The sequence below is a fragment of the Talpa europaea genome (genome assembly GCF_964194135.1).
Source record: "Talpa europaea genome assembly, chromosome: 15".
Taxonomy (NCBI): domain Eukaryota; kingdom Metazoa; phylum Chordata; class Mammalia; order Eulipotyphla; family Talpidae; genus Talpa; species Talpa europaea.
Genome location: NC_140083.1, coordinates 10,244,646 through 10,388,824, shown reverse-complemented (window position 1 = coordinate 10,388,824; position 144,179 = coordinate 10,244,646). Strand labels below are relative to the sequence as shown.

At 46.2% G+C, this 144,179-nt stretch overlaps 1 protein-coding gene across 1 annotated transcript; it reads right to left on the bottom strand.

Moving 5' to 3' along the window:
* Positions 1–56,663: 56,663 nt before the first annotated feature.
* On the bottom strand, positions 56,664–120,736 carry NUAK1 (NUAK family kinase 1; the record flags this gene model as incomplete). The annotated part of the gene is made up of 7 exons (XM_084255341.1): positions 56,664–57,817; positions 59,484–59,616; positions 61,489–61,608; positions 70,345–70,410; positions 72,944–73,095; positions 91,570–91,690; positions 120,482–120,736. The coding sequence occupies 7 exons, from the start codon at positions 120,734–120,736 to the stop codon at positions 56,664–56,666; spliced, it is 2,001 nt and encodes a 666-aa protein (XP_084111467.1).
* Positions 120,737–144,179: the final 23,443 nt, after the last annotated feature.

The window sequence follows — 144,179 nt, the reverse complement described above, 5'->3', positions numbered from 1 at the left end:
TAGTATGTTATCCACAGATAAATGGAATAGAATATGGAACCCAGAAATAAACCCACACTTACATGGACAGTTAATTTATAACAAAGGAGTCAAGAGCATACAATGGAAAAAGAAATCTCTTCAACAAATATATTGGGAAACTGGACAGTCACTTGCAAAAGAGTAAAATTATACTGCTGTCATGCACACGCACACACATTTATTCAAAATAGATGAAAGACTTGACTGTGAGACCTGAAACCATAAACACATAGAAGAAAATATTGCTGATACATTCCAAACACAGACCTTGGAAATGTCTTTGGTGATTCAACTCTAACAACAAGAAAACCATAACCAAAAATTAGCAAATGTGAGTACATTAAACTAAAAAGCTTTTGCACAGCAAAAGAAACCATTAAAATGAAAAAACTTCCTACTGAATGGGATAAAATGTTTGCATACCATATGCCTGACAAGGGGTTAATATCCAAGATATATCTCAACAACTAAAAACAAATTACCCACTAAAAAAATGGGAAGAAGTTCTGAATATACATTTCTTCAAAGAAGACATACAGATGGCTAACAGGCCCATGAAAATACGGTCATCATCACTTATTATTAGGAAATGCAAACCAAAACCACAATGAGATACCACCTCACACTGCGAGAATGGCCTATATCAAAGAGACAAGAAACAAGTGTTGGTGAAATACGGAGAAAAAGGAAGCCTCATATATTGTTAGTGGAAATGTAAGATGGTTTCACCTCTATGTGAAATAGTATGGCGTATCCTCAAAAAAACTGAAAATAGATCCACTAGATGACACAGCAATTTCCACTTCTAGGTGTCTATGCAAAGAATATAAAAATAGTAATTCCAAAAGATAATGCAAAAAAAAAAAAAAAGATATATGCTCCCCTACATTCATTGCAACACTATTTACAATAACCAAGTTATGGAAAGTGCCTGTGTCCATGAATAGATGAATGGATAAAGCTCCTTTAAGAGCAGGAGAATCATACATTTGGAGGATTCCTCCCTCAAGTTCTAAATACCCCAGATGAGCACATACTATAATTGGAATGTTCTTTGGTTAAATAGCACAGACAGGAGTTTGGTGAATCATTGTGTAGACAGTTAGCTTTCCTGTTAACAAGCGCTTCTCATTGACCTCAAGCTGCCTTTATCAACCCTATTGTCAAATCCAAGAAATGACCAGACTCCATTCCAGAAAGTTCTGAAATGCAATGAATATAGTGTGTTTTTCCACTGTAACTACATTTCGTCAAATATCTTAGCTTAATAGATAGTAGACAGACTACAAGTAAGCACCCCAGTGTGGTGTTTCAGAAAGAGCCTCGTTAGGAGTGGAATTGTGACCTTGAGTTCTCTCTCCCATCTCCTGGCCGTGATAGTAGGTATATCAGTTGCCATCTCTGAGCACTACTATCCTAAATATTCAATAGGAAAAATAAATAGCCTGCCACATTGTTTTGTTGAGACAAAAAAATATAAAGTGTGGGAAAGCGCTTTGAAATGGTAAATAAACCAATTTAGCCATTGTTCCTATTCTACAACTTAAGAATCCACCAGCAAGAAGGTGCTTTACAGAAGACCACAGGCCACTGACCTTCCAGCTTGTGTTCAGCCTAATTAACATTCAGCCAGAGAGATGGAGCCTGGAGAAATGAAAGGGATGGAGGAGGGGGCGTGGGTGGTAGAGGAGCAGTTGGTGATGAAGAAAGAAAAATCTAATCTTTTGCTAATACCAAGGGCCGCGGCCTAAGAACACACAAGTAAACAGTGAAGTGTGGTGGCCCAGACCGGCTGGGAGACCCCCTGAACAAAAGCTGTTCACAATGCTGCTTTCATTCTGCAGCTCACAGAGTCCACTCTGACCTGGGGCTGCTGGAAAAAGAAGCTGGGGTCCTGCTTGGAGACCCAACCTCACAGTCAAATGTCAGCCATTAATACCAAGTGAGTAGAAAGAAGCCCAGTGCTTAGGGCCTTTGTCTCTTTGTTTTTAATTAATTCGTCTTTTGTTCACCCATCTGAGTCTTCAAGAAATCTCTTCGGTGATCTTTTCAAAATCCAACTCCCCCACATGTACCCACATTAGTGAAAACATAAAATCTGTGGTTTTGGCTCCTTGCCTTGGCCATGTGGCCAAATAGGCCTTTAAAGAATTCTTTAAAAAAAAAAAAAAAAGCAAGTGTTTATTGAGTGACTGCTATTCATCCAACAAACATGTAACAAGTGCACACTGTGCTCCTGGCCCTGTGCATTGGTGTTAGGGACACAAAGATGAATAAAACCCAAACTTGGAACTCAATAAGCTCAGTAAGGGAGGTCAGAGGTCAGCACCAGCTAACACAGTGCCTCGAAGAAAATGCCAGCATTCAGAGGAACACTCCATGGGCTCCAGGGAGCAGGAGCAGGGAAGGCTTCATTTCCTGGTGGCCTCTGGGTGCTGACTCCCTGGGACATACATCCCTCACAGGTTTACCACAGCAAACTGGTATGGAATATTCCCAGGGTACCAGGCATTGTTCCTCTGTCTTTCTCCTGTAACACACAGTGCTATTTAAGATTTATTTTATTTATGCATAGGAGAACTGGGGTGTAGGCCAGAGGTGCAGGGGCTGAAAAGATTCACCAGAGACAGAGAGGGGAGCAGAACAGGCAGATCTACTGAAATACACTGCTGAGGGGAGCAGCGGGGGTGAGACCAGTGAGGTCTGCTGCACCAATCTGATAATTTCTACTTTGCAAATGCAAATCTGAAGCCTAGCAGTTACTGCCCTTGACCTTCAGGCTATGCAGCCTCTGCATCTCAGGCCTTCCATCCCCATGTCCCGCCTGATTCTCCCACCTGGGCTTTCAAAAGCAGGGGCATGTATAATTGATCTTCAGAGCCCAGTGCAATTACTAACACGAATTTTGCTATGAAATAATTTCCTTGAACTGTTGAACTGAACCCTCTGCAGCCGCATGCTGAGGTCCCAGCAGGCCTTGTGGTTGGGACCTGCAGGTCTGAACAGCAGGAGCCCAGCGCAGGGCTGGGATGGGTTGGGACTAGGAGAGGGAAGGCCCATGAATCTGTTTCACAAAGCCTTATTTGTCCCATTTGGGGGACTGGGAATGAGGGTAGAGCTGGAATTTGGAAAGTGGAGGTTCCGATCTTTCCTGACCCCTTACACATGCTGCTTCTACTCTGGGCGCAGACCTGCCCTGGGGTGCACTTTTGTGGCTCCGAGGGCAGGGTTTGGGCTTTAGATAATAATTGCATAGATTTGCTTAGTAAACACAGGGCAACCGTAGGATAATTACATGTTCTTACAGAGATGGGGCTCAGTAATTACTTTCAGTGGCCCCAAAGTAATACTTAACACATATTCTGGTTTATAAGACAGAAATAATGATGAATTTGCTTGGTAATTACACAGCACTTACCCACTACATATCCTGCCAGTAGCTGATACTTAGCCCATCATTAAGGAGCTAGCATTTGCTTTGGTAAATAAAAAGTTCTTCTTATTATTGGTCTCTAGGCACATAAAGCATTATTAAAACAACATTAGTGACATTTCTCCAAAGGGTAAATACTCAAGTCCATGTAAGAAGCCAACTTTCCTTGGGCTAAATGCTTTATTTTTATCTTTCTGACAGAAGCAATAGAAAGGAATTGATTCTAGCCTGAGCCTCTGCTAACTGCAAACATCTCCTTAATGAAATTGAGCAGATGAAGCCGGATCTGCCCTTGCTTAGGGCACGGGAGTCACCACTGCCTGCAATATGAACATTGCTCTTTAACTCACCCAAGTGCTGTGCCCAGCTTAGGAGGAGCCTCAGGTCTGGCACCGCCACCCTTGTGGTGGGCTGGGTCAGCACGCCGGGTGCCAGGGTAAACCACATTTGAAAGCTCTTGCTGGCAGCAGCCTCCTCCAGGCTCCTCCTAGGATGGGGCCTGACAGACTCACAGAAGCCTGGGAGTCTAGAAGAAGGACACCCTGATTCTCAAGCCACTTGGGGTACCTATGGGGGATGAACACACACACAAACATCAGATGCCAAACAAGGGAGATGCAAGCCCAAACCAGCCTTTTTGTCCTTGAAAAGAATTCAAGGAAAGTGCCTGACATATTTAGTCTGGAAGGCAGTAATTTCCAAGGGCCATGGCTCAGCTCTAACTGCCCTTGGCTCAGCTGCTTCCATCAACTCTTTGTAATCAATAGGAGCTTAAAGTGGATGGACAACCATTATGGCTGGTGGGCAGACTAGGGAGTAGACCCTCTGGAGCAGACAGAGCCCTCATTACCATTCCATTCCAACCCACCCCATTTCTGGAGGAGAGGACTCAGCACCAAATATGAACTCAATTCCAGATTCCAATTACCAAGGCAAGTGGCCAGTTCCAGAGGCTTATTTCTTTTGTAATGAAATCCAGGTCTCTGACTTTGGCTTTGGAAGTGACTTTGGTTGCCTTGTAAGCCAGTGAGGAGTAATTGGGAAAAACTTAGGTTTAAAGTCAAAAAACTCTGGGTTCCAATCCCAGCCTTGCTCCTTACAAGCTGGGTAATCCTTGACAACCACTTACCTCTCTAAGCTTCAGCTTCTTCATCTATAAAATAATCAGCAAATGCTATATATCTCATTAAGCCTGAAATCATGCCTCTGATGTTCACCACTGAATTCTCTGCACCCAGCCCAATGTTTGACACTTTCCAAATCTGTAATCAACATGTTTAATTGAATAGGACAGGGGAAAGGTACCACATATTTATTTTCTATAAATCCACCCATTTGTACTTAAACAGAGAGAGCGAGAAATAAAAATAATAAATAGAAGATTCTGCATGATAAGCCACTTAATGAACATGTGATCCAGAACAACACTAAAATCAAAGATATGGAACTACTCTCCTCCTTCTTCCTAATTGTAAATATCTTGCTATATTGAGTGCATAAATATACTTTACTATTACACTTTGGAATATATACTCTTACTAAATAATATACAAAGTGTTACTACATCCATCCTAATGACTCACAAGTATGACTGTGTTTGGCATTAATCACAAGACCTTTCAAATTGTACTTTATGGGTGATTGATGATAGTTTCCAGGGAGATTTTGATAATACCCATTTATTACCTTAAACTTATCCTTGAGAAATTTACCCTATAGCATTTGTGTTACCTCACAGGGTCTTGTGAATGAGATGGGAGTATAAGAATCGTGAACTAGAAGCACTAGTCAAAAAGAGCTGTTATGCTGTTCACTGTTCTCATGGTGAGGCTACTTATCTTGGTCAAAGTCAAGATTGCCACCCAGACCTCTTGATGCCAAGGCTTGAGTGCTAGCATCTACATCACAATAAACTCCAATGAAAACCAGTTGAGTAATTAGATTCTCAAAAGTGCTAGACACATGGGGTAGTAGAAGAAATATAAGGCACAGAGCACTGGCCATCAAGAGCTCATCTAGACTAAGCGAGTGCTCAGCTGGCCTATAGTATGGCTCATCTTGGTTCCTACCCGAATTTGGAGGCATCTCCTGGGGAGCATTAGGAGAAGGGGCTCATACACACACATAGAATTGGCTCACAATCTATGCCTCCAAGGCCCTTCTTCCTTGTCCCAAACTTTGTGAGCTGTTGAAACTTTTTCTTCCATTCAAATATTTTCTTCCATTGCTGTCTTGTTTCCATTTCTATCACTGGGTTTCAAATGAATAAAGGAGCTACAGAGTTATTTCTACCTCCATACCCTACCATCATCCCTTCCCATATCCTCTATTACCTAGAAAGCCCTTCAGTTTCAGTGGATGAAGCATAGGAGGTATAGACACTCTCATCCTTGGTGTATAATGAGAAAGGGGAATGTGCCCTGGGTTACCGGGAAAGCCTAATTAGGAAGGTCAGAATGAACTTGAGTTTGAGTAGCAGGCTACGGATTATATGTCTGTTGCTTTTCACTGTTCCACATCCATTCAGCCATATGCTCATAATAAGATCCTGATATCCTTTGGGGAAAGACCCTGTTCTCCAGGCTGAGGGATGAGCTGGAGACCTAGGCCTAGAAAATAATGGAAATTCCATCTCTTGATTACAGTGTTCATCGATAAATACATACAGTCCCCAAATGATCTAATCAGGCCCAGTACTCACGATTATTGAGAAAGAGGCAATCTCTTTATGTAGAATAGCTAACCTGGTAGGATATAAGCCTGGAGCTCTCTCAGTCACTCCACTCAGTGCCTACCTGAAACTAGAGCCAATGTCAAAAAAAACATAGTCTAGACATTTAGAAACAGATTAAGATCAGGTCCTTAAAAATTCATTTGAGGGGTCTCCCTGGTGGTGCGAGGGTTAAGGCGCAACCTATGAAGCAATCCGCAGATGAGTTCAATTCCCGGCCAGCCAGGGAGCAACTCACATGGCGCAGCAGACCTCTCCTGACTCGCCTGCTGCTCCCCTCAGCGGTGTACTTTGGTCAATCTGCCTGTTCTGTTCCCCACTCTGTCTCTAGTGAATCCTCTCACCCCCCCACCCCATGCCTCTGGCCTATACCCCAGCTCTTGTATGCATAAATAAATATATCTTTTAAAAAATTCATTTGAATGCTTGGATCCAGCTATAGCTGACTTTGAAGTCAAATGGTCCTGGATTTTAAGTTATATTACTCAATAAATGTAGTTTTTTGCTTAAAGCAATTTGGGTTGGACATCTATTCGTTGTAATGGAAAGAGTCCTGAACAATTAATCATTAAAAAAGGGATAGCCATCCAGGCATGGAGAACAGCATGAACAAAACCTAGAGGTAGGAATAAAAGATCTTAATCATATTCATCAAGATCCATAAAAAGAAAGATACATATGGGGGGAGGGGCCAGGTTATAAAAATGCAAAGCAATTAGAAGAGGCGCTTGGACTTCCACCTGGACTTCTGAGAACCCAAATCCAGAGCTGAATGTAAGAAAACACGTGCCTGGACCCAACGGCATCACATGAGCTGGCTGGTCCAGTTACTGTTCTCATTCAGGGAAATCCCTACCATATGCCAGATGCTGCACATCTGTGGTTAGCATTGTTCCTTTAAAGAATAACACAGATTCTTCTCCAGGCAAGCCGCACATTTTCATTAGCTGTGGTCAGGGGGGAACCGTGCTCCTTCAGACAAGTTTCAGCTGACAGACTGCTCTGGGGCACGTCTTTCAGGGCAGCTGATTCATCTTCCTTGTCGGCTGCTGTGGGGGATGCACACCTGTGTCCTAAGATGACTTCAGAGAGAGTAGACAAAAGACCACACTGGGCTCCAGCTGCCTCTGCAGACACTCTCACAGCGCAGCGGACTGAAGTGCAGCCATGCCTGGGGGCAGTCAGCAGTGGGGCTGTTTATGTTCAGCTCCTGGGATCCCCCAACTGGAGTTCTTCCTCTGAGTTCTGTCCCAGCGGATGGCTGGGGATGGCTGCGGCCCACTGACATCTGGGCTTGATTTGATCCCCCACTTGTCCACCTCTCAGCCATTCACATGCTACATTCTTCAGTCATGGCCGAATGCAAGCTGTCAAAGATGCTTTGATGGTAGAGCCCCAAACAGAGGCGGGGGTGCGGTCACATCATGCCTGAATTTCACTTATAAGAATCCTGCTTTATGTGCCTGGTGAAAAAAGAGACTGAAAGAGAATAATACCACGAGAATGAGGGGCTTCACCTTCCTCCCCATTCACAGGGCAGATGCTCCATAGTGAAGAAAACGTGGCCCCTGTGGGCTCCCAGTCTGCCTCAGTTCTCACTGGGTAAACATCTTGCCTAACTGAGCAGCAGTGCTGGATGCTGTAACCAAAAATACCAAATCTAAGTGGTGCAGTACAGTAAAGGCAGGGGGCATGCCTGTTGTCACAGGGAGAAGCTGCTGGAGGGCCTCCTTGGTGACTATGCTTTAGGTGGTAACTCAAGGATCCAGCACCTTCCATCTATCACGCCACCCCATTAAACACCCAGAAAGCTGCTACAGCTTGGATTCCCCAAAGGCGGACTCTGAAATGCAGGTTAGATCCAGGACATTCATGAGGGAATGTTTGTGGGGCCAATACCTGTGGAAGGGTAGCAAGGATGCAAGATTGGACAGAGGGAGAATGAGGTGTCTTGCAACCCCAAAAAGGTCTCCACTGGCCAAAATGGAGAGCTCTGGAGGGCAGCTGCTCAGAGCTCTGCTGAGTTGGAGCCAGGTGGTTATGCTGTCAGAGCTCTGTAATCAAACGTCTCTGGATGCAAATGAAGATTGTCTCCCAACACCAAGCACAGCAGCTGAAGAATTAAGTGTTCATTCAAAAGGGGGGCCTGAGGGTGCCTCACAGCATCCACCACACCAGGACCAGAACAGGGGGCAGCAGACTTTTGGTGAATACTTCCAGTTTGGTGGCCCTCTGGTCTCTGTGACAACTACTTATCTCTGCTGTTGCAGCACAAAAGCAGCAAACGTCAATATGTACACAAATGAGTGTGGCCATGTTACAATAAAACTTTATTTACAAAAGTGGGCAGTGGGTGAGATTTGGCCCAAAGGCCAGAGCTGGCCAGCTCCTGGAAGAGGGGGCAGCAGTGTGTAAGGGCCAACCCAAGAAATGGTATGGATCATTCCTGTCCGTGTTCCATCAGCCAGAACTCAGTCGCATGGCCCCAATTTAACTGCAAAAGGTTAGGAAGCGAGTCTGTCTGTGAATACCAGAAGAAAATAAATGGAATTTGTCAGCCTATAGCCAGATTCTGCCAGAGTGATTTTGTGTTGAAAGTCATTTTTTAAAACTCGATACAACTCTGATAGATACATGCTACATATCTACATATCGTATTTTTTTAAAGTGGCATAAACACATTTCACATCAAAGGAAACTTAAGGGATGTTTGAGAGTACTTTTATTGTGTGTGAATTTCCTCCACAAATGATCTTTGGAACCTAATTCCCACGTGAACTGTGACTCCAGTCTTGGGAGATGTTGACGGCCACAAGAGCGAGGAGTCAGACCCTCCCAGCTGTGGAGCTCCGCTCTGCCACCTACCAGCTCTGGGGAGCCAGTAGCAATTCCTTCTTGCTGGCCAGTTTTTCCATGTCTAAAATGAAATGCTAATAGAGCTCACTCCAGGTGGTTTTGGCAGGGATAAAAGCGCCACAATATGCACAAAGCACTAAGCAACTAGGAAGCGCTCCATTCATAGCTGAGATCATTTTCCTTATTAAGAGAAAGGGCGTGTTATACAGGCCACCAGACGCTGCAGGGGGACCTGATATGGCTGCTGCCTCTCTCTGGACCTTGATTACATCCTCTGCAAGGGTGTGATCATCAGTGCCCCCACCCCCAGCGTGCAGGGTTGGGATGAGTAAGCATATCGTGACTCTTATAATTAAATCAAGTAGCAGTGATCCTAACACTCACCCAGCAAGATTGTTGGGAGGATAAAGCGTATATCAATGAAAATGTGTGGAGGGTAGAAATGTGCCAGGAAGTCTAGTAGTTTCTAGGGAATCGAACACGAATAAGATATTGTACTGCTTATCTACTGCCCCAGAGCTTAGTGATTTAAAACAACAATGTTATTCCCCACAGCGTTGTGGGTGAGCCAGGTCTCTCAGCAGCTTCAGTGATTTGCTGCTCGGCTGTGGGCTGTGCTCAGCTGCAGCGGCTGGTCAGGCTGTGTTTGGTGACAGCAAGCACAAGCATGAAGCCACCTACATGTGCATCGGGGCTGCCCGTGTCCCACTGGCCACAGGTCATTGGCCAAGTCCATCATCAGGGCGTGGACACCAGGGGAAGAATTCACTGGCAGCTGCCCTTGAAACAGTTCATCATCAATACCTTTATTGCCTTTTATTTACTTTTAAATTTTGTATTAAAGCAAATGGTTTATAATATTATATATTTCAGCCACACAGCATTATAAATCAACATCTGAATCTACCTCACTCTACTCACCACCAAACGTCCAGAGTCTACCCTTCACTGTACACCTCACCCATCTTGTTCCCCTTTCTCTTCTGGTCACCCCCATTTTGTCCTTATTCCTAAGAGTTTGTTTTTGTTTTATTTGCTCATTAGTTTTGTTTCTTTATTGTGGAAGAGGAAGTCAAGTATGGTGTTTATCTTTCTCCATCTGGCTTATTTCACTTAGCCTAATACTAGTTAGGTCCATCATGGTGTTGCAAATGGCCGGGGTTCGTGGTTGTTACTACTGAAGATATTCCAACTGCAAATTTCTTACCTGCCCTAAGAAAGCTACTGTGAAATATCCATCTCACCCCACTAGATTTATCGCTCTCCACAGCCTTCCTTCCCTGGTTTTCCCCAAGGAAGCATTGAAAGGAAAGTCACCTGGGGAGCCAGCACAAAATTGTGTAAGTCTGACTTTCCCCCTAGAACACCAGGGAGCATTCTATCCATCTTACACCCTTAGGTCACTCTTGCTCACATCCCATTGGTCAAAGCCCAGTCACATGGGTCCAATGTAACTGCAAAGGAGGCAGGGAAATGTAGTTTTCCCAGAACAGGGACCCACCTCAGACCTCACAGAAACTCTGATGCTACTCCTGCCCCCACAGAACCGCTCATGCTCTGGAAGATCACAATAGATCCTCCTCTGCCTTTTGCTATTACTTGGCCACCAATCTAGTGCCTAAAATAGCCACACCTAGAGTACCTGGGTTTGCAAGAGGTCAGACATCAAACTGAAGACTCAAGGTGAGCCTCCCATGCAGACAATGAATGGAAGACTCCTGCAGAGTGTGTACCTCTGCCTGCCTTCTGGGAAGACAGTGGAGAGTGAGAATTGGCGTCACCATTTTTCTAGCATGAGTTTTACCATTCATCTTTACACTGCACGATGTCGGTTTTAAATGCAAATGTGGATATTTAACTCATGTGCAGAATCAACCAAAAGCACATAAATTCTTACATACTTATGTATTTCATTCTTACAGAAATGCTATATAAAACTAAGCCCATGTTTTCATTCCTTAATACAGACACATTCTACTAAGAGTGATAAATAGGGAAGGGATGGAAGGGCAAAGGACTGTGGGCTACCTTGTGTTTCTCTTTCCTTCTATCACTTCATTTTCAACCTAAGGAAGGACCTGATAGGGTTCCTGTGTTATTTTTGTTTCTTAGAGCACCTTCCTTCTGGGCTCTAAGAAATTCTGGTTTGAATGAAAAACATGGCCTCACGTCATGAGTCTACTGGAATTTTCGATCAGGGGTGTCACAGATACTTTGTGTGAATGGGGTGATGAAGAATAGCAGGCATTCATATCAGGCATATTTCTTCTGCTCACACACATGCTCCATTGTTCAAACTTCACTTAAAAAAACTCGAATTCAATGATCAAATTATTAACCATTTCAAGATGGTCACAGCAGAGTTTTAAACCAAGAACAGGGCCTTTCCTTTCACTTCACCAAGAGTGCAGGACCCTGCCATGCCTATGAAAGTAAAATAGTCATTTGGAATTTTCTTGGGAACCTTCAACTAAACATGTCCCAAGCCAATGTCTTGTCTACACTCTACAGCCAGCATCAAATCTTCTCCTTATCTTCTCCCCATCTCAATAAACGGTTCCACTATCTGTCCTCTTACTGAAGTCACACACCACCAGACACCTCTCTCGCCCTCACCGCCAGCCCCTCCCCTCCACCACATCCAATTCATTGCCAAATTCTCTTGGTTTTTACCTCCCAAATATTTCCCCATATCTGTCCATCTTTATTTCTCTCCACTACCCCCTGTGTAAGCCACCATCAATTCTCATCTAAATCACTATCAGGGCCTCTTCATTGGTCTCCTTCCCTCTCAGGCTTACCCCTTCTCTTGTGTTCTCCACACAGTTCTCAAAGTGATCAACCTAAAATGTAGACTTTCTCCATTCAACCCTTGCTTTTGAAATCCCTTCATTAACCGGCAACTTCTGACCCTTAAGATCTGAGCAAAATACTATTTCCATAGAAAGCCTTCCTGGAGCACCAATACTGGATAAACCTTCCCCACACCTGCCCCATTTTTCTCTCTCAGAGAGCCTCTGCCGCACTTATCATGGCTCGAAATTAAATATATGAGCTTCTTGAGCTAGAGTTTAAGTTCAAAGAAGATGGAGAATATCTCTTCCGCTCCCCATGCTCTACACCCACACACAGTGCAGTACTTAGTCATAGGTGGACTCTCAGATTTTTAAAAAAAAAAATGAATAAATGGTTTATGAGGTGAAGGAGAAGGAACAGTCTAGGCTAGCTTTCAGGTCTCTGGCTTAGATAACGGGGTGACGCACAGAAGGGAGAGCAGTTCTAAGAGGAAAATAATTTGCAAAGAGAATGATGCTTTGTAAGAAGTCATTGCAGAAGTCATATAAATATGAATAGTAACAGACACCAACTCGAGCTAGTGTAAGCCACGGAGACAGAGCACCACTTTAAGGGTGAATCAAGCATGATAAATAATATGCTTGGAGAACTGGCAGAACTCAGAACCGGCCAGGCAGCAGGACACATGATCACCCTAGGAAAAGATTAAAAAGACATAGGAATGTGTCAGAGGCTCAAGAGCATAAATGCAGGGAAACCTCAGTTCATTTTGGAACTGATAATAAGCAAGTTCTTAGGGAAACAGGCAATGAATTCTCTCTCTGGCTCTTTCTCCACCCCCTACCCATCCCATATTCTTCTGGTTCCAAATTTTCAGGGAAAGACTCTGACTGAATCAGCTTTGGTTGTGTGCCAACCCCTCATTTACTCTACTGGGCCCAGGAGGCAGGAGACCACTTTACAACATGGTTTCCAGGTCACCTAGGAAGTGGGGTGAACTCCCTAAAAGAGATCAGTGATGAAATACAGAAAACATTAAGTTATTCCAACTCAGCTGGTAAAGTGTGATGACCATCAATAAGTGGTAGAGTTGGTAGTTTTTCAAAAGTTCTGAGCAGGGAAAGATATTAAATGAAGACCTCCTGGAAGAGGTGATCCTTGAGAGATTGACTGACTTTGGACAAAGAGAAACTGGAAAAGCATTTTAAGAGAATGGAACAGCATAAACAAAGGCTTTTATCCTGGAGGCAGGATAAAAGAAGTTAAATTGGTCATTTTCTTTGTCTTTTGCTATTCCCCCATTTAGACTCATGTTTCCTTACTGGCTTAGATAACAGGGTGACACACAGAAGGGAGATCAGTTCTAAGAGGAAAATAATTTGTAAAGAGAATGATGCTTTGTAAGAAGTCATTACAGAAGTCATTCATGTAAATATGAATAGTAACAGACACCAACTCGAGCAATTTTTTAACAGTAGTCTATTAAGCATGTAAAACCTTGTTCCTCATCATCCTCCCTCCACACATGGATGGGCCACAATGAGCACTGACCTTGCCTATTAGCATTGTCTACAGGGCCGAGCCTGTGGGACTGACTAATAAGTAAAGCCATTTTATGAGAAGCTGTTGAGGCCATTTGTAAAGATTTCTATAACAGGGTTTTTCCAGTCATGCATTAGTAGGTCAACTTATATATTTTTAAGTGATATAAAATAGGGTAGAATAGAACCTATCAGAATTCATTGTAGAAGGTAGGCACAAATATCTCTGTAAAACTTTTCTTTCAGTGACATTTACTTAGATGTTTTGATCAAGATATTTAAGACCATGGTCCTGGGGAGAGCCTATCAGATTCTGTTGTTAACTTCTACTTTTGAAGAGTAGATTTTATGGGAGAGCAGTAGTGTTAACTAGATGCTTACCTGAGACTCAAAATGCAGACAGAAAAGAATCCTCCTGCTTTTGGTCTTCATGTCTTCAAAGAGGCCCGAGTAACGTCTGTTTTGCTAAATGGTAAAGTGCTTCTCTAACTTCCTCTCCTTCACACCCATCTTCCTGCTGTTCAATAATAGACCATTCACTATAAAGCAGACAAAAACAGAAGTAAAATAGGCAAATATGCAATACTGACACTTGGAGCAGAAAAGAATTTGCTGCCCATCAACCTCAGTGTGAATTCCTCAGATGAATGGGCTATTCTTGGACATGCCTTAACTGTGACTAACCTTGACCCTTGATCTATTGCTCTAAGATACAAAGTACTCAGACTTCCCTCTCATGCATGAACAGATCAACCCAGGTGGCTCAGTAAGCCAGTTCATGCTGAACAAGATAAGCAATCCCCAGAGTTCCAACTTCTAGGTCAAGATCCTAAGAACCAACAGATCCTGCCATACTCTTCCACACCCACAGAAAACTACACAGAACAAATTTGGGTCACTGCATAGGCCACTGAACAAATGCCCAGTTGGCCCAAGAGCCAAGCCTTGACCATTTCACTGTGGGAGGTCAGTTTCCTCTTTCCCCAAGAATCCACATTGAGTTTCCCAGTCCCTCTTTTCTCATTATACAATCCAGCTGTTTCCTGCAGCTGCCTGCTGGGTAAGAACACACTGCTGGGGACCTGGCTCCAAGACCTGGCTCCAGGACTCTTGAGCCACCAGTTAGAAGCCTGCTGCCCTCTCTGAGCTCCATTTCTCCATCTGCAAAACAGGAGACCCCATCTTTGCCTGTATTCTGGGGCTGCGGAAAGGATCATGTGGTAGGATTGCCAGGTCCTCCTCCAAAAGCGTGAGGTGGTGGTCCACGCCACAGCTCTTGGCTGCAGTCTGGCGGGAGTCTGAGGGGTGGGGAGGAGGGAGAGGCCTAGTTGATGCTCAAATTGCTGACCCAGTGATACCTTCATTGTACTTGGCCCCTGGCCCACCCACAACTTTCCCAACAATCTCGATGCTGCCGCACCTTAAAACCACCCAGCAAGAAAAGGGGGGAGCTATTTCTCTCAGGAAAACCCTCAGGTCCTCCCTCTGAAACAAGAGCTTCGGGGAGAGCAGTGAGTGAGCGGTGACTCAGTGTTTAGTCTGGAGTGTTTCTGTGCTCGCGACAACTCAGGAGGGTCGAGCTCAGAGGTATCTGGGAAGGAAGCACCTTTGAAGGCAGCTGAGTCCAGGACACACTGAGGCCTAGGGGAGATAATGATCCAGAGTGAGCAAGCTGGGGTCAGGCAGGCATGGGATGGGCCAGGGTCAGTTGTAAAGCCATCCAGGCAGAGATTTCTGGAGCCAACACAGGCAGTTTAGAATCAGAGAATTTCTTCCCCCAAAGGATCCTTGGAAAGGAATATAAATAGTGTATGGCCTCCTCAGGGTCCTGTGCGTGACTAAAGCTGAGGCGGGAAGAACTGCTGGCCCACCTCAGGCTTCTGGTCAGACCCCCCACCTTGAACCCTGGGAGCAGCCAGTGATGATGCCCCCGCATCTCAGTCACTCCAAAATTGTAAAATACAACACAAGAAACATCTGCTCCTCTTCATGGGAGTAAAATGGCCTCCGTGTGTGCCTCTCTCCTTCCTCCTCACACCTCCCCTCTTCAATCTCTCTTTCCTCCTGACTTTTATAAACATAAAATGTGATGCCAAGGCTCACAAACCAAACCCCAGAGGTAACTGGGTGGGTTGGATGTGGGGTTCATTTGCTATCACGAATGCCTGCCTGCCAGGGCACACATGTCCCTGAAGAGAGAGAGGGAGGGGGCAGGAAGCAGAGAGCCTGTCAGGGGGTGTGAAAGGAATCCAGGGAATGAGGGAAAAGTTAGACTCACACCTTGGAGATGTCACCACCTCTTCAGCCCATGTGCTCTGTGAGAGCTGTGGAAGCTTTGATTTGTACCTTCCCTTACGCCGAACCCTCTCAGCCCCAGGCCGTGCTTTTCACCTGTACCTTATTTCATCCGAAGTTTACTGTCAGGACTCAGCGAGTCATCAATAATGGTAAACTAAAGACTATCTAGTGGGTGCTCAATAGTTCAATAAATCAGGCTAACCAGACAGCTCCCCACTCTGACTACAAGGACGAGTCACAGCAAAGCAGCTGTTCCCTGCTGGCCACTGGCCACTCAAGCTGGGCATTTTTGTCCATCATTATTTTCTTCTAAGACACTGTGAAGTTTAGTTATTCTCTCAGGCTTGGCCTTCTATCTCCTAGTCTCTAATTTCTTAGTCACTGCAGCCCATATGCTCTGTAGGTAATAAGAGTCACTCCTTTCGAGAACCCAGATTTCGTCCTGGAGTGCTCTGTTGATTCAGACATTAAGATGTGAGAAGACCCTAATGATGTGAACAAACAGGTCAGCTGTTTGCTGGTATGGGTATAGAGGCTAAATCAAGGAATAAAATAGTCTTTCTGTCATAGTAAGAGAGAGGACGTGCCAGCCTCTTTCTTCACATGTCATTTTATCATTATCTGACATTATAGTTATATTTTACATGGATCTCTGGCTCCACTATAAGTTCCAGGGGTCTGAGACCTTGGCTTGTAGGGTTGATTGCTCTCCAGTGTCCAGGAAAGGGCCTGGCATATCGTGGTCACTCAGAGGCTATTTATTTAGTGATTGGATGGTTGAATGACTCTCTCTGATCAGATTAGCTCACGAGTGACAAGTAAAATGTCTAAGCATAGGAACACCATGGTCATAGACAGGCATGCGCACCGACCCACAGAGGAATGTGAAGGTTTGTGAGTAAATATGATAATATTTATACCGATAATAGTGACTGAAAGCGACGTCTCCATGCCAGAGAGTGTGCTGAGCGCTTACAAGCATTGTCCAGCAATACCACAATGTACCATGTTCAAGAAAACAACTTTCACTCAGAAAGATTGTCTTGGCAAAATCAGGACTCCACCTCTAAAGTCCATGCTTTTTAACCAGATACTTCCTCAAGCTTCTCACTTAGCTCTTCTGTTTAGTGAAACATTGTATTATTATTTGACTTCTCATAGGTGTCTTGCCTCCCATCACTAAATTAGAATTTCCTAGAGTTAGGAATTTTGATTATTTCTTTCTTAGAGCCCAAGCAGAACTTGGCGCTATGACATTTCTTTAGACAATGTCCAAAGAAAGAAATGATTCAACAGAGGTGTTGAAAGGCCTCACCTGGCTGGAAATCTCCCCTTAGGAGGCCAGGGTTTAATTCAGTCCTTTTCGTGTTTTCAGTTAACCATTCAAATTTCTGGGGTTCCTGTTTTGTTTTGCTCTCACCTTTGACATTATCTACGTAGCACGTCTATTCTCTATGTCTCATACTATACTGTTCTTGGGAAATACAATCAAGAAGGTCACGGGGAAATTCGAACAATTGATGTTCATGCCACCATCCTTTGCCCTCGATTGCACCTATCAGGGATTGTTCTGGTTTTCTGCCCTGGTCTATCAAATCATCACAAAGACTTAAAAATGGGTGGTATTGGAAGGGTGTGCCAACTCTGCTAGAATACACTGATTTAGACAAAGTGTGAGATGGACATCATCTCATAAATGAGCAGAATGTCTTCATCAGGTAGAATCTGTTTGAAATCATGCCTTTAGCCAACCACTGAGCAACAGGCAGAAATCAAACGTACTAAGTAAAAAAGTACAGATGCTCAGTGGAATGCCCTTTGGCCTGTAGGCTTACACCCCTTAAAGTTATGTTGCAAAATCTATCAAAGCCTGTTGGAAATGAATAATTCAAAGCGATGGCTCTAGGTGCTTTCTAGAAATAAGCATGTTGTGTTGTTATCATGAGAATCAACATGGTCAGGTGCTTTCCAGAAATAAGCATGTTGTGTTATTATCATGAGAATCAACATGGTCAGAACGACTCTTACACATTAATTGAACTGGCAAGTGCTCCTGGGGATAATTCAGGCAGCCAAGGAATGATGGTAATAACCCCTAACATCTGTATGAATTTATGGAGTGCAATGCTTTTGGCCTACCTTGCATTGCCTTGTCCTTACCACAATCCACTGAGGTCTGAGGATGTCCATTTAGGTACCAGAAAAGTAAGGCTCTGATCCGAGGCATCCTGAATTCCAATCCACAGTTCTTGCTGTTACTACAACTATCTATCACTGTTCAGCAAAAAAGAGTAACAGCCTGGGAATGCAGGCTGCTATCTACTTGAGGCTGCCATCAAAGCTCTTCAACTTAGAACTCAGGACCATCCCTTTGTACAAACCCAACCTTCTTCTTCGCAGTCACAAAGAAATAAGGAAGCGGGTGGAAGTGCCCTGTCCTTGTCTTTACTACACACACTCACGCCTTACTTGGTGAGGAGCTGACTTGACCCCCATGTTACCAACCTGCCCACCCCAGACCCCTGTGTCCTCAACTACACAGACAGACATGGACAAAGAGGAAGCAGGAGGGCCAGCCGCCACACCAGACGGTGCAGAAAGCAAAGCAAAACTGTGTGGTAGCCACGAGAAAATGGGTCATGTTAAGCCAACAAGGGTAAACCCCATCAGAATGAAGTCAGTCATTTTATGGGCCCAGCAATAAACCATTAACATTCAAGAAATGAAACTCCACCCCCTATCTCAGTTGCTCTTGATTTTATTTGCATTGTGACGACCTCCTGGCTGGTCTCCATGTCTTCCCTCTTGACCCTCTCCCTGCTGGTTGTGATTTATTTATTTTTGTTTTCTTATTATTTTCCTTTATTAAGGTAACATCGGCTTATGTCACTGTATGATTTTGGGAAGTAGGTTGATACCTTATTGGAGGTATGTCACCACCCACCCTGTCACCCAAGCACCCACATAGTCCTTTACCCTAGATCATTGGACCCCACCTCTAATAGCATCAATTCTGCAGACCTACTTCTCGGGTTTATTTTAGCTTGGTTTCATCAGTGCCTTTGTCTTTCTTTTGTGAATTTTTTGTTTCCACATATGAGTGAACTTGTCCTCATTTGTAAATGCCTCCAACACGAGCCTTCACTGTTTCTATCCCCTCAGTATAAGAGGCCAAACACCTGAGTGTGGAGGTGCCCTCTGACCATGCCCCCTCTCCTGTCCCCTCTCCAGGCCTCAAATGCCACATTGCCAGCACCCAGCCTCCCCCCTGCACTAAGCGGGTCCCAGGTCTGTATCCCCAGAGTCTGGCTCCACACACTTTCCCTTCTTCCCCTTCTCCCTCACCCCTTCCCCTCCCTGCACACACAGCCCCCGGTCCCCCCACTCCTTCCCAGCACACAAGCAGTTATGTTCTCATGACTGGAAGGACAGGGGGTCTATTTATTTTGGGTTAAATAGAAAATATTTATAATTCACAAAGTCAATGAATGGTTTCCTAGCAACTTCTTGTATAATTTGTGAAATAACTCTTCTTCCTCCTCTTTTCCCCGACCACCAAGCTTGTTCTGCTCTCAGTAACAGAACGCACTGAGTGTTTGCTAAAACCTGAAAACCTCCCCCTAGGATAATCCATGCAATACACACATGGCCACTCACAATTCTGTATGTACAATTCAAGAAGTTCATAGAACCCTAAAATCTACCCGTGGAACCATTTAATAATAATCCTGTCCTACACACAGTTAACAATACCTTTTGTTGGACATTTCTCTTCTCCAGGCCAGGGGGAAAAAGGCCATACAAGGTTATCCCTGCAAAATTGTGATGAACTCATCTTCCTTGAAACTGTCTCCTCCACCCCTCTCCAATACTACACATTCTAATCCCAACGCATCAGGGTTCTGATCTGCCTGCCTCTCTCTGCACTCCCCCCGCCAGCCAGCACTTAGAAAATATGAACGAACATTCTTTGTGACAGCCTGAGAGAATACTAATGTTTAAAAATATCTGTGTTATAGTGGTTCTGAGGACAGAATGAACCATTACACATAAGACATGTGGAACAATTTTTGGCAATAGTAAGTGCTCTATGAATGTGCGTTACCACCACTTTGCATCTGACAGATTAGGAAACTGAGACTCAGAGAGACAAAGTTACTGTCACTGTCACAATCCCAAACTACATTTCTAACAAGTGACCTAGGGCAGCATTGTGACCACTCTCTGATACATCCAATCTTTCTTGAATGCCAAAATCTTTGAAGCAATCACCTTCTGAAAATTCATTGTTAAGACACTGCATCATCCCTGTGATATTCCTTCCCAAATGCAAATCTGTGTCTTACTATAAGGAAACAGTAGATTAATCCAACTTGGGGGCCATTCTAAAAAAAAAAAAAAAAAAAATGATCCTTACTCTTACTCTTAGAAAATGTCAAGACCAGGGAAGACAAAGCCTGAAGACTGTTCCGTGTTGATGGAAACAAAAGAGACAAGAGTTAAATCCAGCACATGATCCTGCATTGGGTGCAGAACCAGAAAAAAAATCTTTTTGGTTCTTTTGCTATAAAAGATAGTATTGGGTCATTTGGAAACACTTAAATAAAGTCTATGGGTTAGAAATAGCATTATATTAACACAGATTGCCTGACATTGATGATTGTAAGAGGATGTGCATGTTTTTTGCAGAAAAACACATGTCTCTCCTCTCAAGCAGTTCAGAAGAAGAAATGATAACATAATATGGTATAAAGTAAAGCATATTCAAGAATCTTTTTACTCTTCTTGTAACTTTTTCCTAGATTTGGAATTACTTTGAAATAAATATGCGAAAATAAATCAAGAAACACAAAGGATCTTTTACTCTCCATGATTACCCCTGATGTGAAGCAGAGTTTCTTCGTGGTCCTACCTGTGAGACACAGCTTCATTCCAGAACATTCTTCCCTGTTGACATGAACACAGTTGATTTGCTTTTCCAAAAGAGAAAATACTTGTAATCCATCTGTGGGCCCCTTTTCCATAAAAAGAGAGACATTTTAAAATTGGAAAGGACTGTTCTCTCTTGTCCAAGAGGACATAGAAATTCTTCACCCCTCTCCCCGATTCTAAAAAATGTCCATAGTTACACTCATCATTTGACACCCACTCACAAAACCCTTTTTTGTCTGCCAGATTTTCACAGGCTTCTAAAGAATGTGGTGAATTTACTGTTGCTGAATGTGGCTCATTTGCGCAAAATTCCTCAACCCCTTTTTCCATCCACACTTTCATCATCCATGGCCTTTTCTGCAATAGGCCACTTAAAAACAGAACCAGAGAGGGAGGGGCGGCTGCATTTTATTGAGTCAGCAAAGCATTCATTTAGCGACCACCTGCTGTGTGCTGCAAAGGGACCCAGGACCCAGCCAGGAAGGAGCCAGCCTCATCTGCCTTTGCACAGAGTTTGCCCTCCCTGTGGAAGTAGAATGGGCGCTGCTAAGCAGAGCTGGGGTGGGGGTGGAGGGGTGGAAGCAGAGAGATGAGGGTAGAAGGAGAACCAATGCATTGCACCCAGGACAAGGGAAATCTCACACCGGAGGGATCATCACCTGTTAGATCAGAGGGTGCTGGGAGGGAAGTGAGGAGGAAAAAGAATACTTCTCACTACTCATAAAAAAAAAACACCCCAACTTTCTTAAAGCAAAACAAAACAGCACTGTTGGTGGGATTGTAACATGAGCAATCTCCGTGAAAAATAGTACAGGGGTTCCTCAAGATTTTTTAAATAGAATTACCATACAACCAGCAACCCCATTTCTGGGTCTATAGCCAAAAGAATTGAAACAGGAGCTCAAAAGGGTATTTGCACGCCCGTGTTCATAGCAACACTAGTTACAGCAGCGAGAGGCGGAAGCGAACTTGGTGCCCCCTGATAGGTGAACGGGCAAACCACGTGTGGTGTAAACAAACAAGACATTTTAAAGTTGGAAGACTGCTGTCTCTTGTTCAAGAAGACATAAGTCACCCCTTTCCCCACTGCTGAAAAACGCCCATGGTTACACTCATCAGTTGCCACCCAACCACAAAATTTAGACCATAAAATTCAGAACTCAGCCTCAAAATGGAACAGAATCTTGTCTCCTACTGCGTCTTGAGGACAATGTGTTCCGTGAAACAAGCCAGTCGGGAAAAGACAAATGCTGAACGAGTCCCCTTAGATGAGGTGCCAGGGTGGCTGGAGTCTTAGAGCCAGGAGTGGGAAGGTGGGTATCAGAGGCTGGGAGAGGGCGGGTGGGGAACTAGTGTCTAATGGGCACAGAGCTTCAGTCTTACAAAATGAAGAGGTTCTAGAGATCTGTTTTACAGCAACTGAATATACTTAATACCACTGAGCTGTAGGCTTAAAAATGGTCAACATGATTAATGTCATGTTACTTGTTTTTCAGCACAAGTTAAAAAAAAAAAACAAAAAAAAAACTCTGATCATTAAATTCTCACCCAAATCCAAATTATCCTTGACAAGCTGAACACAATGACAATGAGAACGGCCGCATAGTTAGGCGCTCATATTCTTCTGTGTCTAAGTTTGTCCCAACAGAAAAGTAACTCCAGCAGTAAGAAATTAAGATGTAGTTATGTAACCGGTTTCAGTAGGAAGCTAAGCAGAAGGTACCTTTTGGCTTTCAAACTTTGCTAACAGCTCGCTGCACCACCCCCTCTTCCCTATCTGTGAACCTTAGTTTAGGGTTTGGCAAACATTAGCCCACAGGACAGATCAGCCAGCTGCTTGTGACTATAAATAAAGTTTTACTGGAACACCACCATATCCACTCGTCCCCCTAGTGACTGTGGCTGCTTTCACTCTACAAAGCAGAGTGAAGTATTGCAATGGGGATACTTTCAGGTAATCATGCCCACAATTTTTACTATTATCTACATTGTAAATAAGAGTTGTATTCACATACCCACCTTCACCTAGCAGGAGAGCCCAGATTTACACTCAGATTTGTTTATCTTCAGAGCCCAGGCTCTTAATCCAGGGTGAGAGGTCAGACCAGGGGGACCAGTTACGTGTGTGTAGGGTAAATGATTGAATGATTGTCAGGCTTTTCTGCCTTCCCGCCATTAGGATTGATGATGGATCTGCGGTCCTGATGCATGCCTATTGGCGGGCACCTGGAGTGGGGTGTGGGCATGCGTAGGTGGGATTCACCTGGGCTGAGATGGGGCTTCTAAGGGCAGCATCACGGGAATGGAAAGAGCAGGAGAACAAGCAAGAGAAGGAACAGAACCAGCAGAGAAGCAGAGGCCACAAGCAAACACGAGAGAGTCCAGTAAAGAGTGAAGATTCACCAGGGGCTGGACCCCTGCACCTCTGCCTCCTGTTACCTGGTTGCTGCACTACATGTAAAAGCTCAATAAAAGCCTGAAAAAGCCACTGAGGGCCCCAGGACTCTCCTTTACCTGTCTGCTCGGATCATAGAGAACCAGCACTGTGCCCTCCTGCTGGCACTACCATGTGTATCTGTGAGCCACGTATCTGCTCTTGGGCAACACACGGCCCTGGAACCACGCCTCCCGCACCAGCCTCCTGATCATGAGCACCACATGGGGCATTTAATAAAAGCAGGGATTTCCAGGCCCCTCCCCTCAAGATTCTAAGTTTGGGGTGGAGCCTGGGAAGTTTCAGTTTTTACAGGTTCCCCAGGTGAGTCTGACAACCAGGCAAGTTTGGCAAACACCATGCTAGGGTGCATTTAGCAGCCCTCCAGGAGGCTGGCACATCCTTCTGCTTCTAACTCTGCCCAACCAAGGCCCAGTTTTGTCCAGGTGCCTCACATCTTCAGTGCAGGGATCCTAAGCGCAGGATACAGTATTTTCCAATCACCGCACTGGTGTTCAGTTTTACAGTGGAACAACTTTAATGAATCCAAACCAGCTTGGCCAAAACCATCACAGAGTGATGGATGTCAAACAGCCCTCAGCATCGTCCTCCAGGTACGAGCTGTGGGACCCAGGGTGCTGCTCTTAACTTCTGTGAGCCTCCTCTGTAAAGCCAGGCTTGCTCATCATGCCACCTTGAGGGACCAATTCAAAATAAAATGTACAACATGGAAAAGCGCCTCGGTCATGCCCAATACCCAGTGGGAGCTGGATAATGACCAGCCTTATCGCATCTCTTCCCGCACACTCTCTTTCACAGCTAACCAAAGATCAAGGAAAGACGTACTGGCCAAATCATCAACCCCATTTCTGTGGTGTTTCTCGGCCCACTTGCTTCACGTGATTATTTCTATGAGGCTAATACTTCATTACAATAACACTCCGCTCTAACACCAGTGGGCCTATAAACAGAGGCCCAACTAAAATAAAACCATTATAATCATTGCCTAGATTTAATCACTGGCTAGTGGGCTCCCCCGTGGTTTGACCCAGAGCCAAGCAATAGTCAAATAATCAAACTGCAGATGCTGGGATAGCAAATCAGCTTCAATTTAAACAGTGGCAGGGACCCAAACTACAATGGGGTGAAAGAGAGATGAGGAGGGGAGATGTGGCCTTGCACAATGTTGGAATTCCCCTTCCACGGCCTCCCAAGTTAATTGGCCCATAAAATAACCAAGCTTGTTAATGAATAATAAGATCGTTCCTGAGAGGCACCTAGGTCAGGCGGTCGCCCGGGGGTGCTGGCTGTTGACTCTGTTCTTAGAGCTGAAAAGGGTCCTGAGGGTAACATGAGCAGAAGCATCGGGAGCTCTGTCCTACCCACTGCTCTTGGGTCCTCAGCTACTGGGAAGAGGATCCCGAGTCAGAGAATCACTAGTGAGAGGGAAAGAGAGGCAGAACAGATTGAGGGGTGTGGGGGAGCAAAGTGTATACAACCCAGGGGCAGCAGAGGCGGTGGGAGCCTCTTTGCGAATAAGACAAAACTCTATATGAATCATGCTTGACCATCCAATATCGCCTTGCGTGGAAGAGTGGTCACCCCAACACCAGCCAACCCAAGGAGGAGTGGAAGGTGTGGGTAGGAGGAGAAGCGAAGTGGAAAGAGACAGCAGTCTAAGTTCATTGCTGCTAAACTGTCCTGCAAAAACACATTCTCAGACAAGGGAGGAGCCCCAGAGCTCCGTCAGCTTCGGGGCACGCCCACCTCCAGTGGGAAACTAGACATGATCTGAGTTTCCCACATGTTGTGTCTCCATTTCACACCATCAAACCGAGAACCCTGGTGCCACTGAACTTCAGCACTGGGCTGTCACGCAGGCCTGGCCCGGCCAGACCTGGCGAGCAGGACAGAGCCCGCTGGGAGTGGCCATCTGAAAACCCACCAGACTGTTTCCAGAATGAAATTCCAAGGGCTTTTTCATGCCCAGGTTGGGCTCCTCTCGTTCTCAGTTAGAAACTGTGTGCTGTATTTTAAAACTTGGTGTTTTGTGAACTAGATATCAAAACTTAAATTCTTCCCAGGAGCCTGGACACTCCCTGTGGTTTGGACCTGCACTTCACAGGCTGTCTGTGGCCAGGAGCATCACAGCTAAGAGAGTTGGTGTGTAAATTAGGCAGACTTGGGATCCAGTTCTGGCTCCATCACTTGCTGGTTCTGTGACATTAGGCAACTTACTTAACTGCCTTCAAACTCAGTAGCCTATTAAGTAAAATGGAGGTAGTGATTATATCTGTTTCATAGAAGTGGAAAAGGTTAATTAAGATAATTCACATGAAGCACTTAGCCCAGTTTCTGGCACATAATCATAAGAGTCTGAGATCCACTGGGATTAAGAATAAATTTCCCTTTCTGTTGTGGAGTGAATATTTCCCCCAAAAAATAAACCCCACTTCCAATAAAACTATATTTGAGGATAAGCCTTTTATGGAGGTAACTGAGGTTAAATGAGGTCATAAGGATGGGTTCCACATCCAATAGGATTAGTGTCTTTATAAGTAGAGACCAGACCGTTCTCTACCATGTGAGGACACAGGTTGAAGGCAGGAAAAGTGTCCTCGGCAAACACCATCCTGCTGGACTTTGATCATGGTCTTTCAGCCTTCAGGGCTGTGAGAAATAATGTCTGTTCTTTCAGCCACTCTATCTGTGTATTATATTATGGCAGCCCATTAGCAAACTAATTCAACATTTCCTGTTTCTTCAGTGATTCTTCACAAGAATAAAACAGCCAGGGCCTTTTCAGCTGAGTGAGTCTCTCCAGGAGCCAATCAAATAGATTGGATGTGACAGGTGAGGCGAATACACCAACAGTTCTCTCAGATACTTGCATTCAGCATTGAACTTCCTCTTCCCGAATGTAATCAGACCAAAGGCAATATCCAGGAACACTTTAGCCTGGTCCTTCAAGGCTGTATCCTCAGGATCGCAAGAAAGATACAAATGTGTTTAAGTAACTGCTGTGCGGGCCTATGCAAGTAGCCTTGGAAATGTGAGGTGGAGGAAGAAATCAGTACAGTCACCATCACCAGTACAATAATCTCATTTTATTCTTTCTACTCTGAGATGGCAACAAAACAATGGAAAACTTAAGCTGAGAACCCTCCTGCTCTAAACTGAGCATTTGTTTTCCCATAGTAGGTTGCCCAGGGTCCCATCCATTTAGGGATGCCTTCCTTCCTTACTCCAAGTACTATCTAGAAACTGCCAGCCCCTCTCACTCCTCTACAAAGATGTCTTTTTCCATCAGAGGGAGTTAGCCTCTGAAAGAGGAGAGAACAGGCCACTCAGAAAGAGGACAAGAGTAAGAAATGAGGAAGAGTACATTCAGGAGATGGTTGAGCCCTGGATCCGCAATACCTGAAATACCTGAAAACTATTTAGTCTTTCAAATTACATGAGCCATCAAGTTTACATTTTTCTTAGGGGTCTCCCTGGTGGTGCAGGGGTTAAATTCTCAGTGCTACCAAGCTATTGCAGCCACTGAAGCATGAGTTTGGTCCCTGGCCAGGGAGCTAACCCACATGGCGCAGCAGACCTCTCCCATCCCACCCGCTGCTCCCCTCAGCAGTGTATTTCAGTAGATCTGCCTGTTCTGCTCCCCACTCTATATCTAGTGAATGCTTTCACCCACATACACACATACCTCTGACCTACACCCCAGTTTTTGGATGCATAAATAAAATAAAAATAAATCTTTAAAAAAATAAATTTTCCCTAAGCAGATTTGACTTGGTTTTTGTTTCCTGTCATTTGTAGCAAAAAGAGCCCTAATACACTCCCATGATATACAACTGAACCGGTTGTTTTTGAAACCATTGGGTCAGGAGGGTCCCGTGGGTGGCCTTCATATTCAAAAGTGGCCAGTCTCCCTTGCAGCCCCATCTGCTGGCTGTCCAGTCCTCAGCTGCCAAGTGGTATATGGGTGGCGCCCGCCTGTAAAGCCCACTGTCCAAGCTGCAGCATTAAACAGAACCAGCAGAGCTGGGGCTGATCAACTTAAGCCTATTCCAGGAAACTTTAAATCTGCCAATTCAGTTATCTGAGCACAAGTCACTGGAGTCTGTAGCCGAGCAGTTTCTGCCAGAGGGAGAAGTTGGTGTTTTCCCATCACCTCATCAGGTAGCTTCTACAGCTGGCAGCCCATGTCCAGTGTCTTCCGTGTCCAGTGTCTGGACAGCGAGGCAGTTTGTCTGTCTTGACTCGTGTGAGGGGAGGAGGGGTAGGTAGAAGTAACCAGCACCCCCATCCACAGGACACAGAGAAATGAAGTCAGCTTGCATTTGAGGAATGTCCAAGCCCCAAGACACAAGACCAGGCACCGGCTCCTGGGACAAGACACATGTTTGTTTGACAGCCCAGTGCAAACTAAACAGGGCTGCTCCTAGACTCCACATCAGCACCACAGCCTTGTTAGTGACAGCACTCTGGGGAACAAGAAAGCAGAGCTTCCCAGCATTTCCTTCCCTTTGGGCCCATGAAGGGCTTTCAAGGATGAGACGAGATTCAGTTCATTTGAATCTCAACAAACTTGAGGATAGGAAGAGGGGACAGAACAGGGGAGATGAGGGGCATTGATTTCCCAAAACCACACCGTCAGTCCTGCATCTCACTGACCCAGCTGTAGTTCTTATTGACCCACTGATCCATCGCCCCTCAAACCCAGGAAGCCTTCACTAATCCTGCCTGATTAGGCTGGTTGGGGCAGGCATTTCTCCAACACACACCCACATGCCCTCCCCCACACACTCACACTTGCACATATTCGTAACACAGGCATATACTCACATGTTCACGTGTGCACACATATTCACGACATATTCCTGCACATGGGCTTGTCACAGACATATGCAGATGCGTAACAGAAACATACATACACGTACCGGTGAGTTTAGTGCCCTGGTACCCCCTTAGGCAAGTTCATACTACTGATCCCTGGAACTGATGCATTCCTCCATTGAGCCAAGTCATCCAGCCTGCAAATCCCCCATTACACCCCCAGATTCCAGCGATTTCACCCAGGATTAAGATCTAAGTTTTTCTTAACTTACAGCCTCTCACGGATGCTCCAGGGCTATGGTTCTGTCACAACAGCCGGAATGCAATCTGTCATGAACATATGTGAAAGCGCAGGGGAGAGGAGAAGCCATCTGGGGGAGAGACCACAGACTCACTCGCTGGTGCAAAGGCTAGACTAGGAGATCAGGCAAATAAAAACCATAGGCCACAGTGGCTGAAATAGGTGATTCATCCCATTACAGATCAGTTTTAGCACTGTAATGAAAGAAATGTAAGAAACATGAAGACACCAATTGAAATTTACATGAACTCATTCAAAAAGATTTATTGTATTGTATGGACACTCATTCTTTGCCAGTGCTTATTGTATAGGACAACAGAATAAAATAGAAGGATGAATATGGTTAGGGTTACAAGTATTTTAATAAAACAGGAGAGTCCAGAGAGAGAGCTATGCATGCAACACACTTTAATGATTATGGCAGCAATTTAAATTTAAAGGGAAACACTGTCCAATACATGTACTGACACAAGAGCTCACTTACAAGGGAAAAAAATTATATGCTGTCCCACTCAATACCACTAAAATAATAGATACCAAGTACATTATTAGATTTCAACATAAAAATCCAAACTACTAAGTATGCCCCAGAACAAAGAATTCCGATATAACAGTGATTAGCAGTAAGTTCACCTCTTCAGCACAACCCCCGTAAGTGACACTATTTGGGGCCACACTTACTTCTAAGGTTATGATGGAGCATGTTAGAAGAGAGCATGGGAGAATATTTTTACAACTTTGAGGTACGGGTAAGTCAGTTTCTGCCAGGGAGAGTGGTTGGCCTTTTCCTTCATCTGGTGGCTTCTACACCAGATGCAAAACTTAGCAGCTATAAAAGGAAAGACAGACAGATGTGATGGCATGAGAATCTAAAATCAATTCATACCAACAAGTGAAGTTCAAAGACGCAACAGGGCCAAAACATTTTCAATAGAAAGACCACTCATAAATTTGATTGCATAATTTATCATGCTGTTATTTTATGGAATCTAAACTAATGGTTTCAAAAAATGATGCAAAGTTATAGGAACAGGTGTGGGAAAATTGCCAAAACATGGAGCTGAGTGTCAAAAACGAGTCACAGAACTGCCTAGATGGATAAATTCCATTCGTGGTTCAAAAGCACATGGGAAGATTGTTCTGAAGCTTCTCAGACAATGGGCACAGCATAATAGACTGAGAGAAGGTGGTTCATTGTCTCTGCGGAGAATGGAATCAATGGGTAAGGCATGAATCTCACTTTTCGCTTCTATACTCTTGAATTGTTAAGTTTTTACAAAAAAGATGGATTCATGCATATTGTCTGTATATTATAGAGACAGAAGATTATAACAATTGGAATTAGATAGTTGGGCTGTCTTCCTGGCTCAGAAGTATATTAGCTTTGTGACCTGTGGTGGTTTGTTCAGTTAAAATAGAGCAGTAACACCTACCTCATAATAATGTTATGAACACTAAAAGCTATAACTACTGTTCATTTAGCACCTGCTGTATACAGGCTTTTTAAGTACACTATTACCCTTTATTTTTTAAAAAAAAGATTTATTTATTTGTGCATACAAGAACTGGGGTATAAGCCAGTGGTGCAGGAGGTGAGAGGATTCACCAGAGACAAAGTGGGGAGCAGAACAGGCGGATCTACTGAAATACACTGCTGAGGCGAGCACAATTGCCCTTTAAATACACTGTCATTCTGACTTGTAGTAACAAAGTCACATGAAAGCTTTTATTAGTGGTTTTGCATGTAAGGAAAGTGAGGCAGGAGTGGTTAAGTAACTTGCCCAAGGTCACAGAGCTGGTAAGGGGGAAGGAGTAAAGGTGGAAAATTTACAATTCACTTCTTTTCACCTCTAATGTCAGAGCCTACAGGCACTTGAAAAAAGCTCAACATGACTTATTAGAAGGAAAATGCAAATAAAAACTACAATGAGTCATCACTCACCCCTGTGAGAATGGCCTCTATCAAGAAAGTCAAGAAATAACAAAAGCTGGGGAGGATGATGAAAAAAAGAACACTCTTCCACTGTTGGTGGGAATGTAATCTGGGGCAGTCTCTATGGAAAATTCCTAAAACAGAGGAATTCCTTAAATGGAGGAATTCCTTAAATTCCTTAAATTGAGAGTCTTAAAAAAAATAAAGATGGAAATACCATATGATCCAGCAATCCCACTGATAGGTATTTACCCAAAGAATATGGAAACACTAATACAAAAAGATACATGTACCCCTATGCTCCTAACAGCATGGGTCACACTAGCCAAGTCCTGGAGACCATCTATTGATAAATGCCCAATGGCAGATGACTGAATAAAGAAATGTGAGGAATAGACTCAATGGAATATGGCTCAGCTATTAAAAAAGATGAAGTACTCTCTTCTGGGCCTAAATGGATGGATCTTGTGATGATACCAAATGAAATAAGTTAGAAAGTGAGACAGTGATTGAATGTTTTCTGCATTTGTAGAATTTGAATAACCAAAGAAAACAAACTGGCAAGATATAGGAAGAATAATTCTTAGATGCTGTGAAAAATACACCGGTTACCAGGAAGGACGGGTGTGGGGAGGCGGGCTTGGGGAAGGAGGGGTTAGCACATCAGCACTGAGCGCAGGTGGAGGCTGAGGAAAGCAGGTGCAGGTATGGGAGTGTGACGTTGTACTCCCCAAATTATAAAGTTATAAAAATGACTTAAAATTTAAAAAAAAATAAAATCAATGCCAGTTCCTCTCATGTTCACCCCTCAAGGTCTTTTTTTTTCTTTCTCAGAAGGGGGGTGCTTCCACGGGGCTTAGGCATCACCCAGAATAAACCTTAGGCTCACTGCAAGAAGGCTCACTGCAAGGCTCACTCCAGCCTTGACCCGAAGGAAGAAGACCAGGAATTACTGACTCACAACCACAGCCAGTGTCTGGAGGCACCACCTCCCGCTTCCTTTGAAATAGATAAGAACAGTTATTTTAGCCTGAAATGCCACTGACATAAACACACGGAGAATAATAAATCTGGACTGGGGCGGGGCGGGGGAGCTTGAAAAATAGGAAGCAGGAGAAAAATAGCAGCTAGGAACTTGCATTTTAGGACCCCTTGCCCCACTATAGACAGCTGGGACTCCCACACTGGGGACCCCAGTCAAAGGCAGAACAGGAAGAAGACCTGAAGGCAGGTATCATGAACAGTAGGAGGCTAATTTGAACCTTCAGTGGCAGATGCCAAACAGATATTTAAGACCAGGAATGGTCCATGGGATATTTGAATTATTTTCATCAGGATACACAATCTCTGCAGATCCCAAATTTTCAGTAAATCCTAAAAATACATACAAATATTGCCTACCTCCATTTTAAGGACCTATTATGTGGCAGGAACTGTTCTAGGAATTTCCACAAATTAATCCATTTAACCCCCTATAAGAGTTCACTTAATATTCCAATTTTCCAGTTGAGGAAATAAGGTACAGGGAGGTCAGGTAAGTTACCCAAGGTCCCCAGGGCTGGAGTAAAGAGTCTTCCCCACACCACAGCACATACCCAGCACCTCCCCATCCAAATGATACCAGGAGTGACTCAGTCAGTCTGATAAGACCTGAAGGTCCTCACCAACTATGATCACACCTTACAACTGATCCACAACAATGTCCTGCGAGGTTGGCCTTTCCCCACTCTGGAGAACTGGTGAAATCAGCATTCTCCTGCTCTCTCTGCCTCAGTCCAGTGAACCATACCCCTTCTATCACAAAGAAGAGTATTTATCATTTTAGCCACAATTTTCCTCTCCATCCAGTACCAGTAACCAACAGAATGTCTCTGCCACCATTCCCATGCATTCAGGGAAGCTCCTACGACAATCAGTTCTGAGTGTTCTGGGGGGCTGGAGGTGTGCCCCCCACTGCCCCCATCCCAGCAACCAGGTAGCATCAAGTGCTCTGTTTCTCTCCTGCTCCAGCCATGACCTCTCCTTGCTCTCCTGGTGTCTGGGTCACATCTTCTCCTACTTCTCTGATCATGTTGCAGCTTAGGACATTCCCAGCTTGACTCACTCTTCGTTCCAAGCCATCAAACAAAAGCTACAATGCTGAGCCACTTGAGTAACCAGAGTCTGACAAGAATGCCAACACACTTCCTTCCACACTTTCTTATTTACCATGACCTCCCTCTCAGGCTCTGCCTAATGAGGAGTGCTAACAAGACAATGAAACCTGGTAGAGGTAACACGCATGCGATGTGAGGTCAAGGAGAAAACAACTGTAATGGGGTGGGAATGACATCTTCCCTGGGGAATGAGATTTAAGAAAAACCCTGAACCATAAGAAGAGGCATCCGTGCAAAAACCTTGGGTAAGAGTGTGCCAAGGATCAGGAAAAGGCTGTGCAAAGATTTTGAGACCAGAACGGGCTGGCTTTTGCCTGAGGAACAGAAGGGAGACCATGTGACTCAGCAAAATAAGGAGGGCCGAGAGAGTTGGAGACGAAGTTGGAAAGTAGAAGAGTGGAAAGCGATCAGATTGTTGACCATGGCAAGATATTTAAGTGACACCTATGTTTGGGTGCCTTGGGAATTGCATAGATGGGGTGCCATTCACTGAGAAAGAGAATTGGAAGGACAAAGGAGTCAGCTTGGGAATGACTGTGAGGAAGATGGACAGTTACTTCCAAAGGCGGCAGTGTGGACTGACCATCAGGAGGCTGAATCATGGCTCAGTAGCACAGGACAGAAAAAATAAACTAGCATTCACAGAGGAGCTGAAAATGAGTTTCTCATTCACTTCATTAGCCAAGTACCCTCACTAAGTCAGCTAACAAACTATATCTGAAATATTAAATCAGCCACAATTTAAATCAGATGAGCTTGTGCTGCTGCTGAAAGTCTCCTAATAGCTCCCCATTGCATTTTACAAACAAATTCATGCTCCTTATCCAGGTGTTAAGGTGGCACTAGCAGCCATATCAGACATAGCCCCAAATCTCAATGGCCAAACCCAATAGAAATTTACTTTTGCATATATGTTATGGATTTGAAGTTTGCATCCCCCAAAACTCATATGTTGAAGTTCTACCCCTCCAATACAATAGTATCTGGTGGTGGATTTTTAGTAATTAGGTAATTAGGTTTAGATGAGATCATGAGGGTGAAGCCCCTGTGATGATAGATTAATGTCCTTTCAAGGAGAGAAAGAAACTAGAGCTCGCTCTCTCTCCCCCTCCCCCAGAAAAACCACCTGGTCTTTATCTTCCAACTTCCAGAACTGTGAAAAATAAATGTCTGTTATTTAAGTTCCCAGTTAAGACATTCTGCTATAACAGCCCAAGCAAACTAAGACTTTGAGTCCAAACAAGTGTTCCCGACCTATGGGCAACTGACCTGCACTCCAGCTGACCTACCACTTTGCACTGTCCAAAATTAGATTATTGATATGCTTATTTATTGTCTCTTCTTCCTATTTTTTTTAAGATAGAAACATGAATCGTACAGGAACTTTATGTTGTTGTTCTCCACTGTGTTCTCTACCAGAATGTGTCAGGGTTCAATAATGTATCACCAGGATCCCAGTGCTGATCTATGGTTCCCTGGAGAGTTTCAAGGCATCCTGGACAGAAGTTGGAGTGTGGGTTTTGCAACCAAGTTGCCTGGAGTTAAATCTCATTTCCACATAGCCTGGGAAGATAAATTTATGCACCTCTTAAGTCTCAAGTCTTATATTGATCTTAGTTGTTTGAAGGTTAGAAGTAATGTCTCTAAGATGCTTAAGACTTCATAGTGCTCAAATAAGTGGTAGCTGCCTGAAATGGCAAGAGCAGAGAGAAATATTAATAAATCACTATTTTAATTAGCTCTTGAAGAGGGCCAACTACATGCCAACCACTGGACTGTGACGGTCTTGAGTGACAGTGATTATGAGATAGGGGTTGCCATGGCTCCCGTTATAGATGTGAGTAGGGTCGCCAAATTTAGCCAATAAAAACATGGGATGCTTAGTTCAATTTGAAGTTCAGACAATGAAAAATTGTCAGTATATGTCTATCCCATGCAATATTTGAGACATAATTATACTTTTATTTTTGTTTTTATCAAGTAACATTAGGTTTACAACATTGTATGTGATTCAGAAATACGGGATTGACCTATAGGTGTAAGCTATCACCCATACATGCGTATGCTTTTAAAAAATGAAGCATATTCGAGTAATGGTGTTTGATAGTGAAGTATGTTGTTAACCCAATAGATGCCAAACATCTATTAAATATATAAGAGTAATAAAACAGAACCTCAGACTTTGAAGAATGCCGCTGTCCTAACTGAGAACATTAAAGTCCTTCTCTAGGAAACCTGGCAATGACTATCAGAAGCCTTAAAGTATTCTTATTCTTTGACCTAGAAATTCCACTGCATATGACTATGAGATTTATCAGCTCATTCTCTAAGTTTTAACATATTTCATAATTTTGTTGCACAGTAGGCTGCAATTGCAAAACAGCAGTGTTCGTGTGTGTGTGTATGTGTGTGTGTCCTGCTGGTAACTGGTAACTCTTCTGGATTGAATAGCGTGCCCCCAAAATAATTATGTTGGAAGCCTAATCTTCATTACCTCACAATGATATTATTTGGAGAGAGAATCTTCACGGAAGCAATCAAGTTAAAATATACTCTTTAGCAGCAATCCTAATCCATACGGCTGGAGTCCTTATATAATGGGGAAATTTGGACACTGAGACAGATGCACGAAGAGGAAAGGTGACATGTAGAGAACAGGACAAGACAGCATCTGAAAAGCCTAGGACAGGCCATCCATCATAGCCCTCAGGAGGAACCAACCCAGCTGATACCTTACTTTTGGACTTCTGTTCTCCAGAACTCAAGATAGTAACGGTCTGGTGCTTAACCCATGCCTTTGGTGGTATCTTGTGACAGCCTCCCCAGCGAACTACCAGGGAAGCATCTTAGCTTATTTTCAAATTTTGGACTGAAACTGATCATTTCTTTTTCTTTTTTTTTAATTTGGCACATGATTTGGTATCTGTTATCACCTTTGGTTAAATGAATAGTGGTCCAATGGGAAACTTTGCAGCCAAGTCTATAGAAAAATATGAGTGTGGTAAGGTATTTCCATCTATTGTCAAATAAAAAGAATTTGGAGCCAAATTTCCTAATTCAAAGTAAATCCTGATTCCATCACTTAGTGATGAGCTGCCTGATGAGTGTCTGTGACTCAGTTTCCTCATCTCTAAACTGGGCATGTCAATAATACCTCATAGGGTTATTATGGAGATTAAGTAAACTAGAACATATGAAGACATTAGAATAATCCACAACATAAGTATTAGTTATTACAATTAACAACACAGTTACAGTTACAGACCATGTTTGTAAAAATCACTTATAATTATATTTCTGTATCTATTAATACTTTAAAATCCTAGATCAATACTAGCTATTAGTTCTGAATGGTGGGATTACAAGTGATTTCTATTTCTCTCTATTTTGCTTATATTTCCTAACTATTCTACAACAGGCATGTGTTTTTTAGATATGTTTTTATCATCTAAGAATAATAGATATTGAGTCTTCTGACATTTCTAGAATTGTGCTGCATCTCAGTAATACACAAGGAGTTGATCCATGTCTTGTTGACTAACAGACTAACAAAACATTTTCATTCCTGTGATCTAGGCTTGGATATTTGGTGTCTGGGAGAGATCCCTGCAAGTTCACCATTGGTAGAGTTTAGCTCATTCTCCCGTCCTTGGTCTGCATGGCATGAGGGGAAAGAGGTGTGGATAAAAAGGTGAGCCAGCTCTAGACCACAGCCCACAAGCAGAGGAAAGAACTAACCCCTTATAAGTGAAATGACTTTTGATGTTGGCTCCCTCCATATGTGATATGTTTACACAGGCAGGCCCTCAAGTATTTATTCACTTATTTTCACTCTAGGTATTCAAGAAACATTTACTAAATACCTTCTACATACACACCAGGGCTAGATGGTTCCAAAGCTCACAGTCCCAATGGCAAAGACAGATGTCATGTTGTGTCACGAGTGGTGACAATACGGAGAGCTTACGCAATGGTGAGAATTGAGGCCCTCAGGGAGGCTAACCCAGCTCCAGGAGCTGTGGGCAGAATCTCTTTTCAAGAACTTGTTCAGAACTCACTTGGTTGATTCCGAGATTGTATGCCCATATCTTACCTCCTGGATCCCCGGCTCTGGGGAAGAGTCCAACATTGCCCTTGACATTTCATTCTTTGACATTTATACAACAAGCTGAGGAGATGGAGAGACATCTGAAGATGAAAAGCATTCCAAGCCCACAGAATGCAAGTGCTCCATTTTTTCATTCAGGTAAACCCCTGCCAGGGTCATAAAAGCTAATAAAAAACATTTGTAAAGCTTTTTGCAAATTCGATAAAAGACATTGTAAAAGATCGTGGTGAACATTGAGAGATACATAAATGTTCAATAACAAGCAATAACAACTGGGGACCATCCTATAAACTCACTCCAGAATCTCAGGGCCTCAGGCCAAGAAAACTCAGCTGCTTCACGTCATTTTCTCCCAGGGGCCCTGTCTTCTTCCCAAAGACTGAGCTCTCTCCTTTTAAAACCTGCACTGCCTGTCATCCTCAATATGCCTGCAAGATGCAGGGGTAGGCTTGAAGCTAAGGAGGTCAAAAAAGAAAAATTTCTGGAGCCTGGGAAGGTAGAGATGAAAGAGTCCTCATCACCACCAAAGTCATGGCCACAATCCCCTTCTTCATTCTCTCCTTTGAATTTTAATGAGCACCAACTATGGTCTCAGCACTGCAGCAAGAGGAACACAAGAGGTTTCTACCTTCATGGAACTTACATCCTCATGGCAGAAAGACAAAAAGAAATGTTCAGACAATGATAGATATTATCAAAGAGACAAAACAGAGTGACACTTGGTAAAGTGGAACTTGGGTTAGGGGAGAAAATGTATCTAAAGAGAAAAGAGAGGAGGTATCCTTGAGATGAAAGTGAAGTGAAAAAAAAGTTGTGAGACTGAATATTCATGAGAAGTGTTCTCAAAGCAGAGGAGACAGCATGAGCAAAGGCGCTGAGGTTGGAATGGACTTGGCATGTGTGAGGGACTGAGAGATCAGTGTGTTTGCACCATGTGCAGTAACTCATGGGGAAAGGACAGGATTTGGCTTGGGAGAGATAAAAAGGTGCCAGATCATGCAGGACTTATAGACCATGGTGATAAAAGATTTTGCTCATAACTTTGTTAAATACCTATTATGAACTCATTTTGCAGACATTATCTCTTTAAAGCTTTGTGCTAACACAAAGTTGATGTGCCAACCACTTTGTTATAGACGAGAATACTAGAGAGAGAGGTTACAGGATGTGTTTTATATCCCTCAGTAAATGGCAGAGTTGGAATTTAAATCCACATTTGCTGGACTCCAAATCCTGCCTAGCTACCCACTACAGCACGCTTGGTAAGGGGATGAGATTTTAGTGGCTACGGTGTCTCTGTGAGTTCACCTCTCCTCCCTCCTCATCACATGCCCCAACTGCCTGTCTCTCTGCATTTCCCCTGCACTTTCTCTCAAACATCTGTGGTATGTGAACTATTTGAGGGCCAGGGCAAGACAGGCTGCCTAGAATCTTCCATGACTCTCAGAACCCAGAACTTTGCCTCAACAAGAAATCTTGAATTTTGGAAGGAAACCTCTATCCCTAGGGTAATACCTCAGCGCTTCTGACCGTTTTTCCTATGCTCCCCCCAGGAAACAGGGGGTGACTTAATCCAATCCGTGAGGTTGACAGCAAGTCTTTTCGTCCCTTTCTCTTGAGATCATATTGCCCATACAGTACAACCCTGTTCTCCTAATTGGTGGCAGGCTCTGACCTCACTGGGGTCAGTTGTTCAAAACTGCCTGTTCAGTGGTTCAAAACTGTTCTGGCCGATAAGTCTGCCTGTCCCTTAGATAGGGAAATGTTCCCGTGGAGAATCACAGAATGATCATGTGACCAGCAGGAGGATCTAGAGAAATAAATGGGGAAACCACCAACTCCTTCATCCTGTTCAAACTTGAACAAGAATGGGGAGAAAGACCAGTGTGGCCCGTTCAAATGCTTCATCTGTGTGACACATGCACATTTTATCTGGATGTATCAGTTCTGTCGCTATTTGATTTTTAACTGATAGCCCTTCTAAGACTGTCCTTCCTCTTTGTATCTTCAGGATCCAGCATCTTTCTGTAAGCACTCCATAAATCTTTGTTGAATTAATTCATTTTTATAAAGTAAGGCATTCATCAACAATGATTAAAATGGATTTATGGATTTAAAGGCCCAAGGTTCAAATCTTGACTCTCAGTAGCAAAATTTATGACCACTTCTAGACCTCATGTTCTCATCTAATCAATGAGTGAATTTGAAATGAAAGAATTCTTATGCCGGGTTGGTGGAAAGGAAAGTGATTACGACATTTCAGGAAGCAATTTGTCAGGCCTGAGTGAAATTAAATGTGTACATGTCCTGTTGGGTACATATATCCCAGAGAAATTCTGGTTTATGGTCATGGTTTATGGTAATGGGTGATGCTAGGGGGAATAACAAGATTAAATATAATGAATGTGCTCTATGAAATGCAATCAGCAAAGAGAAGCAACAAGCTCTATATCCCTGGAGCATTGTGAATAGATTTCCAAGGTACAGTATTAAAAGAAGCAAGCATCTGGAAAGACATGAAAAGACCTTAAACCTCATGCATAATATAATAATGCAAGTTAAATCTATTCTCACCTATGAGATTGTTGGAAATATTAAAGTTTGACTTCATCCTATTGGGATTGCAGATTAACTGGCATCTCATCAATTACATGGTGCAAAGGATACAATCCAACCCTACAGAGGGAAATTTGAAAATATTCCATCAAGTCATAAGGCATTTGTCCTTTAAACCTTCAAGTCCATTTCCATGAATCCCCCCTGAAAATTTACCTTCACAAATTCAACATATGTCATGTGGCATGTCTGTATTAATAAAATAATAGAAGCGGCTATAATTTCCAACACTAGGAAAATGAAAAATTAATGTACAGGTGTACATTGTCACAATGGAATACTGTGGAGCCATAAAATAGAATGAAGAAGGTATCTAATACTGATTGGAGTAACTCCAGGATATACTGCCAAGTGGAAGAGAAACAAGATGTAGAATGTTGTTTTATACATATACTACATTTTGTGTAATAAGAAAGACAAATAAGAGATAATGTATTATTTGTATGCTTGTAGACCAAGGAAAATCAGAAACCAAGAGTAACAGCTATTTTTGTGGGTCTGAGCACCGGAATAAGGGTGGAGGGATAAGGGTGGGAAGAAAATATCTCTGGGTGGAATTCTTAATTTTGTTTTTTTTTCTTTTGATCTATGTTTTTTACATATCCAAAAAACAATGTAAGCCAAAAATAGGAGGGCAAGACAATTCACAAAATTGAAAACAAACTTTTGAGCAGATATCCTAACTCTTCATCATTAGTGGCATGTATTCTAAGCACAACAACAAAAGAACTTTTCAGAGCAATCTTAAACTTCCATCAGTAGCTTTATTGTTGGTATAATATTTGAATTTTTTAAAAAAGAAACAAAGCATTGAACACATAACACCATTAGTGAAAATTCAAAACACATACACTAACCATATTTTACCAGGACACACCCTTATTGAAGGATAAATATAACATGTTAGAATGAGCACTCACTACAGGGAGAATGGGCATGAGTAAGAGGCATGACTTACAAAATTATCTGAACACAGGTGAAAGGTACAAAGATATTAAATAAATGAAATGAGGGCCTCCCTGGTGGCGCAAGGGGTTAAGACACAACCTATGAAGCTGTCCACAGCCACTACAGCACGAGTTCGATCTCCCTGGCCAGCCAGGGAGCAACCCACATGGCGCAGCAGACCTCTCCTGACTCATCCGCTGCTCCCCTCAGCAGCGTATTTCAGTAGGTCTGCTGTTCTGCTCCCCACTCTGTCTCTGGTGAATCCTCTCACTATCCACATCTCTGGACTGTACCCCAGTTCTTGTATATATAAATAAATAAATCTTTTAAAAATAAACAAATAAATTAAATGAATGAATTGACTTGAGCAATTTCTGTGGTTTCTCTGAGTTACCTTCTAAATTTTAAACAAAGAAAAATGAGAAGACCGTGAGCTGCACTGATGGCATTCTTGCACTTCCAGAACCCTGCACAGTGTCAGGCTTAGAACAGGTGCCCATGTGCAATGAGTGCCTGGCACATAGTAGGTGTTCAACAATCCTGTGCTTAATCCCTACACTGCATAGACCCAGGAAAGCAAAAAATTCCAATTATTTACATGATGAACATTTTATTTTACTTATTTGAATATCAAATTATATTTATATCTCTACCGGATATCTTTGTATATATTGAACAAACATTGCCAAAATATATAAATGCCTAAGGAACCAATTCTTGTCATGGTTACTAATCACTCTAACAATGGCTTGTATTGGGGATCACCCCAGGCAATTTTGAATTGGGGTCTCCTTGCTAAGGGCACTGAACCTGACTTGTTTCCATTTGGCCTGATCCTCAAACCAGTGCATAGCTCAAACTGCTTGTGACCACTGGACCTGCTCCAGAGCCCGAGTTAGGACAGAAGCACCAACTGAGAGCTTCTCCCCTCTTCTTTCTATGTTGGCCTGGCTCTGAACTTGGAGGAGAGAGTTGCATTGAAATGCTAGTTGGGCCCAGGGGGCGAAGCGAGTCAGGTGGGTCCCACCACCCATGGGTGCTGTGTGATGGGCGTCCATCACATCCAGGTGCAATCCTGACTGCGTGGGATCCCCAGGGTTCCATCTACTTCCCTTGAATGACAGATCATGAGGCCAGCAAAGGGGACAGGAGACATTTCACACCAGGACCACATGGGATCTGCCTGCCTCTTCTTTCCTTGACTTTGGCCCCACAGCGGTCACAGTGGAGAGAGTTTCCACGATGGGCTCAAGGTGTGCCTCTGCCCAGGACAAGCTCAGGACCTGGAGAAAGGAGCTTCACCTCCTGGGGCCTCAACTGCCTCATCTGTTAAATGGGGATAACTGTACCCCGGTCGCCGCCCCCACCCCTGGGTTAATAGGTGGATTGAATGAGATGGTCTAGGGGGATTGATCCTTTGTCATGGATCATTTTTGGCTGCCAGCACTTGCAACTGGGCCCCCATCTGGCACACCTGCAGGGGGACTTGCCGCGGTGCATGCTCAGCAGCAGGCTTGCTAAGCAATCTCATTTCCCTGGGAATTAGATTCTGTTCGTCTTCATTGGCCAGGGCTGTCACAGCAAAGTAGTACCAATTAGGCAGTTTAGACAACACCCCGTGTTAACTCACGGCTCTGTGGTTCAGACATCAGCTTGACATGCCCGACCTAGGGTTCATGAGGCTGAGCCCTTGGCATCCACAGAGCAGCGTTCCTTCCTGGGGCTGTGGGAGGACCCACCTGTGAGCTCACTCGGCGTGCTCACAGCATTGGGGTGCTGGCAGCCGTGGCACTTACGGTCCCCATGCCCTTGACCTGTGCCCCCGTCATTTTCAAGCCAGTTGAACCCTATTGGATCTCAAATGTCTCCAACTTTCCTTTCTACCTGCCTGCTGGTGAGGTTTCATGAGATTCCATGGGCCTGCCTGGGCGCCCAGAGCCATCTCTCTATCTGAAAGTCAGCAGATTCGAGCCCACATCACACTTGCAACACCTCTTTTGCCCTTGGGAATCTCACGGGGGCTGTCAATGTGCCCCCCATACTCTCCTTCCCAAGCCCCACTGCAGTGCCTCCTTCTTCTCTCCTTGCTAAGACTGCTGGTACCCCAGAAAATGTTTTGAAACAAGGCCTGGTGTTTTAGAAAGGCCACTCGGGGGGCAGTGATCAGGAGGGGCAGAGAAGGGACAGAGCTGTCAGGGGAACCCGCTGCAGGAGGATGAGGAGGGTGAAAACCTGGGGAGCGGGAAGTGGAAACAGACATGGCATGGAGAGTGATGGAGACAGCAATAGGAGCTGGGGGGGCCCGGGGAGAGGCAGGCAGGAAGCCATCTCGCCTCAGTCCTGGGCCTCAGCAGCATGGGAAACCAACAAGGAGAAGCAGGGATTTTAGCAGGTGGGGAGAGGAGCTTTGATTTGAATGCACTGAATTTGAGAGGCTTGGAGAATGGCAAAGCAAAAATGCATCCCAGGCCCTGGGAAGAGGCAGAGGGAACTTGAGAAAGCTCAAGTTGAAACAGGAACACAGCCAAGCAAAGGGGAGAGAGGGAAGGGTAAGTCAGAGAGGGGAAGAACCAGCAAGGGAGGCTGAGGGAGAAGCGTCTCCAACACACTGATGGCGCTGCTGGGAGCCAGATGCTGCCCCCAGCCCTCACATGTGATTTCAAGTTCCCATCTGCTGCATAATCGCCCCTGTCGGCTGCTTCCAAAGCAGGAGGCTTTCTGCTTTCTTGCGAGACGCAGCCCATCCGGGCCTGCTCTCCTGATTGCGCATCAAGAAAGGCTGTTTTGGGACTTGCTGGGACTCCAGATGGCACTCTGGGATGCCTACCCACATGCCGTATGTTTCTCAGGCCCAAGAGGGTCACTGCCAACTAATTTCTCCTCCGTTCCTACCTCCCATTCCCAAACATCCCACACAACAGCATCCTTACCTCCCCAGACCACTGCCTCCATCCGCTTTATCCTGCATGCAATGCGATAGAAAGATTAGAGACTGTGGGGTCCGGCAGACCTAGGTCAGCACCTTCACTAGCCGTGTGACCTCATGCCAGTGACCTAACCTCTCCAAGACTCAACTTATTCACCTACAGTGTGGAATCAATAATACCTGTCTCCATAGGCCTGTGCTGAGCCTGGCATAGGGCTAGGCATAAAGCAGAAACCCATGAGTGTCGGTGCCCTTCCTCCCACCTGGCACACAACCTCTTTTCAGAGGCAAGAAGGTACAGCCAAAGGTGACTTCAGAGCATGAGCTGTACAGCAAGGGGTATTGAGTTGCCACCTGTCTTTGCCTCTTACTGGGAGATAATCTTCCCCGAGCCTTGGCTTTCTCATCTATGAGATAGAGATTGTCACAGAGTGGGCCCTATGAGTGTCTCCTCATTAACCCTCCAGATGTGCTCTGCCAGTTCTCCACCTGCCCTGGGCCTTGGGAGGTGGCTGCGTCAACCACAGCAATGGCTGTCCCTGCCTTCTGGCTACAGTCAAAGTCAGGTGCATTGGCAGATGAGAGGGAGGCCAAGTCCCTCCTGCTGGGACACTGTCAGGTACCAACCCCAAGCACCTCTAAATCCCTCTACTCATTGCATCTTGCTATCGGGTCTCCAAGAACACAGCACAGCATGAGATGCTGGGTACAGCAGAGCCTCACTGGCACAGAGAACAGACCAGTGAACCAGACAGGCCCCACTGGGGAAGTGAGGATCTGGGTCCCTTGTGGGTGGGTCTCACATCACCCACCCCAGGGCCACAGTGGAGAGCCCCCGGACCCTCCCCAGAAGACAGAGATCACAGAGGTTGGTCAGCAGCCACTGGACGCAGATCCTCTAAAGAGCTGCCCTCCTGCATGTCTCCCACACCATGGATTAGCCGGGCACAGGCCCTCTGGGCACTTCAGCTCTTGGGAAGGAAGCATGCCAGGCCCAGGGGCCCCTTCTTCTGCTGTCCAGAAAGGACTGAAGAATTGCCTGCAGGGTACTGCCTTTCCCAGGGTCCCCTCCTCCGGCTTCCTGCTTCCCTGATGGCAGCGCCTGTCCAAGGTCTTCTCCACCCGGCTCTGTCCTTTCGCAGCCCTGCTGCGCCCTTCCACACACCTTCCCCACTCTCCTGGGGCTGCCCGCTCCCTGCCCACGTCTTGGGAGGTGGTCTCTTCCTTAAAATCTCATTATCCTTTTCCTGCCTCAAGCTAATAAGGAATGAATGAATGAACATATCCCAATGGCTGAGAAAAATGTGGTATAAACACTAAAATCACTGTTGGCTCTTATTAGACGATTTTCCTGTCATGAAATTTTAATGAGATCATTTTGGAGAAGTGCTTAGTAGCACGTCTCACACAGAGGACGATCCCCATTTAACGTGGTGTTAAGAGGTACTTATTCCTCCTGTTCTGATGAGGGGGAGGGAGCCCCTTCCTACTTCAAAGAAGAGAATATCCATAGGAGAGACTCATCTCCCCTTCACTTTTCCCTTCTCTCCTTTGGCACAGAGTGTTGTCTGGCTGTGAGACGGCACAAGGAGGCACAGGGCAAGTTCACCCAAGGGCAATCGGGGTGACCTGTCCACAGGAATCCCAGGTTCTTTCCTTGGTCTCTCTATGGGGAGACCACATCCATCCAGCTTATACTCTCAACCTCTGTTTCTCCTTAAGGTCGAGTAATCACTTGAGTACCAAATAGCCTGTAAAAATTTCCATTTCTGCATAAAAGAACCAGAATTTGTTCCTAGAGTCTTAAGTTGAGAACGCTGATGGATTTAGCTCTTAAATGACAACTCCCTGGATCATGAGCCATATAAGTTCAAAGATCAGATCTGACCACTGACCACTACTTCACTGAGTGTCCTTCGTCTTTTTAGTCTACATTATATTTAGAGCTGAATCAATCAAGAGTCCTTTGGTTGCAAGTGACAGAAGCCCAAATCAAGCTAATTAACCCTGCCCCCCAAAAAGGGACTGTGAAATCAAGGTTAATGTTTGCTTTCTGGATGTCTACACCCAGAAAATTCAGTGATGTCACAGAGTACATTTCATTTACTTTCCTCACTCTGTTTTTCTCCCTCTTGGCTTCATTCTCGGTCTATGTTTCTTAACAGTTGGTGATAAAACTGGCCATCAGTGGTCTCTCTAGATTTGCACCTTCCTGTCATTCCAGAAAGAAAAGAAAGAAGAACATACACTTCCCTCCCCCAGCATCTATATCTGACTTCCCCAAATGGCACTGATTGGTCATATTTAGGTTTTGAAGAGATACTGGATATGAACCTTGGGTCCAGGAGAAAGAGAATTCAGCTAGTTAGAGGGGGTGAAAGTCCATCCGTGCAGGGTAGGAGGTGACCACACCCAGGGGATGCCCCGCCAGAGCCACTGGCATCAAGAGGGAGGGAGGGATGCAGAACCAACAAAGAAAGCAGAAGCGCACTGTAGACCTGTAATTGGCACAGCATAAACATCCAATAATTGCTGTTAGAATGGAAGCTAAAAGATGAACACATTACCTCCCCACTCCCTGACTTTCTTTCGCCTGTGTCTCCTGTCTCACATATGCACACAAGGAGGAGGTTTCAAAAGTCCCTGGGACCCTAACAGAGAAAAATGTCCCAGAGGACCAATCCCAGCATAACCCCAAGACATCCCATGACATCAAGAAGGAAAAGACAAACCATGAGTTGAAGCATAAACGTCCTAAGTGTTGGTGGACCAGGGCTGGTGGGCAGCCACAGCCTCACCATTCTCGAATACACCAGAAGCTCAGGAAGCTATCAATCCATTGACAACTGAACTGACTTGAATAAAATAGAGGCACAGGCTATGCTCAGACTGTAGTAAAAGAGAAAAAAAAAAACGGTTTTTGATGTCCCTTTGTATCTCACTCTTATTCAGATACTGAAATTGAACCACTGTAATGAACCAAGTATCATATTCCCAAAAAAATCTGCCAGACATTCCTGCCATTTCAGCTTTATTGAATTACTATGGAGTGCAGCCCTAGAACGATAAATCATGGAGAAGCAGGAAATGCGTTTATTTCATTAGCCTCATCCAGCCTTCATTTAGGTCTGCTGGTGCCTCTCTTAGGAACAGCCTCGTAACCTCACCCTGCAAATACATGGCATTTTGTTGTCCATCTGCAGCAAACCTAATGATGGACTACTGTTTAATTACTGCCTCTTCTCCAAAGTCCTCGCTTCCCGGCATAGCTCCCCAGATGCTGTACTGTGCTTTGGCGGAGGGCATCTTTGCATCCTTTCCTTTGTCATTCCTTGGTCTTCCAGACCAGACTTGCTTTTCACTTCCATTCCAATCAGCCAGCCACAGAGGGGAAGAACTTGTTCCTGAGGTTGGCAACAAACATCTGGATGACAGGCAGAGCCCAGATGACCTTTGGGGCTCTGCGGAGAGGCTGCAAATGCAAAATGCTTAATTGACGGCATAAGTAATGACAGAGACGATTCCAACAGAGCGAGCGGCAATGCGTGCTTAGATGACAGGCCAGCAATTGGATCGGAAGCCCAGAGTTAGAAGGCCTGAGTTCAGATTCAGGCCATGCATTTACCAGCTGGATCACTCCAGTCCAATACGTTCCTTCTCCAAGCTTCCATTTCCTTGGCAGTATCAATATTCACCTCCAGGGACTATTGAGAGGCAGCTTCAAGGAAAACGTGAGTGTGGGGGGACCTCCAACCTACAAATCATCAGTCAGTTTTGTTTTTGTTCTAAGACCCAGCCAGAGACAACTTACGGCAAAATTTCAGGGTCTGTGCTTGCCACGTTTCCCCCGAGAATTCCCTTGCTTTCTCATCCCATCCCAGTTCCCCGGGGACCTATGTTGTTCTCCCTTCTTATTCTCAGTTAGCACTTAATAAATCTCTCCTGGAACATAAATGGCTGGGGAAGATTTCACTGGCTGTGGCTTAATGTGTGGTTCCTCCCAGGAGCACTGGCATTTATTTTCATAGGGAAGGAGACCCTAACTTCTCCTAACCACTCACAGTGAAGGTTTGGGAAAATGAGCAAGGAGAGGGAGAAGAAATCAAAAGAAAATCTGACTTCTCATTCCCCAACATGAAGAACAGCCTAGAGTCAGAGTCGGGAACACAGGAAGTCTCCTATACATGATCTGCAAGAGATGAATAAATGATAAGATGAATGGATGAGTAAACAAATAAATGAAGAGCTGCCCTCTGCTTCCGCTCACTCACAAGGGAGAAAATGAATGGAAACTCACTTTGGCAGGACACTCTAAGAAGCAGCCTCAACTGGAACAGCACACGCCCTGTCTAATCTAATCCTTTCTACTGGAACTGCCAGCAAGTAGACTAACCATCTTGCTTTTCTTACCTGCCTTCTCTCTGAAGGTGTTAAGTGGGGGAGAAAGAGTAGGATCTTGGTAACAGTGGAAGGCACAAACTTTGCAGTCAGTCATAGCTGAGCTTAAGGCCCAGTTCCACCCTCAACACTTCTGTGATGGGCAAATGACTTAACTGCAATTTTTGTTTTATCCATGAAGGAGCACTCCCAGGGAATACCCCCACCACACTATAAAAACAAACTATAAAGCAGAACAAAATACATGAAATGATTGCTTTCAGACATTAGACAACAAGCCACATGGGGCCATGATCTACCCCCTGTACAAAGGGAAAACTAAGCAAAATATTCCAATTGCCCCCAACTTAACCTGGAGGAAATTTCTGGTCAGATTCACCAGACTAAGAAAATGGCAAAGGTCAGGTTGACTTTGGAAACCAAGGCAACCACATTTGCATTGACAGTCTTAGGGAAGGGGACATTATACAAAGAATGAGTTCCCAAAATCTGTACAGGGACACTGAGTTTTTTGTTACTTATTAATCACTAATGTGTGTGTGGGGGGGAGTTTTTAGTTAATTACTGATCACTAATGTGGGGTGGGGGAAAACATTTCTCATAAGGAGGGCTAGATGGCTTCTGATCCTCAAAGAACCAGGGAGCAGTGCTGTCAACGTGAACCAACAAGTATCTACTGCCTGGCGGTGAAAGGCCGAGGGACGTGCCTGAGTCACTACTTCTCTTTGTTCAGCATCAGGAGTGATCATTAAGACCAGCAGAGCATAGTAGGGTACACATAGGACTTACAAGAACCAATTTTCACATTTCCAGGAACATTGGTAGCAGTGATATCACACTGGTATCTTGAAATTGATCATAGTGGGAGTATTTACACTATCGGAATTGGCAAACTCTACAAATTACACCCTGCCCTCCCCTAACACCCTTAACACCCCACGACCCTGATCCTGGAGAGTCAGTTGTTAAGCATCATCAGAATGCCCCTGCATAAAATGTTATGGTGTAGGACTTTTTTGAAAATTTTCTCACTGTGAATTTCACTCTTCAAGCAAAGGCCCTTAAGAGGCATAATGCTCAGATAAAATGAAACAATCTAGGCTGAAGTGTGGTTTTCTAAATCTCAGCAGCTCATATTTCCTTCTTTCCATTCTCCCTGACCTAGGTTGGTATTCTTTAAGATGATCCCAAGAACATATTTTGAAAATCACTGCTCCATTCCAATGCCTTTCTTTGCAGATGAGGAAAGTAGAGCCCAAAAAGAGAAAACAATTGGATCAAGACCACAAACCTCAAAGCTAAGGTCTCCAGACTCCCCACTTGGCATTGGCATCTGTGTTGGACTAAGATCCCTGATATTCATTGGCTTGCGAGTGCAGGTAAAGGGGGCAGGTTGATTCAGGCTTCATTAGGAAGTCACAGCAGTGGTCACAGTCAGGTAGTGAGTGAGAGGGTACAAAGGCAAGTTCTAGGACCAAGAGAAGACAGAAATGGTGCCATAGGTGAGTAACAAAGCAATGAGGGCCAGGACTTTGGCTGTGAGTAACGTCCTTGTAATGGAATGTAGTGGCAGGATCACGATTGGTCAGACTGGAAGATTCCAGGACAGGAAAGGACTCAGAGGACACACTAGTCAAAGCAACAGCATGTGACTGCATTGGAAACTTGGAGGATGACTTGCCTCTTTTAATCTGTCCCTTCACATTGGAATCCTAGCAAGGTGTGCTTTCATTAGCTCTTACTCAGCCTCAAAGGCAATATTTTCTCACTATTCTGGATTCCAAAAGGACCCAACATTTGATTATGAGTTGTTTCTCTAAAAGAGAGGGATTTTTCCAAAGCCCTCCAAGTCTTTTTATTTTATCATCATGGTGCCCAACTAGACGTGCTTATGAGAAGCCAGTCTGAACAGAACCTACTGGCAGGGGCCATCTGTACTTCACTGGGTTTGAACCCCCAACTATAGCCTTTTTGGAGCTGACCAGCAGGCCTGGATCTGCATCTGGCTTTCTGTTTTGCACACATCCTTTTGTCCAGGCTCCAAAGTCTGATGGCTAAAGTTTCTGGAATGCCCTAGGCAATGCTGAATCAGATGTTTTTCAGCTTCAGTGATTCACAGATTGAAATTTGCAGAACTTTCTCAGGATAGCTATTTTTTGGAGACCCTTTCCTTCAGCTGCCTCCAAAATTAATTGTTCGCCACCCTTAGTTTCAACTGACATTGAACTGTTACCCTGAAAGTGATTTGGGGTCATGTCTGTGTCATCACCCCACTCTAGGCTCTGACAAAATGGCAATTCTCTGTTTTCCTGTGATGGAGGTTTCTCCTGCAATGCCTGATCGCAAGAGCCTTCATGCAGCCCAGCCTGACATCCTGTATCACCATGTGTTTCCAAGCAATTGCTTGGTGCTTGCAACTTTCTAGAAGTAGGGTCCCCTGAGCTGCACCAGCACAGGCAAAGAGCACATGAATCACCCTATTGGGGAATGCATGTGAATACACAGCTTTGGACTGAAGGCATTTGGCCACCAAAGGCCTCCTTAGTTCCCCTCTACTGAGTTCTGAATCACAGCAGGTGCTCTGGATGGACTCACTTCTCCATCCTTTTCCTCTCTAGAGGCCTTAAGAAACCGGAATCAATTTATTAATTTCACCTGCCGAGACCTCAGCTACTGGAGCTTAACATCAGTGAGGTCCTGGAGGACAGTTGCTCTCGTTTCCATTTGTGTTGGCAGAGTGCATCAGCTTAGGCCAGTGTCTCCATTCCTGATGGTGTCTGTTCAGTTCCTGTAGGAAAATGTCCTGTACGTGAATGGAGGCAGCAACATGATGAGGTTTATGATCAAGGAGCCTTAGCTGAGATGACCCAGGGTAAGAGCATAATAGAACGAGTAAGGTCTTGGATCCAGAAGCTGGTCAGCTGGTTCTATACTTGCATTGAGCTCCACATTTAATAGTGGGGAGATTAGGGCCAGTTACTTGCACATTTCCAACACTCAGTGTCCTCACCTATAAAAATGGATTATGAGGGGCATTAAAAGAGGGGCAGGTTTGTGACAAGAAATTGTACACTTGTGGTCTTCATAAAGCATCTCTGCTGCTCCACATCCATGCCCCAAACTTTGCATGATGCCATGGATTAAAAACATCCTCTCCATAAATTTAAATAAATTGTCAGTGAATTTCCTCAGTGGAAACATATTCTTATTTCAAATTGCACGTCATGGCATGTATCTCGTCTGGAGACCACCTGTCGAAAGAAGCAGCCATTTCTAATTAAGGGTACACAGAGTCATAAATGAACACAGCCAGTCCACATTAGAACATGGCCACACATGCTTAGCAAAGCACCACACTCCCTGGACCGTGTTTGTCCTATGCATGCTACCAAACCAGAAGTTAGTCCTGTAAAGCTCCGTTTTAAAGACCCCAGGGCCTTTGAATAGACTGGTCTCTCTGCTTGGAGTGCCCACTCTTCATATAGCTAATTCTTCAGCTTCAGATGTCTGCCCAAAGGCCACCTCTCCAGATGCCTTCCCTAACTACTCCTTTTCTACACGAGGTCTGCTCCCTCCTGAAATATTTATCTCTATACCCTCTCCATGATTTTCATAGCACTTACTACAATCTGTGCTTTGGAGGGAAAGAGAGTATTTGTTTACTTGTTTATTACCCAATTCTCCCATTAGACCTAAGTAACCATGAAATCTATACATTTCTAGAATTCCGTGTATGTGAAATAATAAATTCCACATATGTGAACTAAAAGCCCCTAGAGTGTTTAAACACATTTCAGCTGGATTTTTTCTGATATTATACCTGATTTTTCAGCTAACATGTTTGTTAAAAATGTATCTTCTTTCTGTAGTATTCTATTGTGGTCTTCCCTGACGTTAACTGTATAAATTAGGAATCATCTCCATGAGGTACTTTATTGCCTTTAATCTTCACAATAACTCTGAAAGTTAGGATTATTTAATGCCATTTTATAGATGAAATTGAGGCCCAAATGGTATAACTAGCATGGGTTACTGTTTGTGGGCTCTGTATGCCTTCCTTTGGGGGGCTGCCCTCCCCCACTCCAGGTGATTTTGAAGGAGCCATCATTCTAGTACACACAAGGATGGGTGCAGGATCCAGGCCAGCCAATCAGAGCATCTCTCTACCTAGACTCTGTGACTGGGCCAGAGAGAGACACCTGACCCCAGCAAGACCAATCACACGATAAAGGACTTTCATAACTCCCAGCATCTCTCTTACAACCGTGCAGTAAGTGTCTACCTATGAATGAAGCCCACATCCAGTGAGAGCGAGTGAAATGAGGCCAGTGACATCACTTGAACTCCTGGATCCAGCTGTGCCTGAGACATACTCCTTGGACTTCTCAGTGACATAAAGCAGTAAATCCATCTTGTTACTTACATTGGTCTAAGATTTCTGTCACTTGCCTACCGTATAGAAATTCAATAAATGTTAGTTCTCTCAAGTTCCCCCTCAAAGTGACCATTCCAATTCACTTCGCCAAACTGTCAGTTCACATGTCAACTGGGATCTGTGTCACCCTGGGAGTCCCTGCTGACTCGCCACCCCTTCTATGTTACGCTTGGTCCAGCCTCAAGGTCAGGCTCAGGCTATTTCCCTCCCTCTCACTGCAGAATTGTGTCTCTCCAAAGAAACTTACTTTTAAGTAACCTTCCTCTTCATCCCTTACCTTGCATATGACTGACAGGCCCATTTGCTAAGAGTGGCAGATGGCACAGCAATAATTAAGAAAAGGCCAGACAGACAGCCTAACAAATGTCCTATTTTAAAAGTTAGTGAAAATATTACCCTATAGAGAAAAACCCATTCATACTGAACTTAACATTCAAAGTAACAACATAGAAATTCTCTCATTTCTTTTTCACTGCCCTGTTCAAGTTGGGTAAGGTGGCAGTTAACACACCCCTCAGACACAGGAGAAAACTCATATGGGGTGAAATAATTTAGTTCAATAGCAAATATCAAACTGGAAGTGGAATTCTCTCCGCCTCACCCTAGAGTCACGGCCATCCATTCCCCCAGCCTCTCCCATGCCCTTTACCCAATCAATGTAGCCAATGAAACCCCAATTAAAGTTTCCAGATATAATATGTCTAGTTAAATTTGCATTTCCATTAAATAATGATTTTTTAAGTATCAGCATCACTCAAAAAACTATTCCTTGTTTAACTGGGATGCAGTTTTATTTGCTAAATGTGACAATGGGAATCAGACATTCTGCTAAACCAGATAAGGGATTAAAAGTTGTAATTTCTTTGCAAAGTAATTTCTTAATTGCTCACATGGATCCCTCCAGTTTTTTTTTGCTGCAGAGCATGACTCTAATGTTTGATCCAAGGAGAGGCTGGATGTCCCTTCGTGATATGGCCAGGATCCAGGAATTCCCCAGTCTTAAGCCTACTCTCAGGCCCTCTTTCCAAGAGCATCCTGGAAGATCTATTTGCTCCAGAAACAATGGCAAAAATGGGACTTGAGACGCTATTATAGGCAAAGCAGTGGCCTATCCCGCCATGGATCTAGGGCTCTCAGCAATCCAATTAGCCATTTGTTTGCCCTTGGGATAGAAGGGTTGCTGATGGGCAGGCAGATGACAGTAGGGAGAGAGCAGGACAGAGTGTTAATCTTTGAAGTTGTCTCTAGTTCACATGGAAGGCTGTCACCTCTTGAAAACTAGGACTGAGAGCACATCCACTTGGAAGTGAGGGGGTCAGCCGAGGTGGGTGACAAAACCAGGAAGGGGAAAGCTTGGCTGCAAGAGAAGACTTCTGGAATGCAGACAGGAACCTAAAAGAGGGTGCATGGGTGTCTTGGGTTCTTCTTCCCAGATCTGGTTCCAGCTGTAAGGCCAGCTGCATTTCCTCTTCTGAGAACACTGAGCAAATTCTCCTTTTGCGCTTGGGTGGGTTTCAGTTACTTATACTCCTTCTGTCACTTACTTAACTAAGAGAAAAACAACCAAATAAAGAAGCAAAGTCCCAGTTCAATTCAGTTCATTGCAATTTATTTAATTTAAAAATAAAAAACAGAAACAAAAACAAAAACAAAACAAAAATCAGTTTCCAATGAAAATACAAACACTTTGGGTGGCTATCCAGCACTTTTTTTTTTTTTTTTTTTTTTTTAATTTTCCCTGTAGGCTGTTCTGGGCTCAAACCAATCAAAGGAGTGAAAACCAATTTTGACTGGAGCCATAAAGCATGTTGCACCAATTAAATTACACCAATATATTATTATAATACCTTTGAAATGCCTTTCAGACCAATAAATAAAAAAAAGACAAATTCAAATAAAAAAGTCAACTTTTTATTACAAAAAAAATAGAAATTAAATTAAAGTCACAACACGGATTTAAAAAAAAAAATGTGCAGTCAAGTTTCTCTCTCTCTTTTTTTCTTCTAGGAATGATACCATGCCAGTAAATCCCTACAGAACATTTCCAGTTTGACAATAAGCAGTCAGTCGATCATTCACATTTGTACTCAAGACAGCAGGCCTGGGAACATCCATTGAATCACCCTGAAAAGTGCTCCTGTCCTCTGAAGTAGCACCTCAGGAAGGGCTGGACATTCAGAGGACTTAGCATTTTCATTTCACCTGGGGTCTTGAAGCACTTCCTGAAAACTGATCATGCCTTGAAATTTACCTGTAAAAAGAAGTGTAATTCTACTCCTTTGGCAATTGTGTAAACTAAGACACCAGAAGACCCACAGAGGCCAGGAAAGGACCAGGAGAGCTGATATGGGATCTCCCGTTTGGTCCACCAGGTCATGTAAGTGTCTCGCACTTGTAATTCCATGGAAATGAATCAAGCATGACTTCCTTGGCTGGGGGGGTGGCTGGTAGGGAGAAAAGGACATCATCAGGAAGCAAGGGAGCTACTTTTCAGGACTTTTCCCTCTATTCCAAGCTTTTCCTTGAAAGGACAGAGTCAACACAACATCTAGAATCAGAGGATGTGTAGAATCTAGAATCAGAGGATGTTATAGGATCTAGAATCATAGGATATTATAGAATGCTGAACTAGGGCCTGGGAGATGAGCTAATCCACTCTCCAGTCTTCACTAAAGGGAAAATTTAGTCCCCCAAGCACTGCAAGTACCTAAAGTCACCAGTGGGACTAAACTCAGGATCTCTGCCTCTGCGTAGGGGACTCCCATGACCAAATCCATTGTATAGGTTTATGGACAAAACACAACACACATGTGTTTGGGGAGAAAAGGAAGGAAGTAGAATGATTTTCCTTAACATTTTTGCTCTTGGATTAGAAGGATGGAAACAGTTAACAGATGTAATCACTCGACAGAAGGAAAAAAACATACATCAGGAGGTAGGTATGATCCCCAGGTCTGCTAAGAGTGCCATATAGGCCAGCAGTCACACATGAGGATCAGCGGTGCAGCTGCTCAGCTGTCCAGAGAAGATTCCAGAAAAGGTCACATAACATGAGACAAGGAATAGAGAGCTAAGAGGTTCAGAATCACTTCCGTGTACCTATACACCCCCACACCATATGCTACCCATAGAATTTTCCCTTTTGAACCTACGTGAGAGTTAAGGAAGAAGATGGGATTGAATGAAAGGAAACCAAGAAGCTTCCTTGCTCAGCTCCGACTAGCTACACAAACCAAAGCCACACTGCCTGCGACAAGAGAAGGAGCCATGTCCCTAGGGAAAAGCTGTTTCTGCTCAATGTTCTCAGTGCCTTAAGGTGAACTATATATTATCTGTTGGTTTTTCCAAAATGAGCCCCAAGACTAGTCCTCCTGATATACTTGGGTGGTTGTGAGAAGTCAGCCATGTTGACACAAGGGTTTTGATTTGCCCAGGTAAGACAAATCTGAAGTCACCCCAAATTCCCAAGTAAGACCATTGATTCCAAATCCAATATCTGAAGCTGTCCCACGTGGGAGTGGTGCCATGTCTCCTGTCATCTGGGCGCTTAGAAGACAAATGTCTAGTTTCGTTACTTTTTAGGATAGGAGTTCTGTCACCTCCAGAACCATTTGGATGATTTCTAAGGAAGCATTTTCTCTTCTGTATGCTTCCTCCCAACCCACTCTGCTCCTTCGCCACCTTATTCATTTGAATGGCTAAGACCTTCTTTTTACCAAAAGCCTAGGCATTCGAAGCCATGACTCAGAACACCTATTTGGAAAAGCACCTCCTGCCTGACCTTCCTCTCCTCATCCTCATATCCCACCTACTCACTAACTCCCTAGAAACAAACTCCCCTATCTCTGAGAAATCTATCCTTGATGGACAGGGAAGCCATCTGCTATTAGTAAACAGGGCAAATGGTTGAGCCAGTTACTCCTTTGGAGATTATAGACAGTATCGACATCCAATTCCCAGATTCAAGCAGGTAAGAATCCAAGAGGCAGCATTCCAGTTAACATTGAAACTTTAAAGAAATTGACAGGTTGCCCCCTGGCTGCTATGGATCAACTTCCATTCATCTGCGCAAAGACCACAGAGGGTCATGAGCTCTGCTATTCATCACAATTTTGACGTCTGATACCACCATCTTTTTTCCTGTCCAACCTCAGGAGGTGGTACTGAAGAGCAAGGCAGACATGGGGAAAGAAGGGGCAGATAGCAAGAAGCTCTTTCAAAACTCCCCATGTGCTGACTTTAAGTCCTTGGTCAAAGTCTTGTCTCTGACCGAGGCCCTATCTTCCACTCAAAGTATAGTAGCAAATTAACAAATGCCACACTAGTGGCATGAAAGAGTGAATGCAGAGCTCACAGGATGCCTTAGCCCAACTCCCAGAGCTTATCCAGGATGGAAACGACGTGCCATGAGTGCCCTCCCCTCCCACCTCCAATGGCAATCATTACTATTCAATCCCAGCAGTCCTGTGCCAGGACTGCTCAAATCTGCACACCCAGCAGCCATTAACAATCAATTGCCAACTCAAGATCTGAAACCACCGGCCAACCCCAAGCAGCCAGACCAAGCCTGCGACGTGAGCAGAGTAGAAGCAAGCTCTTCAAGCTCACCCAAGGCAGATGGCCCCAGTCTCTCTTGCAATGCTCCCTCTCCCATCTGCTTCCAGCCTGGTAAGTGCTGGCCCACACCTCCCCTGGACAGGTGGTCCGCTAGGAGGTGCCATATAGCAAATGCCAATTAGGACCCAAATTCTGACTGGCAGTTGGCAGGACTGGCAGAAAGCCCACTTTCCCTTTTAGGGGCTGACTCAAGCTGCCAGCTTGGCCAAGCAAGACAGCACCCATCCCTTATCAGTCTATTGTCACGACCAACAAAGAGGTAACCAGCTCATTAGCTCATTAGCGCAAGTCTTTGCTCCTGCTCCTCCCTCTACCCACCCCCAATCCACCCCTGCCCCAGGGAGCTAGTTGAGCTTGCTGCAGATCTCCAGCGCTTTCTTGTAGACCTGAGTCACGTCATCCATGTCCGTAAGGAGGGAGAAGCTGCTGTCTCCCAGCCGGTTCCGGTACCGCTTCAGGTACTGGGGCCGGGGCCGGTTCTGGAGTCCCTCAAAGTCCTGGATCTGGAGGAAGTTTTCGGCAGAGACACAGCTGCGGATGCGCTGCCGGGCGGGGCGGTTCTCCTGCAAATCCAGCAAGTCGAAGGAGTCGCTGGACAGGACACTGTCGTCGCTGATGACACTGGATGGCCGGCTGTAGCTCCGGGACAGGCCCTCGGCGGGAACGCCCGGCTCCAGCAAGGACGCCAGCGAGGGCCCGTCGGGGCTGGCGAGGGCCGGGTCCAGGGTTCCTGCAGAGTACTTGCTGCTGTGCTTCAGGATGCCCTTCCGGCGGCAGGAGAGGCTGTGGACAGTCGGCCTGGCCGGGTCCGGGGGGCTGGGGGAAGGGAGGGCACCCCCCATGCCATCGTTACTGTCCAACAGCTCGGAAGACTCACTGCGCTCTGGGGAGGAGTAGTAGCCCGACTCTCTCTGCTGGGTCTTTTTCAAGATGCCTTTCTTGGGCATCGTGGCGGACTGTTTGGGGCTGAGTTTACCAGGCACCTCGGCCTCGGGGGAGCTGGGGAGGGTCCCGGCCGTCCGGTACAAGTCCTGCTCCATCTTGAAAGCAGAGGGCAGGGCAGGACTGACCACGCCCTCGATGAAGCCGGTGCTATGAGAGCGATGCTCGCTGTTGCTGCGCTTCTTCAGGATCCCTTTGGGCCTCTTGGAACTCAGCTTGGAGGGGCTTTCGGGCACCGAGTCCTGGCCGGTCTGGGCAAAGTCATTCTCTTTCTTGGACTTCTTCAGCGACCGCTGCCGCTCCAGCATGACCTCGGAGGCCCCCGGCTTGGCCAGGCCCTTCATTTTCGCTTCGGCCTCAGCCTGCAACCCCGTGGAACGGTGGTGCCAGTCGATAATGCGAGCCAGGAGCGGGGACTCGGAGCTGTGCAGGGCGTCGCAGTCGCAGACGCTGCTCTTGTAGCCCCAGTTCACCCACCAGTGGTTGGCGATGTCCTCGATGGTGGCCCTGCGGTCGGGGTTCACCATCAGCATCCACCGAATGAGTCCTCGAGCATCTGCCCCGCAAGAAGCAAAGAAGAAGATGCATTAGCTGGAGCTTTGGGGCTTCTGGCTGGACTGAGACTCTGGGGGTGGGTAAGGACACAAAAAGGAAATTTGGGACTGAGGCATAGAGAAAAGGCTCCTCATCAGAGGGTGCCGACGGAGAAAGATGCACCTGCGCAGGGAGAAGGGGCGCTTCCAAAGCTGGTCTCACCCGCACCTTGGCAGGTTCTGAGACCCACACCCAGTGAGCTCACCTCCTTCCCTCCCTGACATAAGGTGCAGCCTGCTGAGCTGTCAGACCTGGTGATCTCTATCTGCATCCCTTTATAGCATGTCCGAAAAATTCCATTTACAAATTTCTGCTGCCAGAAAACTAGGGGAAAATCCCAAGGGGATGCTAAGGAGGCTACAGGAACCAACTGACTCTCACAGCTTCTAAGGTGACTTTTAAGACCAAATTCTGCTCTCCCAATGGGGGTTGAATTATATCCTGGGAAATCAGAACCTTCCTTTTGCCTCTTAATAGCTGACGAGTAGCTCAAAAGGGCCTAGCAATGGGGCCTGGGTGAGCTGCACCCCTGGAAAGTAAAAGGATGATTTCCAGCCAGTCATTTAATAAGTATTTTCTGAACCTCTTGTGAGCAGAAGTTCACAGACATCTGATCCTCTGTTTTCCCAGGAGCAATGCCTCAGTATTCACTACTCGTTGACTCATTCTTAGCAACACTGGAGAGCATAACTATAAGAAACCACGAGAACCAGCGTGTGTGATTTGTATGCAGAGGACGTATGTCTGGATGGAGTGTCTGTGTTAACTGCTTTCCAAGGGTGGCCCTTCCTTCCATAGCTATACTTCCAGGTGACCACTTTCCCTTGACCTCTGGCCCTCCTGGGGCATGCACCTGAGGGCTCCCTGATCAAGAGATGCAACTTATGGGCTTGGTTGCTTTAACCAACAGAACAAGGTGGAAGGGACATTACCCGGCCCCCAAGCACACACACTAAGAAGGCTGGCAGCTTTTTCTCTCTCCTTAGTGCCCTGAGCTGCCATGTAAGAAGTCCAGGCTCCTTCCGGGAGAGAAACCCACACAGAGGAGGACCCCCTTCAGCCCGGCCTTTCCTGCTATCTGATCACAGCTACAGGAGAAAGCCCATGCAAAGCCCAAGGGGCTGGAGCCACCACAGGGACTGTGGCCCCATGAGTCTGTAAGCCATAGGGTTCATTTTGGGGGTGGAAGAGTTCTTACTTGGCAGTGAGACAGTGCAGTGTCACAGTGCTGTGTGACAAAGAACAGCTGCCACCTGTATGGTGCTTACAGTCTGCTGAGGATGGATGGTTTGGGCGTCTGCAGGGGTTGGGAGGGATAGCATGTCATATCTTTTCCAAAATTTTAACTTATGTTGGAGAAACTGAATCCAAACAGAAAAAAAGACATGTCCAAGTTCACACAGAACTACAAGCCTCAGTTCTGTGTTCAACGACTGTTCTGAAATTTTCGCTTGGGGAGGTTTGCGTAAAGGTAGCATGACTAGCCAGCTTTGCAAGAAGGCAAAACTCTGGAGAAAAGAAGAAGGAAAAACACGAGATTCCTTGTAGACACTGGCACAAAAGCAGAATGTGTGAGCAGGTAAGGCAACCTCGTCCCCCTCGACCTCCAGCCCTCCTGGGGCACGCACCTGACGGCTGTGTGGGCTCCCGGTACTCTCCACTGCTGATCTGCCGAATGAGGTTTTTGTGATCGAAACCATCGAAGGGCATTGTTCCGTAAACGAGAGTATAAAGCAACACACCCAGGGCCCAGCTGTCCACCTGCAGCAGAGAGACAGGGCATAATGAGGCTGGGAGAGTCTAGTATGTTTCCCAAACCATTAGTATCACAGCCTGTGAGCAGCCATCCCCATGACCCCAGGAAATGAATTTAGTGCAGTCAGGATCCCTCCCCACTACCTTCCCCACCCCCAGCAGCAGACTGACAAGTGATGAGCCACGCAGCTGGGACCTGCCTCTTGACCTTTCTATTTCAAACTGCTCATCCACAGTCCTAACCTACAAATTCTCCAAATTGAAAACCAAAAACAAATAGAATGTTCTCAAGTAGATGATCTTCTTTCATCTTCATTATAATTTTGTGAAACTGGTAGAGCCTGGATTATTTTCAACCCCACTGAGCAGATGAGAAGACTGAGATGCAAATGATTTCCAGACCCCAGTGATGGAGCTAAGGGGAGGGTGCAGGACTCTCCCTTCCAGCCAGGAATCAATTCCATCCTGCACATTCTTCATAATGGATCAGGGGTGGGAAATTCAAATGCTTACAAGAGCTAGGCAAACAATGACCAGGAACGAAGAAAGAGAGAATGTGGGGTACAACATGGAGCATCAGGGACAGAGACAAGCTGTAGAGAGCCTTCATCCTGAGCAGGCAGCCTCCCTCCTTGCTAGCTGCTGCCTCACAGTAGCTCTGGCCCGGCGTGGTGAAGTGCTTTGGTCTTATAAGAAAAGTCATTAATCAGACTTTCAGGTGAAACCTCACAATTATTAAAATGTCTGTTCAGGGTTTGATTTTTGGCATTGATTTTTTGTTTTTGTTTTCCAGAAAGGCTGATAAAGCTTGCTTGCTCCCCAGATCACAAGGTGCCAGCTTGTAACCTTGGAAACAGATATAGATCAAAGGAGCACTCATTATCTATGGTAAGTTTACAGTGTGCAGTTTCTGCAGTTTTCTGAATCGAATCCTGTGTTCCTCCCTTACTTTCTTGTTTTGGGAAGACTTTCTTTTTGCTGCAATTGGTTGAGGGCTCTTGGCTTCCTTCTCTACCCCCTCAGCCCTGCCCCCAAACACTCTTAAACAGATAAATATTTGGAAGGAAGCATTTCAACCGCTGAGCAACTGTTATCTAAAGTGAGTGGATGAATCTCTGTGAAGAGATTCTTTTTTTTTTTCAAGAAAAACAATCACTCTCAACTCACCCATTCTCAAAATAACATTTTAACATACTCATGTTGTAACAATGGCCTTGAAAGCTTTTAGCATGTAGAGAAGCGAATTTCTCATGAATTAGAAGATGCAATTAAAATGTATTTCCATAATCAAAAATAAATTCACTGCTGTTAGTTTTTTTAATGTTTTTTTTTTGGTTCAATTTGTTGTAATAGGAAAAAACCAGAAACAAACTAACTAAGGCTAAAGAAGTGATTACATAAATTATGGTGTATTCATACAACAAACCATTATGTTGCCATTCAAAGCCATGTTTTTAGTAGTAATGATTTAGGAAAATGTCACAATATACTTTAAAGATAATAAGAGGCAAGATACACATGTAATGATATCGATAATTTTTGAAATGCAGGGATCGACAATGAAAAAAGTCTTAAAAGTAACAAAATACATTAACTGTTATCACTTTTGGGGGATTACAGGTAATTTTATTTTCTTTTTTAAGATTTTGTGGATTTTTAAAAATTTTCTCCCAGGTATGTATGTTATGCCTTGAATAATCACATAAAGAAAAGGGTTTTATATTTGCTTGCTTTTTAAAAAGAATATTTCTAGGATCCATGTCTCACCCTCCTGGCTGCTTCTCTTCCCCAGTATCTCTCTCTCTCACACGTGTTTGCGTGCACGCACACACACGCGCGCGCACGCACACACACACACACACCAGAAAACCCACTCACCTCTGGTCCTCGGTAAGGCCTGCCATTGACAATTTCAGGAGAAGCATACAGTGGGCTCCCGCAAAATGTTTGCAAGAACTTGTCCTTCTGGTACAGGTTGGAAAGGCCAAAGTCAGCAATCTGCAAAGAGAAGCAAGACACAGGGAGCTTATTAGGGTCCCAGTGAGTAGGTCAATGAGTGGCTCAGCCTCAGTTTACCCACCAAAAGGTGGGAGCTTAAGACTCCTGTCCTGTTCCAGTTCACAGGAATACTGTGAGGATAATAAGGAAAAGCTCAATCATGATGAAACCATGACGGTGAACACCCTTTATAACCTCCAGGTTCCTTGCAAACATTTCACCTCATCTGGCTTCTCTTGCTTCGTTCATCTCTGGAAATTCTCTTCTCCTCCGGTTGCCTGGAATGTCTAACTTATACTTTATGGCAGCACTTTTCCCTTTGTGTACATAAACCACATATATATACCTATCAAGCCTATTCTAGTGACAAGTGCTTATATGTGTAAATATATGCACACCCACATATAATCGCATGCATACTTATTACACACGCACACATGCATATAACTACGGCATGTAATTACATCTGTAAGTCCACCTGGTCAGCTAGATGGAGTCCCCTGAGGCAGAAGCAGGTCCTACATTTTCCCCTCCCTCTTGTGTCTTCCCCTTCTTCATACCCGCCCCCAACTAAGAAACACTTATCACCAAAATAGGCAACAATACTTTGAAAAGCACAAGATAATTAGCAGACGATTGGAAATAACAATAGTAAATTCTTAGTAGTTACCACTAACTGAACAACCTCCAGTCATCAAGCACTGTTCTAAGCATTCTCCACCCTCTAAAGTAACCCTTCCTGAAATCTATTAATACAACATGACTGTCCTTGATGCCACTGAACTGAACACCTTAAAATGGTGAAGATGGTTCATTTTATACTGGAGAGATTGCATCACAATTTTTGGAAGATCCATTTAACAGATGGAGAAACTGAGGCTTAGGGAGACAAGGTTGTTCATCTCTGTGGGGCTATCAGCCAGATCAACACAGTCTCTAAAGTTCCCAATTGCTGTGCACACTGTACACAGTGCCCTGGGGATCTTCGAACTTCACTCCACTCCCCACCAGCCTGCAAGCGGTGCCCCCCAGACCTCAGCCATCCCCCACACTGACTTCCATTTAGGCCTATAAATAGGCTGAACGATTCACACGCCCAGACTGCAGCCCAGCCCGTGGGGCTGAGGTTCTGCTCAATGCAGTCCCCAGAACAAGCTTATTTTGCAAAAGCCTTCCCTGAATGAATGGAATGTCATTGAAAGCAGCTGGGGTACAACCGCCCTCTGAAAACACATTCTCCAGAAATGCATCCTCAGGGCTCACATGGCACTTAATTGCCCTGAATTCCACTTTCTTATCAAGGCCCCTGACTGGCTTGCAGGAAGTTGGCTGGAAGCTTATGAAGTGTGCCCTGTCAGTCAGGAGAGGACGGAGGGCTGCAGCCTGGGACATGCCAAGAAGCCGGGACTCTGTCCTCTCCTCACAGCTAAGCAGGAACCCACAGAAGAGCATGTCCTCAGGGAAAGACATTCCCTACCTACCCCCGCAATGTACGTGGTGTCTGGGGACTGCGTGACCTTCCAAACACACACACACACACACATACACGCACACACACACGAGAGGAACTCGGCACAGCACATGCAAATCCCACCCACACACACTCACTCCAGGCATCCCCCAAGCCTTGGGGATGGGGGCTCCTTGTTTTCTTTGCAGTCATTCTGCGAAGCGAGGGAGTGAGTTTGTTATGCCCACTCCCACCCTCGCAGACGGATGTTTATCGGCCTCTCCCGTAAAACTGTCATTGCTGCCGACATGAGATTAATAGAAACCTAGATTGGTCCCCGTTTTTGGCACTTGAACGGCAAAGCAGTATTCATGAACACACGCACGTAGTTCTCCAACTGTGAGCCACTTAAATGTGGGCCTTGGTTCTAAGATTTACTGCCCTCTGGAAGTTAATCAACTGTCAAGGGAGAAGGGCCTGGTTCTGAGACCTTCGGAAGCCTCAGCCTTCTCTTCAGGCAGGATGACAGCATGTGCCATGGCGAAGAAATCTTCCTTTCCTCAAGTCTCTATCGGTCCTTCAGATTAAATCAAGGAGAAGGTCTCTGTGGGGACTGGTATGTTTCTGGCATCTCCACACTTATCAGAATAAGTCCCGGTTCACAGCCGGCCACAGCACCAGCCTCAAAACCGGACTGACGAAAGCAATTTGGTTCCTGTTACATTGATTTTTTAGTTGATTTTCTATTCATGGCAAGTGATGCTAGGTTTCCACTGAAGGTAATTATGTAGGTTTCTTTTTCAAATAAACACAATTTTTAAAAGTGAATTAAACTCATGAAAATCACTAAGTAAATTCACACTAAAGATACTAAGAAAAGGCAGAATCCATGAAGAGAGTGAAAGAGCTGAAATTTGGGAGCTGCTGGTCTTAAACATCATAAGACAAGATAACGGAGTCCCAGAATTGGCTTGGATCTGAAAGAACACTTAGACAAGAGCTAATCCTGCCCTCTTAACACTTTAAGTGAAGCAACAAAGGGTCGGATGATTGAAGCAGCATTGCTGGAGTCACAGAGACAAGAACAAGACCTGTGCCTGAGGGTCTCACCTGCACGCCCACCCATGTCAGGGAACTGGAGAATGGGGGCAGGAGGGGTGACTCTCCAGCAGGGAGCAACTGGGCTTTGCTTTGAAGGTCCAATTTGTCTGACATTTTGACAGTCTTTGCAAGGAAGCAGCTATTCTGCATTTTGCTCCTTTCCGAACTGGTTCAGAACCACCCTGGCCCCTACACAATTCAGTCAGGACTGAACCATCAACATTTGGAAGCCACCTTGAGGGGCTGAGAAAACAGCAAATGAATTGATCAGCGGCAAGTGCTTGACCCATACTTTCTTCAACGTGAGCAATTACTGCTTAACCTCTCTGAGTCCGTTTCCACTGTCAGTGGATGGAACTTCCATAGCCCAACCCGCCAGTGTTGAAAACCGAAGTCAGATAAATAAGATGATGATGATGTCGACAACGTGATGATGTAACAGCCGCACTGCTAGGCCAGTGGCTATTCTGTGTGCTCCACACATTTAATGTATTCAACCCTTACCTCAGGCCTCTGAGGAAGTTACCATTATTATCCCCACTTTGCAGAAGAGGAAACTGAGGCACAGGGCAGCACAGCTGCCCTGCAACATGTGAAGCGCTGCCTTGACCATAAAGCTCTGGATAAAGGCAAGTAATTGCTGTCAGGAGTCAGGAAACCAGCTCTTCGAGAAGCTCTTCAGGAAGACAGGACCCCATTGAGGAAGACCCACTCTGCACCTCCTTTCCGGCGCTGGAGTTAATTACCCAGGCTTTCCCCAGGACAGCCTGACCCCAGAGCTGGCAGGAAGTGAGGGTAGGGAGTGAAACAATGAGCAGGAGTGAGTGGCTTCGGCTTTCATCTTCAGAGGTTCGAAGCTCACATTGTCTCTCTGGAGAGACTGGAAACAACCGACCGCAAGCCATCTGGGGAAGCTCTTAACTGCAGGCGCCCCCAGACGCAGCCTGTCAAAGGGGCACTCCGACTCACGATGCACCTGACTCTGGTGTCCCTGCACAGCTGCTCCGGCCACCACGATGCAGGCAGCCTGGCCACCGGCCACCTGGAACAGTTGTCTGCAAGCTGCCTACAGACAGTGTCAAGGTGGCTAAAGCAGCACCATAAAAATGCAATCTCAGATTGAGGGCCATTTGGTTAAGATTAAGTGGGAAAGGTAGAATTTATTAGGTACCTTTCCTTACAGTCAAAGAGACTGAAGTTTGTAGCCAGCCCCATCACTTATTAGCTGCAGGAGGCTGCTTATTTACAAGATGTGGGCAAACAGATCCACTCGGGGGAAGACATTCTAAGAACCAAATGAAATATGGTATGGGAAGTTGTGCACAGGCTTGGGTTTCCAGCAGGGGCTCAAGAATGATTATTTTCCTTTTCAAGGCTCCATGCCCTATTCTGTGTTTTCTGGGGTCACCATCACATTTCTTCGTGTTGAACTCCTACCCATCCTTCAAACCCCAAATCCTTCCAATCACTATTTCCTTGGTAAAGGCTTTCTTTTTTTTTTTTTATTTATTTTCTTATAGAGGCATGTTTTATTTATTTTTGTTTGTTTGTTTGTTTGTTTGTTTATACAAGCACTGGGTACAGTCAGAAGCGCGGGAGGGTGAGAGAATTCACCAGAGCCAGAGCGGGGAGCAGAGCAGGCAGAAGGACTGAAGCACACTGCTGAGGGGAGTAGCGGGCGGCAGGAGAGGTCTGCGCGCCATGTGGGACCCTCCTCCGGTGGCCGGGGAGCAGCCGGGGATCGAACCGGCACCGCAGAGGCCGCGGGCAGCTTCTCAAGCCAGCGCTCAACCGCTGCCCCACCGGGGAGGCCCGGTAAAGGCTTTCTTGTTCATCCATCTAATGACCTGCCACTGCTACAATATTGACAGGCAGATAGCAAGGATACCTAGCCCTGTTAAAGGATGAAGATCAGAGAAGGCTTCCTGCAAGAAGTGGCATTCGAGCTGAAACTCCAAGGAGGCAAAGAGCAGTGGGAAGAAGCAATTCCTGTCAGAAGGAACTATGTGTGCAAAGGCCAGAGAAAGCATGGTGGATTCAGGAGCTCCAATCTTGTGTAAGGAGCCTCCTCTAGCTAAAAAAGTACCTGCCACTCACTGACCATACCCTGCATGGAGTTTCTTCACCACCAGACAATTCCTTATATATTCACTTGTTTATTGTTTGTGTGCCCAACTGCAATGTAAGTCCATTCAGTCAAGTTCCTTATCTTCCTCATTCACCACTATGTCCTTCTCATGACTCATTATTACAGATGAGTTAACAACTGTTAGACACCAAGCTCCAAGAAGACAGGCACTTCGCCATCTGGTTCACTACTGAACCCCAGCACCCAGTACAGGGCCAGACACATAATAGGAACTTCGTAAATACTTGTGGTTGAATAAATATTGCCCACAGGAGATACTCAACTGCTAGATGAATAAGTAGAGGAATGAATGTGTGAATGTAGGCATGCAGGGAAAGACAGAGAAAAAGACAGAAATAGAGAAACACACAAGTAGATAAACGAACAAACAAATGGATGAATGAATGAATGTGTGAATGCAGGGTTCTCACGTTCATATAATCAAAGCCCAGAGGCCCAGATCCTGAGCTGCCCCACTTGGCTTGTTAAGCCTCAGAGCTATCGCTATCTCTTCTCTGCCTGGCCATTCAAAGCTTCTTTTCTTATCCACAGCAGCCGCCTTTCCATTGTCATGGGTGTAACAGGCCATTTCCCCTCTGCCCCTCTCCTCCCAGCCCTGGGAGCTCACCAAATTCCCAGCCCTCTTTGAGGGGGTCAGCTGACCCTGGTGCCTGGACCTCTTTTCATTGTAAGGCACTTTTACAGGAGCTTTCTATGGGAATTGTCATCATTCCTTCCTCCCAGAGAGTGGGATGTGAATCTGGCCCATTTTTATTAATTGCAAATTAATGCTATGCCGGGTGTCTATTTTAGTAGGCATGCTTCTCCAGAGTACGGAATGCAAACCAAAGAAGTGCATTGCTCTCATTCTTTCTGCTGACCGACTGTGTGAATATTTTTAGAAGCCACACCCTCTCGCCATGGCCAGATAAATCATTTCCAGCGCCAGATGTGCTCTTTGCAAATCAACATCAGGCAGAGAAGGGGAGAGGAACAAGGGACGTGGGGCCCCACCAAAACTGCAGCAACATGTGACAAGTTTAAAGTTTACAGTTTTCCTGGGCAAAAACGCCTCTACCCTTAGATATGAAGGATGGACCCACATTTAGAGAGGCACCCAAGGGTCCTCACTGCTCGTATCCTGTTGCTAAGTAACAGGCCATCGGTGTCACTGACACAGAGGCCAGCTTGTGGCCATGTGTCTGCCTGCCTTTGTCACAAGTGCCCTTTCTAAATATGTTTTCAGCAAAATGCTGAGTCAGGAAGTGCTGAGCCCATACAGCCGGAAGATAAATCCACACCAGCTGGAACACATTCTAAAAAACCTTGGAAGTGGGTGTGAGATGATGAAAAGAGACTTTGCCTAGAATTTAAACACGTGAGTTCTGATCCTGGCTGCTGTCCCTTTGCTCACAAATCAAAAGGTTTAAGAACACCTCCTGTGTGATAAGCAGTGTGCCACACCCCGGGGAGGCAAAGATACAATAACTTGTCTACACTGATGCACTGTGTGATCCCAGGCACATCTCTTAGACGTCTGGGTCAGCATCATTAAAACAAACAGTTGGGAAATGAACCTCAAGGGTCTTTCAAATTCTAGCATTCTCAGATCCTAGCGGCCGTCCTTGGATGACCAGAAGGAAGGATGAGCATCTGAAGAGGGAGAGATTTGGCTTTTGTTTGGTATGAGTGTGCATGCTTTACCTTGGGGAGTGCCAGAGCAGAAGTTCTGAAGGAAAAGACAAAGGAAAAGACAGGACCCATGCCTGAATGTTTATGTCCTATGTGTCTGCTGTTGCCCTACAGGAGGAAGGAGGATCCTATACTGAAGGACGTGGTCCTGGGAGCTGGGAGGCCCAACAGCATTGCCCAGTTGCTTATGCAAATGAGCCATTCTCCTGGGCTCTGGCCCCATTGTTCCCAGCACAATTGCTTTCAGAATTCTAACCATTCTTCTCCTCCATTGGGGAATTCTATGACTCCATAGGAAGCTATGTGCCTTATCACTGCTGGGACTACATCATGGGACCAAGAGGTCACATCACAGGACCCAATCCCCAAGCCAGAGGCTCACATTCCAGGCCTTGTAAAGACTACATTTAGTTTCAAGCACTCCAGGGGCAGGTGGCAGGGAGAATCCGGAGAGGGAGCTGCAGGGTGGATGACACAGACCCTTAGAATATGCCCCTCAGACCAGAATCAAACCCTCCAGCCACAGGCTGATCATCACACCTCCGGACCTGGGCACCTTCAGAACTTCTGAAGGTAGTTCTGTCTTCTCTGGTGGCCAGCCCTTCCAGCGGGTGCCTTGGTGTTAAGTGCTAAGTGCCTTGAGTACAGAATTCTCCAGAATCCTCTTGTTTGTCACTGATGGCCAGGACTGGCCACAAAGCAGGCATGCAGTAACTACTCAGGAAACACTCACTGAAAAAAAATTAACAAATAAACAATAATTTCCAGAGACAGGGACTGGCATCCCTACTGGACAGGTGAGGAAACCGAGGCTTAGACAGGCGAGTCATTCATCTAAAACACTGCAGTAAGGGTTGCCATGCAAGCCCAGCACAACCAGCTCCAAAGCAGCCTAACCTTGACTCAGGGCACAGGGCTCAGCAGCTTATGAAGCTCAGCAGAGTGTCCCCCTAGTCCTCAAAACAGGCATGCAGTAGTGACTGTGTACCCTTGCACAGTGAATAAGGAAGTAGGGTCCAATGACTTCCCAATGTCAAGCCACACAAGGTGAAATTTTCTAAGTGTAGCCAGTGCTCCTTCTAGAATAATCCAGGCATTTTTCTAGAAATGGAGAGATGGAGCCTGAAATTTCACTTCCTGTTCCTGCAGAGAACAGCTCTAACCAACAGCTTTCCCTTTACTCTCTGGACTACACGAAATAGGCGACCACAGTGAGCTCCTCTGCAAGAAGAAAGAAGTCATCCTGGGGGGCTCTCAAGGCTGAGGTGACTAACCCTTGCGCCATGACCTGCAGGAAGGGCACAAGCACCAAAGCACCAAAGCAGCTCCATCCCCCCAGGCAAGCCTACAGTCTCCCTGAGTTGCTTCCCTCAAGGAACAGCCACGACAACAAAACAGAGTTCGATGCAAGGTCGTTCCCAGGCCTTGTCCGGGACCACAGATGAGGTACTAACGTCACCGGAGGCCAATCAGAGCCAAGCTCTGGTGGCGGGAGCACGAAGGCCGTTTCATAATGAAACCCACACGGCGAGCTTCGTTTATTTTGAAACCGTATTTGCTTATTTTGCAGACATGATCAAAAAGACATCGGGAGTACTCTGCAGGAGGCACTTGAACCCTGTCGGACAGGAGAGCTTTCTCCAGCTCCGGGGGCAGCCAGCAATAATACTCTCCACAAACATAAACTGCATCACTTGGTGGTTTGCTCTTTCCCAGCAGCAAAGAGCCCGGCCATCTCAGTCAGCTTCCCTGTTCCACAGCTGGTTTCAGGCCTGGGGGGCTGGGGAGGAGGAGACATGGGCTGGAAGGTACAGACGGCGGGGAAAGGCTTTAGCTCTAAAACAACAAAGGGCCCTGCTAGCAAATCGAGTTAGCGGTTTGAATTTGGGATGAGCCAGACAGAGGTGCAAATCCCAACTCCACTACCTGCCCCTGAGTTACTTGAGTAACTAAGTAACTTAATGTCTCTGTGCCTCAGCTTCCCTATCTGTAAAATGATGTGATAACAGTCCCTGTCTTTTAGGGCTATTGTGAAAATTGAGTGTGACACACACACACACACACACACACATTGTTATAACTACTTTAGGGTGATGGGGTAGACCAGGAGCTCCCTGGGGATGTATCGGAGTCATTTCTTCTTGTCCCAGCACGAACGTCTGGCATGTAGTCGGAGGGCCACAAACACTTGTTGAATATAGTCCTTTGAACTGAACTGAGGGCTCAAGCCAATGACTCCCCCACCCAGATGCCAGAGAGGGAAGTGGCGCCATATTTCCAGGCTGCAGCTTGGGGCAGGTGAGGCCCCCCCGCTCCAGGTACAATACCCAGACCTGCTGAGCAATCAAGTAGGCAAGGGCTGTACCTTAATGTTGCAGTTGTCATCCAGCAGTATGTTTTCCAGCTTCAAGTCTCGGTGGACCACACCGTTCTGAAAGGAGAAGACAGACGAAACTGAATGGGAGCGGCTGGGATGAGAGAGCCAGAAAGAGAAAGGAGGGTGAGCAAAGGGATATGTTTGACAGATTAAAGAAATGCGCCAGCCCGGTGGTCTCTGCCTCCAACCTCAGGGCTGCTCGTGCTGTCGTGAAGCTCCCCGCCAGCGACCAGCGACAGGAGAGCATTAGTCACTTGCTGTGTGGTTAAGGGAAAAATGACTGGAATCCATTCTCCCCCAGAGCCTGTAAAACAGCAGGGGGATTCTTTGTGGGAATGTAATTCCACTGTGTGAAAGCAATATCGTCCCAGGCAGCAGCAGACAATGTCTGTCTGTGAGGTGATTCCCAGGAAAGGCAGATCTCTTTGCTGAGGTCTCAGAATGTGAGGCTCACTGACCTTGCCTGTCTGTCTGTCTGTCTGTCTGTCTGTCTCCTTGCCTCCCCCACATTGCAAAGGGGCCTAGTTAAATCTATTCTGACCCAGGAACCCAATCCATATATGGCCTGAGGATATCAGAGGCAGCACCAGGGCTATTTCCTAAGTGGCTGAAAGAGAAGTTTCTGAAAGCCACTGGCTGCTGGGCAGGACTCAATGCAGGGTGAAGGGTAGGGGCGGGAGAGGCCAGGGAGACCACAGTCACCAGGCCAGCCAAAGCAGGTTGCTAAGATGCTGTGACCTCTTCATTCATGCAAACTCTGGAAGCGGCGCTGCAGTAACAAGAGCAGGCAGCTGAGAGGTGAAAAGGAGGCTTAACCACACGCTGCTGGTCTGTCTGCACAGCAGTGACAACCGAGTGTTCAATTCTTTTTAAAATCCAGTGATCTTTTAAGCCGGTGAGTGGGCCTGGGAAGAGAAGCAGAACTGAAAAAAACAGCTATTTAAAGCTGGGCTGATAAATAGCAGGAGTAAGTTTTGAACTTCAGCATAAAGGACATTTGCAATTGAAGCTGTTCTTTTAAGCAAACCAACTGGTTAGAAATTCCTCATGTTTCATTCAACTGCTTTAGTTTAGAATCTGCATTTTACAGTTGGTGAAGCTTCCTTATTTATTTTCCTTTTCATTTGACAGTTTCTAGTATCTCCAAAAGCTCTGCCTGGGGAGATGAAGACATGTATTTTTACTACTTTTTTCTAACCCAAGACTTCACAGATGTGTTTTGAACTCAGATATGCACAAACCATGGTTCCTGGAGGAGAGATACAGAGTAAAGGTACTTGACTTTGTTGAGTTTTAGATGTCAGGAGCAGTTTTGTTGCTATTGCAGCATTCCTGGTTTTCATAACAAGAGGCAAGAAGACTGACAGAGCCCCATTCATGTGAGTCCAGCGCTCGCGCGCTTTGGATAATAAAGATATGGTCTGTCGGGCCTTGCTATGGTGCCTGATAATACTGCACATGACCAGAATTATCAGTGTCTTTTGAGTCAGCAAAGAAAAATCATATAATGTTCACCTGGGCTAAGGATTCTGGATTTAAACAACCATGTTCTAATCACTTCCTGAGTCACTCTCAATTTCAACAAACCCCATGATGAAAAGGCTGACTCTCAGGTGCCATGCTGGATTCACTCACTGTTGTCCGCACCATGAATGACTGTTTCAGGGGTGACAGTTTTGGGGGAAAGGCTGAAGGGGAGGGATGTCATGGCTAAAATGATGAAGAACAACATGCTGAAATAGGGCTTGAAATATCTGTGTTCTTCATTCCCTTCATCAAAGACCAGAAGCCACTAAACTGATCGTATCACAAGCACACCCATTAGGAGAACTGTGATACAATGAGCGCATGGGTATGGGGGACCCACATGGATGCAGCCAATGTGAGGAGCATGGAAAGCTTCAGAACCTAGGGTCCAGTAAGTCTGGGGTTTCTGGAATTTCTCTTAAATAAATTAATCAAACGAGAGGAAAGGCTTCATGTATAAAGATGTCTATCACTATTTAGGATAACCAGAAATTGGAAGCCATTTAAATGTCCAACAATCACAGAAATGACAGAGTTCTGAATTACATAGGAAAATGGTTAAATTCAAATGCTGAGTGGACAAGCAAGACATACACTATGTAATAATACTTGCAACATGGTCTTTTGCACCAGAGCTGGAACTGGAAAGAGATTATGGGTGGAAAAAACAGGGAAAGGCAAATAAAATCTGGAGTGTCACTAACAGCATCGTGTAAAGGGGGTGTCTTGGGTATGACCAGTGCCCCAGGGGAATAATGCAAAATGTGAGCATGTGGATAAACTGAATGAGGGCTCTGGGGGACACTGTATCAGCTTGGAAACTTGGCTGTATGTGGAAAAATCTTCCAAATAAAATTTAAATAAAAAAAAAATAGGAGGATCAGGAGGAAGATTGGGAGGAAACTAACAAAAGTGTCCAGAATGGGTTATCCCTGGATTCTAGGGTGATGCATGGTGACCTCGTTCTCTCTGTTTTATAAATTCTCCGCGCGCACTACAATGAGCAGACAGGCCTCCCAGGCCAGGACGAGAACCGCGCGGTGCAGGAGGCCGTGGGTACCTTGTGGCAATGGTGCACAGCGGACACGATCTGCCGGAAGAAGTGTCTGGTCTCCCTCTCGCTGAGCCGCCGGCGCTCGCTGATGTAGTCATACAGCTCCCCCTTGCTCGCGTACTCCATGATGATCACAATCTTGTCTTTGTTCTCAAACACTGTGGGGGAACAGCAGACACAAACACTCCGTTCATCCGACAAGCTGGCGACCAACCACCGAGGGGACTAGGGAAGGCGGCGATGTCCCCACATGTCCCCGCGCAGGGACACGCAGCTCGGGTCAGGACAGTCACGATGCAAGTCCCCAGAAGGAGTCAGGTGAGTGCCTTGCCTGCGAGGCTGAGGGAAGTGTGGCTCTCTTAGGGACCCCACTCCCCAAAACTTTTCTCACAAGCCCCTTCTACCAGAGGAGCCCTGGTAGGAGGGATAATGAGTGATGACAGACACAACTACTGTGCACTGATCTTTAGACAAGAAACAGCCATCCATACCTGACTTGCAACTCTGAACCCAAAAGGGGTGGGTGATCTTGACACCTCTTTGCCCAAAACCTTCCAGACTTCCCATCATGTACCCCCTTCCCCCCCCTCAAAAAACCAGTTCTGTCTACGGTCTGCAAGATCCTACATGATCCGGGCAACTTTTCTTAGCCTATTACACAACTAGAATTACACATTACAGGAAGGTAGACGAGGGCTGGTCTTTCCATCCATAGTATATTCCCAGCATTCAGAATGCCATTTGGCATACAACGGGGTCTCAATTAACATTTATTAAGTGAATGAATTCAAAACATCATGTATGCACCCTGGACAATTTACCATAAACAATTATGTAGCACTAAACGCTCCTCTTGCCCCAACCCTAATACTGTCCAGCCGTGATATTTAAACTTTGCTCCACTGAGTCCTTGAGTTCAAGGTAGAGGCCCATGGTGGCGGGTTGGGGGGGGCCAGCATGCACAGGCTGTTGGGCTTCAGCACCACCTCCACCCAAGCCACTCCACGGCTACCCATTGGTATTGGGGCCTTCACTTAAGATGCCCCTTCGGCCAAGGACAAAATACACCATTTTTTTTTTTAAATACTCGCTCCCAGGGTATATGGTATAAAAGCCTTTGTAGATACTAAGGACCATCCCTGAAAGACCCCTTCTCCTCCCATCTCGCCAGCCTCGATGTCTCTCTCCCCCTACCCCCCATTACCCCCCCGCCCCCACACACACAGGTCCTTGCTCTTCTCTGTGCCTTTACTCCTGCCTTTCTTACATGCCTGGAAAAATCCAACTCATCAGTCAAGACTGAAGTCACATGTGGCTTCCTGTCCACCATCCTTCTACCTCTCACATCACAGCACTGTGCGAATCTACTTGCGGCCTTACCTAGCCGTATCTCCTCACTAGGAGCCTCCACTTTGAGAGGTAAAAACTATAGCTTTACAATCAAGACACTCCTAAGCAGGCTCCCTGGATCTGTCTCTTACTTGCTGTGTGACTTTAGGGGAATGGCTTGCCCTTTCTGTGCCTCAGTTTAGTCAACTGTAAAATGTGAATAATATCAGTAAGAACTTCTTAGAACTATTGGGAGGATCTCTGGATATTGGGTATGTGACATGCTAAGAACAAAACCTACACTTACAACATTGCGCTCAACAACGTTGATTAGGATTGTTGGTACCGAATTTATTGGATCCCGAGGTGGAGCACGCACGCGCACGCTCTTTCTTGCTCTCTCCCTTTGAGGACTGAGTTGAACTGGAACACGCCCAAGCCTGGGTCGCCTGTCCTCCCACACCTCGTCACTGGCTGTTGGAAGCTCAGGCCCCTCCAGTTCCTTTTTAGCTCCTTTAAGTCCAGCCAAAAGTCTCTGATAAATGAAGGCAGGAGGAGGACGAGAGACAACAGCCAGATAAACTTGGCTGGTCTGGGCTGCTGGCCTCCGGGTACCCACGGCTCTGCCCCCTGCAGGGCCTTCAGTCAGTTCTCCAACCAATCAGCTCTGGAGACTGGCAAAGCTGCCCAGGCAGCAAGATGTTTCTGGCTTGGAAAGCCTGATGTGTCCGAGAGAAGGCGGCGGGTTTGCTCATTTTAAAAGAGGTGGGAAAATGGCACATATTAAAAAAACTAGCAACAACAAATGTTGGTGAGGATGTGGAGAAAAAGGAACTCTCCTTCACTGCTGGTGGGAGTGCAAACTGGTCCAACCACTATGGAGAGCTGTGTGGAGATTTCTTAACCTGCTAAAAGATGGAGCTTCTGTATGATCCAGCAATTCCACTCCTAGGTATTTACCCAAAGGACACAGAAACATTAATTAAAAAGGGCACCTGCACCCCTATGTTTATAGCTGCACTACTTACAATAGCTAAGCTATGGAAACAACCTAAATGCCCAAAAATAAATGACTGGATCAAGAAGATGTGGTACATACACACAATGGAATATTACTCAGAAATCAAAAAAAGATAAAGTCATGCAATTTGCAGCAACATGGATGGAGCTGGAAGGGATCATGCTCAGTGAAATAAGCCAGAAAAAAAAAGAAAAATACTGGGTGGTCTCACTCATAGGAGGAATTTAGGAAACCTAAATAAGGGACCAGGAAAAAGACAAATTATAATAAAGAAAAATCAAAATCAACAAGCAGCTATAAACCAGAGACACACTGGGTGGGGGGAAAGGGAGGCGGGATTAGGGCCAAAATAAGGGGGGCAGAATTGTATGGGGAGTATAACCAAAATGAAAATGCATACATTGTGCAAAAATGAAAAATGATGTAAGAATTATAGAAAATAAAATATATTAATAAAAAAATGAAAATGTGTTTAAAAAAGAAAGAAAAAAATAAAAGAGGTGGGAAGGAAGAGAGAGTGAAAGTATTTCAGCAGTGAAAGTACAAGGACACTCAGACCCTAAAAAGTCTGAGCTGTCCTTAAAGGAGGCCAAAGTCACATCAGCGACAATTGGGGGAGGAAAGGCACAGAGACATGAACAGTTCAGCTCAGCACAACTCACTACGCCACGCGTCGCCCCAAGCAGCATCCATCAGTAAGCCCTGCTGGTCCTGCCTTGGAAATACATCCAGATTCTTCCATGTGTCCCACAGCCCTGCCCCGCTTGCTCTGAATCCCGTCCTCACTGTCCTTCACTCCTGCCCCTCCACTGCCTGCAGCTGGAGGGGCTGGGGAACATTTCAAAGCCCCCCAAGGATACAGGAGAGAAAAGTTTATGCGGCTAATACGGGTAAAATGTTTACAAAATGCTAATACACAGTCATCCTTGGACAGCTGCTTTCACGCAGTTTCACAGGCTGACTGGGTAGTTTCAATATTCCTACTGAAATGAACCAGGGGTCAGGCTGGGAAACACTGGCTAAGCAGATGATATCCAATTGAGAAAATCGGCCCCTCACTGTTGAAGACAGGGCTGGAGGCAGTCAGGTGACAGGACTGTCCCTGGTTCTGGGACGCCACCCCCACCCTTCCTCACTGGAGTCTCACCCCAGGCCCTGATGGCAGCTCTAGATGAACCAAGAGCAAACAATAGTTTTAGGTGGGGCATCTCAGATCTGCATGAAGTCTCTGGAGCCCTTCCACCTAGGGCCCCCTGCTATGGAGACACTGAGCTACTGATAAGCATTTTGCATGAATTAAGTCCTAGCCTTGGCCCTAAGATATCCACTTTACAGATGAGAAAGATGGGGTGCAGCGCATGTTGTGATGATAATAATGGCCGTGGCCACAGAGCAGATGCAAGGCAGAGCCGGTCCTCACATGCTAGCGCTTACCTATTATATAGACACATCAATCTCCCTGAACTTCAGTCTCGTCACCATTCAAGTGAGGCTAATGATTCTCTTACACAGTCTGGGAGGACTCAGTGAGTTCCCAGGTCTCGAGCCCGCAACACGGGCCTTGGCCAGTGCTCAATAAATGGAAGCTATTCTCATAATTTTTCCAACAAAACCTTAAGATCTGTGGCTGCTGCAGAATCACAGGGCTCTCAGACAGGAAGAGACCTAGAGATCCACTATTATTTTTCCAAAATTGCCAGGATTTACAGTGTCTAAGAACAAGGTCTTGGGAATTTGCACTGAAAAATGACCAGCTTCCACACCCTGAGCCCAAGACTCCTTGGGCACGGTAAGGTCACTGCCAGGAAGGTGATAGGAACGCTCTCAACCATTCTTCTGGCAGAAAGGGCTGCTTCCCTTGGGCACTTTTACAACTGGTTATTTATAAGCTCAGAAATCTTGTCTGTGTTTATGTTATTAGTCACTCAGCAAAAGCTTATTTTCCACCCGTTGGGAAGGGTTTCCTTTTTGAAAAATGAAAGCCTGTGTCTCTTGGCCAGACAGTTTTACCCAGAAGCTTGGTGGCTCCAGAACGGTAAGGAAAACTATGGCCCTTGACATGGCAGGCCTACCAGGAAAATTAAAACCCCGAATAGAAACTGAGCTGAGCTTGAGTCAGCCCACACACTGGGCATGCCCATTTGGTGCAGATCCTGGTTTTCAGCAGAGCAACAAATGCTTGTAAAGTACCCGCTAGGTGGATGGCATGGGGCACCTGGAAAGGACTCTTGACCAGGTTAAGAAGGGGAGGAAAGGCAGGCTGGGCAGAAGGCATGATATTTGTGAGGGCAGAGACAGAAACACTAAGTGCAGGGCCATTAAGAGTTGGCAGGTGGGGCCTCCCTGGTGGTGCAAGGGTTTAAGACGCAGCACTATGAAGCTGTCCACAGCCACTGCAGCACGAGTTCCATCCCTGGCCAGGGAGCTACCCACATGGCACAGCAGACCTCTCCTGTTTCGCCCACTGCTCCGCACAGCAGTGCATTTCAGTCAGTCTGCCTGTTCTGTTCCCCACTCTGTCTCTGGTGAATCCTCTCAACCCCCCACCTCTGGCCCATACCCCAGTTCTTGTCTGCATAAATAAAGAAATTTTTTTAAAAAAGAGTTGGCAGGTAACGCTTATCAGGAGGAGAGAATCAGTGCTACAGGTACCCTGATGCCCCCAAGGAGCACTGGAGGGGGTTTTGCCCACGACCAAACACTGCCAAAAACAATACACAGACCAAACAATGGACAAGGTGGCATGTAGGACCCTGGACCCATGAAAGAGCCCAGCTCTTATTCTCCATAGTCTTCCCAGATAGCGAGCTTTCCTTTTAAAAGGTTCATTTATAATAACAAAAGTTCCTATTTACTGAACAATTACTGCATGTCATGGATGGTCACACTTAATCCTAATACTCCTGCAAGACAGGTATTAACATTATCCCTATTTCATAAGTAGGGAAACAGCTCTCAGCTGGAGTAATGACAGAGCCCACCTCCACAAACACCCCCTCCAAACATCCTCTTTCTGTCATTAACCATCTCCCCAAGGAGAAATAGATAAGCCAATTTCACGAATGGGATAAATATAAGGCAATATCATAGATTCATTTTGCCAACTTCGAGTCTTCTAGAAATGGAATTGTGCAGTATATATTCTTTTCTGTCTGGCTTCATCAGCTCAACATGATTTTTGAGAAAGCAATCCCAGTTGCTCTACGCGATGGGAGACTGGCCGCTATCCATGCTGCAGAGTTCCCCACTGTGAGTGTGTCACGGTTGAGCCCTCCCTTCTACCCTCGAGAGGCACCTGGGCTGTTTCCAATGGTGGGTCATTATGAATGGTGTTGCTGAGAACATTCTCGGGCATGTAGTTCCATGCTCATCTGTAGACTTTTCTGCTGGGCAGATAACAGGTAAGGATTTGATCCCAAGTTTTGTGATTTGAAAGCATATGTTCTTTTTTTTTTTTTAACTACATAACAAATATTTATTGTATAATTTTAGACACAAAGAAATATGCTATATTAGAATGCAAATAAAAATTATAAAATGCAGATCCTTTCTTCCAGGAATTGAAAAGCATTAAAATAACATAGTTATATACTACCCTAATATAAATTTTAAAAACATATTGGTCTTTCTGCAAAGCCAATGTATTGAATTGACAGTTTAGAGCTTCACTGCCCAGTACCGAAGCCATTAACCATAAGTGGTTATTTACATTTTTTTTGATAATTTACATTTATTTTATATATTTTTTACATCATTTTTCATTTTTGCACAATGTATGCATTTTCATCTTGGTTATATTCCCCACACAATTCCCACCCCCAATGGGCAACAAATTTATACATCTATGATAATAACAGATTCATAAATATTATGTCAGAGACCACCAGAAGAGAGACCTCCTCATCATTTTAGAAAAGAATATTCTTCCATTTATACAAATGACTTGCCAAATATGAATCATGTATCAGCTTAGAGGTAGTTTCACTAGAATAGTAGGTTTGAGATGGACAAAATTAATTCTCAAAATGCTATCAGGTCTAGAGAAATGATTGTTAGTATGGTTTCAGTTGCATGGCTATTATTCAATTATTCTCATTTATATGAATAAACTTAAATTGATAATAAAAAAAAAGCATATGTTCTTGGCATGACTTTCCACCACCTTCCATCATCATGTTCACCCTCCTTGCATCAAACCCAATAAGATTCTTGTTCATTGCAGACAACCAACATCACACACTGCCTTTTCTGAACACGCTTTTATTATCAGCCAATCTGAAGTATTTATCATCAGCCAATCTGAAGTATTTATCTGAGCCTCCTGCTTTGTGTTAAAGTGCATACAGACACAGCCTGAGGCACAGTCTTTGTCCTGAAGGAGCTGCTGTGTAGTTGAATTCATCTAGTACTGAGCAAATAAACCAAGTCCAGCCAGACTTGGGAAGTCCCTAGACAATCAGAGAAAGATTGGTGAGGTCGTTGGAAACAGGAAAGAAGCCAAGGGAAAGCGGGCGTGGAACTCAACCATCAAAAATGATTTGGGTTTGTCTGCAAGACAAGGCTTCACCATTGTTTTAGCATATCTTAAAACATCCAGACTCGCTCCATTTTCTTCTACTGTCCTACAGAAGGGCCTTCTTCCCAGACACCAACTTGAATTATCTTTCTTGTTTTCTGTTTATTTTTCATTTCAAGGGAGAGTGGAAATTGGTTGCTATAGCAACAGCTGCTTCTCCAAATTAATTCTGAATTTCATCAGATGTTCAGTTTGACAGTCCAGTTCTGCCTTCTGATTGTCTGGCTTTCACAACCCCACTAATTACCCAATTCCTAACAATTCCCTCCTGTTGCCCTCGGGGTTAATAGCACAACTTGTATAACTTGAGAAAATGCGTATTATCAAAACAATGCTCTGGCCTGGGAGAAATGCTCATGAGGAAAGAGATCTTGGCTTTTTAACCATCCACCAGCCATTTTAGAGCCAAATGCATGAGACCATTTAGGAAGAAAATGAGTTTGGGAAGTGAGATGGTGGGAATCATTTACAGGCAGTTCCGGAAAGAGCAGGTAATAAAAAAGGGAAGATATCCTCTGGTTCTCGTGTAACCTCAGCGAAGAAGACTGGTTCGTTAGTTTTAAGCAAAAAGGGCCGTCTTCTAAATTAGTTCCAGGATGCTGCCATTCCTTCTGGGATGCTATCACCTCTAACAAGCCACAGATTTATTACTTTCCTAAAACCTCAGACAGAAGCACCATTCCACTCCTCAGCAGAGTCCTTTTATTAAAGATCAGCAGGATCCTCACAGAAAGCAGCTTACTTTCCCTTTCAGAAAGGGATTGCTCATTCCTTTGCAAGAACTGTCTGCAACCTGATGAGGTCATTTAGACAATATAAGGATTCATTCTTCAAGTGGTATATGTACACAGTGGAATACTACTCAGCAGGAAAAAAGATAGACTCTTGGCATTTGTGGTAACATGACTGGAAGAGGAGGAGCTCATACTAAGTGAAATAACTCAGAAGAAGGACAAGTACCAGGGGCTATCACTTACACGTAGAATATAAATAAAACCAAACCATAATAAACACTGGAAATCTCTAGAATTGAGGGGGGGAGGAATGGAAGAAAGCCAATGGGGAGGAGGAACAGTGGACTAGGGTAGAGGACTATGGGTGGTGGGTGGGTGGTGGGTAACATACACCTGAAGGGTGTGAGCCTATACTTCTAAATCACATGCAGTACTGTAAACCGATGTGACCACAGTAAAAGTAAAGATTCATTCTTTCAGAGTTTCCTCCCCTGAGCTAAATTCCAAACAGCTCTCAGGCTCATGGCTTCACAAAATAGTCCCTATCCCTGAAGTCAAGGGGCATGGAGGGTGAATATGAAGTTGGACTGGCAGCTCTCCCACTGTCAATGAGTCGTCAGAGTAGAGTCAATGTGTTTCCTGGTTTGGACAATGAAAGGCTCTTTAATTCACTAATTGTCCTTTCTTAAACCATACTTTTTTGGATTCTGGTTGGCATGCGCAAGGAGAATCCTAGCCAACCAAGCCACCCACAGCCAGCAGTGGACTCCACAGAAGGCAGAAGAAACGGTTAGCAAGTATACAAGCTACGTGGGGAGGAGGGTGTGCAGAAGGCTTCCCAAGAACCATTTCCTTCTGTTAAGATCATTGGACCTATTTAGAGGCTCCACATCAAATCCTAGAAGAACAGGGGACTTGGCCAAGGTGGAGAGGGAAGCTGCACGGACAGCAAATCAAAGACACCAGGCTGGCCTGCTATAGGACTTCACCCTCCTTCCACAACAAGCCTGGGGGCATTTCCATGGAAACAAGCAGGGCTTGGAGGTGGAAATGGACTTCTCCAACCATCACCACACACTCATCAGCCAAGCCCCACAGGCTCCCAGATCATTCTGTCTAGTGCTCTTGTCTGAGTGTTTCTCTCTCTCTCTGTTTCTCTCTCTCTCTTTCACTCACATACACACACACACACACACACACACACACACACACGAATGCACGCACGCACGCACATACTCCAGAACCACCCCAGGCTGCAGCTAAGTCTCTGGTACTTGACACAGTGAACGTCTGAAAAATGCATGCTCCCATTTGTGCAGTAAAGCGAGTAGAAGCCTCTCCCCTCTGGGAAAGCAGCCTCAGTCTCTCTGCCTGAAGCTCTCAACAGAGGGCTTTGCTGTAGGACTCGTCCCAGCGCCAGGCCTGAGGTTATCACACTTCTGCTCCAAGCCTCTGCTGGACCCACCAGGTATGGCTGCTAACATCATGCTATGCAATGCAAGGTCTCAGAGGCAGGTTACAGGGTCAAGTCCCGACTGCCACTCAGTGGCAGCAGGCTACCTCGGCAAGCCTTCTGTGCTTTAGTTCTTCACAGGATGCTTCTGCTCCCTGTCCCCACCATGAGGATTATCACAGTACAGAACACAGCAGGAAGCACACATACATGTGTTATCTGTATAATGCAGCAGCAAGTCTCGGTTAACTAGGGAGAGCAAAGCATGCCTGGATCAAATCCAAGATTACAACGGGTATGTGTGGCAGAATCGACACTGGAGATTGCAGTTGTGCCCTCAAGGAATGGGAGGAGGAGGTGGGAGAATGGAAGAGAGACTGAACTAACACTCAGAGACATCAAAGGACTCAGAGCATAGTGTGTGTATGTGAATCTCAGGGCCCTGCCTGCTGGGTAAACGAACCACCGCCACAAATTATGGTGGGTGCAGGGCATCCATCACAAACCCATCAAAAATCCAGAGTCCGCACCTTGCATGTTTCAGTTCACCTAGCCCAACCCTCCTTTCAATATTCAAATCCCGCTTGCATTGGCGGTTCAGTGGTAAAATTTACGATATTCAAATGCCCTCTGCAGGATATGGTCGTTAAAGGGGCCTGGTTTCTGAGCCCGTGAGCTTTTGGAAATGCATGTCGGTCCGGCAGTCTGGGGGAACGCAGACAGCCATCCCAGTTGATTTCAAAAGGTTCTACATTAAATAACAACATGGTTCCATTTTTTTCCTTTAAAAATTAACTTCGCGTACAAGCAGTATTATTTGAGACACTAGAAAATACTGAATTCCAGGAAACCCAAGAGGGCGAGGCAGGACAGCCAGGGAGTAGCATTCGCTTTTTGGTTGTTTTATTTCTAATCTCCAGTCTCTAGAAAAATGACTTGGGTGTAATCAAATGAAAACAATGAAAATAATACACTTGAAGGTCAAATAGCTAACTTAATAGGAAACTCATTAGAAAATGTGGCTGGACAGAGTCACAGCTGAGAAGCTCATTCGTAAGGTTAAAAGTGAGGACATGCTCTGGTGCTGGGCTATTAACAGGGGTGAGTCCTTAATTTCCATCCAGTCTGCAGAGACTTCATGTGGAATTTGTGAATCTGGCAGCAAAGGGAGTGTGTTAAAATGCTCAGCAATTTGCCATGGGTTCAAAAGAGTAAACACAAGCATAATACACCCCTCTGCCAAGTTCAACAAACTGTTTCATGGGGCCCTGAGTCCCTGATGAGGGCAGCAACCAAATGGCTGAGTAAGTAAACCCAAACCCAAAGGTATCGCTCACTGCTCCCGGGTGACCACTGCCAGGCACACCTTCTTCCCTGGAATTCGCTGGTGACAAAGGATCAGACCGAAGACAAGAGTCGAGAACGGGGCTCTTTTCCTCTGACTTGCAAGGTGAAGTCTATATTTCTCAGCTTGGCCAATTAAATTCAAGTCCCAAGTCGATTCTACTGTGCAGCCAATGTTCAGAATCTGATTTAGGTATTCTGACCTTAACCTTCTCCCCTAGCACCTTCTAAGAGAACTTTTTTTTTTTTTAAGATTTATTTATTTATGCAAGAACGGGAGTACAGGCCAGATGTTCAGGAGGGTGAGAGGAGTCACCAGAGACAAAGTGGGCAACAGAACAGGCAGACTGACTGAAACACACTGCTGAAGGGAGCAGCAGCCGGAGAGACAGGAGAGGTCTGCCCTGCCATGTGGGTTGCTCCACCGCCAGCACAGATTCACAGCGCAGCACTCAACCACCTGCGCCACAAGGGAGGCCCCCTAAAAGAACTATTCTTTGTCTGCCAGAAAGGACCTCTCCAATCCCTAAACATCACATTAGGAATAATGAACATCATTTGTTAAGCATGCATTATGTCATTTCATTCCCACAGTCTTATCTATAAGCAGCTACCCATTTTGTAGGTAAGGAAACAGCTCCAGACAGGTTAAGTCACTAGCCCAAGGTCACACAGCAACAACTGGCAAAACACATAGCTCATTCAAATCTAAGCTTATTTTGGACAATAAAAATGTATTCAATCTGCTAGGACAGCACCTGGTACATACGTGCTCAATAAATTTTGTAAAGTGAATGAATGATTGGAAGAATAGATGGCTAAATAAATGAATGAATGAAGACAGTGGGGAATATTAATAACCGACAGGTCTTGTTAGTTCATTCAATTCAACTTCCTCTCTGCCTTTGAAAGGTCCTGAATCAGGATCTGCTTGCTGCCCAAGAATCCCAGATTGGGACATTTGAGCCAAGAAAGAAAATTGTAAACTGCAACCCTGTGAGGTTTCTGTTCTACTGGGCAGGTGGGCTCTGACGCGTTGGTTCTGGAACTTGAGGGGAGCAGGACCACCTGCAGGGCTGGTTATTGCACAGCACGGTGCTCACCCCAACCAGAGCTTCTGATGGGTTTGGGGTGGAACCAGGTGATGTTGAGGCTGCAGGCCCTGCATTGCCCTCTGGAGTCCACTGCTCAAATGCACCATTAGGCAGTTTTTAGGGTCCTGCCATCCTCAAGGGCTTATTTCCCAGAGGCAGCACTAGTTTCTGGCTCTAGACCCCTGTTGAAGGAGGCAGGAGGTGGACCTCTTGTCCCCCATGCCTGCTGTACACTAAGCAGTCTTTTGGCTTTTCATGCTGTTGTTTGGCAATTCCTCTGCACTTCTGGCTGGATTTTCCAAGTAATGATTTTTACCAGGAGGCAAGAACATCTCTTCCCGGAAAGATCTATCAGAACCTCAGAAAGGCACAAGTAGGGTGAATAAGCATATTATAATGTATACATCCAAGAAGAGGAGAGGGGCTTTTAACTGACAGTAAACTCATCCAAAGTGTCTTTCATGGTAGGAATTTGGAGAATTTGCTAGAATACGGATTCTTTTCTATCTACTCCTGGGCCACAGGTTTAAGGCTCATGAAGAAGGGCCTGATACACTCTTATCAAAGGAGGCACATTTGTCTGTTTTGCTTTACTTTGTTAAGTTTGAGAAACTCTCCCAAAGGCGAGAGACCACAGCTGACATGTGCTCAGAAAGCAAAGATCAGCCTCACCTAAGACAGGAGACTTGATGGAAGTGCTGGCCAGGCCAGCAGGGCAGGAAGCAAAGGGCAATAAAGGGATGTAATCTCACAGGGCCAGGAAGAGGTCCCCAGGAACAAACACCAAGAGCTGGAAAATGAAGGCCCAGGAGGATCCCCTCGCCACCCCCACCTTTTCACTTTTACCTGCCAGTGTTACCAGATGCTGCACAAGTTCCCTAAAGGGCTGTGCAAATCATTCTCATGGTATTGCAAGTCATTCTCATGGTATTGCAGATTAGGTCTCCTAGACTTTCAAAGGGGAAGTGGGGGTGTGACAACGTGCCTTTGATGTTTGAACTTGGGTCCTGAAATCAGAAACTCGAGCAAAAACTGTTTTTATCTCTTCCATCCTAGGCAACCAAGTTGAAAGCTCTGGCAGGCACTTCCTTTTCAGCTGCTCTTTCCATATTGTCAATGACCTCCCTGCTGAGAGACTGGAATTCCTTTGACTGGGAGCAGGGGTCCCTCTCCTAGATGGTGCCAGAGATTTCGTTTTTTTTTTTCCTTTCCTCTACCACATGACTCTAAGTATCACACTGGAAGGTGTATTTCCATCCTCTATTATTTACTTAGCATTAGCAGCCAGTGATGGTTTGTGTTTACACAGCATTGACAAATTTGAGGGTTAATCACCTTTACCCATGGGTCAATAGGAGAGAGCAACCCCAGGGTCTGCTTGGAGAAAGACACATTTGAAAGGAATTATTTTGGGGGATTTGGTGAGCATAACAGTGATGCTGTGAAGCCACAGACTTTACAATATATAAACCATATATTGATATAAATACACCTCCATGGTGTGCAGTCTAGAAAACACTCGGCCGATGAGCTTACCAACTTAGGATCCCAGCTTCTTCCCAAGATGTATGCAGAAATATTTTCTAAAAGACCCAGAAAACTGTAACTTAACACCCTACCTAGACTGAAGACAGCAAGCTCTGGGAAGGCCAGGAACACTCTGTGGTCACAGTGCCTGGACAATGCTCACCCCCATCAGGGGTCACAGCAGCCCTGTAAGTGGTTGTAACTGCAAGGAACATTGTCTGCAGGTGTCACCAACTGGTTTCCACTCTCAGATCCACCACTATGTTAGTGTAGCCTTAGGAAATGTCCTCCGCCTCCACACCCAACTTTCCTGTCCATAAAGTAGGGATGTTAATTATAACTAACTTATATCCATGAAGGATATAAGGACTAAATGAGATAACACATCCTAGGCACAGGGGAAACAACTCTTAACTATTATAAGTGTTATTTTAAAGTATGAATTTTAAAATGCGACTTCCCTCCTCAAAAACCAGTGGTTTCCTCTCCATTCTTGGTGTTAAATCTACACTCTGTCCTTTGGCCAATGTGTTCAGGTCCCAGGCCCCTCCAACCTTTCATCAGTCTCCCAGGCTGTCACTTCTACCAACACATGTCCCTTCCATCCTCTGAGCATTCTGCATATGCTGTTCCCTGGCCTGGAATTCCCAGGTCTTCAAAGGGCTCACTGCTCACCCCATCAGGTCTCAGCTCAAAATTCACCCGAGTCCTCTTCCCTATCAGCTGAATGTCAACTCCATGACACCAGAGCTTGTCTGGTTCACCCTTGTATTCCTAGTGCCCAGGCCAAAGCACAGCACACAGTAGGCACTTAATTGGTCATTTTTTAATAATGAATGACTTTTTCTGTGCAACTAATATTTCAGTATCACCAGTTAGTACATGCAAGATGGTACCTTCCCCTCATGAAGCCCCAAGTTCCAAAACATACAGGATCAGGTGCATTACTGCTTTGCCACATTGCTGCTGTTGCTGTTGTGTCTGCCACCACTGCTGTGTGTGTGCATGTACAACCATACATATGCATGTACATGTGTGTGTTTTCTAAATCATAAAGGTCCTCATTGGACCTTTAGAAATTGTAAAGCTCTTTAAACGTGTCTATTCACCTGGCTAATGTTCAAACAGCTACTTAGGTACCTCGACACTGATTTTTCACTAAGCTAGTTAACGCATTTCTGCACTCAGCTGAGGCTCTCGGTTGGCCTGTCAAATGAGTCAGCTTCCAGGGAGTAGCTTCCCCTTCACTGTGTGTGCAGAAAGACCAGAGTATTAGCTCACAGACTTGGGTTGTACCACCTTGACTGCCAACACCGCCCCTACCACACCCTGGTTGAAGGGCCAGCCAAAGCCAGGCAGAGGGGGCTGAATGGGGCAGAAGGCAGTTGCAAAGCCAGCACAAGACCCATATCAGAAATGCTGGCTGAAGCCTGACAGAGGGAAGAACACGGAATCAGGAGATCTGTGTGCCAGGCCACCAACTCCCTGAAACACCCAGGGTGATGAGCTAGATTGTGCACACACACCCCAAATCATAAGTCTAAGTGCTCCCCCCAGCACCTCAGAATGTGTATTTGGAGACAGTCTTTCCAGAGCTAATTAAATTAAATGAGATCATCAGGGTGGACCCTCAGCCAATATGGCCGCATCCTGGTAAAAAGCAGACATCTGAACTCAGGCACACACTGAGGGCAAACCATGTAAGTCACGGGGAGAAACAGCTGCCAGCAAGCCGAGGAGAGGGCACTTGAGGGAAACTCCCCGCCAACACCTTGACCCTGGCCTTCGAGCCTCCAGGGTGGTCTCAGCCCCCAGCCTGTGGTGCGCTAGTCTGGCATTCCAGGGAGACAAGTTAAACTTCCAAAGTCTCAGTCTCCCCAGTGCTGCAAAATGGTAACAAAACTGAAAGGGGCGCTTGCTCACCTCCCAGATCTACCATGGGGACCAAACTGCGCTGAGGTGGGAGAGCTCTGTGAGCCGTGCAGTTCTGCTCATGCCATCAGGATGGCCAACGTCATTCCCAGAGCAGAGTCCAGGGCTCCTAGGCAGTCAGGGGACCTGGGGGCTGTGGGGTCATAGTTATTGGGGTACACACTGAAAAACAGCACCTCAGCACTCCCTTGCTCCTAATCCCCAGGGGAACCACCCTCCACCACAGTTATTTAGTGAATGTGGGAGAAGCAGAACTTGCGTGGGAGAAGGGAAAGAGAACAGAACAGAAACTAAGAAAAGAAAAAAAGGCCACAGTTAAGTCCCTGGAGTTTTCTGCACAAAAACAATACTTTTTATTTATATAAATTTTTATGTAAATATATAAATTCTTTTATAAGTATTCGTATGTTATTTATGTAATCTGCAGGTCAAAAATATTTGGTGGCAGCAGGGTTTTTTTTTTAAATCTTTTTAACTTAAGAGTCTGAGGAAAGCTATGCACCCTCCTCCTAGAAAAAAATAACCCATGATGTTAACACAAGACACATCACACACCAGCATGCACTACCCTGTGGTGGGGGAAAACTCTCTACACTGTCCAGCATGGCAGCCACTGACCACAGTGGCCAGGGAGCACTTGACTGAGGACAAGAATTTTAAATTATTTTAATTAATTTCAATGTTAATAATCATCTATGGTTAATAGGGTCTGTATTGGACAGTATCCCAGAAGATTTACAGAGCCCCTGCAGCTCACCATGAAATACCCTTATCAATGAACCCCAGGTAAGATCCAAGATGATATTATGGCATCTTCATGGTGATGACCATCCTTGAGTTTGCCAGAACAGGTATCATCTCATTTAATTCTTTGGGACCTCTGAGAGAGGTAGACAGTTACCCCATTTTATCGGTGCCATTACTGATAGGCCCACAGCTTGCCCAAAGTGCCATGTCTATCTAGGCCAACATGGAGGATTTAAGATAGAAACCCAAAACTGTTTTATGTGAGAACTAAAAGCTCTTTCCCAAGTCCCTAAAATTAAAGTTCAGGTCCTCGACTGAGGCCTCACGCACACTTGAGTTCATCTTTAAAGCAAGGGTCTTGCTTCTTGAAGCCTCCAGCAGAAGCTAAACCAAGACCAACGGGCCTTAAGAAGAGAATGTGTCTCCGTTAATGATCACATCTGGTCTTTCCTTGTTCAGAGAGACATCCCACGGTCAGCCCCAGAGAGGGCGTAATGCTGGCAAATAGGTCCGGCTTCTCCAGGCCAGGCTTCAGTAACCACTGACTGCATCAAGACCAAACAAAGACCCTGGACACTTCACACCGGGAGGCACTCCCCTGCCTCCCTGATAAAGAAATCTCAACCACAGAGGTGCTCACAGCACACCCTGACCGCACTTGTCCATACCTGACAGGTGATCTTTTACTATTACCATTTTCAGGTTTTCATGGTAACCAAACCATACAGAGCAAAAACGCTCAAAATTTAACAAAACTCACTCTCCTCCTGCATTTTGAATCTCTTCTCACTTAAAACGTCTAGAAATTCCCTTCATTCACCAGGCATATTCAGATTTGTATTTTCTCAGCCTGATATTCTACCGTCACCAATTCAAAAGAACTCTTTCAAGACCCAGCCTGGAGGCCACACATCTTCACGAATACTTCTAACCCTTGACCTTCACAGTACTGGAATCTGTTGCTGCTACTTCTGTGTTGTATTTTTTCTACCATGCCTTCTGCTGCTTCTTGAATATAAGGTCCGTAGAACATTCCTCTGAAAGTTTCTAACCGCTATTAACACTGTGCTTAACAAGAATTGGACACAGTTCATAAACCAGTGGTTCTCAAACTTGTTAAAACACAGATACCTGGGCGCCACTCCCAGAGTGGCTGACCCAGCAGCACCTGGGTAAGGCCCAAAAATCTGGGCAGGCTGTTATCGCTGGCCCAGTGACTACATTATAAGAGTCACTGCAAGAGATGTTTGTGGAGTGAATAAACGGTTGAACCAGTGAGAATTTCCCTTTAAAAATCCTATCCCCAGGGGCTCCGAAAATGAACTTTAGAAAAATCAAGATAAAAGATATTACCAATATTTACTTCTAGATGAACAGCAAAAATAGAAATAGCAGGGGAAAAAATAGAAAAAAAAAAACCCACATGGAATCAGAAGGAAAATTTTAAATATCAGAAAAATTTTAGGGTAAATATCTGGTTTCCTCTTAGACCTTACTATATAAGTTGCTATGATTAGGGAAGAAATTAAAAATAGATTCATTTTTCTGACTCAATCATATATTAAGACATTCTGGAGAAACCATTTGACTCAGTAAGTCCAGGATTAGGAATTTTTCATAAGAAAATAATCAGAAATGAATGTAAAAACAATGCACAAGGAAAGTCACCTGTTTATAATAACAGAGATTTGAAACAACTTAAATGTTTGACAAAAAAGAATTAAATTCAATAAATTATGGTATGCCCATAAATGGAATACTACAAAGTCTTTTAAAATGTCCTGACAGGAGAATATTTATTGACATCTGTTTATGGAACAGATGTGTGATATAAAAAATGAAAAAAAAATGTTAAGCTAAAAACAGTACAATCGTTATGATCTAACATTGGTTAAAAACCACATACAATTATGGAAAAGTAGATAAAAATATGGATATGGATGGAGAGCTATTTATCAAACTGGGAGTTAGAGCTGAAATTATTTTTTTATCTTAACATTTGTATTTCAGTCATTTCTGCAATAAATACATATTGCTTGTGTAATACTTTTCCAGGAAAGAGAGACAGACGGGAAGGGGAATGAGAGAGAGATAAAGAGAGAGACAGAGAGAGAGAGACAGAGAGAGAGAGAGAAAGAGAGAAGGGTAGGTAGGTACATGGGTGGGTGGATGGATGGATAGCTAGACAGACAGACAGTGAGACGGAGGGATGATCCATCAGTATGTAGATGATGTATACGTGTGTCCATGTATATGATAAGCTGTGTGTGTGTATGATAAGCTGACTATGGGAAGTTAATACTCTTCATTTCTTCCCATTAAGGACCGAAGAGTTGAGCAAGAGCAGTTTTATAAGCTTCTCCCCATACCTCCTCCTGCAAACACCAACTACAACTTGGATTCCATTTGCCAAGCATCTGCACCTCCCTCGTCTTTCTGGCTATTTCCTGGACCTGCTCAAAGTTCATTCTTACCTCAAAGAGCCTAAGTGGGTAACTCAAGACACCGGCATGGCATCACCAGCTTTGGGAATGACATTTACAACATAGCCATTGTTACGTGGCTACCCAGCAAACTGCCATTTCTCAGAGGCCACGGCTGTCTCACATACTGGTTTGCAGTAAGGCAGGTTGCTTAGCAACCACCAAGGAGCAGGGGAGAAGGTACCCCAGGAACTATTTTATGAGCAGAAGGCGCTGCGCTACGTGTGTCTGGCTGCATTCAAGGTAACCAAATAAGAGATAACACCCAGCTATTTTTGCATCATGAGGAAAAATACTTGGCTCCCACCCAGAAAGGCAATTACCTAAAAATCTTGGCAGGCCCCATGGTATGAGAAATGGTAACTGATACAGGGTGAAAAAAAATCACTGACCTTCATAAATACTGATGATATGAGGATGGTTGAGGGATGACATGATCTCAATCTCTCGTCTGATGTGAACCATGTCTTGTTCGTCCTTAATTTTGTCCTTACGAATGGATTTTATGGCAACCTATAAAGTCAGGAAATGAAATGTTACTCAGAGAACTAAACAGATGCAAATCAGCCATTGGGGGAGTTTGGAAAATAAATACAGATGTTACTTGTTGGCAGAACCGACAATAACCAAAACAAAACTTCAAAATACCCCTGTCACGTCTTTCATTTACAGCAAAAACACCCTTCTCCCAGCAACAGAAAACATCAGGTTTTAACAGCCTGGGTTTGGGAGGGTGGGTTTTGTTTCATAAAGTGGAGGCTGCTTAACTTGGCCAGATTTGTTGACTCTAGGAATCCTGATTCTTTGAAAAAGGGAAAAAGGAGAGCTCGGGTTACGGGGTCTGGATGATTCAACTTGGAGGTGAAATGAGTATCTCGGCTGTGCGGAGGCCTCCGGGGTGTGAGTGAAGCACTGCCGAGTGGTCTACCTCGACGCCAGCCCGACCTCCAAGCCGGGGTTTTAAGAGGCCAGACTTTGCTGTGTTTATGCAATTGCTCTGATGTCTGTTAAGTTCTCCCTACATGCTCCCCCGCACCCAAGCACCTCCCAGATAGGTGACAAAAAGACTGGGAGAGAAAGTTCAGAGTAAGACCAAGGGAGCGACAGCAGGCCCCCCTTGGCCGGCCCCAGCTGATTCCACTACTCCGTGCCAGTGTCATCTGCAAATCCAAACTGTACGGAACTGCAGGGCCAATGCAAAGAATGACTTTTCAAATAAAACACATCCATAAAAAGGAATTGGATGGCAACAGGAATCTAATAAGAAAAAGTGTGTCGATGGAATCATCTCTGCTCACAAACAAGTTGGTTAGTAATTGCATCTGCCTTGGCTCTCGGGGGGGCCAAAAACTACTTTGGTCTGGGGAGGTATCCGGGGCGAACAGGAAAACCCGCCAACCCATTTACTGCCAGTTCCCAAAGCCCGCTCAGTTCCTCCAAACCGGTCCTCCGGTGAGGTCCCCTGAGGCACTACCCTTTCCAAGATGACCACCCTCTGGGTTGTAAAGGCAGGACGATGAGTTTGGAGAAATGCCCTTGGCTATCAGGGACCTCACCTTGCTTGATCACAGGGTGAGGTCAGGTCAGCCTCAGCAGGCACGTGTTCACCTGTGCATACACCTGTTCATGTGTGGAACTGAAGTGAGTGGAACTGGACACCGACAGCTTCGCGCCTGCACCAGGTCCCCACAAGCTCTGTCCGTAGAGACATTATCAAACACAATCGCGCCACCCATGAGGCCACAGAACTGGGAGCCACTGTTACTGCTGTGTCCGCTGCGTGCCAGCTCCACCCACAGGCAGGTCCTGGATTCCCCTGCAGAACCCTCCCCTCATCGGGAGATCAGTATTTGTGTCACAACTTGTATGTCATGGGGAACTCAGTCACGGCTTTATGTCCACGTCTAACGCTGTGCTCGGCCCGTGGCAGGCTGAGAAAACACTTAGAGAGGGAGGCAGGTGTGTGGGGAGGCACTTAGAAAGGGTAGGCGGCAAGGAAAGAGCCAAAGGGAGAGATGGGTTGATGCTATGAGGTGACGAGAGCACAGAACAAAGAAGTGGAACACAGACAGTGGAACTGGAGGAAAGAGGGAGACGCACTCCCACCAAACATTCCAAGACAAGCCCGACGGGGAGGTGACTTAGGATACCTGTGACATCCTACCTACACGGCAAGCGAGGAACAGAGAACGTGCACAGGAACACAGGATGCCGGCCCTGCAGCAGCCCAGGGGGAGCTCCCCGGCCCCACACCACCCCCACTACAGCCCGGGGCTGGACCACGTGGCTGCATCAAGGGAGGCTGCACAAAGATGAATGGGTCTCCCGCCCCCTTGCACCACCATGCCGGGCTCAGCGCTACCCCAGGCCCTCGCGACAGCCCCATTCAGTCCTACAGCAGCAAAGCCTCCCTGCGCTGACGTCAAATGTAAAGATATGACTGGAAGGCTTTATTTTATCTGAGCAGGGCCTGCAATCCTGAGACTCGTTCCTGGAGGAAGCAGACAGTGAACACACAGAGGCCGCGGAGGATGTGGGTGGCTGCTGGACCAAGTCCACATTCCTCCATACACTCAGATGGGCCAAGGGTAGAAACCACCCCTTTGATTATGCAGCAGGACCTCCAGGAGGTCCTATTGTCAAATTACAATAGGAGTACATTCTTTACCATCCAGGGTCGGGGAGGGTAAGACATTCTGGGGCGTAAAAAAATAAGTCCACTTGTCAATTGCCCCTCAACAGTGGAGTGAGAGGCCGATGGTCCCACGGTGCATTTGCCAGGGGGATGCTTCCAGGCCAGTGTGAAAAGGAAAGTACCCACATTCTAGCAAAGCCTCACGCAGCACTGAGGAAACTAAAAGGGCTCCATAAATGTTAATAACCACAGAGGCAGCCCCTTCACAAAGCTTCCCTCTTAGTACAAAGACTCTTCTATTGAAAATGTACGGGAGAGCAAGCTCCTTCTGCCCCTATTTCAAAGCGCTCGCTGGAGGGAAGTCAGGAGGAGAGGCGTGCTAGAAATCACTTAGAGCCACTGCCATGGCAGTTGGGGGGAGAGGACAGGTCAGTCCAAAGGGCAGTGAGATGATGCACCAAGGCCAGAGAGCCAGTTAAGGGCAAGCCAAGGAAACAGTAATGAGAGAGTAGTAATAGCAGGCATCCAGGGGCAGTGATAGGCGCACACGTTGCTGAGTGCCTGACACACTGCAGACCTTCTCATCCTTCCCTCCACGCAAGCTTAGCATCATGCCATCCTCTCCCAGAGACCCTTCCTGCCCCTGGAGCCCATAACACCACTCCTGTCCACCTCCTCTTGCTCCATCTTTCCCCACATCCTCTTCCTCGGGGCTTCTTGCACCAGCTGAAATCATCTTGCTTCTTTGTTTGCTACATATTTGGTCAGTGAGCAAATTCTGCCCCCCTGGCCTGTTTTTACAGGACCTAGAGAGCTACGAATGGCTATCACATTTTTTTTAAAGTTGTTAACAAAGAAGGAGATCAATAAATGTAGCTCCTGTGGCATAAAATAGCACCTGAAGGATAAGTTGAGACCGTGCACAGAGAAGAGGTCTTGCGTGAGGCCAGACACAGGGCCGAGTGCTGGCTATAGCCACAAACTAGCTGTGTGGCCTCGGGCGGTTTTCATAACCTCTCTGAGCTCCACTTCCCTCATCCTGTTAAGTAGGAAAATAACAGTACCTGCCTCATGGGTGCCTGTTGGGATTAAATGTTAAGTACTTAGAACATGCCTGGCCTAGGCTAAGTGCTCTGGGCCAGACCATGTTTAATTAACGCTTAATTAACCCAGACAGCGGTACCCCTTAAATAGGGCTGCCAGCCTGCCTTCCTTCCTTGGAGCAAACTGGAATTCCTCCCAGTTCCTCATGGGGCAGCGAGAGAAGGCTTTGAGACTGGAGACCACCTTGGTTCCCAAGCACAAGAAGAGCAGGCAAATCTCAAACTCTGGGGTCTTTACCTTTGCACCCCCATCTCAAATGGGACCCACATGTATCATGGTGGCACCTGAGTCTGAGACCAGACAAAAGATGAGATCTGGGGTCCATGAAAGCTACCCAGGACTAGTTCCCCATCTTCTTCTCATGGCTACCCCTCCAGGTGAACAGGGGAGCAAAAGCTCCTACTTAGAGTCAAAAGCCTGACTCATGATACCCACTTAAGTCTTCTTGGGTTAGGATTTTCATTTTCTTATTCCTTTTGAGTGCCTTCCAGGAGCCAAGCAGAGCTAACTCCCAAGGCAGCCCTCAAGGTAGGGAGGAGGGAGAGGGACAAAGGCAATAAGCAAAATTTACACAAATAATAAGGTGTGCCTCATGGCTAAGGGCACCCCAAGAAACATACAGTGACCCTACAGGGAGAATTTTCCCCCAAAATTCCAATTTGTTCCTGCACTGCTTGGAGAGGTTGTACCCTCAAAGCAACTGGAGCCAGAAACTCAGGTGTGCAAGCCCGACGCATGGGACATCATAAACGCTCCCAAGTCTAGACAGCACTATGCGCCTTATAAAATGGTCTGCTCTTAAATGAGGCCACCCTATAGTCTAATGTTTAAACCTTCTGCAGCAGCTGGTCCCGGACCTGTGAATTCTGCCCTGCAGTGCCTGCCCGTTAAAGAGGCAAATTCAGCCCAGTCATTTCCCATCTCTTGTTAAAAATGTAACAGGCCCCGCCTCCTCTTCTATATTGGTAGTTTTTCCTTTTTTGTGTGAATAATCACCAAAAACACCTGTTCTGCAGCCTCCTGGGCATCCTTTTCCACAGAGCTGTTGGCAACAGTAACAGCAGGGATCTGGGCAGGGTGACAGGGGGACAGAAGAATATGGAGGGAGTTCAGACTTGCAGACTGGTGACCTCAGGCAACCCAAGCCTCCCAGGTCTCAGTTTCCTCAACTGTAAAAATGAGGCTGCTGCTGCAAGGGATGGATATAATGTAAATGGTGCCTGGCACACAGTAGGTGTTTGCTGAATGGAGGTTGTCTGGAATGGAGGTCTATGAAGCATACAGGGCCCTGGACCACGTGAAGGGCAGATGACTCCACAGCTAAGCTAATCACAGACCTTTTCCCCTCTCCAGGCCCCACACACATCCTCCCCATGCCCACCTTTGTACTAAGGCAAGAGCAGGTTGAAATCAATATCCAGTCTGCATCCCCACAAAGAGCGAGCAGGGCAGCCAGTTATCTTGAGGGCAGCTTTGGGGAGTGGGGGAAATTCTGGGCAGGTTGTATGTATTTTGAGGTTCTAACCAAGAGACTCAATGCCGTTGCCTCTCAGTAACCACCTGCCACAGATGCTCATTTATTGTCAGCCTGCAGGAAGCATTCTAGAACAGTGCCTCTCAAATAGGGGTTATTCCGAACCCAAAGGTCTTTGGTGGAAGCTGGAACTCTGCATTTCTAGCAAGCTCCCAGGTGATGGCAGGGATGCTGGTTCCAGGAACCACATTTTGAGTAATGACATGTTCATGCTCTGCCTTTGGCCTTGACCTATCAACATTTTTAAATCAGTGGCAATATTCTTAATAGTAACAGTAACTAATATTTAATACATGTCAGTGATGCACTAGTGAACCTAATCTATTATCTTAACTGCAATCCTAATTTATAGGGGAAGAGACAGACTCAAGAAGACAGATACTGGGCCTCCCCGGTGGCGCAGCGGTTGAGCGCTGGGTTGCGAAACTGCGCGCGGCCTCTGCGGCGCCGGTTCGATCCCCGGCTGCTCCCCGGCCACCAGAGGAGGGTCCCACATGGCGTGCAGACCTCTCCTGCCGCCCGCTGCTCCCCTCAGCAGTGTACTTCGGTCCTTCTGCCTGCTCTGCTCCCCGCTCTGGCTCTGGTGAATTCTCTCACCCTCCCGCGCTTCTGACTGTACCCAGTGCATGTATAAACCAAACAAACAAACAAAACCAGCAAACAAATAAATAAAGCATGCCTCTATAAAAAAAAAAAAAAAAAAAAAAGGACAGATACTGCCCACAGTTACGCGGCAGGTAAAAGATGGAGTGAGGACTTGCATCCAGGCAGGCTGAGCCCAGAGGCTGCCAATTCTTGAGGCAGGGGATGAAGGTGGAATGGACAGCAAATGTGGCACATGACCAAGAAGCTCAATGGGCCCCAAAAGGTCTCCAAAGCCCAGTGTGATGCGCCTCCTCTGAGCATTGAAGTTTTCCAGGGTCACGTGTGAGGTCACAGGAAGAAACACTGCATCACAGGGCATCAGCCTCACTGAGAACACGCCTGGCTTCTAATCCTGGCCAGAGGAGCTGGCAGCTTCCCCGCCATTCACGAGGTGTGACCTCACACCAGCCACATTCCACGGGAGCTTCAGGGCACTGAGTCAGACGCAATTCGGGGGTCTTTTCTCACCAAGGGGTCCAGAGGCCACTTGCAATGAACAGGGTGCCACGTCAAGTTGGAGATTGGAGCACCAGTTCCTGCTCTTGTCTGGCTGATGATGAGAGTTCGGGGTAAGAGTCCCATGGGCCCAGGATGATCCAAAGATCCCCAGGATCCCCAAATAGCTTTCACTCAGAAAGGCTGCGCCTGACCTTCACCATGGTGATGCCACCCAGGAGGCCATCTTGCAGCCAATGCCCATAGTTAATTAAATGACCCCAAGCTCTTCATCAGGAGCCTGGTCAACTCAGGACAACATGCCAGAAGGTGCCAAGATACAACTAGCCCCACAAGGGCCCAAGCCAGCTCTGCCTCAGGCCCATGGGTCCCTTCCTCTCTGGCCTGTTGATTCATGTCAATACATGGATGTTTTTTCAGACAGAGGCAGTCTGCAAGCCAAGAGGTGTATCAACAGGCTCCAAGGAGAGGCAGCCTGAAGCCAGGGAGCAACCATGTGTAGGGATGCTCAAAGAACAGCACCCCCACTCACCTCCACCAGCACCCCCACTCACCTCCCTTTATCTTGTGAGTGGTTCTCAAAACTCAATCCTCTGCCACTCAGTTCTCAATTCCCTACTTCCCCTATATCCCCCCAAAAGATGATGTTTCCTCCAGTGATACTGATTTTCCTCCTGCCATGAAAAAAACCATTCTATTTCCAGAATTCAAGCAGTAAATCAGATTTCCATTTGACTGGACCCAGATCCCGCTTAAAAGACCCTCAAGGAGACCTGGGGTGTTCTTAGCTATGTGTAGAGCTGTTCCTTGCTCTCCAAAACCAACCCTCCCCTCTTCAAGGACACAACTAAGCATCTTGTCAGTGCACATGATGGTGTGGAGCGCAGTCGGTAAGGAAGAGGTCAGCGGATTCACGCTCTGTATCGTGCTGGGGTTTATAAACACTAGAGAGCAGCGTGGCTGACCGGGAAAGAGATAAATTGGAGCCACAAAAAAGGAGGCCCATGTGAGGCTGAAGCTGGTGGTGATGCCCTAAGCAAGCCGCGAACCAGCCTGAGAGCTCAACCAGACTCTCAGCGAGAGAATTTGGGGAGGGTGTCAGCAGAGAACTCCTGGCTGGGATAAAAGGGAAATTGATGGTCACCATACAGGTTCTAGGGAACAGGTCAGAGCTCTGGAATTCAGAGTCTGGCGGGGACAAGCTGGTGTCAGCATTTTTCACAAGCTTCCCGAATAATTCTATTGCACCCCAATGCCTGAGAACTGCCATCCTAACTCAGAGAATGTCATCATGAAGCACCTATTATTTTGTAACTCAAATATGTCTAAGTCGTATTAAACATCAGATGATTCATGAAAATTAATAAACTGCCTGTCTATATAGATGGGAATTAAAAACAAGCTACATCCTGGAGGGGACTCAGTGACCCAAATTAATTTACCCCTGGAAATGGATGTTGTGTTCTCAGACACTCCACTCAGCCTAGCCCAAAGAAGGAGGCTGCAAGGTCAAGGAGGCAGCAGGCACTGGCTCCCCCAGGCTCTGCAGACAAGCTGGGGCTGCAGGCCTTTGATTCAGGAAGGTGCCCAGAGAAGGAAAGCTCAGAAGCCTGTCAACTGGCCTGAACTGACAGGTCTAGGGGGTACTTGAAGAGCCTTCTCTTACCCTGATCTCCTGGAAGTATCTCCAGGCTCTGATCTGGTAAAAGATCCAAGACCCGCTGGAGAAAGTCTTGGGAGCATGAGAGAGGTGCACAGGCAGCACCAGAGACATAGCAAGTCTGCAAAGACAAGGCTGATGAGCTGGGACTGCAGTAGCCAAGCAGCTGTTTATTTTTAGACTTTTATGTTTCTGAAAGCCAAACGCAACCCAAGTCAGAACTCCAAAGTTCAGCTGCTTTCCTGCCAGGTTACTTACAATTGTCCTGGGGCGGGAGGATAAGGGCTCGCCCTGAGGGCTGAGGTCACTTACAAGTTGGACAGCCTCAACTGGTAGCATCTGATTACTGGAGCTTTTTATAACACAGCTTGGATAAGCTGAGGGTTGTGCAGCTTTTATTTATCAACCTCCTGGCCCAGCAGAACCGCTAAGAAGCCCAGCATCAGTGCCTTGGGCTGGTCATCAGTCACGGCAACTTAGTTCAGGTGTCCACTGCACAGATACTCGGGAAAGTGTACTACAGGCTCATTTCTCCATCTGCAAATGAGGAGCACAGGAGCATGAACCCCACAGGGTATATGGGGGAGGTCCTATCAGATGGGGAACAGGCTGAAGGGCAAGGAAAGTCAACAGTCACCCCTACAAACAGCAGATGGAGAGTGGCCAGTACCTCCAAATGTTCCATGCCAATGCCCCCAATTTACAGACATGGAAACTGAGTCACAAGGAGGTTAAAGCATAGAAACAAGTTCACTAAGTTAACAGTAGCGCTGGGATTGCAATAAGGGGCCCAAGTCTCACTCTAGTCCGAGGTTAATACTTGGGGCAATGCTAGCAGCAGGCCCGAAACTGCCACAAGAAGGTCTAGCGTGCACATGTGAGGCAGGTCCCAGCAGAGCCAAGTTGCAGAACTGCTGCGTCATTAATAACTAAGATGGGAAGTGACAGACTCCGAACTGGGATGGCAAATTATGATGTGTCTTGTAAGGCAAAATATGTCCCCGCTGTCTAGTGTAGGAGAGGGGGGCCGTCCTCACACAGACATGCCAGGAACAGTTTCCAGTCCAATTCAGTCCAAATCTTGCTGCAGCTTCAGAAGCCTGATTTGATATCACACACGAGCCGGCCTATTGGAAGGTTTTGATCCCATTATTTCTTAGTTCACTGAAAACATTGCTTTTAAATAGTAACTTCAGGCTGCTATTGAATCAAGAACCCTGAGAACAATAACAAGGTAGACAAAAGACCTAAGGAACAAAATTAATTTCAAAGAGGAAAAAAAATAGTTCATTGAGTTGAGCTAATTCAAGTGAGCAGAATGAGACAAAATAAGGTTTTAATTCCTTAAGATGGTAAAAGACAACATGCAAAAATGAAAAGACACGGTTTTACATTTTATTTTACATTTTAACCACAAATGATTTTATAAATTAGTGAGCGAATCTTCAGAAGCTAGCCTGATCAAATCCTCTTATTTGGAAAACTGATTTATAGCGATTCAAATATGCAAAGACATATTGGAGCTGCAATCTGTGCCCCTGGAGACCTTGCTCATCATCTCCTCACAGGCAGCCTGCCTTGCCCCTCAGGCTAGTCCCTGCTGCACAGCACTACTGCAAAATCTATCTGGATGCTTGTCAGCCAGCACTGATTAGCACCCACAAACTGCCAGAGTGCCTGTCACAGCAGCAGCTCCGGCTACAAACACACAGCTCCAGTAGGGACAACCTGACACCCAGGAGCATGCTCAGGCCAGACGGGCCCAGCCTGTGCTTCATCAGACAGGATGCCTCCCTAAGCCTTATCTCAAGGCCAGCACTCATACCCCACCTTGGGAGAAAGCGGCAGGCATCTGCAGACATGACAAGGAGCCAGGGAGTAGCCTGGGGGAGGAGTGACAGGGCCCTACACATTAGTGCTTGTCATCTTCTCTGCCAGGATCCCTCCACATCCTATTGTTTGCACTAACTTCTTTGACTCACCGACTCCTCCACATCCATCCCCTTCGATGAGGCCCTGTCTGCATACCTAAGTGCCCTCTCATAACCCAGCTCAACATTACTTGTAGGCTCCACGTGCCTCAAGACCATTTCTGTTTTACTCACTGCATCTCCAGTGCCCAGCAAGTGCTAGGGTGGTGTATAGACCAAAAAAGCTGAGGCAGATCCCAAGCATTAAAAGGTACCCTAACTGAGTAAGTCAGCCAAAGAAAGACATCTACCACGTGATGTCACTGGCATATGGAATAGAAAGGAATCCAACACACAGAAATTGAGAGCAGTATGCTGGTACCAGGGCAGGGGCTGGGGAATGGGGAGATGGTGGTCAGAGGTACAAACTCTTCCAGGTATAAGAATAGTAAGTTCTGAGACCTAATGACGTGTGGACTATAGTTAACAGCACTATTATTTGTATTAGTATTTGAATATTTGAAGAGTAGATCTAAATGGTACACATACACACACACAATGATAATCATGTCAACGGAGAGGAGGTGCTAACTGACCCTACTGTGGGCATCATTTTGCAATGCATGCATGTATCAAATCATCATGCTGTATCACTTAAACTGACATGTATTAAATATCAATCATATCTCAATAAAGTTGGGGAGAAAAGGACCCTAAAGAACATAAAACTATACAGCAGGACATCTCATCACTCTACAGCCTCCCGCCCCTGAGTCGTCTTTTACTTGTTAATCTCTCAAGTGTAGATGATGGTAATACGTGCCCAGAGCAGAAAGGCTGGAGATGATTCACAATCACTAAGAGTAATCATAATTACCAGTTATCAAGCTCTTACTTATGCCAACCACTGGGCACCATCCGCTAAGCCTCTCAACCTCTCGCTCATTAAGTTCTTGCAAAAACATGATTGTTTCTGTTTTCTCAATGAATATACACTGAGTCTGAGGGAGGTTAAGAAACTTGCCCTGAGGCATACAATTCATAAATAGGAGAGCAGGGTCTTGCTAAACCCACAGGCAGTGCTCTTAAGCTCAATGCCAAACAGAAGGCCAGTAGCACAGCACCTCTGGCACACAATAGGAGTCTGATAAACCAGAACTGGATCTGAGTCTCTAGAGGGTGAAGGCCCCACCAAGGCCTCACTGCCTAGTGCCCTGCTAAGTCTTTGTTTTTGTTAATATTGAAACCACTTCCATCTTCAAAAGCACATCCACTGGTGCTCCTTGCCGCTCTCCGTGGTACCAGCCCCTGCAGATGGGCAAAAGGCAGAATCGGTCAGGGGAGTGTGGGAGGCATGTACTAAATGATGCAATAATGAGTCAATTCTCCGGCAAGCAATTTAGAGAAATCTGCACTGGATAAAGTACTGATCCAGGTCCTGAAGAATAGGACCTTACCCTTCAAGCTGCTTCCAGCCCAATTTGAGAAGGCAGCAGACTTGGGGTGTAGGTAGAGTTGCGGGGGGTAAGAGGATCCATCAGAGACAGAGTAGGAGCAGAACAATCAGATTGACTGTGAAATACACTGCTAAGGGGGGCAGCGGGTGAAAAAGGAGAGGTCTGCTGCACCATACAGGTAGCCCCCTGGCTAGGATCAAATTCAGGCCATAGTGGTGATAGTATTGAGACTTAACCCCTAGACAACCGGGGAGGCCCCCAGGCTGCTTATTTTACAGAAGAGTAAAACAGAAAAAAAAAAAAAAAAAGGAGCATCCCAGCACCTACCAATCAAACAAGCAATACCCTGACATTACACTTAGATGCTTGGATCTTTGGCTCCGGCTCTGGGCCACACCTGCCCCCACACCTCACAGCCAAACCCCCGGGGCCCCCGGGTGAAGAAGACACACCTTAAGCCTTGCTTCGTGAGGCCTCCTTTGAGGCCTCCTTTCTCTGGAGTTTCAGTCTCGGGGAAAACTAGCTCAGAGACTCAATGTTCAAATGCTGTGGACGATCTGGCCGGGAAGCTAATCAGAACAATTTGAGCGTACAGCTCAACAAGGCCACCCCATCCTGGATCGAGCCTTGCCTCCATGGCGACAATTCATTAGAACCATTCCCTTACAACAAAACTGTCAGATCCAGCAACCGCAGGCCAGAAACATCCTAGCTGAACCCCGCCAAGCTGCTTTCTGATGTACTGTACACACAAATACCAATATCCCCCAGATGTTCCCCATGTAAAACATTTGGTTTGAGACTCGGCCCTTCTTTCCCAAAAACTCTTCCATTTGTTTAATGGACTCATACAGTTCAGCTAAAATATCCTGGAGCAGACATCTGAAGCCAGCCCGACTCTGATGCAAGCGTCCCATCTGCAGAAAAGACGAACAAGTAAACGAGGCCGCCCTCCCCAAGATTTATGCTCCCTGCATCTTCGAGCAGATCATAAAATGTAAGCTATGTACGGATAATAATGCGAGTTGCTTTCAAGTGTGTTTCTCAGCCATCTCCGTACTAATCTAAGACTGATGTTCAATCAGAGCGTGCGTTTGGCATGCTCAACACTGCTTCTTACATCCTCAGAAAAGAAGCTAGAAAATCCACCCCTGGAGCAACCCAGAGGATTGAGGGAGGTAATGGCAGGTTTTTCCTGGACTTGGTTATCCAAATTTAGCGACTGTTCTCTTATTCCAAAGCCACTTATCTTTTAACCCACAGTCTAGGACACAGGCCAGAGGTGGTGACTGGGAAATGTACTGAGCTCAGGGCCAAGAGACCCAGCAAGGCCAGGTACTAACCAGGGGACCTTGGCCCCTAATCGTGGCTCATCCTGTCACATGAGAAAATGGAGTGTCCCCAGATTCACTGTCAGGGTCCACTCATCTGTGAAGACTGAGTGAGGAAGGGAATGAAGCCTCAGCAAAGCTACCCCCAAGAAGTGCCATTGAATGCAAGTGCTGAGCATCTCCAGGGGGTCACCCCACATGAGGCTAGTTACCTCGGTCACAGCGATTCTGTGGGGAGGCTAAGAAATGGAGCCAGAAAGCTGCTGAGACAGTCTCCCTGATGGGATCAAGACGGGACAGCTAACTTTACTTTTCGTCTTTAACTTTACTGCGTCTCGTGAGTTTTCAGTATTGAGCATGCCTTAGTTTTGCTACAGGGAAATGAAGAACTTTATCTTTTAAAAAGGTCACAAAAAGGAATGAAAAGTTCATGTGGGGAAAGACAGACAAATTATAAAAGGCAGATAAGAGAACTCCAAAGCACAGCTCTGAGGACCATTTAGGAGATGTTCTCCAAAGACATCAAGAAGAGGTTTGACTAGCTTCAAGGTACTCTGTGTCAAGAAGGCAAGGAAGTGTGCATTCACTTGAGAAAGACTCTATAAGAAATGGCTGCAATTTTTTAAATTATGCTGATTATGGTAAAGTTGGTCTATATGACTATGTTTGCTTTAGGAGATATAGGTTCAAAGCTTTACAAATGTGTGTTTTCATTCCTTGCCCACCACCAAAACCCCAAGAACCCTCCATCATGCTCCACTGAACCTCCTGCCTCCCCCACTCCAACCCTGCCACCCTCCCCTTCTGGTTGCCTCAGCCTTGCAGTCAGTTGTCAAGGATATATTATTGGTTTGCTTTTATCTGACCCTTTGTTTCTCTATATCCCATGTGTAAGTGACACCATCCAGTATTTGTCTTTCTCCTGCTGACTTATTTCATTTAGGATTATCCTCTCCATTTCCATCCAAGCTGTCATAATTGGCAAGAGTTCATCTTTTTCATGGCTAAGTAGTATTCCACTGTGTAGTATATATCACATTTCCCTGACCTACTCCTCTGTCCTTGTGATTTCCATAATCTGCCTATTGTAAATAGTGCTGTAGTAAACATAAGAATGCATACATTCCTTTGAATTAGTGTTTTTGCATTCTTCAGGTAGATACCTATGAGTAGAATTTCTGGGACATGCAGTAAAGACTCTGGGACACCTCCAAACACTTTTCCATGGAGGCTGGGCCAGTCTGCATTCCCACCAACAGTGCACAAGGGTTCCTTTTTCTCCACAACCTCACCAACACTTGTTACTGGCTATAATTTTTTAAGGATTGGCTTTTAAATGGGTGAGATCTAAATACCTAGAAACAATATAGTATGAGTTCTCTGTTATAATTTATTAGCATTTCCACGCCCCCAAACATCAAATTAAGCAGTATTGCCATTCCCCTGAGGTTCATTGCAGGTTGGACTCTAGGGACTATTAGGCTCCTCTGCTCTTCCCACCACCCATTCATTTACTACCCACTCCCATCCCAGCCAAGCCAACGACCCAAAAATGGTGGTCTCTACCATCCCTGGACCACCTAATCCTCCAAAAAAGCCAGCACATCATGGCAGGATTGAAACTCCCTCCAGTCCAAGGATCAAAAGCTCCAGACTGCAGACTTATGTGGACTCAGCACCGTCACAAAAAGGCAAAATGCAGTAACGCAACAGAGGTTGCCTGGCGGTGTGCCGAACACACAGGTAATGCTCCCAAAACGACCATTATTACCAACAGGCCTCATGCAAAGCTGTGTGTAAGAACTCTGCAGTGAGACCTTCAATATGGGGCTGAAAGGACCATGTCAGAGGGCAAAGTGAGACGGGGGTAGGAGAGGGGGAACAGCTGTCGCCTCTTTTAGGAGGACATTTGAGGTCACCTCACTAAAAGAAGTCCCTCCAAATGGATTTCTGTAGCCCCCAGGGAACTGATTTTGCAGGATGGAATTATTTCCCTGAAATAAACAGACACACAGAGGTCACTACAACTGGGACCTAAAAGGAAAACAAGTCGGCTGCCGATTTACGGGCAGCCTCTGATGCAACAGAGCAAGAGGTCCCGGCCCCGGTCCAGAGGGAAGGGTCTGGACACACCAGCCCTCCCTGGAGAGGGCAGGCTGGGGGAGGGTCAAGGAGGGGCTGCCTTGGCCCTCCACGGACAGCATGCCCTAACCTGTGGCTCTCAAGCCCAGAGAAGAGGACTCGGTTTAAAAATGTTGATGCCTGGTTATGCTCACACTCAGGTTATGCTCCAGGTTATGCTCACACTCAGCCAAGACTGAGAACCCACAGTTGGGTCAGAGGGACACGGGTGCGGCCTTAATCTCTCAAGCAGATCAGCTCCTCTCCTGCACATCAATTTCTTGAACTGGAAAATGAAAATGATGGTCTCCACCTCATAAGGTGCTTCAGGTAACTGCCTCAGGGAGTGTGTCTTCAGAGGGCACACACCAAGTATTCTAGAAATGCCCACTCCTCTCCCTTTCAGTCTCCTTCCCAGGTCCTACCAAGTAATCAGAGGCTCTGGGCAATTCCCCCAACCGAAGGGGTTAAAAAGGATGGAGAGGAAGACATATGCTTCCTTAAAAGCAGGTGTGAACAAGAGTGCAGACAAACAGGTTGTTAGCCCCCCAAGCACACATGCATATTCTACAGAAAACTATACTGAATCCCAAGCAATAAGATAAGGGAACACCTTTCAGATTTGCTTTGCTCTTCTTGTCCAGAAGAAAACCTTCATGGGTTGGGCTTTCTCAGAAATCCTCACCTACATACCAGCCCCCGAAGGCCAGGGGCCTGTCTCTAAGGCTGGCACACAGTAAGTCCAAGAGAATGTCTGCTGAGTAAATTCATCACACTCTGTGAGGCCCAGGAGAAATATCTGTAGCTCAACAGAGCTCAGAATGTCCACACCTGTGAACTCCTAAGCAGGTATTTCATAGTATACCTGAAAACTGGGTCTCAGTAATGGGCAAAAAGTGATATAAAGGCCCCTGCAGCATTGCAGTAGTGCAAACACGGACAAGACACTTAATTGTGTCTGATTTTATGCACCGTGAAACAGGGATAACAGTGAATGCCGTGCATCTCTTAGGGAGATGGGAGGATGATTCAAGTCAGTGACTTTAGCACAATTATTACTGTGCAGTTGTTTGCTATTACTAGTCCATGGGAGGATAGTGAGCAGAAGGGCCTCAAGTTTCAGGTTCAATATAAGAATCCCGGGTCTAGGTGCCCCCTGGTTATCATATGAGAAGGTGTGGACTAAATAAAGTAGGTGGGGGGGTGTATCCCCAGGTGAATATAGCAACTAGCAACTATTGGCTAGAACTGTATTTCTCAACTACAGACTATCGCCCACTGCATCACATTTACCTGAGTTGCTTGCTCAAAATGCTGAAGATTCCCCAGGCTCCCAGCCCAGCTTGTGGACAAGTCCCGTCCCAGCCACGCAGGATGAGATCCAACGGGGGAGCACCAAGGATAGCACATTTTAACCAGCACACCCTGCAAGGTTAAGACCCACTTAACGAGAGGATCCATGTTAGTGTATCCCAGAGCCTCACACAAGTCCTGACACACACAGCCCCAGCTCAACAAATATCAGATGAACCCACTCAGAGGTTCCAACTCTACAGCAATTAACCCAATTTTTTGGAAGGCTCACTGGGAGGCAGGGATGAGCAAAGCAAGCTAAATCATGCCAACACTTTCATCCATCCCTTCTAAAAATCTTCACTGGCTGCTTACTGCTTACCAGACACCGTTCTAGACTCTGGAGATGATGCACGCAGCTACTCGGATAGTGACAGACAGTGACAGGCAGTGACAAGTACAAACAGTGACAAGTGCGAAGTACGAAATAACAAAGCAAGGTCAGAGGTGCTGCGGGTTGCTCTTGTGAAACTCTGCACCCAGATCTGCAGGTCCATCAGAACTTTCTACAGTGCAGGGAGAAGTGACCTTGTCTGCACTGTCCAATGACAGCCACTAGCCGTGTCTTAAAACGGGCAGCCCAACCAAGGATCTTTAGTTTTCATTTTACCTCAGTGTAACTCATTTTAATTTTAATAGCCACATGTGTTCATATTAGACAGTGCAGGTCTATAGGCAGGAAGAGATACGTGAACTGGAAATTAATAGCACAAGGCAAAACCTACTGGGGTGGTGGAGAGTGGCGAGCAACACGCGTTATCAAATGCCTCTCACCCAATTACCAGATGCCCTAATGTTCTCTGGCTCGGGGAACTGAAAGAACAAGGTCAGGTACAAGGCATTGTACTCGGGCTGGAATTTTTATAGCCCATGATCAGCAGGAAGTGGTATGCAGCCTGGCCAAGCCCCAGAGGCTGAGGCTCAAGAACACCCAACTGTCCACAAGCCGGGCGCCAGCTGCCAGAGCGCTCGTCTCCCCGGGCATTCTGCGATGGTCACTCTGTCCTTGGCTACAACGTCCCACTGGGCCCGAGACACTGTGAGGATTTTATGAGATTTCTTCGCTTTTGGCGTAAGCACTAGTACAAGCCTCCTAAATTCCACCGGAAAATTGGTGGCTAATCCAAACATTTCATAAAATTAGAACTCGTCGTGGGGCTGAAAGGAATTCATACTGTGCCGCCACTAGATAAATGCAAAATATTTGGTACAATTTTTTCCTTCATGAGCTGTTTTAAGAAGCGTTTTTTTTTCTGTCTAAAGGGGATGAGGGAGGTTTGTTTTTGTTTTCTTTTCTCTGTGGTTTGCAAAAAAGCATTACCTGATGAAAAATCAAGGCCTCTCTCCTGACTCCCTCATCCTCCACGAGCAGAGATAACAAATCTTTCCAAGCTCAGCAGCCCCTTGTCTTTGGAAAGATGTTCTTCCTGGAAACAGGCACTTCGACTCCTTCAATTTCTTCCTGGGCTTTAGCCCCAGAATGTTAATCTCCTGAGATGTCATTAACAAGAACGCTACTGCGATCCTTCATGCGGACCTGCACGCCTGTCACCCAGATTTATTTGCCGGGCACTGTGACAGGCAAAAGGGATCGTGTCTTCTAGTGAAGGAAGACAAAGGAATACTCAGTGACTGGCCTTTGGAAGCAATAGAGGGACAAGACATGAAGACACAAAGCAGAATCTGGAAGGGGCTGGAACGCAAGTGCCAAGAGAGCGAAAAACTCACGTCTCAGCAGCACTCTGACACTCGGGGCGCAGCTGCTGAATGAGCAGCAAATCTTAACACAAACTCTAGCCCAGAGCCCTCATCTTACAGATAAGTGAGTTTATGCCACAGAAGGGACACATCTTGCCCCAGGCCACAGCTCAAATTGAGGCTACAGGAGGGCTGGTCCCAGGTCTCCCGGATGACATTCCCACACTCGTAACAATCCGCAGCCATTCGACAGAATGTTCTTCTGTGTGCCTGGCCTGGGAGGGGCCCCGGGAGCACATAGATGCAAAAGACACAGAATAACTAGGATGGTGGAACTAAGTTACTCTCACCGCTAGCTTCACACACCTGCAGACAACGTCTATGAACTTTGAGTCTGGGTTCAATGGGTGTCCGCCATCCACAGCATGGGTGACAAACCAAGGCAGGAGGCCGAGGAAGCTTGTCCCCACAAGAGGCCAGGGAATCCAGTGGTTACCACCATCACCCTAAAGTCAGGCAGCCCAGCCATAAATCCTGGCTCGGTGACTTTGGGTAAATCAGTTGATGTCTCCGAGCCGCTGTCTCCCTCCTTTGCAAAATGAACACAATAATAATCCAGGCGCAGAGGAGAAAGCATGCAAAGCAGCCAGAGCAGGGTCCCGCAAACAGTAAAGGTTCCCTGCTATTACGGTCCTTAGGGAAAGGACTCCCCTTGACTCTGGACCTCCCCACACATGGAAGAAGGGGCACGGGTTCCACAGTGGAGATTTCCACTTAATTCCTGCAGGATGTCTGCTACCGGCTGCCTGCACGCCCACTCACATGCTTGCTGCCTCTCGGAGCATGCCAGCTGACTCTGCCTGGGAAGCAGCTCTCAGTTCACCACGAGCAAGATGCAAAGGGTGTTCCTCTCCGGGGTGAGTAGAGCACTGCCCGGTCTTTCCTTCAAACGTAGTCACGCACTGAACTCTGAGCTCACCAGACAGGCGTCGGCCTCTTCCCTTCCACTGCTGCTGCTGTTTGGGGAAAAGCTGCTTTTCCAACCTACTAAAAACCCTACAAGGTAATTATGTGGCATCAGGCACACTAAGAGTGTCTCAAAGTCGGCGGGCAACTCTTTTAATCCATAGGAAGAAAATCTAGGTTACATAATGGATGCAAAGAGGTGAAACTCTGAGAGACTGAAGCTCCCTCCCAGGAAAAATGTATTAAATGGACCAGTCTCCTTAAACAGACCTGTGCGGAGCAGTAAGTTTGGATCACAGAACAGTAAGTGTGGATCACAGACGGGGGACGTAGAAATGACAACATTGACATTCAAGAACCACGAGGAGGTTGAGCTCCTTGGGGTAAAGGTCAGACCTTGTTTCCTGTTGTCACTCTAGCTCCTGGCAGAGAAGGAGCTCAATAAATATCTGAAAAGATATTTTTAAACCCACTGCTGGGAGGCGGAGAAGGAGCACCTGGCACAAGAGAAAATGGCAGAGATTGTTCTACACCCTCTTGGGAAGCTTCCTAGAATAGTAGTTAAGAGTCCAGACAGACATGGGTTTCATTCCTGCCATCACCTCCAGGTTACAAACAGGTGTGGGCCTGGGGGGTGAAGCGGGCAGGTACAAAGACCTCCCCAACATGGGCTGACCCCATGCTGGGCCATTCTCCCCAGCCTCAACAAAGCTATCCCAAACAATCCGAAAGGGTTTTAAAAGCAAAGATATTCCCCTTCCCCCAACAAGAAGTCCTTCTGCCAAAACCAGGCAACAGGAAATGAAGCTTGCATTTCACCAGTTGCTTTCAGCGGACCCCAGGAGTCTCGTCCTGGGACTTTCCCAGGTGAGTCTTAGAGAGCATCTCAATGCCCAGGTGAAGAAAAGGGGCTCAGCACCAGGGCACCGGCTATGTACAACCCACCGTGCCAGGCTGCCTGAGTACCAAGACAACCACGACCCTCCTGCTGGAGCCCAGAGCGTTTCTTCTAAGGACAACACTGAACTCGGTGCGCAACTCAGTTACTCTAGCGGCCACTCCCATTTCACAGATGAAGAAACTGCATCCAGCAGCCCTCTCCAGGTTAGCAGGAGGCTGTGCTCCTCACTAGCGCATGCTTCCTTTGAGGTGCAGCACTAGACAGTCCACTTCCTCCCACCTTCATCCTGCAGAGACGTAATGCGCTTGTCTTGTGGCAACTAGGACAACACATGTGTGCTAAGCCCGATTCATACGGAAAAAATGACAGAGCTGGCAAGCATTCCTTCCAACCTGTAGCAGTGAGCTTCCTGGTGACTGCTGAGCCACAGAACCGCAGGAGCTTGACACAAGGGAGCGAGGGATCCCTGAGGATAATGGAGCAGCTCCCTTTTCCTCACTGAGAAATTCCCCTTGAGTCCAACAGGTCCGAGCTGCCCCCAGGCCACAGGAAGGCAAGTCCTGTCCCCAGCCAGGAAGGAGGGGCGCCTACCACAGCCTCCCCTTAACCTCAGCTGTCTCTCGATCTCTCTCAGAATAACTTAAACCGAGTAGAATTCTTGAGTTTAAAAGGCAAAGCACGATGGTATTTTTTCCAGACATACATTAACCTCACAGTCCAGCCAGTTTATACTTCTTAAAGTACTTGATTTACAACCCAGGGAGAAATGTTTTGAAAGTCTTGCGAATGCATTTTGCATCTAAAGCCTGCTTACTGGGCACAGAGACCACCAGGTTTTCTTAGGTGGAGCCTGGGGCCTGGGGTAGGCAGGAAAGTATGCAGGCAACCCAAGGAGACCCTGGAGATCGAAAAAACTGCTGGGAGCAGAGACAGAGACCAAGGGTGGAAAATGGACCCATTTCTCCTCATCTGCAGCCACCGTGCGGAGGAGACGAGCGGCACCTGGCAGTGCTGGGCTCTCCGCAGCTAGCAAGGGTGTCAGCAAGGACGACCAGGAAAAGGAAGAGGCCATACCCCCTGCACTCCAGAATCCCCCTTCTCAGCAGGGCTGGTGCATTCATGAAGCCGTTCATTCATACTTATGGGGCACCGGCTCTCTGCACCAGTCTGCAGGTCAGGACACAGGGTGAGTGAAACAGCCCCCCTGCTGCCCTTCTGAAGGGAAAGGAAGGAGAGGATGCATGCCGACAAGTCATCAGACCCACCGTCTATGTGCGCCAAAGGAAATGGACCAGGGCTCAGAGAGGAATAAGAAAATTAGAGTTGGCACACAGGTGGGAGCCTTGAAGGACGTGGCAAATTCAGAATTTCATCCCCACGGGAAGTTTCCAAGCAGCTAAAGCCATGACCCAAGCACACAGGGTAGTACTTCTCAGAAAGTAATAATACCAGTGCTGGTTTGCAGGAGCCTCCCATGCACCAGCCTCTGCCCTAGAAGCTTCCAGACAGACCTGCTTCTCAGGGCGATCCCACATGGTAGGCTATCAGGAGCAGCATTTTTCAGATGAAAAAACAGGAGCTCTGAGCAAACGCATGCCTTCCCCAGGGTCATCTAGCTGCCAGCGGCAGGACAGAAAATGAACCGCGTTGGTCTGATGCCACGCCGTGATTTCTTCCTCTACACTTGATCTATATACCGCCTTGCATTGTCTTGGATGTGTTCCTGATGTATCAATCCCATGCCCCAAAGAAATTCTAGGTATCTCAGTGCATGATTTATGGTATTCTCCTCTGCAATTCCTCCCAGCCCTGGGCACATCAGTCAGCGCTAGTTCAGTGCATCTGTTGATTGCTAGATTGAAAGGAAAAGGTATGCCCTCCCCACTTTCATCCCCATACCCCACCTCCAATGTGTCTTTATTTTGGGGAATCTTCATTCTCAGAGAATTCAGATTCATTCTCCTAAAGGGGGGCCTTTTACTCATTTAGATGGTGACTTTGAAACTAGCAATGATCCTGGATGCATTTAATGAGCACCTACTAGGTGCCAGGCACTGGGCTAAAGGCTCAGCTGCATCAAGTCATCTTATTGGAGCCTCTCAACAATCCAAAAAACAAAAACTGCTAAGATCTTAGCCCCAGATGAGGAAATGGAGGTTGAAAGAGCATCAGTGACTAGCCTGAGGTCACTCAGCCACTAAGGGTGGGAGGGAATGTGGGCCCAGGTGTTCTGGCCCCAGGGCACGCTCCTGTCCTTATGCCCTGGACACTGCTTCCTGCTTTCCACACAGATGAGCCTGAGATATTATGAACTAGCAGGTTGGAATTTCAGGCCCCTGACAATTAAGAGCTTCCACCCCGAGGCCCATTTCCCAGCCTCACTCTGAGCAAAAGTGGCTTTACTTATAGCCATGTAGTTGAGACATAATCCACCTATCGCACAATTTGCTCATGGCAAATACACAAGGCAGGTATTTTTTTTGCACAGACACAGAGTTTTGCAAGTAACATCACAATTTTAGAATATTGTCCTCTCCCCCTAAAAGAAATCCTACAGCCATGAGCAGCCATACCCCCTTTACTTCCAATCCACCCCCACACAGAACCCTTAGCCCAGTGCCTTCCAATCCACTGTGTCTCTATGGATTTGTCTTTGTTGGACATTGCATGGAAAGGGAATTGTGTAATACGCAGTCCTGAGTGACAGACTTCCTTCATTGAGCACAGTATTATCAAAGTTCGTCCATGGTGGCTTGAAGCAGACCAGAACTTCATTTTTTGTTGCTAAATAATATTCCATAAATATAATCAAGGGACAGGTCATAAAGGAAACAGACACACTTTATCCATCCAGCAGTTGGCAGACTGTGGATTGCGACCCCCTTGAAGCTCATGGGAATGGAGCTGCCATGGACACTGACATCCAGGCTTCTGTGCACACACCAGCTTACAGCTTTCTCCGGGGCAAGCCAGAGGTGGGACAGTCCAGGTCTGGGTTTAATGTGCACTGAAGAGCCTCACTGTGAAGTCAACATCTGGCTGCTCCTGGGCCGTTTCCAGGGAATTTTATCAGCCCAGCCAGACTCTGCTCACGGTGGGTCATCTGGCCGAGCCCCTCCCGTGCCGGGGCCTGGGATCTTCTCATTTCTGCACTGCACAGTGCCGTCTGGGCCGGCCCGATGATAAATGCATTCTGCTTTAAAGCAGATACTTCACAAATCATAACTTACAGATGCTCCAGGACTTTCATGTGGGGAAGACAAACGAGACTTATGCTGTCTGACTCCAGAGCCACTGAGTACAGGAAGCCAACAGGCCCTGGGTAGACAGCTCTCTCCCTAATGAGCGCGCGGGCAACTGCAACAGAAACGCGATTCCTGCAGGGAAGGAGAGGCAGCCCCCCCCACCCCCCCACCCCCCCCCCACCACCACCACCCTATGTAGACTTAGCTAAGACCCGCCTTTCATTTCCAGCCATTTTCTTCCAATCAGAAAGCTCCATGAAGTCAGGGGTGATGACCTGCAGCTCCAATGCCTCCTGAAATATTTCCTTGTTCAATGTATTCAGTATTCACTGCAGCTCCATACTACCAGTTTTTTTTGGAGAACCTACTAGGTGCTTGGCACTAAGCCAGGCGTTGACAAGAGGCATCTACAAGACGGTTAGACAAGACTCACCCGCAGACAAGATACCTTGACTCAACCCTTATCTCCAGCCGCCTCCCAGGAGGAAGTGAGAGCCCCACATCCTGGAGCAGTGTGGGTGCATTTCTGTCTGCAGGCGGGGAAGTGAACCAGCTGACCTCTCCAGCCCCTAGGAATTCTAGGGTCTGTGGCCACTCAAGGAACAAAGAACTCAGTGTGGGTCCAGGTAGAGCGCTCCCTGGCCCGATGCCTTGAAACATACTCGTGCACCAGAAAGTTTGCCAGAAGCAGACATATCTGCCCCACTTCCCGCCGACATGGTCCCGATCCTTATCTTCTCATACCTCAACTCTTGCGAAAACCACCAGGCCGGCCTTGCTGCTCCAAGCCAGCAACCCAGACAGATGGGCTCAGAGCCCCGCTGTGGTCAGAACTCCGCTCAACCCACCCAGAAAAAGGAATAATATGGTCAAGGTCTCTGCATTCACACTGCCTGGAATCCAAACCCTGGCTCTGATGCTGCCCATGACCTTGGCCAGGCCAAACAACCTGTGACTTAGTTTCTCAATCTGGAAAATGGAGTGGCAACAGGAATGTGACAAGGATTTAATCAGTTGAGACATACCTGGTATGTTTTAAGCACCTAAGAAGCATTAGCTGCTGCTGCTGCTGCTACTACTACTGTTATTACATTATTATTATTATCCCCATCCTACCTTAACAATTTGGCTCCCAATGCATCCCACGCAATCTGCCTGCCTATCCTAGAACCTGCCCTCGACCTGCAACACCCCATACTTCAGTCTTCCACAAAAGTCAAGGGTCATCTTCCACAGCACATGCCTTCCCTAACCCCACTGTGTTCCCTCCTGAACAGCAACAAGAAACCACCCAGGTGGAGAGTCACCCCCTGGCAGGTCTTCCAGCACCATGAGTGAGGACATCACCCAAATCCAGGGGTCATCAGCCCTGGATGCAACAGAAAGAAGGTCGCCAATTTCTCTAACAACAAGGTCTTTCCAAACAGATCAGCCCTGTCTGACACTACCTAGCTATATGATTCCGGGCAGCGGACTTCACCTCTCTAAGAACCACTTCCCCATCTTCAAATGGATCAAATTAGAGTGCCCACCTCTTCTCTGTAAAAGTCTGTGAAGCACTTAGCACATCATCACATGCCTCAAGGCCTCAAAAATATCAGCTGGCAGTCCTAATAGCAGCAGTGGTAATACAGGGGAAGAGCCTTCCCAGCCAGTCTAGAACTCAGTGTATCCAACCAACCCCCCGTGAGTTACCTTCCCACTGGAAACTCACCTGAAATGACAGCGTCCTGAATGGAAGAGGTCCACGGCCCAGCAACTGTTGGAGCGGTCTCATCTACCAACTGTAAGCAACATGGTCTACGTCCCAGCATTTAACATGCTGAGAAGCATATGGCTGATGGTAATAAATCTTTGTTGTGCTACAAAATTAGTTCAATATTTGTAAGTACATCTCATCTTCGCTACTAGACTATAAGCTCTTTTTTTTTTTTTTTTTTTTTTTGGTGGGACCCTCGCCGGCAGCCAGGGAACGAACCGGCGCTGCAGCCTCGCAGCTCAGCGCTCAACCGCTGCGCCACCAGGGGAGGCCCTAGACTATAAGCTCTTTAAGGGTGAGGATCATGTCTTGCTCTAGTAAAGATCTATTAAATGAGCAATGGAAAATATCCAGCCCTGATCCATGTTGCTTATATCTGGTTCAGTCACTGATCAGCTGTGGGACCACAGAAAATTCACTTAACCCTCCTGTGACTTGTTTATCCCACCCTGGGGATGAGAAGTCTGGATCACATGTTTGCTGGGGTCCCTGATGCCATGAAAATGGGTTTGGGGCTTAGCTGCAACATGGAACCTCAGCCCCATGCACTTGACAGACACACACGCCCTGGCTGGCAAGTCAGCTCTAATTTGCCTCCCTGGTCTGCAGTTTTCCAGCAACAGGCTGTGAATGACTTTGCGCCAGTCTTTAAAGTAGCCTTTTTCCTCTCCCTGGCTGAGGGAGGATGCCCTATCAGCCAAGCTAGAGCTCTGGAACCTGGGGACACCAAGGCACATGGGGGCACTCTGGCAAGGGTCCTGCCATCCCTGGGCCAGACCTCCCCCAGACACCTTGCTGCCTGCTTCAAGCCTCACCACATACTGCTCACGGGAAAACTGAGGTACAGAGGGAAGCAGAAGTTGGCCTTTGACAGTGAGATGGTCACATGACACCTCTCCCCAAAAAGTTGTTGTTTGTTTGTTTGTTTTTCTGACAATGTTTTGTCCAGCCTGAAGGTCCAGAGGGTTTGACTCAAAGAAAACATATGCTATGTTATGACATGGGGCTCATTCAACAGCCCTGCATCCAAACAAAAGTTGTGCAATGAACAAGGCCCAAACTCAAGGCTTTAGAAATGTGTTCAGATGCTATCAGAATCTGGCTGATTGTCTTGGCTTCATATGGGTGCCCTTCCTAATTAACCTGACCTTTGCTAATTAACCTGAAAGACAATTCTTTTCCTCACCTTTGTCTGAGCGATAAAGGCATCCTGCCTCTATGAGGGTCTTAAAATCCAAATGAAAAGCTACTTGAGATGAAAAGAAAATCTACTAAAAAGGGAAACTAAATTGGCCAATTTCCCCTTTTGAGCCTTTTTATAAACTAATTTATCCAATTCTCACAAGTCCGTGCCTTTGGTATTACAAGTAGCCCATTTTACAGATGAAGAAGCGAGGTTTCCAAAAGTTACATGACTTGCCCAAGGTCACAAAGCTAGGGGGTGGGGTAGGAGGGGTGGGGGGGTAGTTGGAGGAGCGAGGGGCGGGGTGGGGGGCAAGCAGTCTTTCAGGCTTCTGCGGGACCGTCCTATGGACAGACCTGTTTATCTCCAGAAGCTGCCACTTGGACTCCCGGTCTTGCAGATAAACTCAGGCAGTGGCCATGAGACCCCACCTGGAAGTGAAATGGGGACAACGCTGGGCCATGCAGAGGGCTGAAACCTGGCTGCAAGTAGAGTTCTTCAACTCTCCTCCAAACTGCCTTTCACAGATCACAGCAGATGCTTCTGGGTGGTGTTTGGTTTGACTCAGAAGCCTTCCAGACAGTCAACTAAAAGCTACAACATTCTCACTTTTAAACACTTGTCTGTCTCGAATGGAGGCCCCTGCTGACTTCACAGCCCCTCTTGCAACCTGACGCCCCCCCACCGCCTCCAGCTGCTCCCACTGGAAAGCAGCTCACAGCCAGGGCTCCATCTCTGGAGAGGTGCTCTGAAAGGCGTGGGCGCAAGCAAAAATAAAACAGTGCTTCAGAATTCACCCGAAGATCAAAAAGGCAGAATTGAGACAGTGCCCACTCCATCACCTTCCACTGCACCGCAAAAGCAACTTGTGGCTGTTTAAGGCATACTTGCAACTAGGAAAAAACTCCAAGTTCATGCTTTAGATGAAAATTTCTTGCTGCTTTTGACAGATTCTAAGTCACCAAGCACTGTTTGGGCAAGAGCAATTTGCTGAGCAATTGTATTTGTGTTTTATTTTCTGTCCAGCCCGGCAGAGGGAATTTTCCACCTGACAATTCCTGTTTTTCACTTAAGTTCTTAACCCATCTGGGAGCGGCGTGCTCAGCAGGGGGAGGATGCAGGCCAAGGATGGCTGCTCTTCACCAAACCTCAGTTTTCCTGTCTGAAGGTTTTCCACCAGATGATTTTGCTAACATTCTAAGCTTATTTATCAAGTAGCAAACAGTCCGGGGTTGCCAATTCCTGGGCCAGGATCTGCCACCAGATTTAAATCTTTACATAATTTTTGAGTAAAACAAGAGATTTAACTGAAATTAATAGCGCAATGGGAAACTGAACTGGGGTGGGTCGTAACAGCGCCAGGACTCAAGTCCTGAGCTAAGAAAAGAGCCTCTGCTGTTCTCAGCGCGCCCCTTAGTGGCCGTTCGACTCAATCCCGACGGAATGTTGAGCGTTTCTGCAAATAAAGGGAAAGACACAGACCGCAAGAGAAAGGCAGGCTCCAGGCTCCTGATGCAATCCCTTTCACTCTCACCTAATCTCCACGGAGAGGTGACAGACAGCCAGACCGATGGCTAACAGGATGCCCCAGTGCAGCTCCCTAAGGTGTCTGCCATAAGATAAAGTTTCATTCTTTCAAACAGTTGGCGCAGCTCCCCAGTATTTGGGTGTCTGAAGCCCCTTACAGATCCCAGACACACCCTTACCACTCAACCCTTCGCAGGCTCACATCCTCAACCTGCAGCTCCAACCACGTCTGTTTTTCATTATTCTGCTTCCCCACTTCCCAGCGCGATTCTTCAACAGCTACTAAGACAACACGAGCGAGGGGCTAAGCTTAGTTTTTGCTTATTCAACATCCAGCCTGGGGAATATCACCTCGGACAGAAAGCATGAATGGAGCGCACGCTTCTCAGCCTCTTCTTGCACCAACCTGAACGTGTGTTTTGCAAGGGATGTCTTTGCAACCATCTCCTCTTTGGATTTTTCAGCCTACAAAAATAGCATTTGCCCAGAGTATATTCTTAACTGCTTGCTTACCTACTGTTGCATTTGTTTATTACAGAGACAGCTTGTAACTACAAAGTACAATGTCCCAATGTCCTCTTAACCCCAACAGCATTTTTTTTTTTTATCTACAGGGGTAAAAAAAGCTGTATCTGCCCAAACAGTGAGACTTAGAAATAAGGGAATTATCTAGACAGCCTTATAGTCGGGAATTTAGGGGATGAGCTTACTAATTGATGCCCCATTTTTTTCCCCCACAGAACTGTCCCTGCACAGACACAAGAGAAAAAATAGCAACATCAACGTAACACTTCATGCAATTGTTCATTTTGCCTTTCCCTGTGGTCATTTGCTAAAGTTTACAAGCAACCCTGAGCCCCGAAACACCCCCCAAGAGTGCACACACAAGGAATCCCATAATGAGTTCCTGACTTTGGCCATCATCTATTAAAAATGCATCGGATATGCTTCAAATCAAAGAACATGTGAAGTTTCTGCCACACACCATACACAATCTTTCTGCAACAGTCACTTTGGACCCGACCCTCTGGCCATGAGCAGTGTGGATTTCAAGGGCGTGTTCTGCAGAAAGGAAAATGACAAGGAAGCAAGCTTGGGACCAGGCACCAAGGAGCTTCTTGGGCTGTGCTGTTGGTACCCGGACCCCGGCAGGATTTCAGCTGTCACCAGTAGGGCTGCCGGGCCAGACCCCTTAGGCAGTGGAGCAGTCCTGCAGGCTGAACTGAAATGCAACTGAGTCAGCTGCAACTCAGCCCCCTGTGTGGCGAGCAGCGCCCGGGGCATTTCAGTGCTCTCAGAAGCCAGCCCCAAGCTGTCACATCCCTCCGGTGTGCCTTCTCTCCAAAAAACAGACAGGAGTCCCCCTGGGGTGCAGTGACAGCAACCTGGGGAGGATGCAGAAGGAGAGTGGGGGTGGGGGGAGAATCGAGTCACCTCCAGGACACAGGACTTGGGAGACCTGCTCGAAGTTGAGGGTGTACGTGCGTTTGGAGCTGGAGAACCCAGGATATGGGGTGACTGCCTGCCGGAGAGGGAGACCCTGACGGTCCCAACGCTGCAAAGTGTTTGCAAATCATAAACACTACTTTGCTGCTGGGATAAAAACCCCCAAAATATGCGCAGACAGGATGTAACAAGTGTTTCAGAGGAGAGACACGCCTGAGTCACGGGGTGCTGGGGGGGAGAGTGAGGAGTCTGTCTAGGGGCTCTTGGCAAGCCCCTCGCCCACAAGAGCATCCCAGCGCGCCCAGGCGCCAGCCCCGGGGCGCTCGGTCCCCGGCCACAGGCGGCGCGCGCCCCCGGGGGCTTCCCCACTCACCACGCGGCCCGAAAACCTCTCGGTGGCCCTCTTGACTTTGCCGTAGGTGCCCTTCCCCAGGGTCTCCTGCAGCTCGTAGCGGTGCTTCAAGTTGTGCTTGTGGTGATGCCGCTTCACGCCGTGCGGCTTCCTGGGCTCCGGCGCGGCCGCCTCGGGGGCTGCGGTCGCCCCCACCACCGCCTCCGGGGGCGCGCCCGGCGCCCCCAGCCCCAGGTCGCGGGCGTCCCCCGCCGCGGGCGCAGCGGTCCCCTCCATGTCCGGACGCGGCGCGAGCTGGGCTGGGGCGCGCAGGAGCCGGCGCGGCGCTCGGGGCGTCTGGGTCCCCGCCGAGGGCAGCCGGGGGCGCTCAGGGTCGCCCCCGCAGCATCGGGGAGGCGGCCCGCTCCGGCCGGGCTGCGGCTGGTCGCTGGCGGCGCCGGGGACTGCACCTCTGCGCCCCGGGCGCACGGTCCGCGCACCGCCCCCCGGCCGCGGCGAGCTGCGGAGCGTCGGGCGCGGCGCGGCGGTGGCCAGGGAGGCGGCGGAGCTCGCAGGAGGGAGGGGAGAGGGGTGGCTCCCGGCGCAGGAGGGGGAGTGTTATGTGGGGCGCCGCGCCCCCCGACCCCTCCCCCGGAGGCCGCGCCGGCCGGGCGGGGGGGGCGCGCTCCCCGGCCGCGCGGAGGGGGCGCGGAGGCGGGTCCCGCGCGCCCCCTCCCCGCCGCCCCCGGCCCCCCGGGCCCCGAGCGGGAGGGGGATGGGTGCTGCCCGCTCGCCTTTGTGCCGCGCCGGGTAGGCCGCGCCGGCGGCCGCGGGGCTTTGTCCTCGCGCGGCCGGGACGCAGGCCGGGGGGCTCCCGGCCCGGCGCCCCCTCCCCGGCCCGCCCGGCTACCGCGAGTCCCCCGCGGCCGCCGCGTCCCGCCCCGGCCGCCCGGCCTCTCCCCCCGCGGGCGCCCGGGCGGCGGCGCGCCGAGCCCCGGGGCCGGGGAAGCGCGCGCGCTCCGAGCCGGAGGCCTCCCGGGTCCGCTCGCGCTCCGGCCGGGGGCGCCCCGGGCCCGGGCGCCCCTTCATTTTCTTTTGGGTGTCGCCGCGGCCGCCAGGCCCGAGATGGGGGGGCAGCGGGGGGAGGGGAGGCGCGAGGGTTGGGTTACAGGCGGTGAGTCACGGCCCCCGCCGCCCGCCCGGGCTGGCATCCCCGGCCTCCGGCTCCCGCTGGGGACGGGCCGCCGCCCGGGCCGCGGCGCACTCCGAAGAGCCCCAAGCGGGGAGCGTCGACCCCGGCCCGGCCCTTCCTTAAGGAGGCGGAGTCGCAGCGGAAGGCAGACGTGGAGGCTGAATTTGGGGTCCCTGCATGACCGCGGGGCCTGAGCCACCCTCCAGGACCCCGGGCAGCCGCTTGGGAAGGAGGGAGAGAGTTGGGGCCATGGGGGAGTCGGGGCGCTGGAGACTCCAGGACAGAGCTGGGCGCCCATCCAGACGCAAAGGCAACCTTTGGAGGTGGGGAAAGCAGAGACGCCAGATGGAGCCGGGCCCAGGGCCTGCTGAGCAGGAGACACTGGCAGGTCTCCTGGCCCTTTGGGCCTTGAGAGTCGCCTTTAACTGAAAGAATCAGGTCCTGGACATGGTAATGGGGGCTGCACCCCACAAGCTGAGGGTCAGGCAGGGAGGGCCTCCAACCATGGGAGGCTACCCTTGTCCTCAGAAGTAGCAAGAAAAATTAAGGGAGAAACCAAGAGAAAAAGAGGAGTGTGTGTGTGTGTGTGTGTGTGTGTGTCGTATCTGGGATAAGAAGAGTGTGGTATGAAGTATACCGGTGTCTTCTGCACATTGCTGTGTAGTTCTTTGCTTTTCCACCACTGAGCATGCCCAAACCTCCCTCTGTAGCTCCCAGGTTCATCCCTCCTGCATTTCTATCCCTTATCACCTTAACCTGGACTCCTGCAAACAGCCTGCCCTCCACCTGAGCCCCCTCCTGCTCCAGACTAAGGCCTAAAACCAATCACCATATTAATACACCTTCCCTCCGGTTTGGTCCAACTTCGCCTCCCCAGATGCTTGACATGAACCCCACTGTCCTGTCCTAGCTTCCCCAGGAGCACACTGGTTATTGCATAATGCAAAGACAAAGGCCATGTTTATTCTATTCCTTTCCTGCCCTCTACACTTGCAGGGCCTCCCTGCCCCCACCCTGAAACTCATTCTGCATTATACAAAATCTGTAGACCCAATCCAGGCAGATTGAAGCCAGTGTAAATAAAACAGGGTGAGTCTGCCCACCCTCCCCCACAAGCTGTGTGAACTTGGTCAACTGACTTAGCCTCTCAGAGTTTCCTCTTCTTAAAATAATGGACTTGCAGGTAAACAGATTAGGCCTGTAGTGGTAATTATAGCTCTTCACCAGGTATTTTCTGGTTCTTTCCCTAATTTGTTATAATAGAAATCCACTACCCCATCCTCTTGAAATCAGAGGTGGTCATATGACTTGCTTGGACCAATAGAATGAACGAAGGGAAATGCTTCGCTCTTCAAGTAGAAACTCAAGAGCCCAGGGCAAATCCTGGTGTCTCGACAATTCTGAAAACACAAGTCGGCAATCCTATCTTAATCACCATGAAATTACAGACACAGAGCCTCCCCCAGTCAGCCTGGCTCTGTAAAGATAGCAGAACAGTCAGCTCACATGTAATGCAAAAGTAGCATAAGCAAATATTAAATTGGTATGTGTTAAACTGGTGAGAATAGGGGGAAGGGAGGGCTGTTTGTTACAACAGCATAACATAGTTTATTCTGGCTCCTGGTGCTGTTCCCAGGTGTCTGGGTCTTAATTGATATTTGTTGAGGGAATAACACCTACCCTCCAGTGCTACTATTCGATGACAGTAAACCCTTCTCTATAAGGGAGTAGTTCTAATCCTTATTTTCAATTGAGGAAGCCATATCAGAAAGGTTAAGTAATTTGCCTGAGATTACATAGGTGGTAATTATCAGCATGAGGATTTAAACCCTACCTGTCCAGTTCCTCTTCTACCTAAGCCATGCTAGCTCTCCTTAAATGGAAAGGATAGAAAACACCCGGGACAATGCCTGGCTCACAGCGGGCCCGGGCCTTGGGAGTTCCTCTCCAGACTGAATTCCTAGAGCATTCATAATTTGAACCACACTTCACAATGTTATCATGCATTGTGTTCCAGTGTTTTCACACAGATAAAGCATTTCCGCCAACAAGATCCCAGGCTCCTTGATTAGGAGTTTGAGTTCCAGAGTCCCACTGCCTGGGTTCAAATCCCTATTCCACCACGAGTGATTGCGCATTCTTTTCCCTCTGTGTACCTCAGTGCGCTCATGCATAACAGCAATAGCAATAATATCATATTGGTGTTGGTAACAGTATGTCCCAAGGGGGCCATAATTTAAACACTCAATAAATCATGACTTCCAATATTCTATGAATGTTCCCTATTCCGTGGCTCCATGGATTTCAGGACATGACAAGCAGTTTGATGAGACTCTGATGTGGGGCTTTGTTCAGGATACGGGACGCACGTGAGAACATCTGCATTCATCCGCGCTATCCTACAACTTATATCTGCAGAAGGCTCATTAGTTGTTCATTATTCCACTTTTAAGCTCCTAAGCAACTTAAATTAGGCATACTTGCTTTCCTGAGAAATCTTTGTTCTAATAACACCAGTCATCATTAATCTACTATCTGTCAGCCAGGACTTGTAAATATGTTACTTCTAACCATGCTAAAATTGCAGGGAGAGGTTTTGATCCCCAAATAGCTGTTCAGAACACTGATTCTCAGTGTAGTGGCCTATAAGACAGTAACTGCCAGAGGCAGAATTTGCACCCAAGTCCCACTCTCAGGCTTTGCTCTAACTCTTTCCATCTGCCTGACATCCCTGCCACATCCACAGTGTCCAGGCTGTGCTTGACAACAGCCTCCCATTTTCTAGATATGCTTTGGAAGTTATCCAAGATGGTGGCATTTCTAACAAAAGTGCATCGTCTGGTCCACACCGTGCATTAAAGAGCAGCCTAAGGCGGTGCTTCATCTCCATGGTGGTGGAAGTTGGCCAGCTGCCCACCCAAAATTCATGCTCCTCCCTCCGCACGGAAGCTGGCCCATGGCTGTTCAGCTGGGATTTATTTCCCAGCCTCCCTTGCACCCAGGTGCTCTCATGTGACTGGTTTTCTCTAATGGAATATGAGCAAAAGTGATGTTGTTTACCTCCAGGTCAGGGTTTTTTAAAAATGTGCCTGGGGTGGACTGTGGGTGCTCTGGTGGTAGGTATGGTGTAGTAACAAAAGCTGGGTGAATCCTATATATCTAAAACACAAATAATGATGTCAACCAGTGTTAACGCAATAAAGAAAAAGAAAATTTTCAAAATGAAAAAAATGGGTGAGGCATCCCCACTGTGCCTCACTAGAAGCAGAAGAATCCAGGACCCCAGAAGATGGTGGGACCACTAGGTAAAAGAAGCCTTGACTGGTCTGTGGAATGAAGCCACCCTCTGACCAGGACATTTGACAGATACCCAAGTGAGAAATAAATTACTGTGTTGAGGTGCTGAATTGGAGGGTTTGTTCGGAACAGCCAGCGCTGCCCTAATACAGTGTACAGTCCGTATTTTCACATAGAAAACAAGAGACCAATTACACACCATTTGAATAATTAGCACCAAAAATGCCACCTTTATATTCTCAGTCCACTTGCTTATTTAAAGAGGAGGCAGATTATTTGGGGCCAGAGTTTTCCTTTCATTTTTCCTGGGTTACATGTACCAGAGATCAGAGAGGAATGTTGAACAGATGTGACAGTCAGAAACAAATCCACTCGCTCAGCAATGTTTCCTATTTTCCCATACACGCCATCGGGGCTGAAGATGCCCTGGGCCACAGTTCCCTCTCCAAGAAACTTCCAGTCTGTGCATAGTAAGCATGACTTCAAGTGACCTCCAGTCACCAAACTTCCAGGGAGAACCCAGGCCACTCGAAAGGAAAACAGATCACTAAAATCTACTCACACATCACAACAGGAAGCTCTGTTTCCTTGTTCTACTACAAGAAACAGTAGGAATGGTGGTTAAGAGAATAGACTCCAGAATCAAAACTGATCCAATTCAAAGTCTGGCTGGACCACTTTTAGAGTGTGGTGTTGCAGACTGCCTTGGTTTCTCAGTTACCCCATCTTTAAAACGGGGATATTAATAAAGAGGCTGCTCTTTAGTGCACGGTGTCTACCTGACCATGCACTTTAGTTAGAAATGCCACCATCTTGGGTAACTTTCCAAAGTATATGGAAAACAGGAGGCTGTTATATTGACAATGCAACAAAAACGCAAAGGGATTTTGTTGATAATTGAATGAACACCCGGAAAAGGTACTAAGAACAACACATGATAGATAACAAATAACCCATAAATGTCACTATTAATATTGTTGCCACCTTCTAACTAGAGCTATATTCCATGTACAAACAGGACTTTTCATGGGGAGGGGTGATGGATGACATCAGGAAACAGAATTATAAATAGAATCAGTAGATATTACAAGGATCAACGGAAATGCCTCTGATTGAGATCTTGCTTTCATTTTTCTCATCCCTTCACTGACTGGGAGGGCAGGAAGAAAGAGCTGGGATGAGCATCCGTTTGGGCAGCCACCCATCATACTGCAGGACGAGAGACGGGCTTCCACTGTATCTGGGGAAGCTACCTGGGCCAGGTGCCTTCACCTCTCGTGGAGTGATGTCACCAGACCAGATGAAGACCCTCAGACAAAACAATTCTTGACTCCTTCTGGAGACTGAACTTCTCCCTTCTCTGCCTGTTCCTTCTCGGGGCACGTGTGGAAAGGATGAGGTAGTAAAGGGTTGGCAGCGGTTCCATTGGCTTTGTTTTCTCTGCTTTAAACTTTATACTAAAAAATAAGACAGCTTTGGGCCTCCCTGGTGGTGCAATGGGTTAAGCACCGCACTATGAAGCAATCTGAAGCCTCTGCAGCATGAGTTCGATCCCCAGCCTGCCAGGGAGCAACCCACATGGCGCAACAGGCCTCTCCTGTCTCACCCGCTGCTCCCCTCAGCAGTGTGTTTCAGTCAATTTGCCTTTTCTGTTCCCTGCTCTGTCTCTAGTGAATCCTCTCACCCCCTGCATCTCTGGCCTGTGCCCCAGCTCTTGTATGCATAAATAAATAAATCTTTTAAAAAAAGTCATTTATCAAATTAAAAAAAAAATAAGACAGCTTCTTCCTGAGGGAATAAAACAGCAGGGGTTGTTGGAAGGTTCTGGTATGGAGAAAAGAAACTGAAATGTGATTGATTTCCCATCCACAGGGAAAGCTCTGGTGGGAACTCCAGAAGCAGAAGGGAACTCGGTGCCACCCTGCCACTCAACATACTCCAGAGAGTAAATATGTTACCTGCAGGGATGGGCGGGGTCACGGGAGCGCAATTAATTGGCCACATGGAAGAGCCTTTAGGTTTCACTGAGGTTCAGTTGTGGGGTTCTGGGGAGGTGCGGAGAGATACAAAGAGCTCTCCATTAGAGAGAACATCAGAACTGAATCACCCCTTAGCTAAATGTTTATCAGGGGCCTAGTGTGACTCCAGGGACTGGAGATACAGAACAAACCAACACAAAGTCCCTGACTTCATTAAGTTTACAGCTAAACAGTGAGCATGACAAACAAATGTGTTATATGTTGAGTAATGCAAAGGAACTGCAGAAAGAATAAAGAAGGTTAAGGGGAAGAGAATGAGGAGGATAGTAAGGAGAGGACTTTCTGATAAGGTGACATTTGAGTAGAGACCCCGAGAGAGTGAGAAGTACTATAATCTGGGGGGAAGAACCTTTCAGGAAGAGGTCTTAGTAAGTGCAAAGGCCCTGGTAGGTATCCTTGGCATGTTCATGGAACAGTGCAGAGAGTGAGTGAAATAGGAGGAGCGTAGTAGGGTTGAGGCCAGATTGTCAGCAGAAAGATAACCCTGTAAGACTTTTTGGAATGAGGTAAACAATTTGGGTTTTATTCTGAGTCAGGAAGTCACTGGACAATTCTGATTAGAGCACTGACAAAATCCAACTTGGGCTTGAAAAGCTCCCCCTAGCACTGTATTAAAAAAGAAAAGAAGAAAGGACTTGTGGAGGGAGGGAGAGGCAGCCATGACAAATGCTAAGGAAAGGCGCCTACAAGAGCTACAAGACTTCAATCAACTTTCTCAGTACCATCCTTCCTCTATTTGGCCCCCATAGTTTCTTCCTGAAACACATGTCTGTCTCTATATCTCCTCCTTCCTCCAAGACTCTGCTGACCTCCTGTGACCTTCAGGACAAAGTCCAAACTCAGCCAGACACCCAGGACAACACAACACGGTGATATTGACTTTAGCATCAGAAAGAGCAGATTAGAATTCTGGCCTCGGCATCCACCAGCTGTGTGATCTCAGTCTGTTTTCTTTCCTCCTTGTCCTCCAAATAATTACCTGCAAATAATTACCTGCAGGTCAGTGCTGTGAAGACAGAAGCTTTGTCTTCTCCCTGCTGTATACCCAACACCCAGAAAAACAACTAGCACATAGTAGGCACTCAATAAATACATATGGAGTCAATGAGTGAGCTAATGTCAGAGAAAGCATCTAGTAGAGTCTGGTACACAGGTGCCCAGCAAATGCTCCTTTCTCTTGCTGAGTAATGCTCTGAACCATCTGATCCTCAGGGTACTCTCCTGAGTCATAGACATGCCACTTCCTCCCACCAAGCACCCCACCTTCCAAGGGTGCTTCTCACTGTTTCACACCATACCGCCTTTGCACGTGCTGTGCCAATGCCTGGGATGCCCCTTTGCTGTCCTTCACATGACAAATTCCTACTCATCTTGGAGATCTATCTTAAGACGTCATCTCTCCTCTGATCCTGCATTTGGCAGAACTGAAGGTTCAGTTCTCTGTCCCCAGTTCTGGGTCTGTGACAGCACGTGCCTCGTGGTAATGCAGCCACTTTGTGGCCAGCCCCACCCACTCGCCTAGGAGCTCCAGGATGGAGAGGGCTAGAACAATGCTGCCCAATCAAAACATAATGTGGGAGGTGTATTAATTTTAACTTTTCTAGCAGCCATGTCATAAACAAGGTTTGAAAAGACGGAACTTAATTTCAATTATGTGTTTTATTTAACCTAATATGTGCAAAGCATTATCATTTCAAGAAGCAATCAATATGGGGCCTCCCTGGTGGCGCAGCGGGTTGAGCGCAGTGCTGTGGAGCTGTCCACAGCCTCCGCAGCACCGGTTCGATTCCTGAGCGACAGACCTCTCCTGCCTCGTCTGCTGCTCCCCTCAGCAGTGTATTTTGGTCAGTCCTCCTGTTCTGCTCCCTGCTCTGTCTCTGGTGAATCCTCTCGCCCTCCCACACCTCTGGCCTGTACCCCAGTGCTTGTATAAATAAACAAATCTTTAAAAATAGCAATAATAATAAGAAGGAGTAATCAATATAAAAATCCATTGATAAGATCATTAACATCCTTTTTGTACTCAGGTCAAATCTGTTGTGTATTTTCCACTTACAGCAGCAAAGCTCAATGCAAAGCTAAATTTTCATTGGTTAAATTGAAATGTAATCCTGGCAAAACAACTAAGTTGTTTTTAACAGAAAAATATTGTTCTCTGCACCAGGGTTTTTTCATTTAAATTTTAATTTTCATTACATTAATATTTTATCCCCCAGTCACATAGCCACATGACATTAGTACCTCCTGTATCTATTAGTATAGACCTAGATTTTATTCTTCTTTCATAAGAAGCATAGACCTGGTTTGTATGGGTGGTTTATAAATGATGGTGGATGGATTGGTGGATGGATTGGTGGATGGGTGGGTGGTGGATGGATGAATTTTCTACCTTGACTTCCTCCCTTTTGCCTACTCTGGAAATGCATAGCCCAGGAAAGAGAGTGAGAATGAAGGTAAGGTCAAGGTGAATCCATAGAAATCTTCCTTGGATTCCAATTTGCTAGTGTGCACCACTGAGCAAAGTTGGAAGGCAGCAAAATTTTGCTCTTTGCTCCACAGAGCAAAGCTCAGCAATAATGTCACCTTGTCACGGGGTCTTTCTTGACTATCTCATCAAAAACTGCAACCCACCTTCTCCTCCCCACCCCACTACTGTGCTCCTTACTCCCTTTCCCTGCCTCATTTTTCACCATTGCATTTACCACCACAAAACACATAATGTACTTATTTGTGGCACTTGTCTGAACAAAGCAGGATTTTTATTGGTATTACCCCAATACTTGGTATATAACAAGTGCCCAGTCATTATTTGTCACATGGATAAATGGAATGAATGGCTTGAGTTTCAGTTAGCCCAGTAAATGATTAAATCTCAATTTCCTCATCTGTAAAATGGGTACATAGTATTATGACCTGACAGATTTGTGTGATATTATCCTACAGGGTCAATCCCTACCTTATAGAACTAAATAAGATAATGTCCATTAAATGTACATTAGTGCCTATAAAGACATGTGTTAACTATGACAAAATGATAACTATCATTATTACTGTTTAAATAATATTATTATTAAATTTATTCTATCAAATCTATAGCAATTGTATGAAGCAATTACAATTTCCCAAATAATCCTGTTCCAAACCAAAAAAAAAATGTAGGTCAGGGAAAAATAGTCTTGGGACCTAGATTTCCCACGATTGTTTGTATTTACCTGTGCTGTTTTATTTGTATTCTTAACCATGGGTTACGGGGGCCTCAGCCTCGTTCAGCCAAGAGCCAGGCAGCTCAGTGGTGTCAGGCCCTGCGTGTGTAATGTTTACTGTCATCAGGGAGGAAGGCTCCAAAGAAGGCACAAGACAGAGGGCATTCAAGTCTCCTCACCAGCCTGTCTGTGATGGAGGCAGCCTCCCAGGCCTTGCAGGGGCCGCCGCCTGGCAGCTGGGCCTACATGGAGCCAGGCTGCCCAGGCAGCCAGCTGGAAAGGCATGCATTAGTCCTGGCTGCCAAGGTGCCCCAGATTCCTCACTAGGTCTTGCTTCTCCTGCTCCCTCGCCAGACTCACCCTTTTCAAGCCTTTATTTCACAGGCGCATTTCCAATCTGCCCTTCCCTTCGCGATGTGCTGAAGCCACCTGTTCATGCTCTCATCCAGCAAATGTCACTTGAGTATCTATGATGAAGCAGTCATTGTGCCAGGGCTGGGGAGACAGTGGCACAGGACAGCACGTGCGTCAGTGTCCTGCATTGCAGCTGACCAAACCCATATGCGCCAGCGGTCTCCTTTAATCCTCCTGATGATATTTAACTTGGGATTAGATATTTGTATTCCCCTCACCCTTCACACGATGTGCTGAGAGATTGAGTGCCTTTGCAAGGTCTCATAGCTCACAAGTGGGGTGCCAGACTTAAACTCGGATAATGGCCCCACCACAGCTAGTAACCAAGCAACATCACACCTCAGGAACAGCAGTGCCACAGAAGTCACCAGAGGTCAGTGCACTGAAAGATGAAGACCTTTTGAGTGCACATCTCATGTCTCCAAAGAGAAATTGCATGTAATAGACAGGGAGGAGAGTCTGATCTCCATCCCCACCCCTGAACCACCCGACCCTCAGATGATAGAAGAGGCATCTGCGAAATTTCCAGAAATTCTGGATGCATTGGGAGCCTCCCCAGGCTCAGCTTGCCTGGCCTCTCCCACACAAACACTCACTAGAATTCCTGAAACCTCTGTACGGGGAGCCCCCACCGCCCAAATTAACAGGATGTGCACAAATGCTAGAAATACACACACGGTTGGAGCACACCTCTTATCCTTTGAGTGCCATCTCGGGCCGTCATTACCTTTAATCCTGAAAATCGCCCTGAGATCTTCAGGTGACTTTTGAGAAAAACAGAAAGATCTTCCCACAGCACCACCTAGTGGCTAAGTCGCTGCGCACCAGTGTGAGCCAAAGCCCAAATATCTAAAGATTTGGACCTAGAGAAAAGAACTTGGAAAAATAGAGGGTAGGGGAATGGAGAAATTCTGGGGAGATCCAGGAGTTTTGACTGTCCCCAAGACAGGGACAGGACAGGAAAGAGCAATTGGGCAGAAAAGCAAACCTTAAATCTACAAGTGACCCTCCCTCCCCTTTTTGTAGAGGGGATACTGAGACCCAGTGCATGCTCTAGGGGTGAAACAGGGCCATGCATGCTGTGCTCTGTGCGAAGCATGTTGCCTGGACAACCTCACTTCACCCACACACGTCTGAGAAAGAAGGACCGCTGAGCCCCGTTTTACTGAGAAAGAGCAGGGACAGCCGAGGATGACCCTTTGCCTGTCTTAATGTCTTACACAAGATAAGACCAGTTTTTCTATTTTCAACTAGTTGGAAAATCAAATAAGAATAATGCTTTATGATATTCAAAATTCAGATTTTGATCCTATATGCAAAGATTTATTGGAATACAGACATGCTTTTTTATTCATTAATTTATCTGGCAGCTTTCAAACTTTAAAAGCAGAAATGAGTAGTTTCAATTCAGACTATTTACCATCAGCACCTACAATATTTACTATCTGACATTCTACAGAAAAACAACCATCTCCAGGGAGCGAGGCCCATAGAATGTGAGAAAGACAACGAGGAACTAGAACATAATAAGGAGTTAGAGGACCTGGTCTATCATGAATTGTGTGAGCTTTAAGATGGGGGTAATGATTTAAAAAATGGAGAGACTGACAAGTCAAAGGTAAAACCTTTTTGTACACTGTAAAGTGCTCTGCAAAGGTAAAACCTTTTTGTACACTGTAAAGTGCTCTGCATTTGTGTCCACTGTTATTAAGTTGATGACACACAGGCTAGGGCTCCAGCCTCCCAACTCTGCATCCCGCACACTCTCCACCCCAGGACACCGCTCTCTCAGTCAATAAAGGGTATTATTTTTATGGATGGGGAAACCCAGATTGAAAATCACAGTGAAAGAAACTAACATCAAAATGGAGGCATCCTATTGAATGGAAGAAGATAATTGCAAATCATGTTTCCATAGGGACTAATATCCAAAATATATATATTTTTAAATGCTCGTGAAACTCAACAACAAAACAACCTGATAAAAAGAATCTGGAAAAAGGGCAGGGAATCTGAAAAGACACTTCTCCGAAGAAGGTTAGCAGAAGACCAACAGGCACACGAAACAATATTTACCATCTCTGATTATTAGGAAAATGCAAATCAAAACGAGACATTCTCACACTTGTGAGAATGGTTATGATCCAAAAGACAGGAACAGAAAGTGTTGGAGAAGATGTGGAGAAATGGAAATCTGGATACTATTGGTGGAAATGTGAATTTGGGCAGCCATTATGAAAAAACAGTTTGAAGATTCCTAAAAGAATTAAAAGTGGAAATTGTCTACTCTCCAGTTATCCCACTTTCAGGTACCTAGCAAAGAATATGAGAACACTAACTTAAAGAAATCTATGCACCCCCGTGTTCATCACAGCATTATTCGCAATAGTGAGGTGTTGGGAATCATCTAAGTGCCCACTGACAGATGACTGGATGCAGAGATGTTCTGTGTACACAGGCTGGAGGAGTACACAATTGTCTTCCTGGTGTCTACACTGCCCCATCAAACTGCTATCGCTCCACTGACCACTGACCACACTGTTAGAAGAATCAGCTTATGATTCTGTCTTCTCCCTGGACTCTGAGACTCTTCTCCACCTAATCACATCTTTTCCTTGTTGTTATTTCTGAGCATGACTAATGGCAAGCACAGCACGAAGTGCTATTTCATTATTTCTTCCATTCACATGATGTCCCAAATGATAGCAAACTTGCAAAGTTAGAATGGTAGACTATTTGCAAAAAAATGAGCTGCGTTCTTTCCTCTTCTTGAATCGGTTTCCACACTCCTCAAATCTGGGCTGACTCTAACTTGCTTTGGCCAATAAATTGCAGTGTGGAAGTAATGCCTGGTCAGTTCCAAGCCTGGAAGGGGCCTTGTCCACTTCCACGCTCTCTCTCTTGAGGCCTTGGGCCATTGCCACAGAGCAAGCCTGTTGTAAGACAGAATGTTGAAAGCTGGGAGGCCACATAGAGCATACATGAGCCAACCCTGCTCAAGCCATCCTGGACCTGCCAGTTCTCAGGTTATCTTGCAGCTTACCACAGATGCCCAAGGCTGAAGGACAGGCTCCAAATGCCCAGAACAGGCCTTCCCAAAATGGATCACTTTGGTATGTAGATTATGTTGAGTTAAGGTCAATCAAGTCATTGCAGGCTCAAGGGAAACTTTTTACCACCCCTTAACTAGCTAGAAGAATGGAAATTTGGGGTATTAACTTTATTTAAGGTTTTCTCGAGAAATAATCTGTCTATCAGAGAAACCTGTCTATAGGGCAGGGCAGGTGAGCCACTACAGAGTTTCTAGTCTTTTCTTCTGAAGTTCTGGGCCCTCTTCCATACCTTAGCTCAATATCAAAGCCCTCATTGTGACCCCATATACTTTAGAATCTACAGTGACATAGTCTCTCCATACTTACACAATTAAATGTGTTCTTTTCTCCTTCTAATCTGTCTGAGGTTAATTTGATTGCTCGACCAGCCTGAGAAGAACCCAGAGGGGTAAGAGGAAGTTTTCTCTCTGCTCCCACAAGCCCAACGGTCTTAATCCCACCAGGTAAGAGAATCAACCAGTCACACATGGTATCTTGAGCCAAATAAATGGCTGTTGTTTGAAGCCCCTAAGCTTTGGGGTCATTTGCTACACAGCAGAAACTATTACAACTGGTAGTCCAGTTGGGTTTCCAGTGGAAATTGCAGTGACCACATGCAGGCCTTCTTAAGGAGAGAGTGAGACCATCACCAGCCCACCTGCTATCCTGGACAATGAGACCCCAAGACCTTATTTCTGCTCTTCCTTTTTGCTCTCACACCAAAGACTAGTGACATGGTTATGAGATGAGAGGGGACCATGGTGTTTCCAGATATTCTGAAAATAAACCAAACAGGAAAACAGGACTTTGGTTCCAGTCTCCAAGAGCTCTCACTGGCTACCAAGCCCTGAGATCAATCTTGCTCTACCAAGAAATGACTATTGTGTATCCCAGAATTAGAAAATTTCAAAGGAATGTTTAATGAATAAAACAAAGTGCCAAGAAAGCCGCTGAAATAGTTCAAAGGGAATGAAGCCAGTCCCATTGGAAGTGACTTGATCTTGGAGAGGACACTTGTCTGCTTTTCTGGTTAGTGATTAAGGACTCAGCATTTCTATGAAGACATAGGAAGCTTACTTTCTTCCCCAAGTCCCAACCTCTTTGCCCAAAGCTTTCCATGTACCCAGTTGAGCTCTCAAAGAACTGAAGTAGTTCTCATCTCACAAGGAAAGGGGACTTATGATTTTCATTAGCTTCTTTTTTTTTTTTTATTTTTATTTTTATTTTTTTTAAAAGATTTATTTATTTATTTATACAAGCACTGGGTACAGTCAGAAGCGCAGGAGGGTGAGAGAATTCACCAGAGCCAGAGCGGGGAGCAGAGCAGGCAGAAGGACCGAAGTACACTGCTGAGGGGAGCAGTGGGCGGCAGGAGAGGTCTGCGCGCCATGTGGGACCCTCCTCTGGTGGCCGGGGAGCAGCCGGGGATCGAACCGGCGCTGCAGAGGCTGTGGGCAGCTTCGCAACCCAGCGCTCAACCACTGCGCCACCGGGGAGGCCCTTTCATTAGCTTCTTAATTGCTCTCCTGCATTGATATATCCTAGGTCAATAGCCTCAAGATGCATTTTTAGGGGTGAAAGCAGAATCAGAAACAAATCTTTTCCTAGGACTAGGTTTCGTCATTTGTTCATTGAAAATATTTCATTAAGCTGGCTCTGTGCAGGACCCTAGGAATAAAATGGTAAAAGACAGAGGATCTGCTCTCTAGAATGAAGAAGAGAAGAAAGACCAAGAGGAGGGACAGGAGATCCTATAGCTGCATTAGTTTTTATTTCTTCAGATAATGTTTTTGGTTTGTTCTGTTTCAAGCTTTCATGTATGGAGAGCCTGATACAGGTTGTGTTGGAGAAGAAATGTGTTAAGAAAATAAGTAGGATCCATTTTCAGAAAGATAAACATCATGTGGTTAATAATAACATTGTTTTGTTTTGTTTTGTTTAGGATTTATTTATTTATTTATACAAGCACTGGGTACAGTCAGAAGTGGGGAAGGGTGAGAAAATTCACCAGAGCAGAACAGGCAGACTGAGGAAATACACTGCTGAGGGGAGCAGCGGGCGTGGCAGAAGAGGTCTGTGCACCATGTGGGACCTTTGCCGGTGGCTGGGGATCGAACCAGCGCTGCAGAGGCTGCGGGCAACCGCTTTTCCCCCAGGGAGGCCCAATAATAATGTTGTTATTACAGCTTCCTTGATTTTTTTTTTATTTCTTGTGTTAAAATATACATTACACAATATCTACCAATTTAACTATTTTTCTCACCATCTCTTAAATCCTTTTGATCCTTTCTCCTGACCTCCCATTTTAACCTGTGAAAGCTCACTTATTTACAAGTCCAGTCATTTTCATAAGTATTTTTGCTTTGTCCAGTTGTCCACTATGAAGGTGTTTAAAATTGGTTTTACTGGTTTTACTGGTTTCACTGGTTTCACTGGTTTTACTACACATAACTCCCTCAAGCTCCTTCCGAATTGGTAACTTTCATCATGGCTGAATCATATTCCATCGGGTGGATTTACCACATCTTCTCGGTCTAATCCTCTACCAGAGGGCACTTAGGTTGTTTCCATGTCTTGGCTATAATAAATGGTGCTGTAATAAACATTGTAAAGTATACACTTTTTTGAATTGATAATTTCACATTCTTTGGACAGATGCCCAGGAATGGGATCACAGGGTCATTTGGTATTTCCACTTTAAATTTTTTAAGGTAAATCCAGATCACTTTTCAAGATGGTTTCACCACTTTATTTTCCCACCAATCACAGCACAGGGTTCCTCTTTCATCAGCACTTACTGCTGTGGGCCCTTTTGATGTGTGCTCATTTTCATGAGTATTAGACGATAACTCATTGTGGGTTTAGCTGGCATCTCCTACATTAAAAACAACATTGAACATTTTTCCAAGTATCTGTTGGCCTCTGGTTATCCTCTTTGGTGAATTTTCTGTCCAGATCTGCTGCTCACTTGTTAATTGGGTTGGGCCTTTTTATTGTTAAAGTATATAAGTTTTTATATGTTCTTTTCAGTTGTATAATGTGTAAATATTTTTCCCACTCAGTACAATGGCTTTTTAATCTACTTATATTTTCTTTCAATGTGTAAAACTTCTTAATTTGAAAAACTGTGGTTGTTTTTGCTTTTGTTTCCCTTGCTGCAGCAGTCAAGTCTCCAAAAACACCTTTATCACTGACATCGTGAAACATCTAAGCATTTTAAAGTGTATAGCTCAGTGGCATAAAGTACATTCACATTGTTCTACAACCAACGCCCAGACCTTTTTCATCTTCCCCAGAGCCCCAGTGAGGCTCTGAACCCAATAAACACTAAGCCCTCAGCCCCCTCCACAGTCCCTGATGACCACCATTCTGCTTTCTCCATGAATTTGGACCCACTAGGTGCCTTCCATTAGCAGACTCAAGCAATAGCCACCCTTTTATTTCCAGATCATTTCACTTACAATCATGTCTTCAAAGTTCATGTGAGTTACAACGTGTATCAGAATTTAATCCATTTTAAATAGGACCCACTTTCTAAAAGTCAAAAGTAAAATGTTTTCAAAAATTCCATTGTATGTATATACATTTTGCTTTTGTTTTTGTTTTTGTTTTGCTGTGTGTGTGTGTGTTGATTGCAATAACCCTGGTTTACAACACTGTACGTGATTGAGAGGTGTACCTTCACACCTTGTTCTTCCTTCTTTCTCCCTCCTTCCCTCCTTTCCATGTGTGAGCTGCTAACTGTCTCCTCCCTTCTGGTCAAGATCTGATACACTCTTAGCACCTCAGGGAAAATAAGTCTCTACCCAGGAGGATTTGCACTTCAAAGGCATGAGCTAGAAAAGAAGTGCCCAGACAGCTCCTCTGGAGTGGCAGCCCCTGGACCCCAACAGAGAGCAGGAAACTACCCTGGGGTGCGCCCACCACAGAAGATGGCAGCTAGCCAGCTCCAGTCCCACCCCATGAGCTGGCAACTGGCTCTTTTTCTCCCCCACATGGATGAGTTACTCACTACTCGCTAGATTTGCTTTTTTGTTTTAGTTCCCATCCCTGCATTTCTTGTTGCTCTTGCTAGTTTTTTAAATGCCTATAAGTAATATGAATTTCTTCTATTTCCACCTGTTTTGCTCAAATGGTAAACAATCCCAGAACATAGAAGTTAAAAAATTGTGTTCTGCACGTAGCTGTTTCTTAATTTGTTGTGCAGTGTTAGGCAAGATACTAAACCTCCCTGAGCCTTGTGTCATGACTGGCAATATGAAGATGTTGGAGTAGATGGTTCTAAGGTCCCTTCCAGCTCCAGCATGCCATGTCACCCTCTCCCTCCCCTTTCCATCCTCCCGCCACCCCCCTTCTTAGACATACACATCTGCCCAAAGAATGCATATCAAGACAAAGGCAGAGAGTTTGGCTTAACTCAGTCTAGAGATTTCTGGGAACTGCTCACATTTGGTCAACCATGGCCAGCTGTTCAGGGACTGAATGAGCTTCTCTGCCCAGGTCAACTAAAGGTCCAGGCCTAGATAAAAGGCCTGCTCCATGCACAGCTTGCTGAATTGCTCGGTCTGCATCTAGGATTAACCAAGGTTTTTCGCTGGCTATCTGGTTTCAAAACAAAACTTTGAAAGAAGACTGCATTCAGTGGAAAATCCCCCCAGTAACAAGGCCCCTGGGAGCATTATGAGAACACCATCTGTCAAGCATCAGTAGTGCAACCTGTGACCAAAACAGCCTTTTAATGTCAATACCAATCATGATAATCACACCTTGTGTATTTAGACAGCACTCCTGACCTTTCAAAGCCCTTCATCTGGGCTCAATTTGGCCTTGTGCAACTTTCTGCAGTAGGCAGAGCAAGGGACTTCCAAATAGCTTAGTTCTGGGTAAGAGATGAAAAAATTCAAGCCCAGAAAAATAACAGAGGTGGGAGGAGGAGATTTTCAGGCCTGGGACTAAGTCCCCTAAGCAAATTTCCCTGAGTTCCCCCTACACCAGAGCACCCCAGTGCCACCCACAGATGGCTGCCTGGCTGGCAGCATCGAAACTATCTGAGCCCCACCACAAACACGTCATAGCTGTTGGATATAACCCTAAAATGACTACGTGTTTAGTTTCTCTTGTGGTACACAAACAGATTTGGGGAGCATTATCTATGAACAATGCTGTGTTCACAGAATCTGAAAATTCTGGGCAGATCACCTCCTGTAGCCTCAGCCAGCACTTAGGCTACAGGTCCTGCTGCAGCGACCAAGACCCCAAATAGCAAGGGCCCAAATGAAAGAGAAGTTTCTTTGTTACTTGTGTCCCAAGGCTGATGAGGCAGATCCCTGGGATCCTTTTCTCACAGTACTGTCCTCTGCTTTGGAGAAATTACCATTCAGTAAATCAGGAATACCAATGTCATCTCTTCTATCCTCCAGGGTTATGGAGGAAATGCTCTAAATGATCGCCCTTTTTATTTATTTTTTTTTTTTTTGTAAATTTGTATTAAAGCAACATTGCACTATAACAGCATATCAGTTTCAGGTGTGCATCATTATGAATAAAGATCTGTATAGATTACAGTAAGCGAGGGGTCACCCTACAATTGACCCCTTTTATCTGATTCACCCTCCTTCCTCTGGTCACCACTACTTTGGTCTTACAGTCTAAAAGTTTATTTTTGTTTTATTTAGTTCATTCGTTTGATTTCTCTCTATGCCACATATGAGTGAAATCATATGGTATTTGTCTTTCTCCACTTATTTCATTAAGCCTAATAGCCCCAGGTCCATCCATGTTACCACAAATGGCAGAGTTTCTTCTTATTTATAGTTGAGTTTTATTGCAGGAGTTTATATAACACACCTTTTTATCCATCCGTGAATGTCTCTCAGGCAGTTGTAAATAATGCTGCCACCAACCTACAGGTGTGTGTATCTCTCCAAATGAGTGTCTTCATATGCGTTGGATAAGTATCTGGGTATGGCCTAAGTGGATAGTATGGAATTTCTATTTTTAACTTTTTTTTTTTTTTTAATAGAGGCATGTTGTTATTTATTTATTTGTTTGTTTGTTTGTTTTTGTTTATACATGCACTGGGTACAGTCAGAAGCGCGGGAGGGTGAGAGAATTCACCAGAGCCAGAGCGGGGAGCAGAGCAGGCAGAAGGACCGAAGTACACCGCTGAGGGGAGCAGCGGGCGGCAGGAGAGGTCTGCGCGCCATGTGGGACCCTCCTCCGGTGGCTGGGGAGCAGCAAGGGGATCGAACCGGCGCCACAGAGGCCGTGGGCAGCTTCGCAACCCAGCGCTCAACCACTGTGCCACCAGGGAGGCCCTATTTTTTAACTTTTTAATCTCCATTGCTTTCTGCAATGGCTGTGCCAATTTGCAGCTCCCCCAACAGCATACACGGTGAATGTGTTTCTGAAGGTTCCAAGCACTTTACAATTACTCTCATTATTCCTTCGCTTATCTTTGTAGCTTTGCCCATTTTATTAGTTATTTAAGTTGAAAACCCCATAGGTAGAGTCTATGTCTACTAGACTGCTCCCTCAAAGCACCTGGAAGTCTGCTGGTCCTTGGAAAATGTTAAATAACTCAAAGTTGAGAAATTGCAAACACATGTAATTTTTCTAAAGCAGAGGATACTGATTTCAGAAGGAAAATAAATATGTTAAAAAATTACTCATTTCTTAACTAATGTTCCCAGTCATTCTTTGGAAATGCTGGATGGCATTTGGGGTGATTAAGAAAGGAGAAATAATTTATGTGAGTGTCTGTGTGCTGTTTCTTAAAGTAGCTGTTAAAAACCCAACTGAATAGCGTGCATTTTTCCATTCTCTGGAAAGCAAGAAATATAGAACTGTTTTTACTCAAACTTTTCCAAAACAAATCACCTTTTGTGATGGAAAATGTTACCCTAAGGAGAGAAATTTTCAGAAAAATGATGAGTGAGTGAAAGACAATAAAGCACCAAATAGAAACCCTATTGAAAAAGAAGCGAGAACTTAGGCCACAGGCGTGAGTTGAACTGCAGCCTGTGTCCTGGAGCTGTGTCTCATCGGTGAGCTCTGAAGTAGGACAGACCTGGGCTCAAAGGCATCTGTGCCTGTTACCTGAGTATCCTGCAATGCCTTGTCACCTCTAAGCCTCACCTTCCTAATCTGTAAAATGGGAGTGAAATACTTTCCACACAGGCTTCTGGAAAGACTAAATGAGATTATGTATTTAAAGTCCTAACCATGTTGTCAACTATTGTTGGGAAGGAATCTAATCTCCCTCTATCCTTCTGGGTCCATACAGCTGGAAAATAATTACATTGACACAAGGGAGACTAACAAAAGACAAATTTTCAGTGCACATGGAGATCCAAACACCAAACAGAAGAACAAAGGATCTAGTGATCCCAATGAGGTTCTAGGGGCAATAAGTCTAGGAGGGAAAAATAGAACAATGAACTTTGCAACTTAAGGAAAAAGAGATCTTGCGGGATTTACCTACAGGTGCACGGAAAACAGAACTTGCAAATCCTAATCCAGGGTGCCAGGCCATAAGGGTGTCTCACCTCCTGGACCATCACAGAAATTTATTTCCCTTGTTTTTAGGGCCTTCCTTGAGTTTGCATGAGGGACTTCAAGTGGGAAGGAGACACTTGAAACAGAAGTGGGGGAGAGACCCATGAGGAGGCTGACAATAGCAGCCTTTATCTTGATTTTGATTTTGCTCTTTTCCTTCCAGACTTGCCTGGCCCTTCTGGTCCTTTTCTGTGGGTCCCCACCAGAAGGTGCCTTAATCTTGTGGCAGGATTTTGGGCCTCAGCCGCTTTGCTTTGGGCCAACTCGATATGGCTGGGCATTTGCCCATGAGTGGATGGGTAACTTTGGGTGCTTGATTTGGAAACTATATTCTTTCTCTTTCTCTTATCTCTATTGCACACTGTTCATATCACAGTTCTTTTTCTATTAAAGGTCTTACACATTAGAGTATGTTTTGTCTTGATGAAGTGGATGGCAGAACCCATTTAGAGAAGGTAGGTTTGGAGATCCAGAGGTGCTCCTTATTCTGCCCTATTAAAATATGGTAGTTGCTACTGATCTCGATACAGCATCTCCAGAAGCTCCATCTCATGTGGGATTCCTTATAGACCCAGTGTCTGCTCTTGGAATTATCCCTTATTTTATCACCAGGTTTCATGTGTATCCGCTGGGGAATGGGACAGTTTGTTTTTGTTTCTTGGCTAGGAGTTGCTTGATCCTGAAAGTCTTGTGAGAAAACATAACGAGGAAGAGGTACTGGCACCAAGCCTAAGGGTGGAGGAAATAAGTGAGGGAGGACTGAGCTACTTAAAGTATGGTGATATCATCTGGCCAGGTCCCAAAGTGACCAGGCTGAAACTCGAATCTTGTAAACACTGTGCCACAAGGAATTTGCAAGGTAGAGCATAAGACCGAGAGTTTGGGAAACATGGCTGATCCTCTGTGTGATGTTGGACAACTCCTTTGGGATATTGCTTCATATGGACAGCAATGGCCATCACATCTGGTGGGCAATGATGAAGTCTTTGAAACACCTAACACACAGGCTTCAACCTAACCCGTGATAGCTGTTCATACTCTTAAAATAATTAACAACAGTTCCAAAAGTCTAAGAAGAAGATATGAATTCTTTGGGGATGAATAGGTATTTCTTGACATAAGTTTCTGACTAAAAAAGTGTAAGAAAGGGACCTCACCTTCCCACATCCTGCACTCTTGATCTCCTCCCAGACCAGCACCCCAAGTTTGATCATACCAGTCCCATGCAGTCCTAAGTTTTGGGGGGTGTTTTTATTGAACCTGTGAACACACAATAGACTCCTACCTTTGTAGTATTAGAAAGAACACACCTTGGAGACAACCTGGTCAGTCCTCAACATGACACATTGACACCCAGAGTAGTAAAGGGTCTTCCCCAATGTCACACAGCAAGGTGGTAACTCCAGCCCTCACTCTGCTCACACTAGACCCACATGCTTCAACTTCAAGTCCACTTTGCATGCTTCCCACTCCATGTTTAATACTCCCAAATTCCATTTTCCTTTTCATGCATTCCAACTGCCTCTAAGAAGAATTGTTGGTCCCAAAAGCAAGAAAATCACTCTTTCTTTGTCCCCTAAAGATTTTATTCCCAATACTCAAGCAAGCATGGCAAAAGACAGTAAGTAATATCAGGTTATTGAAGAAGAAACCCTGCTTAAAATAAAAATGTCATTTCTCAGAAACTGGCTCCAAAGTCATTTTTCAGAAATTGGAAAAAAATAAAACAGAGACTAGAAACAGGGCAGGAAAGTCATAATTGATCCAAACTGAACACATGTAAGGTCCAGGGCTCAGCCAAAGGAGGCAAAAATAGCCAATTTCTTTCAATTACCCCCATTTTCCATCCCCTAATCTAGATGAAGACTGTCATTTTATTGGCTTGTCAACCTTTAGGAAACTTGACCCTGTTTTTCATTTATTCGATTATTCCCCAGTCCCAGGCCTCCAGCCAGAGAAAAGCATGGGCCCTGGCTAACTCCTTGCTCCCCAGAGTGGCCTCTGCTTACATACCTCTGTCCAAGGAGCTGGTCAATTCTCTATTTGGTTACCTCTCATTTCCAGCTTCCCTAAAGTCCACGTCTCCCCGGGGCTCCAAGAACATGAACTTTGAAGTCAGCCTGAAGTGGGGTTTTAAGCCCAGCAGGGCCATCATCTACCTGGGGAACCTTGAATATTTGCTCTCTCTGAGCCTCAGTTTCCCAGTCGCCAGATGCACACATCAACCATGACTTTTGCTCAAGATGCCTCATAGTGGACAGTCAAAGTACCCCAAGAGGTTCCAGGGGCTTTAAGACTAGTGATCCTCAGGTGGTTTAGTGGAACACGTGCATATATGGTGAAAACAGTTAAAAAATAAATGTCAAAAATATAAATAAATAAAAATAAATTATTTTTAAAAAAGAATTAGTGATCCTAAGAAATGGGACTGGAGGTAGGGTTGGAGAGCTTGACTAAAGACACTGAGAAGTCCTGCAGAAAGAAATCTGTGGCCCTTATTTAAGAATTTTCTATACTTTTTTAGTCAGAAACTTATGTCAAGAAATACCTGTTCATCCCCAAAGAATTCATATCCTCTTCATAGACTTTTGGAACTGTTGTTAATTATTTTAAGAGTATGAACAGCTATCACGGGTTAGGTTGAAGCCTGTGTGTTAGGTGTTATAAAGGCTTCATCTTTGCCCACCAGACATGATGGCCATTGCTGTCCATATGAAGCAATATCTCAAAGGAGTTGCTCAGCATTACACAGGCAGCCCAGGCAGAATCCATACCCAAGTCTGCCCATCTCTGAGGTCCACAGCCTTTTTCCCACACTATATACCGCCCTTTCCTCTGCCTTCTTCCCAACCTGAGCTGCAGCTAGTCATTTTAAATTCCACTGAATCAAGCATTTAACCAAAACCCCAAGACCAAGCTGATTGCCTTTAGAGAGAAAATATACAT